This window comes from Argopecten irradians, chromosome 13 (assembly GCF_041381155.1).
Source record: "Argopecten irradians isolate NY chromosome 13, Ai_NY, whole genome shotgun sequence".
NCBI classification, from domain to species: Eukaryota; Metazoa; Mollusca; class Bivalvia; order Pectinida; family Pectinidae; genus Argopecten; species Argopecten irradians.
Window position 1 is genome coordinate 18,605,586 of NC_091146.1, and position 142,273 is coordinate 18,747,858.

The 142,273-nt window shown below is 34.6% G+C and overlaps 1 protein-coding gene across 1 annotated transcript; it reads right to left on the reverse strand.

Moving 5' to 3' along the window:
* Positions 1-4,710: 4,710 nt before the first annotated feature.
* On the reverse strand, positions 4,711-95,812 carry LOC138305989 (talin-1-like). The gene is given in 60 exon segments (XM_069246300.1): positions 4,711-8,147; positions 8,753-8,875; positions 9,226-9,408; positions 9,599-9,667; positions 12,510-12,527; positions 13,939-14,064; positions 15,448-15,572; positions 17,996-18,031; positions 19,240-19,345; positions 19,615-19,719; positions 20,782-20,967; positions 21,428-21,544; positions 27,850-27,975; positions 28,283-28,466; positions 28,843-29,009; positions 29,365-29,511; positions 29,788-30,009; positions 30,357-30,503; positions 30,947-31,117; positions 33,420-33,521; positions 34,254-34,386; positions 36,637-36,818; positions 37,077-37,217; positions 37,812-37,973; positions 42,280-42,309; positions 43,286-43,429; positions 43,722-43,844; positions 47,205-47,294; positions 48,035-48,128; positions 48,578-48,743; positions 49,751-49,922; positions 50,717-50,836; positions 51,158-51,385; positions 51,886-52,233; positions 52,703-52,816; positions 53,102-53,221; positions 53,592-53,720; positions 54,091-54,222; positions 54,686-54,799; positions 55,239-55,295; positions 55,297-55,458; positions 55,940-56,107; positions 56,513-56,617; positions 56,914-57,073; positions 57,355-57,512; positions 57,908-58,048; positions 60,290-60,467; positions 64,272-64,348; positions 64,903-65,004; positions 65,475-65,540; positions 65,934-66,023; positions 66,372-66,476; positions 67,332-67,395; positions 67,683-67,810; positions 68,234-68,376; positions 68,816-68,965; positions 69,136-69,265; positions 73,318-73,415; positions 76,542-76,805; positions 94,590-95,812. Coding segments are annotated over 59 exon segments (7,752 nt in total). The 5' UTR covers positions 76,678-76,805; positions 94,590-95,812; the 3' UTR covers positions 4,711-8,015.
* Positions 95,813-142,273: the final 46,461 nt, after the last annotated feature.

Sequence of the window (142,273 nt, forward strand, 5' to 3'; positions counted from 1 at the left end):
GTCGGAAAAACAATATGGCGTCCGGGCAGCCATTTTAGATTTTGGCAGTTGATGTTTGTTACTGCTATTTCTCAGAAAGTATAGAAGGGATCTAGCTAAAATTTCATATGTAGGTTTCCCTAGGGCAGTGGAAGTGTCATGCTGTTTTTTAGACTGATCAGAATAACAATATGGCCGTCAGGCAGCCATCTTGGATTTTAGCAGTTGATGTTTGTTACTGATATTTCTCAGAAAGTACTGAATGGATCTGTCTCAAATTTCAAATTGAGGTTTCCCTTGGGCCCTAGGAGTGTTATGCTGATTTTAGACCGATCAGCAAACAGAATGACCGCAAGGCAGCCATCTTGGATTGTTACACTTTTTCTCGAAAGTACGAAAGGGATCAATTCAAATTTATGTAGGTTCCCGCCCTAGTTGCGCATATTACATTTGGGACCGATCTGTAAACAAGATGGCCGCCAGGCAGCCATCTTGGATTTTGATAGTTAAAAAGGTTTTTACTGCTATTTCTCAGAAATTACTGAAGTGATCGTTCTCAAATTTCATATGTTGGTTCCCCTAAGGCCCAATCCGTCAACTGATAGTTGAAGTGTGTTCCGCTCATTTCTCAGAAAGTACTGAAGATATCTGTCTCAAATTTCATATGTATATGTTCCCCTAGGGTTCTAGTTGTGCCTATTGTATTTTGGGACCGATCAGTCAACAAGATGGCCCACACCTTCTTGGATTTTGATAGTTTTAAAGCAGAGGAAAAAAGTTAAGTTTGAAAGCAGAAAAAAAGAAGTTTAAGTTTGAAGGGCAGAGAAAAGATCCCTCTTTCGTTTGTCAAACATAAATCAATCTTTGGTGGGCGCGCCAAGATCCTTCTGGGATATCTTCTTGTTTAACAGTCAATATGCTTTCTTTCTTGCTGAAAAAAGCAGTGGAGACCGTTAGGGAAATAGTGCCTGAACCAAGGGTTCCATTGGACGGAAAGGAACCAACCAACTTAAGAGGTCGACAAGAAAGCCAGGAAAGCAAAATCTGGATCAGCACCTAGGCCCAATGGAATCCCATATAAGGTCTACACGAAATGTCCGAAGATCATGAGACATCTTTGGAAGCTACTCAAAGCCAAATTAAGGTAAGACAAATCCCATCTTGCTGGCAAATAGTAAAGTGATGCGTCAAACCAACGAAGGAGAACTCCTCAAGACGACATTAATCAGTTTTCCAAAAGTACAAAAATACATGTTTTTAAAAGACAATATATTTTTCTCTGTTCTAGTAAGGAGACTGGCAACACAATTGACAGAAAACAAGTACATTGATACATCAGTACAGAATGGAGGAACACCAGAATTGTAACCCAGCTAATCTAGGAACACCAGAATTGTAACCCAGCTAATCTAGGAGCCAAGGCCAACAAATCCTCATGCTGATGTACATGTTATTGGATCTTGTTTATGCATATAGAATCATCCCATATAGGCTTGCACAGGAGAGCTGTAGAAAGGCAGAGTGACCATCTCATTTATCTTCTTCATAATGAACTTAATATTATCATCAAAGCTGGAGAAAGGGCGACATGAGACAAAAATACATTCAGTGACATCACACAGCCACCAAACAGATGCTTTATGGGTGATCTGACCATCACTACATACATACTTATTCAGACAATGCTGACGGCCCTAGAGGAAACAACATAATTGGCAAAAATGACCTTCAAACCCGTAAAGTCAAGATCCATGATAATTAAAAAGGAAAAGTAAATTTGCACTACATTTCATAGGACACCCTATCAATGCCTTGGGCAGAAGTAGTTTGATGAAGCCCTCGGGGACCAAAGCAACACAAAGAGGCCGAGATAGGTATCACAGTAAAATTCAAAGCTTAGTTGTATCAGCACGGTTTCTCACCACGCCTAACCTGGCCCTGATGATCTGTGTATCATCAATAAACACCTTAGAACTGTACTGCAGTAGTCTTGTTCAGCAGGACGTTAAAACTCCAATACCCCTTTCTTCATAAGACGAGGAATTCAAGACTGACACAACAAGACTTATCATTCCTTGTAAGAGTTAAAGGAAGACAAAGCGCAGGGACAGGAGTTTAAGTACTCATTAAAAGGAAGTGAGGAAATGGTCAGTGTTCAATGAAACCGAGCCGGTTGCGTATCAGAGAAATCTTGCAGACAACCGCAGTAGGGAGGCAGGGTCTACTAAGGATGTTTAAATCACTCAGGAAGCTGATGTCGTAGACATGTACAGGCGAATGGCGGTACAGAAGCAAATACGAAGAAGCGCAGATGAAAGGAAGCAGACCACAGCAATGGAACTGGGTGTCAAGGGGGTCTGGACAATGTTCTATCGTGTTCTTGTTTGGACAGATATATAAATGATTCCAATTGCAGTTTCTGCGATATGTGTATGATGTTCTACCAACACCAACAAATCCCCACAAATGGGACCTTGTGTGTGTCTGTTGAAAGAGAATACATACTCGCCTCCTTGTCATGTAGCTTTAGCAAAGGGGCGATATATATATGACGCCACAACCAAGTCCTGAATGAGCTAGCAAAGGTTTTGGAAAGAGAGTGGAAGAGCAGTAAGTCGACCTAACCATGGCCCTTTCATGATGAGGTTTGTGAAGGAACTAACATGACAGGAAAGGTCGAAGTATGAGCTCTGCTCATGGAATGCATAGAGCAGGACTGCCAGACATAACCCTAACCAGTTAAGTTGTATGCAGAGGCGTCCCTGCAAATACATATACATTATGTTTGTCGAGCAAGACTAGAAGGGGAGCAGAAATACCTTCATGCTGGGTTGGAATGAAGAACCCCAGTATCTTGACGCCCATCACAGACACACAGTGACTGATCATCATTACTAAGTAAGGGGTCGAACCACACAATAATGGCATCGGGTTAAGACGTCATGATGTTACGTATAGGTAAATCCATTATTTCTCCCTTTTATATACTTAGTCAACAAAAATGGGCCATGATGGTGAAGGTTTATATTCTAACACTAGCCCTCCACCTATGTTTTATTTGAAACAGGTACGTAACCACTAGACCTCTATGGGTTTCGTGTTTGAAACTAATGCGAAACTGTTAGGCACTAACTGCTAACTAAAAGCTAATGTTTATGTGTTCTCGGATGTACTTCACATTCGAAACATAAATAACATAAATGACATGAAAGGGTGCCATAGACAACCTCAGATATAGACTACGTCTGAGTAAAAAAAAAAAACCATAACTGCGAATTCCATATTTGCATTAGTTATCTGCTCTTGTAATGTACATGAAGGTTGTAACCAAACAAAACTAGCTTAGTTTTCTTTGTAAAAAATGATGTCACACTTGCTCACATAATCAACACCAACTCGCAAGGGCTGATAACTATAATATGTAAATACTGTATTAACTACTGCACGACCTTAGTTCTCTACAAAACAATCCAAAAGGTCACAAGAACGTGACCCTAATGCAATTGTCAGATCTTCTGGTTGTTTTGATTTACTTAAAATTCATTCAAAGATGCTCCACCGCTGACGAACGGTATTTTTTCTCTTTCGAAAACAGGAGCAGATGAAAAAGTTTTTTCTTGAGTTACACCATTACCACCATGGAAAAGTTCGAGCTTGTAATTTTACTTCACGACGAAAATATCAAAAATAATTAATTGCATCCCGAAAAATATCCGTGGCACTATGTCCGATATGGAATGAAGTGTTGATTGCATATGCATCAAAAGCAAAATAGATTATTTCATAGTATTTTTTATGTTAATTAGACATATATATACACGATTAAACATCAATTATTGTTCAAATGTGCTTTGTCGGCGATGGAGCATCTTTAAGGACGGCTTCAAATGCATGCAGTGTGAAGTGCTTGGTGAGTGTTTTAGGACGCTGGTATATCCGTGATTTAAGTAGAACCTCTATCTTAATCAATACTATATTTATAACTTCCTTCACAATTTAAATTAGGGATGTCAACTTTACTATTCGAATATTCGTTTTACATGTAGATATATAAATTATCACGAGACATCAGCTAACAGCAATGTTGTTCTAGTTAGCAATTTCAATCTTTTATGCGTAATGCATTAAAACGAAGACATACACACGTAAGTTGTTTTGTATCACTTTTGAATAGTGTGATAATTATCATAGTTCTTAAAACAAACAGTTTTGATATTGACAACATTTTGAAAATCACCATGGGTCCCAAATGTAGGTGCTTTCGGATCGCTTTAAGTACTGTGCGTTACAAACGTGGCTATCTACAGTATATATCGTTTTTCATATTCGAACAATCTACCGAACGAATATTTGAATATTACCTAATTAATATTTGATGACATCCCTAATTTAAATAGATAGATTAAACATAAATTTCCTTATCGCGGCTCGTCGTAATTGCCCGCAGTTATTTGCTTTCATCGCACCACGCAGCAAAACAGTAAAATTAGCCTTCTTTTTTAAAAGACGTACACGGAGAATCCTGCATTTTTTTGGCGTTGAAACCCATGTTTTGAGATTTGTTTCGTTTTTTTTTTTAATTTTGTTTCCTCCAAAACGTTGAGCCTTTAGTTTCAACACATTCAGGATGATGTTCTAATAGCCTACATTGTACGCAACTCTATTATTCTTCAGATATGGAACCAAATACTGAAATAGTAAAATAAATTTTCAAAGAAAACAAAACACTGATTTATACAGATTAATTTACTTAATCTTTTTTAAACATAATATTTTTTACATAATATTTGAAGCAAATTTAATATTCATGATATGCAAATTATTCGTACAGACATTGCTGTCACGATTGTACAGTGGACAATTTCTAATTCATTCGCTTTAAAAAGTACTGACTACATACTTAATAACAGAATACCTGGTTGGTTTAGATAACATTCAACAACCAATCAAATCTTTTGTTTCAAGTTCCATGGAATGTAACTCCATTGACTTGATACGAATTATTTGATTGGTCGATTATTCATTTCCGGCTGAATATGCAACCAAATCCTTGTTAAGAAAAAGCAGAAAATAAGATAGAAATGCTATATATATAACAGATCTGTACGTGATTATCGAGGGAAAATATACATTGTATACATTTCCTATCTGTATATAAATAAAAAGATAAATATTTAGCTATATATGTCTAAATCAAAATACAAAAATACATTTAAAAATCACTTGAAAATATTTCAACAAGAAAAACCACAAAAGCACTTCCATTATAAAGATTCCAATCAGTATAAAGTGAAGTTTGTAGAATGACAAACGAGTAACAATAGCAGCAGGTACATGTAGTTATCTTTCTTGACCCACAAAGTACATGTGAACTTATTGCTGAAGTATTCATATCGATAAAGAGTTTAGTAATAGCTATAAAAGTTATAGTTAACTAATTGTCTTCAATGCATCAAACTTTTGGCATCTTTTGTATTTTTTAAGTTATGTTCTGGCAAAGTGATCAAAAATAAAATTCTTTAACATAATCGTTAAACCTATTCTTTAACAAAATCGTTAAAAAATCACAGGAAAGTGACTGTTATTCCTTTGTATTGAATACGATTGCTTCGCAGGTTTAGAAAATGCTTCAGACATGTCTTAGATTCAGTACTAACAAATACATTTGTACGATACAAACATTCTGAGTTCTTGACCCCCAAAAAATTCCAGTGAAGCAATTTGATAACAGAAACAAGGATCGTACCACTTCAAACTAAAACAGAAACAGACCTTAAGGTATAGAACTTCCTGTTTGAACCTTGTCCACTGATTTTCAAATCTAGTTAAGTATATGACTTACTCCTCTTTGATACTCCAGACATTAAGTATTATGAATGGAATTCCACTGATTTAAATGAAATCTGCAGTTGTATTATCAATTAAAGCTCATTTAACAAGTACAAAAATAGCACACGTAGGGTTAATACAGTATCTTCTATCACATTGAATATATATCTATACAGTTAGCAAATGTAAACATTCCTCATATATACAAATACAAATTATACACATATCTACCTGTATCTATACCAGTCTCAACTCGTTAGCAAAGGTGTGTCATATTTAAAACACTTTCCCCATCATCTTTGTCTATTTAGTTTGATGGAAAAGCTGGATTGCGAATTTCGTAAAGTGTTTGGACTTTAAGAGCTCTTATAATTTCCTAATTCACCCCTGAATATGTATAATGATCTGTGCCATCCTTTGAACAGGAATAGCTCAAATGCGTCTTCAGGGGTGAATGAATTGAGGGCTTATAAGAGTTCCTCGTTAGACTTGAGGCATATACTGACGGCAAAAATGCAAAGCCGAACACGCAATTTATAATACACATTTACAAATCGTGATGTATTGTGACAGAAAATAATTTAAGTATTTTATTTTTCAATTATTATTTCTTGTAATACAGATATCATAATGCAGGTAGCCATGACCACTAGATACTAATGTGACAGCATGAGGCTTTTCATTCAATGATGCAATATTAATGGTATCATTCATAGGATTCATACAAACACATCAAACTGATAAAATGGATTTTACATCAAATCTGAAACAAATAGCGATACAAAAATTAATTCAACCGATGAAGGCTTTTGTAATATTGACTAATTTTGCATTTGCATTTCAACAGCATGTAGGTAGATTTCTTTTGTCGTGTTAAAACGATATATAAGTTACTTGTTATAACAATATAGGGGTTACGTTTTATTCAAAGCTATAAATAATTTATTTGTTCACCTTTGAAATCTTCCTAATTATGATGCAGTACGTTAATAATTTCAGAGTTTAAATGATTTTTTTTAAATTTTTCAAGTATGAATTTAAAGTGAAAAGATCATTTTTTTTGTCTGAATTAGACCACTGTTTGGTCACTGTCAAAATATCAATATATTTTTTTACATTTTTATTGTGAATATTTTTTATACAATGACGAAAGATATTGTATTGTATATTAATAATTGGTCTCATTCTAAATATAATTAAAATAAATCTTAATCAAGGTAGTACTTGTAATCCTGAATACAACTTGAAATGAATGTATTATATTTCGTACGTATATACGAGCTTTGATTAGTATATATTTGATAAAATATTTTCAAGAATCCTGACCTACTGACGTATAATGAAACAGTACAATACTGAAATCCTATCTGATTGGCCCAATAAACATTTAGTTAGGTCGACAAACCAATTAAAACGGGCGTAACAAATATGTAAAATGCGATTTAATTTTTGTCCTGTATACAGAACATCACATCGGACCAGCCATTTCAACATCAAACAAAAACACTTTCAGTAGCACGGATATGAGATATAACATCACAAAACTTTTTAGGCACATTCTGAACATTGGCGTGACTCCAGCAATTCTATTTCGAGCATGGCGTGCAAATTTCTAGATCAAATGATAAAACTCAGTGCAAAAGACCTTCAATGCCAGTAACACAAAGTATTTTTGTGCAAAACATAGATTATTTATTTTTCCTGACACTAATTACGAAACAATTAAATTTGTAAGTGTCCCTTCAAAATTTCTTCTTTTCAGAATAAGTCAGGTTTTTTCTTCTTTTAATGTGGTTTGTAACACATTTGTACAGAAATAAATTCTTTGTAGCATACAAACACATTAAAAGTTCTTGTCTTATTAATTCAATGAAAAATATACATTTAGAAATGTTTGTGTAGCAATTTATGTGCAAAAATATTCTGTATAGATTCCTTTAAGAATTTCCCTGTCCATTCTTCTCTGTACAAATTCTTCGTCTGTGTCACTTTAGTATCTCTTTTCCTCTGGTTTGTCGGCGAATCAAACAAATTTACTACAGTGTATTTACACATTCAGAGTTGCTGATAGCAGATATTACCAATACCTATACATTTGTACATGTCCCTGCAACTTTATATCCGTCAGTTCCTGTTGCGTATTAGTCCTTACCAATTCTGTCATATCTATAATTGAAATATCAATATCCTATCTAACATGGCGATAATTAAAATGATGAAGATGAGTCGTAATCGTCCGGTCTATCTTTGTATTTCGCTTTCCTTATACCGGCTAATTTTTGTCGGGCCATCTGTAATTCTTTCTCCTTTCTTAGAATTTCTTCCTGAGCTTGAAGTTCCTAAAATAACAAACGAAACGATCTTATATCAGTCACCTATCACATTATATCAGTAAAGTTTGTAAACATATACAGTCTTTATTTACAGGTTGTCACAAAAACTGGTTGTGAAATAACAATTGAATTTTGTTATTTTAATTTGTTAAATTTGAAATACATATATAGCAAAGCAAAAACATTCCAGTATATATTAGAACTGCAAAATTTTTTATGAGAATATGACAACTAAATGATCCTCAAATACGTTTCCATGGTAACCATTATTGAAATGTGTGATGGTTATAATTATTTCATTACTACAATGTACCATAGGACTCCAGACTACAACGAAAATCAACCATGAAGAAAAGCGGCCTATTTTGGAGCTTTAAGGTTAAGCAATTTATTTTACGGACCAGTCCTTGGTCAAATACATTACTTCTCTTAAACAGACATCTATTTACAGAAAACCTATCTATTTTAAAATATTACAATTGTTATTAACCTGTGAAACTTAGATAAAACTCTTTTGGAATTCCGTGGTTTAGGTATATATTATCAGGATATCGTCCTAGGGCCAACCGATCAGTATACAATACGCTATACACATTACAATCACTACTGACCTGTGCGATACCTCCGACCATCCTCTTGTTGATGGTCAATTGTGTTCCTTCCTCCGTGTCCTTGGACTGCTGGGCCTGTTTGACCAAAGCATCTGTCGCACGCTTAACCGCATTTCCAGCCGCCTGAAGTAGAAAAATTATATATATATAAATACCTTCCAAACTTTTAATTTGGAACACATCATGTTTTTTACATTATCATTTTCAATAATATTTTGCATATCTGTTACTTATAACCCAATATTTCACATGCATGGTACCAATGACACATTCAACAAAGTAAATCACTATATATATGTACATACAGTATCATAAAACCTTACTGTTTTCCCTAGAATTATTTTAGTTTTAAATGATTTAGAGGCAACCAACTAACTTTATAATCCACCAAAATAGAAAACTGTCTTTCTGAAGTACCAAACATCTCTACTTTATTTACCTGTACCAGTACCAAACATCTTTATTGTATTTACCTGTAACCGCTGCATGGCAATGGAGCCAGGATCGGCCTTGACCTTGCAAGCTACCAGTAAAGCCGCCGTCGATCCGGCCACCTCTTTGGAGGAAGCTATCAATCTCTCTTCTGTGGCATTACCCTGGACCATGGCATTCGCCGATTCACACAAACTGTGGGTCGCTGTAGCTACCAATCGGGCCTGGAAAATATTATTTTAGGCCTAGAAGTACAATGCTTAAATGTTTGCTAACGGACAATTTTAATATTTTTTAATCTTGTGCTTCGTCATATAAAAACTATTCCAACGAGTCTTTTATTCTAAAGACAAAATGTTACATTTCTATACATCAGAATAATTTTCTGAATGTGATACTACAAACTGAACTTACTGCTGATATCAGACCCTGTGACCATTGGCCATCTTCATCTGTGTCCATACGACTGTACGTAGCGCCCACCTGTAAAACATTATCAAATATCGTTAGCTCAGGTAGTATTTATTATTTCTAAACATATATTCTGTCATGGGAAGATAATCATTATCATAGCAAAAGTAAACAAATAAGTCAAATATAGAAAATAAACATTGATTACAAACTGCATATCTGTTCAAAATAAACAATAGGTAAAAATGCCAAAAAGATGAACAAAATTTTCAGAATCACATGTTTACTCACCAACTTGAAAAATATTTTTAAACCGGATCTTGTACATGTAGATGCACATTTTGATATAATAATGGCCAAATACAACTGTAAGAATCCTTCTATATTGACACTACCTTTGTAATTTGAAAATTAAAAGACATTCCTGATCAAGGTGTTTCAAAGTGATAATCGAGTCAAGGAATTCCTTTTATGAAGATCTAGGCCATTTTATGGCTTGAAGCCAGTGCAATAGTGTGAGAGACTAGGTGAGTCTATGTGCCTATATCATTGTTATCACGGATATAAGGATACTAAATTGTGACCCAGAACGGTCGTGAAATTGGTATGCCTATCCTAGCTGCATAGAAAGATAGATTTCATGTTATGGTGAAAAGATAAGAAATAATTTCAGTTAGATTAAAAACAAACAATACAAAACATTTAGAAAATAAAGTAATTTTGCCCTAGATTAATTTTTATACATTGATTGTTTATGTATATGACACATTTTAGAAAATATTTACTAAGAAACTTTTACGGAAATTCCAACTTTTTAAAGAAATCCCAATCAGGAAGTAATTCCTATGATCCTAATACATCGGTTGTATTAAGTATTTGTGATTCAGTACAAATACCTAACATTTCAGTTATTTCAAAAAGCAAAATTCTGCCATTTAAAGATAATACAATTATGCTTGTAAGTACATAATTGACAATATAGTACCTACAATTTCATCTATGTTTCTTATTATAGAAACGGCAATGTATATTAATCACAAAACTTAATTGCTATCCCTATTCCTAAATATAGATGGGTGGGTTTCCATATTTTTCCTTCTTAAAATCAATCAGACTGTCCCCGAAGCATGCTCAAAACCAAATCTAGCACAAATGTTGATATTCCTGTTGAAACCGGGATGTGAAGAGCTCCTACATTTAGCTAGTATAAATCAAAACACATTCCTAATAACCGTCGACACTTTATATATTTTCCTGATTAAACTGAATAATTTATATAAATTTTACACAGCATGCTTAAATCCGTCATTGCATATTACAGAGTTAGCTCCCTTGCGGGTAGGTATCGATTGTTACGTCATTATTTTGTGGGCGCAATTCACGTCGTTTTCTCCGAAACGTATGACGTTATGCTCGCAAACTCATGACGTCACAATCAATACCTACCAGCAAGCGTAGATAACTCTGTAATATGCAAATACGGAATAGAATAAATGACAGCACGTCTCAAACTCCTTTATCCGTTTTCTGATAAATAGTCCATATATAATTTTCAGCTCCTCGTCATTCAAATAAAATTACATAATGCACCAAACCCCATTCATCATAAAATTAATGCAATGATAATTACTTAATTAATCTAAATTAATATAAAAATAAATGAATATATTCACATTAAGATAAATGCCTCTAAAGTAGAGTTTTGATTTTAGTAACTACTGTGTGTAGTCTTCATATTTAGACATATCAGATATCATTAGACATATCAGACTGATTTCATTAGTCGAGGCACACATAAGCTACAAATAACCAAGTGATAAAGAATTCTTTCAGTAAATAAATTAAATATAGGCAGTGCATCACACCTTATAAAGGCTAAATACTTTCAAATTTTCATTAAATTGTTGAAATCTAGAATTCATTTTTAAAACTATCTGGAATCTAGATCTGCATTAAGATATCTAGGTTTCATTTTAAACTATCCAATTTTGAAAATTTGAAATTTTTAATTAACTGTACACAAAATACGGGCTAATCGGAGACCACAACAATGTCAACAATATAACCAAATCATTCATTTCATACAATCTAGGGATAAGATAATACACCCAACTAAAAACAACAAAAAAATATTAATAGGTTTTACCACGTAAACCAGGGATAGAGAGGACTTGATGATAAACAGATCAAACATTTTTCTATTTAATTAGCGCCTTATTCTGACAAACTAACTAAAAGTATGTGACAAATTTTTTAATTAACTAAAGTATGTTATAAAATATTATTACGTATCATTACTGGCAATATGTTAAAAATTCAAAACACAAATATGTGCTGTGTATGAAAAAATATGAATTAAAAAATATGAATGAAACAAAAAAAAAAAAAACAAAAAAAACTGCAATAAAAAAGTTGATCATAAAACAGATCACCATAATAAAATAATTAAATGTTTCCTGAATAGACGTGCAAACATGATTGTTTAATTTTCTTTTTATAGATATTTGTCACCAAAACCAAATTCAGTTGCCATGACAATCCATCAAGTCATTTGTTTCAATTGAATACAAAATACTTGTCGTTTAAACCGCAGGACATTCCATATCAATTAATCCAAATTTCCATGTTTTTTTAAAATCCAAAATACAGGATACATATTCCATGTTCCATCAAATATACGTAAAAATATGAACTACATGTATATGCAAAATATTTCATCTTGCATCACATTAGATCACATCTTTTGATACCGCTACATTGTATCAAGATTATTTCCCCTCCAAAATGTTTGCTTTTCTTGAATTAATTTGTTTGCCATGGCAACTGTTTCCAAGCGTCAAGAATTCAATATTTGTATAGAAACCAACAAGCATCCTAAGAAATAGGGTGATCAAGCAACTAGCGCTGGTGTTACCTCGATTCGTGGTCGAACCTGGAAATTTAGGCAAATAGCATCAAACCTGGATCTCGTATTATACATACAGTTGTGAAGATTCCTCACATACGAAATGTAAAAATTTCCACTGTTCGTTTAGCTCATGAAATATTCACATCCATCCTTTTTCATAGATTAATTTTAAGTTTTTTTCATACCCATTTTTAATGTGTAAAAAGAAGGTATCAACTTCTGTGTATTTTTTTTCAACAATATGATAAGCATTATTTATTGCTTATTTTCTAAATAGAAGAATTTGAAATTCATTGCTTGAAATTTAAGTTACCTTAAAGAAAATTTGATAAGATGAATTCAGTAATTCACCCTTCATTTTCTAATTATTTTTTGTCGTCTTTTTTCCTCTTAATATATTTTCTTTTGGAAATAAAATTTGGTGAATTCTTCATATTCAATATTCTATATAGAAATGCAGAGACATGCACTACTTTAGTTTCTCCCGTCCATCTCCTTCAAAATAATTTACCAATTAAAGTTTTTTTTCACATTCTAAAAATTTCATTCTTTATTCATTTCTAGTTTTTTTTATTCTTTTTTTTTTAAAAATAGAAATATATAATTAAAATTAGTTTGCATATATATACACAAGCTTAGCTTTAAAAGCATACGCATCCAATTCTTAAGTCTGATTCATTTATCAACATTTTTATTGTAAACACCTTGCTGTCCTTTGAACTTATTTGAAATTATTAGACCATAGACGTCACCTTTCATAACACAATAGAATGTTTGAATTTTGTCTGCCCTTCAAATTTTATGGTGCACTGCACACTGCCTGTAAAAGATTAATGTATACCATTCTGCCATCATTATCTCTTAACCCCATTGCTACAATTGTTTTCAAAGTTAAAAGTTTAAGATTATTTGATAAACATATTGTTCAATATATTGTATATTGGTAAAGACATCAACTCTTTAAGGATTTTAAGTTAGCCTTTACATTTTAACCCCCATCCCCAACTCTTCAAAGCTATCCCAAGCAGGTCTTTTAATAAACACAGCACATTTTGATTTTGTATTAGTAGGCACAAATAGTAGCAGTATAAACTAAATAATTAGTAATTCAATTTGAAGCATATCTTGAAGATGCAAAATTTAGTCTTTAAAAAAACATTGGCAGTTATATATGAAATTAAATGAAATGAAGGAAAATAAATCATTTCTAGTAGAAATGCACAATATTTTGAAATTAATCTTCTTTTAGATGTTTAATCTAACATGCAGCTGGAGCTACTTCTAAAACATTCGCACTTCTACTGGATTTCATCAAATGAGAAAATTTAAACGAAACAAACAATTAAATTATTCTAAACAGACAACACTTACTCTGTACCAAATCACACATATTTAAAGAGTTATCTAACTTTGTAATTAAATGTATTGTTCTCACCTTTCCCTGTGCTACCAGTTCTCGCTGGGCTGCAGACGCAGATTTCACCAGAGCTGCTGTCGCCGCGGCAATAGATTTGGCAGCATCCAAGATCTGTTCTTCAAATTCTAAGCTCATGTCAGCTTCCTAGAAAATTATACAATACAACTTATATATAAATGCTTCAAATATCAGTAAATACGTAATCACATTCGCTGCTCTTTTTATAAATGTTCATTTTTCCAAACCAATGTTTCTTTGTAAAAGAAAACTTTATGATTTAATGGTGCACAAATATATACTAATATTCATAATGGCATATGTATTAGTAGAATATTTGTTTATTATTTGTAATGATGGTGAATATATTTTTATCAAATTGATATAAAGATATAAAAAATATAAGAAAACAAAGGTTTCATTTGTTTCAAGATCTCATTTGAACCAACAACCAAAGCTAAGAAAACTTATTACTAGGCAAATAATTATATTGCAAATGAACACAAACCTGAAAGTAAAACATAAGCATATTATTAATAGACAACTAATTATATTGCAAATGAACTCGTATCTGAGAGTAAAACATACGCATATCCAAAGAGTAAACCAAATATCCGATGGTAAGACATCGAAACATTCAAATTCTCCTGCAATTGATACTTAGGATAAAAAAAAAATAAAAGAAAATATCCTTGAATTATGTATGTCTTACTGCTCTGCAAAACTAAGAAATCAGAAAGGAAACTTAATCACACAAAAGAAACCTACCAGTTACCTAGCTCCCCTGTCAACAATGATCTATAACTACACAATCATCTATACAGCTCAAACTACTAATTCAAGCTATTAATTTGAAGGAACAATTATTTGTCCTGTTGAATCGAGCCATCAAAATCATAATGCTTAATGTAAGCAATTTCCATGGTTACCACTGTAGCCTCTGTTCCCATTTTCCATGGTTACCATTCTGTTGTTAAACTGAGACCCTTCATCAAGATGTTGCCATGTTAGCTGCTGTGTTGTTAGGTCCAGTCGCTGTGCTGACATGTTTGATAATCGGTGGAAAGGTCAAAGGTCACCACCAAATATATCAAACATATCTCACAGAAACTAGCAATGTTATCCTCCACCAATCAAAAGTCTTGTTAGAGAAGCTCTGAAAATGTTAGTCTACTAACCAATTATAGAATGTGTTACAAAGCACCAACCAGCATTGACTTTGCTGTGAAAAGCAACTGTGCACCTAGCTTGCTAACACGATACTTCAATATCTTTTTAAAAACAGTTTGGGAAATCCAATCCAAGTGTTATGTTTGTTTCCAATACCAACACTTACTAACTTTTGATATCATAATAACATCCAAGAATGACAACTGTATAAATATTGCAGCTTTTATAGAACCAAACTCCTCTGAGGAGAAATGAAAACCTCTGTTTCAATGTCTAGAAGACATATGATCACATCAACAAGAAAAGAATGTTAGTGATAAAAGCATTAGATAAATAAGTTATATAAATCTTTCTCTTTACCTGAACCTTAGGTCGAGGTTTCAACATCGCCAGTTTCTTTGCTGCTGCTTCAATTGAATTGGCAGCTCCGAGGAGCTCGTTTTCAGCAATAACTGTCGGGTCCTGAGGGTCTACCCAATCAGAGCCTGAAATCATATAAACACTAAATCAGTATGATATCAGTATAACTTTACCCCAGGAATACTCTTCCTTCTCATAGCCCACGTAAAATAAAATAAATCTATGAAATAATATAGAAGACTGAAAATTGAGGTCGACAAAAAATCCTAACATTGATATAATCTAACTAAGTGGTGAACACGTGATTATAAATAGGATTACATGTGAAGGTATATACTGACTTCATATATAGCTAATTAAGCTTCGTGATGATACAGATGGCAATATAAAGCTTGAAAATGATCTGGATTGGTTAAATGAAGCTTAGTGGTGATAAAGATGTATTATGAAACATTTTAGTGATCCTGCAGTATCTTTCAAGTTAAGTGATAATAAGTACACAAATTTTAAAACATTTCATGCAAAACAATTTGAGATTTGATAAATACTTGTAACAAATCAATTTACCTTAAAATTATTCTTATCTTTTTAATCACTGTCTTGCATATGTTTTCCAAAAACAGTGAACTTGTATTAGTAATGAAAGAACAACTGAAAAAATTGTAAACTTTATTTGCAAACTTGTTTTTGGATACAAATTTCTAGGTCCAACTTATGGATTTCATCAAATTTGAAGATATAAAATGATTTATGTGTACTTAGTTATTAAAACATTCTCCAAAGCTCGAAGATAAGTCAACAATTTATTACAGTTTAATATAGTTTGAACTTTATAAATCCTTTCAGCATTCTACATCAAAACTGTTTTGAAATTTCAACCTTTTTTCAGGTTCCATGCTGTTAGTTTATCTAGGGAGAGACATACATTATAACTCGGGAATTTAACACTTCATTCTCTACCTACGCTGCTGTGTGTTCATAAACCTATAACAACAATCAACGGGTGCCAAGGGGAGAAATCCGTTAGATCTCGGCTCTTGTTGAAATCTTTCAAGAAGGAAAAAATATTGTCTTTTTTACTGTTCTTACCACCTAAACTGATTTTTTAGAATGTATCTTTTTTCTTTTCTCTTCTTATTTTCTCTTATCAATTAAAAAAAAATTCTTGTCTGTTTTTGTTTAGAGATAAATTCAACCAAACCTGTATTAAAACTTTTAAAAGACGAAAATCTTCTCTTTTTTTTTTAAATTATCACTTATTATTTTTAAAATTTTTTTTACAATAAATTCAATGATTCCTCTTGAAAGATTTAGACAAAGCTGTTAAAACAACTTACATAAAGACAAGAATTTACATTTTCAGACAAGAATTCACATTGTCAGACAATAGGCTTGGAAAATGAATTCCAAAAATGTTCACATCTAAAACCATGCAATAATTTACCAGGTAAACAAGAAACATCAGTAAGTTTTTCATCTCTCATTTTGAGAGTCTACATTCATACACACAAGGTTAAACAATGTGTGTATACACGTAGGTAATGATAACAATAATAATCATGATCTTCACCATTATCATCACCACCATCAAACATTACCAGTGTAAAAAACAACAACAAATTGTACATGTTTTCTAACATAATTTCAGCAGTTACACTTAAACCTCATTAACTTAAATTTGGTATAACTCAAAAGATTCTGTTTTTTGAAGTTTATTTATTTCTTCAAATAATTTGTTTTCCTATACTGTATTCTGTCCTAAAAGCGTCAAGTCACTATAACCTCTTCTCAGACAAGACTGAAACTATGAAAACTATGAAGGTTTCTCTATTTGAATTGATTTGCAAACTAATTATTTGCAGTAATTGTGTATAAGATTAGTCCACATTTGGTCCTATTAAACAGTAAACACACCCTCATTTATTTAACTTTCCTAATCAGCTAGTTATTGGGTTGAATAAGGTATATTTTAGTACATTTAACGTGGAATCTCGTATTATTTTAAATGTTCAAAGTTAATGAGGTTTGACTGTGCTCGTAATCATATTAATAATACTTTAAACACTACATATTTTTCCTTGATCCCCTACTCAACTCTCTGTATATTGGATGGGTGAGATAATGCATACATATATACATTTTCTTCAAAATTTGAAACTAAGGTGAAAAGCTTTCATATCCTGAAAAGCTGAGGGAAGTATAATATATGGTAAATGTCTTTACATAATGGCAGGAAGGGTGAAGGTTTTCAGCCAGCATTTGTGCTTGTTTATTGATAAATATTCAGTGTTCTGGGTTTTTCGTTCCAATGCTAACAAAAGATTTACTGCGACATATTCGGGAAGACTAAGTGCTAAGGTTGTGTTTTTGGACCTAAGCTATATCATAACATTAGGGTTAGTTTCATGTCATTTGGCTTAGGTTAGGTAAAATAATATCAATTAATCTGAAAATCATAAAAAATAAACATAAATAAATAAAAAAAAATCCTTGCAAAAACTGGTAGCTATGACCTACAGAGGATATACATGAACATTCCTTTTTTTACCTGGCACTGTATATGACCATCTGATCTCGTGTGATGCTGAGGACGAGAAACAACCCAAATACGGTCATATAAATAAAATAATTACACATCATTAGACCATGTGATCTCGTGTGATGCTGAGGACGAGAAACAACCCAAATATGGTCATATAAATACAATAATTACACATTAATGGTCATATAATACAATAATTACACATCATTAGACCATGTGATCTCGTGTGATGCTGAGGACGAGAAACAACCCAAATATGGTCATATAAATACAATAATTACACATTATTAGACCATGTGATCTCGTGTGATGCTGAGGACGAGAAACAACCCAAATATGGTCATATAAATACAATAATTACATGCATGTATTATTAGACCATGTAATCTTGAGTGATGCTGTGGACGATAAGCACCCAAATATGGTCATATAAAAGCAGTAATTATGTATAATACTTCATCTCTTCTGTACCAATTCATTTGAGCGCAAGTTCCACAGAGTGAGTACAGCATACCCTTAGCTAACAGTCTGAATATAGAGTTACTCAATGCTTAATTCTGAAATTTAGTCTTTTACTTAGCAGAGTAATTTCTGAAACAAAATCAAAATAAATGTAGGACTCCGCTAAAGGGTTTTCTTCATAAAAGGTGTCAAATGTATCAGAATAAGAAAGAGAAGGTTTTTCAATATCAGTATAAACTAAAGGATTTTTGTTATCGGTAATGTAATGGGTCGGTTGATCAAAATCTAGGAAATATCAAATACGGCAACAAGACAATGGGTGTAACATTAAGTGGTGAATCATCGGTATACAACACGTACAAGAGGCCCTGTAAACAATTTAAAGTACCACCATGTTACCATGCCAACGGAATTTCTTATTTTCCCGCTAATGAATTGTCAAATTTCGTAATGCTATTCACATTATCAAACTGATGAATCAGGATAGTCCTTTGAAAATATTATTACAAAATTTATTAAGTTTATTAAGGTTGCAAAATAAGTTAAATAACTTATGAAAATCATTTTCGATGGCTCAGATGTATGTAAACTCCTAAACTTTTGATAGATTAAGTCTTGTCAGTTATGGAAACGTTATAAATAGATCATTAGCACGCTGTCAACATACTTTGTCAGATTTTGTTATCTGAATATCGACAACTTTAGAAAAACTTGTGTTCCAAACAATAAGAGTATAGTATACTATAACAGTATTTCAAGAACTGACAAATTATTATCTGTACTCGTACCTTTGATAGCCTCAGCTGTCTGGACGATTTCTGACACGGAGTTGGCCACTTGTCGGGAGAGTTCCACAAGACATTGCCTGCCCTCTGGTGTCGGTCTTTGTATAATCTGACGTAATGGATTAAAATGTTTATTTTAGCTCTCGAAACGCGTTGACAGAGAAAGGTTCATTTGCGATAACACAAATTATTTTTTTTTTTGGTTCACAACAAACAACAATATGACTCCCCATATGTTGATATCTAAAGGCATTTTAACAACTGAAGAATTTGAAACATTGGATTTGAATGATCCTATCTTATCCCAAGTGATTATATAACCTTCTCAGTAGTAATCAAAGAGAATATTATCAAAATGATCAACAATGACTTGCGTACCACATTGACTTGTTCAAGGAGTTGATTGTATGCGGAAGCAGCATTTCGTCCGGTTACGATGGTTCGCTGACGGATATCAGCCGTCTCGGCTGTGGTGGCAGCGCCCTAGTAATGAGGAAAGTCAAGGTCAATCAAACTACACAGATAGCTCAAAGTCAAAATGCACAGACAGTAAAATTTTTATATACATATAGTATGACCAAGTCATTAAGACAAAGTTTGTAGATATCTAAAGCAATCTCTTTAAAAAGTGCTTTTGAAAAAATAATTAATTGTTAAAATGATGGAAAAAGCTACATAGACAAGATCTACAATCTACAACTTATAAAGACAGAGAAAACCTAGAGAGCAGGTTAAAACTCTTATAATGAATATAAGAAGAATACGTTAAAACTCTTATAATGAATATAAGAAGAATACGTAGAGCAAAGTAAGAAAGTTATACAACGATGGCAAAAGCCTATCATTATCCTAGTGCTATGCTCTTGTAGAAGAAGTACGCATGAATTTTGTATATATCAGATAACCTTTAAGATGTATCAAACTTCTACCCTTGATGTCTAGACGAATGATAATCATGGAGATGAAATACGCCGTTTCCGGAATACAACATTCTGTCAGTTTAGTCATGTGACTTTCATCACCACGTGACTTTATTTAGGGTACATTTGAAACAAAATGGCGGCATATGTAATGATTGAACACGGATATCACATATTATGACAGAACACTTAGAATTAATTAACAAAACATATTGCATCAAAAATAATCTAAATATGCACGAAAATTGAATTTAGACACTTCACAAGGAAATGACATGTAAATTACAGCATCAAATGGAGCTGTCGCACAGCAGTTAGAAATCAACGGTATCTGACGTCTCACTCAGAAATATTTCATAGCTTATCTGGGAACTTTTTTCCAAAAATCAATAACAAATAAGAAGCACAAGTCATAACAATCTATCTTAGTTCCGTTATCGAGCAAGTATTACCGACAATTACCTTTACTCGGACATTGGTATTCACTGTCTATAAGTGTCACCGCCATGACGGAAAAAATGCGCCCTAAATTGTTCGCGGTCACATGACCAAATCAACGTTTTCTACCTCCTACCCAGAAGAGTTCCTTGTATCCCGGAATCTGTGTATTGTCCGATTGTTTTACCTTGCAAGTAGCCAGGAGATCAAATATAGCTCTCCGTCCGATGTTGGCCGCCTGAATAACATCTTCCTGTCGGCATGAGTTACCAGCGGCGACGGCTTTAGCTGTTGCCATGGTGATTGGTTTAGTTATCCTAATAAGGTCTTCTGCTGTGGCTTTTCTCATTGGTTCATTTGTTGTGTCATAGGTCTACAAGCAAAGAAAGATATAGGTCAGATGAAAATATTATTGTAAAAGACTTAATAATTTGGATTATTCTATACGTGCCCTGTGCTTCTTTCCCTCCCTTTTTAACAATACATTTAAATAATTGTGTATGTTGATAACATACTTGCAGCTAAAATCAGATAATTTAAAATGTTTAATGTTTCAATACAATGTTCATATTTTCTTTCTTTTTTTAAACATGACATTTTTCTTTAAAATACAAAATAATTTGAATTCTTTTACATGTGCCTTGTGCTGATCCCCTTTTTTAACAACACATTTATATAACTGTGCATGCTTATAACATATTTTTGCTAATATCAACAGATTTAGAACTTTTTTTTTTCATTTCAATGTTCATCATATTTTTAATTTCTAATGACATTTTGTTTTTATAATTTCCAGAATACATCAAGTTCTCATTTGTAAAACTTATTCCTACCTTAATTTCTTGTCCTATAGCCTCGATAGTGGATTCCAGGGCCCGTGTTCCTCTCGCTGCCTCATCCTCAACAGTCTTCACAGTCTTTAGGAGTGATGTCACATTGGTCACCATCACCTAGGCAACGAAAGAGTGGACCATTCAGATTCAAGCAAGCTAGGTAAAAGTGTTAATTATAGTTACTTGGTTACTGACATTTAAAAAAAAGTTATGGTATAAGGTAGTTATTAATAAACTTTTACAGAGAAAGAAAGTAGGAAGAAAAGTTTGAAGGAAAGAAAAAGAAACAGATTTTTTTTCTTCAAATCTCCAATTGACCACATCCAGTCAGTTGATTGTCATGGCTTGTTCCTGGTTGTCCTGGTATTGTTGGTCTTTTCCATATTAATCCCGATTCCATGAATTTTCTTTTTTACTCACTTATTACAAAATAACAACTGAATTGTATAAATTTACACTAATATTCAACGTTTTGCTGTATCTATCATCATTAGACCATTTTACCTGTTCAAATTATAATGACAGAAATATGAAATTGGATCAGATATCAATTTCTTCTGAAATCTGAATTTATATGTATCAGCAGGCATGGACATATCTAAAGTCAGATACAACAAATGTCTAGGAAGAATATTTTTCATAAAATATTCAATTTAAATCTTAATCTATTAATAAATACATTCACTTTAAAACACTCCAAAATAATTTTAAAATCAATTTTGAAAATTGAATGTCCTCAATAAAAATTTGCAATGCTGACTTGATTCATAGCTTATTTCATTCAAAAGGTATACAGGACAAAATATCTTTCAGACAACATAACCATTTATTTGACAACATAATATACACGTTTTATTATATATATATATATATGTATATACATACTTACCTCATACCACTAACATATAGCTTACAGGTATACAGCAAATCTATAACACTTACATTACCAGAAAATTTCTTCAATGTTGTTCTACCAATAATACATTGAGTTACATATATATTAGAAACTTTTCAAAATATTTTTCTCTATAATTCTGAATACCAAACTTGTATCTATTTAGTCGACTAAAAAAATAAAATATCACTATTTTTTCCATTTAACTTATCAAAATCAATGAAAAATAAAGTTTGAGCATTCTTTTCTTCTTTGACATTCAATTGATAATGTAAAACACTTTGGCTATTAGTTATCACCATATAATATCTATAATTCCATTATAATGTTACAATAAACTTATTTTCATTTTTTAAGTGTAAAATGATTTGTAGTTCAATTTTCCAGGATAGGGAGAGTTTTATACAATATCAAGACAATGAACACAAATCACAAAGAAGAGAAAACAGCAAGCATTGTAACATAAAATGAAGAATAAGAAATAGTTTCGTATAGTCAGTAGAATTTAACTGATTTTCAATACACTGTATATGATGTGCAATAGATGCTAGAGCGAGATAGAATGGGGATAGATATCCCTATAAATGCACTCTCTCTTTCGATTTATTAAATTTTAAATGATTATCAATAAATGATGTGAAAATATTATAAACTGTCGCCCATCACTCAATACCACTATGAAAGACCAAAACAGCATGAAAACTATAACATACTATGATCTCATTGACTAAGCCTCTTTTCCCAATATATAACCGTAAGGGTATTGAAAACTTCCTGCTCTTAGCACCCTAGGTATAGTATAGAAATGGCTGTAAACCCTATAGCTAAACCTAAATGTCCACTTCTCTATATTTCAAAGCTGGATGATCTTGGAAACATTTTATTCCCCTCCCGACATTTCATAAAATGTCTGATCAGCACAATTTCACAGCTCTATATTCTAATAATATTTTTCAAGTGATAATTATGAGTATATATATTGATATAGGTAAGCAATTAATTTACAGCCCAAATACTGCCATGATTGAAACGAGATAAGATGATTTAACAGCAAAACTCCATGCATAGGCAGAACAGAGGAAACGAAAGCAAGGAACTCATAACACTGAACAACATCAAAGAGTTCTAGAAAGGGGAAGTAACTCTGTTAATTACAAACTTCCTATAAATAAGTGTGTGCCCGATGCCAACACAGAACATGAGGCAGCCCCCCACGCGGCCGGCTGCCGTGTTGACAGACGACAAGATTGACTTTCACAGGCGAGTTGAACTTGAAATTAATGCACAACACAAATAAATGTAAACTAGTTGCTTTTTAAAAGCATTTTTGGATGATTACAAATATAGAAAATATAGTTGTTCACACAAATTTGTTTATATTATCTACACGAAGTTTACCGTCAATGACCGGCATGTTGAAAGAAAACATGAACGAAAAATGACACTTGGATTACGTTTTATGAGATGCAGGTGTTTCTTTTACGTTGATAACGGCTATGGGTTTTATCCAGATTAAGTGATTTACACCACTGTTGGTCAAGTCATGATGCATTTGAAAAACAATTTTTCAGAAATTGTTTAGGATCGTTTTCTAGTTATATTGTCTAATTAACTTTCACCTGACTGAAAATGACTTACCTGGACTCACCTGAGCTATAACAATACTTTTAAGGGTAACTTGGTCTAAGATAGAGATAATATGTGGTGCATAATGCAAATGCATACACTATGTGATGATAGACCAGAAATTAAACAGGAAACTAGCTTCTTTCTTTCATGAACAATTATCAAGATTTTGTTTGTGAATATTAATTAGTTTTAGAAGTTTTTTACCTGGATTTTTTCAAAGACTTAATAACCAAATGAAGTCATATGCTTCTTAATACTAAGGTTACTCTATTAAATTGGTTTCATTTCATAATTTTAATTGAGTTTTCTTGTTATTATTTGATACAACCTATTATTTTTACCTTTAGTCACCTGTATTGTTACCTGTATGCTTAACGAGAAGTATATTTGCGGAATAAACAACATCAATATAAACTACAGGCAATAACAAACAATTTTCATATAACTTTTATTCACATAATGCAAATAGTTTTCAAGATATAATCATTTATAATTAAGTTATCATTTCCCTGGATTTTACAAAATTAATGCAGCACTGAGAGCCATTACTATACAAACCATTGCAGCAGCCTAAGGGTTAATTACAAACTAGTTTTAACAGATATTGTCAAAGCTTATAACAGAAAAAAAAAAGAAAAAAGATTTTAGTTGGTAATTTTAGTTTGAATGTGCAGCAACAAAAAGAATGCTCAAACTCTGCATTAGCCTATTCAGAATAACACATATTTAACTGTACGAATGATTGATTATTGGTTTCTAATTTTTGTTTCACATTTTATCTTTTTTTTTAATCTGAAGCAATTAGTTTCATTTATTTTTTTTCTTATTGCATATCTTAGAAATAGTTTTCATATTACTTTTAAGTAAATGTTGATATCATATTGACATAGGTGTTCTAATATTTTATAAAACTGAAAACATTAAAATCCCAATTTCAATCAATATTAGCAGCACGTGATATAAAGTGAAATTCTATCAAATCAAATATTTTAAATATATCTTTTTCAATTTCTCTAATCTTTAAGATTTGCATAGTATCATAATTTGCATCAAATATGGCTAACAAATACACACAACAAATGATAAAAAATTTCTTACTACATCAATACATTGTAAAATATTGCGAATTGCAACTGAAAGGATGGCTGTATATAAACAAACGCTGATGATCATTTCTGGATTCAAATATAATTTCAAATATTGACCTTTCTGAAATTTAGGCGTCAGTTATTCTGGGGTTTTTTCTGTCTCTTTTTAAAATATATACTAATCAATTGATAACATTTTTGAAATATTTAATATTGCATATGACAAATGGTTTTTTTCTATTTTTTTTAACTCTTATTTAAGCACGACTTCAAAATTTTCATATGCAAAAATGTTCATGATCTTTATTTTTTGTTTTTTCCCCTTTTCATTTTTTTCACCAAACAAATGTAGTTTAATCTAATAGGCAAGAAATTGCTTATTGTTTCTAAATAAATACATTTGAAAGCATGTTTCTTTTTTGTTTTGAAGGAAAAAACAGTATCAATGTAATTTTGAATATGGAAAACTTTCATAGAATTATTTAATAATATTGTATAAATATGATTTATATGATGTTAATTGATACTAATGTATGCTCATCCTGTCACATGCAATTCACATCACAAAACATGTAGCAGAAAACAAAAGTCCCTGTCATAGAAGTTACATCAATACTCAATCTCTTTTCAACAACTCCTAATCTTTTCCCTTAAAACTGTTGATACGTTGCAATGTTCAGATACCAAGCTTGATGAAATATAATTCTCAAACTTTTTCTAATAAGTATTTTCCTCAAAATTTTTATTTCATCAGATTACTCCAAAGCAATCTTTTAAAAGTAGTCGAAATTATATTTTTTCGTGTAAGGCACATAACTCATAGACAGGAACTTTTGTTTCATTATGATATGTCAATTCCATTAAAAACATTGGCACGAAATATCGAAAAACACTGGGTATATCATGAGAATATGCCACAATTCTTCTTTCACTAGAGGAAAACTGGGTCATGTCAGTCATGTGACCTGGTTGCTATGGAAACATGTCATTCAACCATGTCCACAGACCTCATTTTCATTGTTACGATTTTTAACCGAAAACATACAAGGATGATAAGGTACACGATGTCGAAATAAAAACAAAATATTAATTTGATTTGAACACTGATGATGTTGCAATGTTACTATGACAACGATGATGCATGAAATTTTCGTCCAATCGAAAGGTTTCCAGCCATTGGGTACTCTAAAGGCTCACTCAGAGCATGCTTGAAACGTAAACATGATACCCGCCGGCAATAGACGAAATTATATCATCTGCCTCCTGAAATTCAATAAAATCACCAACACCATATATCAAACCTTTGTTTCATTCTCGAAAAATAATATTAAACGAGTAACTAGAATAATGACGAGATAGGGAGCTCCCCTGCCCTTCCTGAAATTACTGACCTACCAGGGTATCAATCAGCACGCAAGTTCTCATCAATATGCAATAAGCATTAGGTACCCCACTTACACGATATATCATACCTTTGTTTTATTATTCTCAAAACAATTATCAAAAGAGGTTTGGTTTTCATGGCAACATAAATATATGTACAATCATAAAATGAACACATGTGTATTATTTCGGATGATGACAGTCAATTTTTAGCAAGAATTTTAACAGGAAATTCATTAACCAAACCACAAATTTCTAGGCTTTTTGAATCATTTCATTGATATTCAGATAGAGAAAATTGCAGAAGTTATAGAAAAATGTTATTCTAAGATTTATAGAGAATGTTTTTATATTATAATAAGGCCCATTGTTCAAGACATCTTTTCTATTTTCGATAAGATACGTAACTTTATTACATAGTCCATTATTTTGAAAGATCTTGTTGCAGAGCATATTTTGGCTGAATCTGAAAAGGACCTTTTTTACTTCATTTTGGGAATAAAATTGGTAAATCGGAAACAAACTTCCTGGAGTAACTTGCAAATTTTGATAATTTTAATTTTACTAAAATTTAAAATAATTTCCCAATGGAGGGGGGCCAATAATGGGTCCCAATGGCTTCAAAATGCCCCCCCCCCCCTTAAAAACAGTCTGGAATTATGCAAATACTTAATACAGTATATGTGTACATAACATTCATACAGATATATCAACATGACATATATACTAAAGTACTTGACCAATTAAGGACACCTTAACTTTATTTTGCAAAGAATTTGAGTTTCCTCCCCTTCCACTATTTTCTACATTTCAAAAGTCAAAGATTATTAGAATAGGATCCGATATGGATTTCATAATTCTATTTTATTTTTTTCAAACATAAAAACCTTTGCAAAATGTCATTTAAAGGTCAAATGCAAAATATACATAATATATTTCTACTTTTAATTAGTTTAAACACACTAAATAATAGACCAATTATAATTTAAAGGCTGAAAAAGAAAACTCCATGGAAATTGATTTCATGACATTGTTTCCATGGCAACATTTTTAATCTTAGCTTGCTTTTCAAATAAAATCCAATTAACCAATTCATCCCTGAAATGTTATAATGGACTGTTTCAGTTCTTGAAGTGGAAGAGTCCAATACAATTTCAAGGGTCAATAAGTTAATCTGATTTAATACTCAACATCTTGAATATTGATTCCACACATCATTTCAATATGATAAGCATTAATGTTAATTAGTTAAAAATAATTGGCCTCAATTTCGCGAAATTGTTAAATATTTCAAAATCAGAGACAGTTTCTGCCAAAATTGGTTGAAATAAACATAAAAGGGGAAAATAAGAGAAGAGAAAATAATAGAGAATTGGGTACACAGAGTAATTGTCATGCTTAGAGACCTTGTTTACACTGATACCCACCTTGGCAGATTCCTTAAGGTGTAACATAGCAGGGTCTTGGACAGACTTCCCGGAAGCATTCTTTGTGGCACTGATGAGTTCGGACAGAGCTGAGGCGACATCCTTTACGGCATTAATTATCATGACCTGGAACCATATTTTTGTTGCTTTTATCAATATTATTTGATAAACATTTTTGTTGTTTATTGGTGATGTTTTATATCATAGGTTTACTTTAAATTAACTAGTTTTTTTCTATGGAAAGACAAAATGGAGCACCTTGCATATTACTTTATAGTCCTTTATTTACTTCACAAAACTCTGAATGCTTCATTATATGTGCTATCATATTCCTCAAACCCTTTTTACTCAATAAAACCTTGACGTCTTTATTACTTGAGCCATTATTCCTAAAACTCCATTACTTGACTAAACTTTTGATAGGTTTGGTTACCTGAGCGTCAGGCTGATCAGATCCTAACGATGCTGCACCAAACTTGACGACATCAGCCAATCGTGTGATAGTTTTCACGGCCATCTGTGCTGCGCCTGCTAGCTGTTCCTGATTGGAGGCCGCTCCAGCTACAAGTGTCTTGGTGTCCTCAACCAACGCCTTGGCTGTTTTCAGAATGTTTTCTCTATAAACAGATAAAAGATGATATTGTTTTGGATCTTTCACAAACTAACAGAGGTCAAGAGGCAATTAACATGGATTTATAAACTTTTCATACAATATGTAGTCTCATTCTCTGAAACGTTTTGTTCTATGTGCAAATAAATATCAAGTAAATATCAAGATCTTCTGAAAAACTGTATATAATAACGAACACACTTTTAGAAAATTCATGTTCACAATGGAATAATTTCCATTCTCCGTCATGGTCCCTATAATTTATTTCATGTGTAACAGAAACTATGCTCATCATATCAAGGTAATTTTGTTGGTCTCCAGATGTTTTTGATATAACCATGGCACTATACAATATATTTTTAATATTTCCGGTCTTAATTTACCTGTGGTCAGCGAAGGAATCAGCACTGTCAGAGTTGAGTGTTCCAGCGGTGGCAAACATGATCGTGGTATCAAGGTCAGCGATGATGCCACTCACCGTACTGGCAGCATTGATACAAGCCTGTGTGCCACGAGAACCGGCCTGGAGAGACGCCAACAGGAAGGACACCTGGTAACAGAAACATGTATAAAATTAACGGGAAGTATATCTAGAAATGAGGTAAAACACATCACTGTAATAGTAAGCTTGATCAGGAAGTACAACTAGAAATGAGGTAAAAATCATGTTTATTATAGTATATTTTAATGGAAAGTACAACTTAGGAATGACAATTAATACCATCTAAGAATGTGGTAACATTTATAGACAATGAATTGGTGAATTTTGTAGCAATACATTACATATGAATCTAAGTTAATTCCTGAACTGAGGCACAAGACAAAATAATGGGCAATAAATGAACTAAATATTATCATTAAGAGTTTCAAGAGTTCATCAAAGAAGGAGAAGACAAATATTTTACCTTTTCAGTGACACTCCTAGCATGGTCGGCCAGATCACGCCGTGCAAACGTGTCTGAGGGATTGCTCTGTAGGTTACCAGCGTCCTGCACCAACTCTATACAGCATTTACCCAAGTCTTGTACCGTCGTCCTTATCCTGTTTGCAACCTGTATAAACCATGGAATTATTGAGTTGAGGATTGTACAGAATTTTATGGAAATGATAATATCAATCATGGAAGTCAACAGTATCCATTAATACTACAACAGGAAAGCTCCTTGATCAATGTTGATACCTTATCTACACTGTAATGCAAACCAATAACCACTCAAGGGGTTACGAAAACAAACATGTACTGGTTGTCTTTATAGACAGTTGTCTTATTAAGCAGGTGGTCTTTATACAGAGGTGGTTACTAAGGCAATTATTTTTCTGTAACTTACATCACTACTGGCCGTAGATGCAGCTGCTCCTCTCGAGTCATTGGCTAATAGATCAAAGTCTCGTGTGAGCTGATTGGCTAAACCTCCTAGCTCTGACACACTGGTGGTGGACTTGGCAACCATGTCTTGGGTTGTCACGGCAATGTTTTTGGCCAGGCGTACCATGTTGGTCTGATAGTCCACATAACTTCTGTCTTCTTGGACTGTGACTCTTTCATCCGTCTACAACAAGAAAAAGATATAATCATCAAGTTCTGAACACCTCATTCAAACTTTAGAAGGAACTTTAGAATAATAACATACAGGGGAAACAAACCACCAACTCAATGAAGAATTCTACGAAATCATCAGCAACTTAATTCATTGCACCAAAATCGGTTTTCTAAGAACAGTAAATTTTTCTTTACAGACCACACAACCTAGAAAGAAAGCCTTTCAAGAAGAAAGAAGTATGTGAATTGGAGTTCAGCTCAGAGGTAACTTGAGTTTTTACAGCTAAGAAACCGCTACCAAGATATTGATTTATATACAAAGGGAGACTACTCCATGATAAGGGAGATAACTCTTACCCGTGAGATGGACTTGCTGATTTTCTCTATCATACTGTTGACCATTCCGGCCTGTGAGGCGGCTTCCTCCAGAGACTGGAGTAGATCTTGGAGGACATCTTTGGTGTTCTCAGCAGCCGTATCTATATTCTGGTGTGTGTGAACAGCCTGGGTGAGAGTAAATGGTTTCACATTGTAAATAATAATTAAAGGAAGCAAAGCATTTCCAATTCCTTCCTTGGGGATAGTAAATGATTTAAATATTGTAAATGTTGATCAATGTCAGCAAAGTATCTCATCCTCTTTTAAATGGTAAGATTTATATCCAAGTAATTCCCTTATTCAATAGCATGGTTTTACAAAGTATAATTTCATTTATATTCTTGTAAATATGCATGTAATAATAATTTATTATTCATTATGAGTCTTGCCTTGTCATATTGTAGATGTTTTGCTGTAATTATAGACTTTTTCATTGACATAAATCTGTTTTCCTCAATAAATTAATTGTGTTAGTATAAGAGAGAAAATCTTGAGAACTTTCTTCATGTGTAATTAATGATTGTTGCATCCAAACTTATCCAAACTTGCTGATATGTAGACGATCTTACCTTGGGGTTACCTCCCCCTTCTTTACAGGAGTTGACAAACTGTAGTGTAGACTCAGCCACAGTCTTTGTCAGGTCTATGATCTGGGTTTGTCGTTTAGAGTTGGTAACCAAGGACGCAACGCCCACAGCTCCATCAGCCAGGGGGTCGAAATAACTAGCCATTACAGTGACCTGTGGAGAGAGATGTCACATTAAAACACTCTTGCATCTTTTCACTTTTAGATAATATCAACAGCTGTCATCTTTGACGAAAATAAGGCAGAAGGTAATAATAGAGTTTGTGAAGAAGCCATTGACGTACATATAGTCAAACTCGTCCATCCAATGGACAAAGCAAAAATGGTCTTCATGGCCTGGTTGATTTGTGTTGATATGGGTCATTTTGGACCCTAGAAAACTGGTCACTAAGGCAGGTTTTTTTTGTATGTGCATGAACTCTTATAACCTTTAGGTACCTAAACCATTCAGCTACAACTCGTTTTTGTCTGATAAAATCTAAAAAGCAAGACTAAGTTCTGGGCCCTTTTCTTGGCGCCCACCAAAGATTGATCTATGTCTGACAAATGAAAGAGGGATCTTTTCTCTGCTTTTCAAACTTACACTTCTTTTTTCTGCTTTTCAAACTTTAAACTATCAAAATCCAAGATGGTGGTCGCAAAATGCAATAGGCAGAACTAGGGTCCTAGAGGAACCTACATATGATATTTGAGAACAATCCCTTCAATACTTTCTGAGAAATAGCGGTAACAAACTTTAACTATCAAAATCCAAGATGGCCACCAGTCGGCCATCTTGTTGACCGATCAGTCCCAAAATGTAATATGCACAACTGGGGTCCTAGGGGAACCTACATATGAAATTTGAGAAAGATCCCTTCAGTGCTTTCTGAAAAATAGCGGTAACAAACTTTAACTATCAAAATCCAAGATGGCTACCTGGCGGCCATCTTGTTGACCGATCAGTCCTAAAATGCAATATGCACAACTGGGGTCCTAGGGGAACCTACATATGAAATTTGAGAAAGATCCCTTCAGTGCTTTCTGAGAAATAGTGGTAACAAACTTTAACTATCAAAATCCAAGATGGCTACCTGGCGGCCATCTTGTTGACTGATCAGTCCCAAAATGCAATATGCACTACTAGGGTCCTACGGGAACCTACATATGAAATTTGAGAACAATCCCTTCAATACTTTCTGAGAAATAGCCGTAACAAACTTTAACTATCAAAATCCAAGATGGCTGCTGGTCGGCCATCTTGTTGACCGATCAGTCCCAAAATGCAATATGCACAACTGGGGTCCTAGGGGAACCTAAATATGAAATTTGAGAAAGATCCCTTAAGTACTTTCTGAGAATTAGCGGTAACAAACTTTAACTATCAAAATCCAAGATGGCGGCTGGTCGGCCATCTTGTTGACCGATCAGTCCCAAAATGCAATATGCACAACTAGGGTCCTACGGGAACCTACATATGAAATTTGAGAAAGATCCCTTCAATACTTTATGAGAAATAGCGGTAACAAACTTTAACTATCAAAATCCAAGATGGCTGCCTGGCGGCCATCTTGTTGACCGATCAGTCCCAAAATACAATATGCACAACTAGGGTCCTAGGGGAACCTACATATGAAATTTGAGAAAGATCCCTTCAGTGCTTTCTGAGAAATAGCGGTAACAAACTTTAACTATCAAAATCCAAGATGGCTACCTGGCGGCCATCTTGTTGACCGATCAGTCCCAAAATGCAATATGCACAACTAGGGTCCTAGAGGAACCTACATATGAAATTTGAGAAAGATCCCTTCAGTACTTTCTGAGAAATAGCGGTAACAAACTTTAACTATCAAAATCCAAGATGGCTGCCTGGCGGCCATCTTGTTGACTGATCAGTCCCAAAATACAATATGCACAACTAGGGTCCTAGGGGAACCTACATATGAAATTTGAGAAAGATCCCTTCAGTACTTTTAGAGAAATAGCGGTAACAAGAATTGTTAACGGACGGACGGACGGACGGAAGGACGGACGGACGGACGGAAGGACGGACGGACGACGGACCACGGACGAAAGGCGATTTGAATAGCCCACCATCTGATGATGGTGGGCTAAAAAGTCAAAGCAAATAGTTGCTGGGCCCTTTTGTTCAAAGCATGAAAAGCTTAATCACATGATTAGTAAAATGTTCATGTCTGATTTACTGCAAAATTTGTGGTCATATCTTCACTAAACTCAGCAAGTAAGTAAAGAATGGAGTTCTGAAGATTTTTTATAAAATTTTGTAAAATTTGTATTACCAGAAATTATTTTATCTTGTTTTGAAAATTGTCGTTTAACTGTGATTAGCCTTATCACGTTTTGAACAACTAGGCCCAGGACTTTGATGATGCTTTCCTGACTTCTTGAAATATTTCAATTCATCATTGTAGGACTTTGGAATTTTACTCTTGAGATTTCCAGATATATCCACTTACTCTGTGTCCGAGATTTTCCGGCTCTTCCTTGGCGGAGACACGGACCTGGTCAATATGTTCCTGGATCTGACGGGCACTGCTGATCATCTGCTCTTGGAACGCCTAAAAGGAGTGGACAATGATAATATTCTGTATTTGCATATTACAGAGTTATCTACACTTGAGGGTAGGTATCGATTGTGACGTCACGTGTTTCAAGCGTAACATCATACATTTCAGAGAAAACGACGTAAATTGCGCTCACAAAACAATCTATACCTACCCGCAAGGAAGCTAACTCTGTAATATGCAAAGACGGAATAGTGATGGCAAACTGAGGTTATACAGACAAGTAGCTATAACATATGATGGTCTATCTAGTAGACTACATTCCATAACAGGTCACTAGAAAATAATTGGTTGACTTTATCAATAATTAGAAGACTAGATTTTATAAAATGACCTTGAGTGATTTCTCATGGAGTTGTTTCAGACTAGCTTTGACCGTTGTGTACTGACCTTTAGAGATTTCTCATGGTGTTGATTCAGACTAGGTTTGACCTTTGTGTACTGACCTTTAGAGATTTCTCATGGCGTTGATTCAGACTAGGTTTAACCTTTGTGTACTGACCTTTAGAGATTTCTCATGGCGTTGATTCAGACTAGGTTTGACCTTTGTGTACTGACCTTTAGAGATTTCTCATGGCGTTGATTCAGACTAGGTTTGACCTTTGTGTACTGACCTTTAGAGATTTCTCATGGCGTTGATTCAGACTAGGTTTGACCTTTGTATACTGACCTTTAGAGATTTCTCATGGCGTTGATTCAGACTAGGTTTGACCTTTGTGTACTGACCTTTAGAGATTTCTCATGGCGTTGTTTCAAACTCTGACTAATGGCAGATAAAGCAGCCTGGTCCAGTGTGCGGATGGAGTGGCTTAACTTCTCTGCAGATTCATCACATTCACGCTGTCCTGGGGCACTGTCCCTAATCGTATAGATCAAAAATGTAATTCATACAACGATAAACACCAGAGATATCAATAGAAGACACAGTAATTCTGTCAATCAGTTCTCTTTAGTCATCCATACTTGTATATTGATGGTTCATTCATAAACAGTAATCTGACAAGATATTTGACACAAATTTAATAAAAAACAACAGGTTCATTGTTTCTTTTCTGAAGGAATTTTAATATTAACCTCTAAATCCACTATTAGGCCCCACCCCTCCTGCCCCCAGGGGGTCAGAGCCAAAATTTATACAAGTTCTGTTCCCCTTCCCCCAAGGATGTTTGTGGCCAAATTTGGTCACAATCCAAGCAAAACTCTAGGACAAGTAGCGATTTATAGGATTTACCTCTATTTCCCCTATTGGGCCCCACCCGTCCTGCCCCTGGGGGGCCAGAGCCAAAACTTATACAAGTTCTGTTCCCCTTCCCCCAAGGATGTTTGTGGCCAAATTTGGTTACAATCCATACAGAACTCTATGACTAGTAGCGATTTAAAGAATTTACCTTCTATTTCCCCTATTGGGCCCCGCCCCTCCTGCCCCCCGGGACCAGAGCCAAAATTTATACAAGTTCTGTTCCCCTTCCCCCAAGGATGTTTGTGGCTGATTTTGGTTACAATCCATGTTAAACTCTAGGACAAGTAGCGATTTAAAGGATTTACCTCTATTTCCCCTTTTGGGGCCCGCCCCTCCTGCCCCAGGGGGGTCAGAGCCAAAATTTATACAAGTTCTGTTCCCCTTCCCCAGAGGATGTTTGTGGCCAAATTAGGTTCCAATCCATGCAGAACTCTATGACTAGTAGCGATTTAAAGGATTTACCTCTATTTCCCCTATTGGGCCCCGCCCCTCCTACCCCCGGGGGGTCAGAGCCAAAATTTATACAAGTTCTGTTCCCCTTCCCCAGAGGATGTTTGTGGCCAAATTTGGTTCCAATCCATGCAGAACTCTATGACAAATAGTGATTTAAAGGATTTACCTCTATTTCCCCTATTGGGCCCCGCCCCTCCTGCCCCCGGAGGGTCAGAGCCAAAATTTATACAAGTTCTGTTCCCCTTCCCCCAAGGATGTTTGTGGCCAAATTTGGTCACAATCCAAGCAAAACTCTAGGACAAGTAGCGATTTATAGGATTTACCTCTATTTCCCCTATTGGGCCCCACCCGTCCTGCCCCTTGGGGGCCAGAGCCAAAACTTATACAAGTTCTGTTCCCCTTCCCCAAAGGATGTTTGTGGCCAAATTTGGTTACAATCCATACAGAACTCTATGACTAGTAGTGATTTAAAGAATTTACCTTCTATTTCCCCTATTGGGCCCCGCCCCTCCTGCCCCCCGGGACCAGAGCCAAAATTTATACAAGTTCTGTTCCCCTTCCACCAAGGATGTTTGTGGCTGATTTTGGTTACAATCCATGCCAAACTCTAGGACAAGTAGCGATTTAAAGGATTTACCTCTATTTCCCCTATTGGGCCCCGCCCCTCCTGCCCCGGTGGGTCAGAGCCAAAATTTATACAAGTTCTGTTCCCCTTCCCCAGAGGATGTTTGTGGCCAAATTAGGTTCCAATCCATGCAGAACTCTATGACTAGTAGCGATTTAAAGGATTTACCTCTATTTCCCCTATTGGGCCCCGCCCCTCCTGCCCCCGGGGGGTCAGAGCCAAAATTTATACAAGTTCTGTTCCCCTTCCCCCAAGGATGTTTGTGGCCAAATTTGGTTACATTTCATTCAGAACTCTATGACTAGTAGCGATTTAAAGGATTTACCTCTATTTCCCCTATTGGGCCCCGCCCCTCCTGCCCCTGGGGGGCCAGAGCCAAAATTTATACAAGTTCTGTTCCCCTTCCCCCAAGGATGTTTGTGGCCAAATTTGGTTCCGATCCATGCAAAACTCTATGACTAGTAGCGATTTAAAGGATTTACCTCTATTTCCCCTATTGGGCCCCGCCCCTCCTGCCCCCGGGGGGTCAGAGCCAAAATTTATACAAGTTCTGTTCCCCTCCCCCAAGGATGTTTGTGGCCAAATTTGGTTACAATCCATGCAGAACTCTAGGACAAGTAGCGATTTATAGGAAATGTTGACGGACGGACGGACGGACGGACGGACGACGGACGACGGACGGCGACGGACGACGGACGCCGCGCCATGACATAAGCTCACCGGCCCTTCGGGCCAGGTGAGCTAAAAATTTAGTAGAAGTTTTCATTTTATTGTGTTAGACACACTCTTACCTGATAGAAGACACAAGTCTCTTGATTGCGTCGGACACACTCTTGGAGTAGTTGGAGTAGAGTTGGTACGTAGGAGGGTCCTTCGGGTTAACGGCCAGCTGTTTGGCCGCCTGGACCATACTGCAGGCTCCCGATATCATCGCCTTCCCAGCTGATGTGATCGGCTCCTGTGCTTTCTTTGCCTGCAGAATCAGTGTATAAAATAAAATAAGGGTATTTATTTAGTAATGTATCAATATTACATCTTTATTGGATAGATATGCTGATTTTATAACTTTTTTTTTTTTTTTTTTTAAATTTATGTAATTACATTCCTATGGTATATTTCCGTGGTAGATCTCTTCTCTTAATTATAAAATTGTCCTCTTCTTTCTACAGGTCCTAGCCAGTTTATTTATTAATGCCTATTGGGGTGAAAGGTTCTTAAATCTACCACATACCTGTGGACTGATCTTGGCAGGTACACTAGCAAACTCCGGTGAGGAAGCGAATTTGGTAAGTTCATCAACTGCTTCGATGAGAGGCTTGGCAGCTTCTGCACATCTCTCGCGATTTTCTTCTGTGAATTCTGAGTCTAAAGCCTGAAGTAAAAAGACGAAGAAATACTGTAGAAATGGGCATTAACTCAACTTAACTTAATTGTCTGATCATGTAGAATTTATAATTTGTTTCTTTTTCATAAAGATGTTTTTTTAAATTTTCTACATTTTTTAGTTAGGCTATCATTTTTTTTCCAATCATATATGACGTGAAGTACAATGAAACTTGTATATAATCTTATATAATATATATATAAACAGAGAACAAGATCTGATTGTCTCGGATTTGACAGGATGTCAGAAAAGTCAGGTGTCAAATTAGACAGGATTCAGTGTATATCCAAAATGCTCTTTACATACACTGTTGAATTATAGTTATTTATGTCTGTTGTGTAACTCATGGACCTTGTTTGATTTGAAGTGATGATTTGGTTCAAAAGAAAATATTTTGACAACTTGAAAATTCAAGTATACATAAAAAATATAAACTTTATTTATTTTACATCGATTGAGAAACAAGTTATACAACTTATGCAAATCACTCTCGATGGCCCGGCTGTAAGCGCGCTTACGACTTTAAATTAATCAAGGTTTGCCTGTATATAATCACAATATATATTTCTGGTTCCCACATACCTTGATTGCTTTTACAAGATTTGCTGTACTATTTGCAACGTCCTTGGCACTCTGTACGAAATGTCGCTTAGCAACCGGATTGGATGTTTTCGATGAAGCCAGACGGCAGGCATTACATAAAGCTGAAGTGTGTTTGGCGACGATGGTGGCCGCAGAGAGGACCTGGGGGTGAAAAACAGATAATATTGATTAAAACACTTGAAAATTAATATTAAGTAGAAAGTAAAGTGTTAATGGTTACAAACCCTCAGATATACCAAAAAAGTCTGAAATGATGAAAATAAATCAAATTTAAAAACTTGACATGTCAAGTTTCAACAAAACAAAACCAGGTTTTTAGATTATTATACAATCTTAAATTTATTACATTTACGCTTAGCCAATCAAAATGACATATATCAAATATTTGATTGACTATGTAAAAGAAAATGTTTCATGATCATTTGGACATTTGGATTATGAATTCAGTTATTTTATATTCACTGAAATAGAGATGCTTTATGCATAGTTAATCTTACTTTCATCATAACCCAGAAAGAAACCCTTACATTCAATAATAGCTCATTCATTTCATCAGAACATAAAGTGCAAAAACAGCTTAGCGGTAATATCATTTTATATATATGTGATTATACTCAGATTCACCAAAACCTATAGCGTCCATAATATGAAAAAAAAACCCATAAAATTATTTTTTTATCTCTTAAAGCAAAGTTGATGTACCTTTTCTTCTTTCTGTCTTATTTCAGAAAGTCAAAATTTTAAGTGATATTTGCATAAAATTATCAAGTGAAAGATTAAAGAAAAAAAAATTCTGTGAAAAATGACAAAATATTTTCAAGATAGAACAAGCATACAAAGCAATTGAAAACAAATCAAGTAACTTCTTCTTTTTTATCAAAGATATCTTTCAAAAGAAACATACTTTAACCTTTTTTATCAAAAATTTATCTTACATTAGATTTCCTTATTGATATATATTAAATGATTTTTTACAGAAAATGGAAGACATGAATACACATTACATGGTTAATTATAATTTCCATTTGTTTAGCTGAAACATTTTCATTTCAATTTCATAAAATTTTATTTCCTTCAACTCGCAAATATCACATTTTCGTGAATTGCTTTTATTGATCATTTATTAATTAAAAAAATACACATTCTTTTGTTAGTTATTTTCCCATTCAAAAAAAAAGAATATATATGAAAACATTACATTCACATAAGATCCAATTTTGCTGAACATTTTTTGAATATTATCTAAATATAACATTTACATAAGATATAATTTTGCCGAGTTTCAGCTACCCAAAAAGACAAACCAGAGGTTGTTTAATCCCTTACACATGCATACTGATGTATATATAATTTGGTGAATATTTGCAGCATGTTTCCAGCTATGGTTCCATACATAAATATTGATATATCATTACTAATTATCTACAATTTCCATATATAATAATTTATGCGGTGCAAAGCTAATACTCAACATGTTATATCAGTGATAACTCCTGACCTATCACCAGTTTTATCACTAGTCAAAAGTTTTGTTAAAAATACATATGTAGAATATCACTGCAATTCATTTAAATATGTTTTACCTAATGGAATTTGCCTTATTTCTTTTGACAAAAATCTTCAACTATTTTCTGATTTTGTTTTAAAGGCCCACTACCTTTCCGAAACGGCTTTTAATTTTTAAAATGGGAATGTAAAACGAGATTGATAATTGTGTAGAGTCTCAAAAGTTATTAACTTACCGTTAATACAACACTCATCATTATCTCCTGAACAAAATAATTAAAATGAATAAAATGTGAATTTTCATAACGCGGGTCGTCTTATGTTTCCCGCCGACGTCCTAATTACCGCGCGGTAGTTGAATACTACTGTGCCAGACGGCAAAACAGCGAAATGAATCTCCACAGTTTTCATATATTACGCAGGAAATCTTGCATTTGTTTGGTGTTGTAACCTCATCTTAGGCCATCGATATGTATTTTCTTATGTTATTAATGTTTTTAAGAAACCTATAAAATTTGCTCCGGAAAGGTAGTGGGCCTTTAAATACAACATGTTTGAATATCAATGTTACTTCAAGATATTTTTTTTCAAACTTTTCGTTTTTAAACAATTTTGAAGAATTCTTTTCAAGAAAAGAAAACAACCTGAGAACTTTGGGAAAGGACAAACAAGTTTATACAAGTACATTTAATACAGATATATAGATGGGGACAATATATCTCAATAGGTATTTATCAATTTCAATGTGCTGCAAAATCCATGTCTTACTTGCATTAAAGTAAAGTTAAAACCCAATAAAAATTCATATCCTGACAATCAGGATTTTTGATCACATTTTTTGTTTGCTTTTGTTTAAATTCTGTTTTTTGCCATAGAAAGCAATTAAGATATATTTTTCAAAGCATCTTGAAAGTAATTCAACAATAAAAGTCTCAAAGTGATACATTTTTTTTTCTTTAAATACGAAAGACTGAAAGCTATTCATTAACTGACAAATAAATGACGTTGTTAGATCAATGTTATTCAACTTTAACAGTAAATTGACCAATCAGCAACAATGACACATCAATGTTTGACCTTACTCCAGGAGAAGTTTGACATAAATATTTTAGTAACCAATCAAAAACATTCTTATATTTATGCTTGGTCTTACTCCATGAGTATTGCAGCACATAGAAAGTGATTTAGACTTTCTACTCATTTTCTTTTTTCCCTCTCCGTGGCATGCCGGATGCTAGAATTAAATGTAACATGGTCTGTCATTGGTGATGGACATGTAAGAGCTGATGCGATTGGTCAATAATCTCTTGACAAAACATCACATCTGATCTAATTAGGTTATTCAGTACAAGACCTGCCATTGGTCAATACATATCAAGCCTTTGATACAAAGCTTTTCATTGGACAATGAATAAGAATTTCACACTGTGGCTGATTTCCATTATTGCTTGGGAAAAACAAAACACTGCAAAAATAATAAAACAACAAATACTGATAATAAAATAAACTTTGAATAGGTGAGAAGTGCCAGGGAAAGTGGTCAGGTTGTGATTAAAATGAGGGAAGACAGGTGTGAAATTCTCTGTAATACTACTTAGAAACATATGAGACTGACATAATACAACCCTATCTAACAAAATGGAAGAACCCATTTTGAGCCAGTCAGTATGTATAATGTCCATGTGCAGTTGCTGTAGGTGAAGTGACATGGCAATTATTTCTTGGCAAATTATCCTTATGTGCAAATTTCCGTTATCAATATTTATAAAACATTTGCCAGAAATTTCCAGTGATTATAAGCTTTTGTGACAGGGTGAGGTTGACTTGCTCGTTACCATTAAATCATCAAAATTTTAAAATCTAATTTTAAAGTTTATATTCATCATCTAAAATAAACCTTTGACCCACCAAATATTAAGTGATCACACAAAAACAATGTCAGAAAAAATCCTATATTCCATGTAAGCATGTAAGTAATATCATATCGTTGGAGCTTTTCTGATTAAAAACACTTAAAAACAAACAAATTATTAGTTATTGGTAACATTTAGACATATTAAAATCAGTTTTAATAAAAAAAATAATCCTGAACCATCAATTATACCTTTAATCAAATATTTTAACCCATACCATGCAATTAAGTTGAGATTTCCCACAAAATTAAATTGAATTAATTTTATTGTAAATTTTTCACTTCAATTTTTCAAGACATGCAGTTTGTTTTTCTTTTCACACATAAAATGCAAAAAACTTTTATTCTTTTTTTAGTTTCTAGTTATTCTGTTTTCACAATTTGAAGCATCTTTTGAAGCACATCCTGGAGACTGTTGGAATAGCTGAAGCCACATACATCAAGCCAAAAAACTGTTACAAAAGATACTGGAACCAAAGACTGATTTCTGACAAAAATATGCATCACATCAAAATTAAACGATTCCAATGAACTAATTTCAATCCAATTTTTTTTTTTTTTACAATTAAAATTTCTAGCTTCAAAACAATAATGCTTTAAAAATCAAGTGGTAACTAAATCACAAATACATTTCACCAAAACTACAAAGAAAATGATAATTTTCATAATTTGAAATTTCACAATTTTTTCTTTAAAGCAGTGTTGCTTATTTTTTTTTTACAGATTTTATATTTTCTTTTTTCTTTTAAATTGAAGAACAAATCAACCTCTTGAAGCGCAAGACGTGAGAGTGTTTTTGTTAAGAGTAAGAAACTAAACAAACTAAAGATTATCTAAAGAAATACATTGTGGGACGCATCAGAAGCTAAAAGACACTTCAAGAAACTTAAACTAAACAAACACGACCTAAAACACACAATGAGGCTATATATAGATATATCTAAACATGGGCAGGTCACTAAGGCAACAGTCTCCATAGTTACATTCAAATGCATAAGGTCAGAGGTCGAAGGTCAAAGATCAACCTACCAAAGACCTACAATTCCATTGGGCATAGTACTTTGGTGGAAAAAAGAAGAAACAAAATATGATTCAATTGATTTAAAAATTGTCTTAACAAACTTTATACAAGTAGTATAAATACACAATTTATTTGTTTATCTATTTATGTCTTGTCTATAACTTTACACGTTGAATAACTGGATGGAAAAACTTCTTCACATTCCGTTCAATCTGAATTTAACAATACATTACATTGAGCTTACCATTACATTGAGTTTACCTTCAAAATTTGCTCTATAGATATTACCTTTCCAACATGCAATTATATCAGACTTGGTTAACCGTCTCATTTTTCTGTGATAGCAAAATCCATCAAAAACTGACATCAACATATAGATACATCTGATAAAGTTGTATTTGTGTTTCAACAGCAAAGCTTACAACATCAGTTTGTTGGACAAAGGGTTCACGATAGTGAAAGCTAAATCAAGGAGATGTCAACACATGAACTTTGTAAGAGTTAATTTACTTGTACTGAGCTGAATCTTATCCAAATTAATTATAATTGAATTTTCCTGAATGTTCTTTTATATGCGAGACTAAAACAGCGAAAATTTCATGAATGTTGTTCTTATCTATGAAAGAATACCACAGAAAACATTTCAAAAAGGGAGATAATTATACTGACAATCACTTTACTGAACGAGGTTAGTCTGTAAGCAAGATAAAGCATGGCTGAAACCCTACTAAGGGAGACAACTCATTATTAAAAGCCTGTCAACGAGATAACTTATACCTGTAAGCTTCCTAAGGAACAGTCTACCAAGGGAGATAAACCATGACTGAAAATGTGCTAAGGGAGATAACTCATGACTGGAAGCCTACCAAGGGAGTTAACTATGAGGTGTGTAACATTCACTAGCTGATTAAGCCTATGTAGAGGCGGGAGTAAACAGCAGCCAAGCTTAGTAATGAATTGTTAGGCTGCTGAACCATAGCATTCCCTCAACAATAGGTCAAAGGTCATATCTACCTGTTGCTGTGAGCTTGCCGGATTGGCTAGATTTGAGCAGGCAGACTGAATGGCTTGATTGGCTCTCGCAAACTGTGATTGGTCAACCAAGCCAGGTCGTCCGGGTTCCGAGTTTGGATCAGAAACTCCAACAAGATAGGCAGCCTACAAAAGAGAAAAGATACAGAAAATGACAAAAATCGAAGTACCTAAAGTTCTGGAGTAAGAAGTATTCAAATTCATGAAAAATACACGAAATGTTAATATTACTTTTTCAGTAACTGTTTATAGTTGAATACTCTATTTCACTTCATCTGAGATGAAATCTAGTTTTCTATTTTGATATATTTTATATCTCCTTACTTGGGATGAGACCATGGCTTCTAGTTGAATATTCTATTTCTCCTACCTGGACACAAGACTTATCCGTCAAGTTGAATATTCTATTTCTCCTTACCTGTGATGAAGCCTCAGTCAAGCCACATACAGATCCAGCAAAGTTATGTACAGCCACACAGAAGTCTTCAAGTTCTCCCTGCTTGGCATGGTTAGTAATTCCTGTCATCGCCTCTCCTAGAGCCTGTCAGATCAAAACAAAACGAAAATGATCAAAATTTCTGAAGTTCCTTAGAAAACATAAATACTGGTTTTTTTATTAGTTATTGATAGTGGCACTGTAGCTGATATACAGCCAACTCAAATGGAGCAAATCATATCATAAATATATACCACAGAATTTTTTTTTGCAATGCAGAAATGTCAGTGAAGCTTAAGAAATTGTGACAGTTGAATAAGATGAAGTGCAAGCATATAGAGTGAACATGACACAGTAAACATATACTATGTATATCAATAGAAGATTAAAAAAAAATTTCTCAAAAAGAAAAATTGTAGTTAGAGAGAATAATGCAATTGTCAAGTAATTACATAAAACATAATTTGATGTTAGTAGAATCACCGTAACCAAGACAAGATAAGCAATTAAATAAACAGTTGTCAGATAGCATTTATTCCACACCCCTTTGAATTAATTATGAACTGTTCTAGCCTTAGAGTTGGAAATGTTCAAGTTTGTCAGGGGTGAATGATTTGAACTAAACATGAACAATATTTCTGATATCTATAAGAGTAAAATCAGACAGAAAATAAAACATTTCAACTGAAGTAAAAATAAAATCTTTAGAAATGATGTAAAACATTGATATAAAATCAAAGTTTATCCATGCTAAAAATAATCATAATAGAAAATAATAACTTCTGTGCTAAAACAAATAGAAATGCACATGCTAAAACAAAGATGAAATGTGTAAGAAGAGCATGGAGTGTGTGGTATGTCAAGAATACAGTGTGAGTTGTGTTACTTGGCCAGGGGGAGACAACTGTGTACAGGATCGGAAAACCAGAATGGCAATGTTTATAGGTAAATTGTTGTATTGGTACAGTTGTAAGGGTGTAAGGCACAAGTGTGGAGATAAAGTCAATAGTTCCAGAAGGATAGTGTCTACAGACAGCAGGAAGATGTATATATTTTATGGGTAAATTTAAGAAATTTTTAAGAAATTAATCTGTGTTTTCTAAACATATCCAAAGTATTTATAAATAAAACTTTACATCAACTCAAGAGTTATTTTCCCAAATTAAATTTTCATACATGATTTAATGATATTCAACATTAACAAAAAACAACAATAATTAACATAGTTGAATTAAATTATGATGAAAATTCTGACATTTCTAAAATCTTATACATTTTCAAAAGTTCAAACATCATACATTGAGTTATATATTGATAACTAAGATTATTCAAAACTACATTAAACTAGATCATTTTTTTAAACTATCTATTAATTGAACATATGATTTTGAGGAGGGCATATGATGTTTGCATGCCCACAAACAAACAAAGACACCCAGCAGGAATCCCAACATTTATTCTGTTTTTACATATTGATTGGCACTATGCTATCATGTGATGTAATTCATTTGATTGTAACCTTATGTCACATTATTTTCCATAGAAAACAATGTGATGTTTTCACACAGGCTCATGATAAAACAATAATTACCTCAAGAGCAGACAACTCTGCTATATGTAAAGACAGAATACCGACAAAGAAAGGGGGGTAATGTGTGAAGGATAGATTGGTGTTTGGTGTGAAGTTGAAGTCACAACATAAACATCTGGTCTAACAAATGAAACAATAAACAAAAGGGGAAACAAACAAAAACAAAACTTAGTGTTACCCAAATATGCCCCTGGAAAATGTCTTCAAATGCTACACATCACAGTCGTAGGCTCAAGTAAACAAATAATGTTAGCCAATGAAAAAACATAACACAATCAGTATTAGCCAATCAAAAATGCACTCACAAGACAAAGGATTAAATAAAATACATTCAACCAATCACAGAAGATGTTACAAGCAATAAGTCAAGATATCATTTCATCCGCAACAACAGAGTTTTCAATAGAATTCATTCAACAGACTTGAACAATTAAGTAAGACAAAAAAAAAAAATCAAATTAATGAAATATTTACATAAACATTTCAAACAACGATAGCAATACATGCAGAGTTTAATCATAGAAATCTCTTTCTTAACTTGTAGCGTTTCTTTTGTCTATGCTCAACAGAGTTTCAATGTCTAATATGACGATAAAACTTTCAGAGTTTTGAAGTATGATTATCTAAAATATCTTTTATTTATGAAAACACAAAATATGTAAACTAGTAAAAAATTTAAATATTTTGACTTTGGGTTAAAATCCATAGTAATGAAATTAAAATGGTTAAACACATCACTCAACAAAGTAATAGTAGCATAAAATGTTTGATATAAATTAATTAGAGCTGAATTATATAATTAATAAAGAGTAAATAAGTAAATTTATTAGAGTAATAAATTAATTATCAGAAATAACACAATGTATGAAAGGGGAATACAGCATTAAACATGTAAAAAATTACCTTATTCTTCAGAGATTGTTAAAGTAGGAAATAAAATCACAAAATAAACCATTTGCTCAGAAAATATAACTAAATCTAGAAAAAAATATTAGTTTATCAAAAAGTAGATCTAAACAATAAATTTAATTTGATAATAGCAATGCATTAGTAAAGACAGAATTGAAATGGTTCTATTTCCAATATAAGGCTGGACATTCAGAGATGCATGTACAAAATCCGAGCACATGTCAACAAGATTCCAGTATGTTTAGAGAGTTCAAGCTTAATACCAAACAACAGGCTGACAAAAGATAGTATAGTGACAGGTTACAGTATATCCATGTCAGTTAAAACTTATCCAACAATAGGTTTCAACAATGTTTTCTGAAGCAATTCTAATGCTATCCGGGCTTTTCTTCGCATAGAACAGTTATATGAATTTCAAGAAAATTTCTTATTCTGAACAAAAGGAATTACTGATTTTGTAATGTATATTAACAAATAATCTTCAGTATTTCTTTTTAAATTTCAATCTGATGCCAAATATTAGCCCAACCAGAAAATTCTATACAACTTCTTTTTAAATATTATCAAAAATTATCTTTGTATTCATATTAATATGTATTCAAAACTACACTGTTTGAGCATCCATGGTAAAGATGATTAGTAAACTGTGATGAAGCCAGTCCAAATATATTCTCTAAACTGTGCTGTTAGGCTTCACAGTTACATGTATATATATGATTAAATAACAGCATTTGAGCATTAACAGTATAATTTCACACAACCATTTCCAAAGCAATTACAGCTTGCATAAATAATGTTTGATATACATGCTACCTCTTTAGCTTCATTCTCAAGACCTGAACTTATTTTTTAAAAATTCATCACTTTTTTTTCTGTGTGATCCTCTATCACTGTAGATGATATCATGTCAAACTAGGTCAAGCACAAGCCAGTATTCTTAAACTAGGTCACAGTGACCTACTTACCTTGGATTTCTCCATGACGGACTCTAGACATTCAAAGTAAGTCATGTCCGATACTGGTTCATTTGCACTATCTAACAAACTCCTCATAACCTAGGTGAGAAAGAAAATCATATTTTGTTTTTCAAAACATAAAGTTTTAACAAAAAAATCATTTTGTTATCTCAGTTTTGTAGCAGTAAAATAACATAAAATGTGTGTATCAAGATTGCATTACAATTTTGTTGTTGTGATAAAAGTCACACAAAGTATATTTAGTCGGCGAGTGGTAGATTCGTGGAACTCCCTTCCAAACTTCGTAGTAGAAGCCCCTACTCTGAACTCGTTTAAAAACCGACTGAACACTCACTGGAATTCAGTACCATGTAAATTTTACCCCAGTTTTTATATGGCACAACCGGACAATAACTTAGTAAATGAACAAAACGCGCCACAACTAGCTGGAACCAGCTAACTACGGTGTCTAAGAAGAGGTAACAGGTAACAGGTATTGTCACAGGGTGAGGGTAATTATAAAAAAACAAATTTAATCATTCAATTTAGTTGTATTTAGATATAAAGAGTTCCAAATATAGTAAGAGGATTACTATTTCATTGACAGAATAATTATGTATATCACTTGAACAGATTGATCAACTTTATTTCACCAAGATTGATTTATTGATCAAGTAAAAGTACTTCACTCATGGGGAAAATCATGCGATCAGAAAACTGATCCAAAAATATATTTTTAATTATATTTTAAGAATCAAATCCACCAAACACTAGTAACCAATTGTATGACCATTTATTACAGTAGTCCACTGCTAAAGCTATCTATCTAATTTGCGTACCTCGATCTGACGAAGGGCGTTGTCACATTCCTTCTGTCCAGGAGCTGATACAGTACAAATTGTGATGAGTTGATTAATGCTCTCTGTCACAGACCTATACAACAAAATAATTCATCAAATCAATGAATTGACAAATCATGTGATCAATCTGAAAATGTCATATTACACCTCTTTGGAAACCTTACACAAATTGTGGTCAGATTTTTCATATTGTGTCATCAAACATATGCCTGGTACAAGTTCAAATGCCCTAAGGCAAATTAAATGAACTTTGACCCTCAGTTCAATTTTTAAACTTTCTGCATCTGACTGAATTTTAAATTGGTAATTTTCATGTGAAGGAACTTCAAGTTTTATGGGTGTTTTTTCTATTTAAATCATTGATGTAGGTCCATATAGTCTAATTATGTAACACAGGTTAAGTGAAAGAATCTTCAGTTGCTTCAAAAGTCATTGAGTCTAAAAGAAAGTCTATGAATTAATGTTCTAATAAACCATTGAATTCAACTACTGTAATAATCTGAGGGAGGTGTCCAACTTTACCTGGCGGCCTGTTGAAGCAGGTTTTTAGCATTAGGTGCATTAGGATCCGCTAGCACAGACTTAGCGGCCAGGAGAAGTTTACTGGAAACCATGGATACACTCTTCAAACCTCCAACGATCTGTGATTGTGTGTCTGTATCTTTAGACTTGCCAGCCATAGTAAGACCTAAAAGTGAAAAGAGAAGTTATTTCATTCATTGTCATATTCTCCAGGATCACAAAACAGTCTGAAGTCTACAAGAGTCTTTAGTTTAGACATAGACAACCACAGACGTTATAAAAAGTTACGTCACTTGGGATAAAGGACATTGATCAAATTGGATGTATTTTTCTTTTAACTTTAGATCATCTGGAACTAGTTCAGAAAGGAATTCAAGAATTATTACGTATTGCTTTTTTGTGGCTTATTTCATGTTGTTTTAACAGCCAGGGTAATTCAAGGTTAAACCAGGATTTTGGTGTATAGGAAAGCAGGAGTATGCACTTTGAAATGTGGCTGTGATGTTAACCAAGAGAAACTTGCTCACCTGTCTGTACAAAGGTGCGGTAGGTATTACTCACCTGTCTGTACAAAGGTGTGGTAGGTATTACTCACCTGTCTGTACAAAGGTGTGGTAGGTATTACTCACCTGTCTGTACAAAGGTGTGGTAGGTATTACTCACCTGTCTGTACAAAGGTGTGGTAGGTATTACTCACCTGTCTGTACAAAGGTGTGGTAGGTACTACTCACCTGTCTGTACAAAGGTGTGGTAGGTACTACTCACCTGTCTGTACAAAGGTGTGGTAGGTATTACTCACCTGTCTGTACAAAGGTGTGGTAGGTATTACTCACCTGTCTGTACAAAGGTGTGGTAGGTATTACTCACCTGTCTGTACAAAGGTGTGGTAGGTATTACTCACCTGTCTGTACAAAGGTGTGGTAGGTATTACTCACCTGTCTGTACAAAGGTGTGGTAGGTATTACTCACCTGTCTGTACAAAGGTGTGGTAGGTATTACTCACCTGTCTGTACAAAGGTGTGGTAGGTATTACTCACCTGTCTGTACAAAGGTGTGGTAGGTATTACTCACCTGTCTGTACAAAGGTGTGGTAGGTATTACTCACCTGTCTGTACAAAGGTGTGGTAGGTATTACTCACCTGTCTGTACAAAGGTGTGGTAGGTACTACTCACCTGTCTGTACAAAGGTGTGGTAGGTACTGCTATATCTGTTCGAGGAAGTTGCCAGTTCCTGTGCTGTACCACGAGATGAGGTTACAATATCACTGGCAGCCTGGTTCAGGTTCACAGCCGAGTCGTTCATGTCACTCTGAACCTCTTGGAAAGTCTTGGAAGAAGTTGGGTACTGAAATTTGATTTGAAGATCATTTAATGAATACATTGGCAGCAATTTGAAAAGAGTCACAAAAACAATTCAAGGTCTAAAGTGTGGCAGATTACAGATTGTACAAAAACATGAAGTTTTTTTTTGTCTGACTGTGGAATTATCACACAAGCTCAATCTGGTTTTTTTTTCAAACAACAGAAACTTGTCTGGTCAAACACTCCACTTGTTACTAATTGAAAACTCTTTTTAAAGGGGCACTACCTTTCCGAAACAAATTTTGGTTTTCAAAATTTGAATTTAAAAGAAGATTGATAATTTTGCAGAGCCACAAAAGTTACTACCACAGAGTTAATACTAAACTTGAAATCACCTCCTGAACCATTTAATCGAAATAAATCAACTGTTAATATTGATAATTCTGGTCGAAAAAATAACACATTATTTATAAAAATTATGTTACTCAGGGGATCATCATAAGTGTAGCATTATCGTAATGCTACTAAATTTTGCGCCTCTGCAAAATTGTCAATCTCGTTTTAAATTCAAATTTTGAAAACCAAAATCTGTTTTGGAAAGGTAGTGCCCCTTTAAGACACTTTTGAATATGCAGAAAAGCGATAATGTTTTCTACCATAGAATGTAAACTGATATAAAAGCCTCAATAACAGGCTTGCTTTGTTAGCTCAATGACCTTGGCCTTACCACCATTGTTTAACATGACCTTGACCCTACTACAACTGTTTAACATGACCTTGACCTTACACTGTTTACCTTGACCTTACAGCCTTTATTTAAGATGACCTTGACCTTACCTCTGATGTTGACAGGGCTTGACTGGATTCCATGATATGTCGTACTGCATTGTCGACATCTCTCTGTCCAGGGAGACAACTCACGCAGTTGTTGAGGGCATTCGACACTGCCTTGGCAACCTGTAGAAAAACACAGAAAATGAATAACTATTGATGATAAAATGATGGCAAGTTTGATGACAGGCTTACCTTCTGTGAGTAAAGATGATATAATGAGCTGTTATGGTTTCATGATGCAACAAGAATTAGATTGTGTAAAGTTGATTTTTGTATGAAGTCTAGGCTATTTACATTTGAAATACTATCACCACCGGGCTCAAGTCTGTACCTTTGAAAAACTTCAAAAGATACTGAATTTTGCAACTTTAAATAAGTCTGCAAATTCAGCAAAATTGATATGCATCAACGAAAATTAGCAACTGTACAATAGCTCCATTTTACCTGGTTAAGCCTGGTCTGGTTATCGGGGTTGTCTGGGTTATTGAGGGCCAGTTTAGCCTCCTCCAGTAACCGCGTAGACTTGTCGATAACGTCTCGTGCGCTGTCGATCACCAGTAACTGTACTTGTCTGTCTTCTGTAGTGGCTGCGACGCCTCGTGTGGCATCTGTCAACACTCGCATCACATTGGCGGTGTCACGAGCAGCTATTCCGACGTAATTATCATTACCCTGTATGGGAATATTTTCATATCATATATTAATCAATGTGAAAACATTGCCTACCACCCTTAAATTGTCTATTATCTTGACTACAGTTTTTGGTGTATCTCCTATACATATAATGACAACAGACCTAATCTTATATCTGTTTAAATCATCTTAACATTATTTGATCATAAATTTCTAGAGATACATAGCAGTGATTTTTAGGAAATCAATTATCATTAACTGGTTCTTGGACATTGTGTTAATTTTTATTTATAAGTGTCATGTTTTTTCTCAGAATTAGATATTTACAATCCTGATGTAAATACTTTTTCAGATCTAGAACTAAACAAATACCTAAATGCAGGGAGATGTTCTTGATAAATGCCTCAATCAATTTTTTTAATCTCTCATATTTCAAATTCAATAGACGCTAATCCCATTAAGTTGCCACAACTCTGATGTCTCATATTCCTATAGAAGCTATTCCTAATAAGACCATACACTATGAATTATATTTGTACCTGTGAGGCCGCTGTGAGAAGCTGTGCCATTGCCGACCCGACAGACTTAGACGTTGTCCCTAGTTTCTGTGCCGACGACTCGGCTGTCTCATCAGGTAGAGGAACCAGCCCGCCGGCCTCTGCTGCCCTTCGGTACTCCTCTAATTCTTTATCCAGAGCAGTCAGATGATCAAGAGCGCTGTCCACCTCTAGTGATCCGTAAGCTTCTTGTGCCCTGGCCGCAGCCGTCCTGAGTTCGGCCAGAGCAGTGGACATGGCCTTACAGCTCTGATTCATGTTCCTGGCTGAAGCTTGGTCACCGACAGAAGGTGCGGCAGCATTGGCTGCGGACACCAGGCCACTGGCTGGCTATAATAGTGAAAGTATGGAAGTAATTAGTCAACACATCTCTGTCTATTTCGAATATTCTATTTAAATTTTGTTTTCAACAAACGCAGCAGAATATTCTCAAGGGGAGATAACCTAGCTGTAATTGTATTGGTCAATATATCTCTGTCTATCAGACTATGAGCATTTGTTAATATAACATTTATAGATACAAACTCCTGGGTGGTGCCAATACTACGTGAAGTCTTCATATTCACTTCATTAAGTTCCAAAGGTTAATATATTTTATTGTATACATTTGATTAGCACCAACATGTCTGTACAAGTTCTAATTTAAAAAGCAATTTACCAATATGAAGGTACATTGTATTTGCCTAATTCTCTTTACCTATATATTAAGGTATTTGACTAATTCTTTTTACTTATATGAAATTCTGATGATACCAAATCTGTTTTTCGGTAGTATGCAGTCATTAGGTTAAAAGATTACCTGTATAAAGTCCTGACTAGCGTTGATAAGGTTGAGTTGGGCTGAGGCACTGTCTGTATTCTTGACCGACCCCTGGAATCCCTGGACCAGTCGTGGTAACTGTTCATTTACCTCCTACAGATAGAAAACACCAGTTAATACAATCTCTTCACCTCTCAAACACACTGAGTAGTACTTTAAAGAGTTCAGACAATCAAAGAAATACAAATACAACCAAGGGCAGCAACTCTTGATATCCTATTAAAATCAAATTAGATAATCAGAAACTGTGATTCTATACTTATTTGAACGAATGACCTATATTATAAACTTCATACTGATGTATAAACTTTCATCCTTGACTGTGTCGTACAGATTATGTCTTAACTTTGATACTGTATCAATGACCTTGAACCTTACTTTACAGGACTGTGTCAGTTGTTGCTGGGATACCTTACAGGTGTTTGAGTTAGACTTGTTGGCGGAGGATGATGCGTTCACAAGTTGTGTAGCGGCTGTGGCAGCCTGTCGGGCGGCGTGCTGGAAAACAAAAGATGGTTTAAATCGTCACCTTACACAAGGTCAGTAATACATGGTTTCAGGAGGAACATATTATGTAAACTGTTAATGTTTTAACTTCTTCGGATCCTTCCATGGTACTATTGACTGTGTGTTGCTATTTTTCTTTTATCATTTGTACTTTTTCAAGTTATAAATATTTTCCTTTATACAAAATGTACATAACACTGTATGACTGTGTACTGATCTCAATAAACAAAGTACTTTCCTTAACTTGTTGTTGAATATTAAATGAAGAACTCTTTTTTCTTTAAGATTTTAACTGAGTAGTACAATATTTTCCAAATAATTTTTTCTAGGGTTCTAAATTTAATGAGGAACTCTTGCCTACCTCTAGTTTCATCACGATTCTTTTCTTGAGTGCATTACTGGCAGCTACGTTGGTGGCTGACCTCAAGTCCTCGGCGGCCGTCTTCAGGCCATGCTGCTGCATAGCATCGTTAGGGTTAGTGGCACAGCCCTGTTTGAGGATACAGAAAAACACGTTTAAGTTATATTCCACAAAACCTGTTGTTACTGGTATACATTAATATTCATGGTTTTAAAAAGTATCCAGAATTATGAAGAAACTTTTCAAATCAAAATTAAAAATGTACCACAGATAAAAATGTTTGTAATACGAAAAAGTCACTTACCACTTATAAGAATGAGACGAGACAGACATAAGTAACATTGTTTAATGGCATATGGAATTGACAGGGAGCCATACATATCCACACGAACTATTTCTATTCAAAGTATTACTGTGACATGTTACATTTTGGTATGTTATAAAATTTCCAATAACATCATTTACTCCTAAATGTCCTCCCCATACAACAGTGACTTACCTTGGCAGCCTCCACCATCTTGGCTGTAGCGTCAGCCAGTGCCTTGGCTGCAGCCAGGAGTCTCTTCTGTGTGTCTGTGTCAGAGTGTCCCTCTGCCTGTTCTCTTATCGCGTTCACAAGGTTAGAGGTCGCCTGTAACATAGACAAGATTGTGAGAAAAACATGACGACCTGCATAAATCAAATCCCCATTCTATTTGCTGTCAGCTTGATAAATGTTTTGAATATAGTTTTAATTTGGCAGGCACAGATCAACTAAAATTTTGACAATATATCCAGATTTTACTGTATAAAGGCAATTCATAAATACTTCAACTTATACAGCTTTCAATATTACAAAGACACAATAGTTCAACATATGAATTGAGATCTGGCTAAAATGCAGACTTAAGTCAAAAATTAAAAAGTTTTTCTCCTTATGTAACCTATATGAAAACTTTTTAGTCAGTTTTGGACTAAAGTTTGTTTTCGAGAAATTGGGACCTGTTCTCATTTCAAATAAAGCTGTATATTTCATCTCCAAAGTTAAAGGTGAAATGAGCTTGACTGCATAAGAGTAATAACAGCTTCTGTAAATGATGGTAGTGTCCCTTTACCTGAGCAAGCTGTCGGGCCTGTTTGACCATTTCATGGGCATCACCAACAGAACTAAACAGACGGTCAGTCACCGTCAGAATGGTATCTACGGCAACCTCGTGAGAATCTGATGCCTGTAACAATTGAATATACAATTTTCAAAGAAGATAATGCGAAGTTCTTTAAACAATAAATGAAGAAAATGATATACATAAAGCAATATTAAAAGAGAACATTTGCTTGATTGTCTCCCTTTATTTAGCACCAAGAAACTTTGTAACATCTAGGATAAAGTGTGTTCTATAAATTTGTTTTTGAAGGAGAGATAATGAACAAAGTATGCCATGTGTAATCACCATTTATGGCTTATTTGTTTGATTGTTTCCCTATAATTATTACCGTATTTCACTGTTAACACAAGCTTGCAAATATAATCTGTTCTTACGGTAATTTCAATCAAAGGAAAGTTATAATTATCATAATTCTGAACAAAAGAATTGGTGTTTAACATCTTGTATTGATAGTTCAACATTCTCTTAATCCTGCCAGTCCTAGCTATCCCCTTATATGTACCTGAGCTGGTCCTGCACCCTTTTTAATGTGTTCCAGCATGTCTGTGAGGGCCTGAGTGAGTTACAGCTGTGGCAGCAGCCCCTAGGTCCTGTAGTAGCTTGTCCTCTTTACAGGCCTGTTGGGCGGCCTCTACGATTCCCTCAACTGACCGAGCGACCTGTTTGGCTGCGTCGATCAGCTGCTCCTGGCAGGCTGGACTGCTGATTGTTGGAGCTACAACCTGTAAACATGGTAACAGTTGATTTTTACCAGTTCTGATAATCTCTGAAATCAGCAGACAATTAAGGGAATGATGGAAACAATGGATGATTCTATATTTTATGCAAAAAAGCCTCATCAAGACAGAGAAATTATCTTTACTATTGATATTTATTACTAAGCTGAATATCCTACACAAATGGAATATCATGTTTGTTGGTCCCTGAATATATAAAAAAAAAAAAAAATAAATTGAACACACTGAAAAATCCCATGTATTTGGGCAGGCGATTGTTACTAATAAACATCCATTAAAGGAATCAACAAGCATGCTAACCATTAACCATAAACTTATTCATCCCTGAAAACACAATAAGACCCTTCTAAATCAAAGACTAAATCAGTCCATTATGAAATTTCAGGGGTGAATGAGTTGGGCTGTATTGATTACCAATTCATTTGTTATTTTCTATTCTTTATTCCTTTGTCCTCACTGATCCTACCTTGGTGCACGAAACCAGCTGAGATGTAGCCAGGGCACAGCTTGTTGCTGAGCTGATAACCTTGTCACGTTGGGCCTGGTCCTCTGTCGTACTGGCAACATTCTTGGCCTTTAGGACAAGCTGGGCAGTGGCATTAGCTACAGCCTTAGCCAGGGCTAGCAGTGTTTCCTAGCAACCAAAATAGTATGGTGTTAAAACAATTGCTAAAGTTTCCATTTACTGGCGACATTGGCCATGGCAATTAGCATGAAAGATATTTAACATTTCATAAACAACAGAAAGCTACCAGAATGCAAGCATTTATCGATAATGTCTTAGTACTAGATTATCTCCCCTTTGTTTTAAATCCAAGAAAGGAAAAATCAGACAAATTGTAGTGAAAATGTCATTTTTTTTTAAAGTTTAGTTGTTAGAATACTGACATTTGCATCTTTTCCTCCAATTTGCACATCAAAGTAACATACAATTTCTATGATATATTCAGTTCCTTTGGATTTACTTCTTCTTATCTCAATTATGATGTTACCTATCATCCTAAAGTTGCACATTTAACAATAATAAAGTATATATTACCTGGTAGTGTCTGTCCATGTCCAGAGCTGACTCCCCGACGCCCTGCATCACCTCCTGACTAGCCTCACCTACTGTCTTAGCCGCAGTGATCAAGTTCTGTCTCGACTACAAATAAACAGTCATATAAATTAGGAAAACCTAATCCTGACTTTATTTTGAATAATTTAGGGATGTTTTTAAAATTTGTCATTTCGACAAAAACTCTATCAATACAACAATATGAAATTGTCATTATCTTTGACTATTTTATTAGTTATTTATGACATTTGAAAAATATTCGATTTTCTAGATTTAGTTGGTTTTTTTAAAGAATTTAAGCATAATATTAAGCACATGATTTCTTTCTGAGTTCAAAAAGTCTAAAACTGAAACTATTGAACCCCAGCTAGAGAAATCCTTACATCTTTAGAGTTTGGTCCTGGTTGAGCAGCGTTCAGGAGGTCAGTGAATGCTCCGGCCAGTTGTTTGGCTGCGCTCAGAAGTCGGTTCCTGGAATCATCGTCATCCTGAAGAGCAGCAACCATACGCACGTCGTGGCTGAAGTCTCCCATATTTGATGTGCTATCGGGATATAAAAAAGAACTAATGTCAGAAACTAGAAATTATCTAGACATAAAGTTAGACCTCTCTATAAAGACCACTCAATAGAAAAGATGTCTCTATAACTAAGTGGTGCTGTCCTGTAGAGTTATGAGTCAATTTGTTATATGTTACACCTCAAAGTTTCGGAATTAAATATTCAAATTGGTTTTTGAAAAAAAATTTGAATTTAGAATTCAGTTCTATAAGTAACACTTTGTTAGACTTGTAAGACTTAAATTTTGATATAAGTGTACACATACATCTGGGCGACTGCGGCACCAACATTGTCTGTATCCGGCTCGTCATCCCCGGCAGACAGCGTCACCAGCTGAGCGGTGGCAGCGTTCATGGCCGCCAGCTGAGCGCTCACTTTCTGTCGTGAAAGATCCAACTGATTCTGTCTCCATTTCTTGGATGCCTGAAATAAAGTAAAAACATAAAGAAATTAAAAAAAAAATAATAATTTAAAATGATTTGCTGGTATACACTTTGTATTATAAAGAGCATATATATACTAGTCATCAAATTGATAAAATTTAATTATTATTTTGATAATAGCGAGCAAATAACATTCAAAAATAGCCCAAGAATTACATCATTTATATCAGAAAACTACACAAATCAGTTCTTCTTTAAATACCATTCTAATTTAAGTCTGATAACCATCAATTGACTTTATGTAACATTCCTAGATTTATCTTATTTAAATTTCAGAATTTAAAGGTCTTGAGTTTCACAAATCATTTTCATAAATTCAGTTTCCATGACATTTGTTCTGTAGAATTCCTAAGTTTCCTTGGGATGTATACTTACAGCATCGTCTCCGAGGTGAGGAAGTGTCATTCCACTATCAAGAGTAGACTCGTCACGCTTGATTGACAACACGCCCTCGTCAATCGAGGAGATGAGGGCACGCTGTGAGGACGTCAGTGTGAATTCATGGACGCCCTGGCTCTGTGTTAGATACAAACTAGTATTAAAACTACGAAGATTTAAGTTCTATCAAGAGAACATTTCTAGAAGAAGGATCTCAGGTGAAGAAATCAAATTTGAATATCCTCATATAAAATCTCACATGAGGAAAAACAATATAAGATAATAAATGAAGAATATAACCATAACAAAACTCATTTTATAGTTTAAATAACATAATAAAACAGCATACAGATGAAATATATTAATTTGAAAGAAAAGAAATATTAATCATATGGAATTCCTTGTTATGCAAAACGCTAATTTTAAAGAAAGTACATTTTGTATTTGAAAATATTTTTTTTTTTTAAAGTTTCCAGAGGATTTAAACATTTAGTACAAAGGAATTCCTTGTTATGCAAAACGCTAATTTTAAAGAAAGTACATTTTGTATTTGAATTTTTTTTTTTTTTTTTAAAGTTTCCAGAGGATTTAAACATTTAGTACAAAGGTTAACATTGTATCAACAGCTCCTTATGAAACTATGATCATACAGGCATAAATTCAAACATGCAGGGCCACAGGCAGTTTTTTAAATCTCAAAAAATTATTTTAGTTAAACCAGAAGAGAATTTTAATAGGCAGCTGATGCAGGTGATCTCACATACCGCATTGAACCTCAGCCAGATTGACATATCGCTAAGCCACTCAATATAACTTGGAAATTTTAAATCAAACTTTGGTACATTAAGATGTTAATATCAGGATACAATTTTTCCAATGAGCGGAAATCAATAAACTTAAAATAATTTTCCACATGCTTTCATAGATGTGTTTGGATGAATTTTAATCTAGTTCTCCTAATTCTTGCTTCTGAAACTGAATGCAAGATTGAGATTTTCTTGTGGCTTCAAGCATAATTTGTTTGTTTGTTTGAGTTTTACGGCCCATCGACAACTAAGGTCATTTAGTGCCAAACAACAAGGCAGGCATTAATATCAGGATATAAACAAGGACTGTATCTAAAAGATCAGGATAAAATTTTTACCGAAATATCTGATGTATAAAAATCACACAAAAACAACAAAATGCAAACAAAAATATGTTCACTACATCTGTAGGTTAAACACCTAATCCATGGATAAACAAAATCAAATAAACTAAACATCATCATATGATTAATGAGAAATAACTAGAATCTATCCAGCAAACTCGCTTTACATGATAGGAACAATGTTAGTAAACATATATACTTGGGTCAAGCAAAGGTCATTTACCTAGTGAGGGATCTGTCAATCAAACTCAGAAGCAAATCATACACTCAGTATTTCAATACTCCCAATTCTTCAAATTTCTCAGTTGTCAGATTCTGGTTTCAAGATCCCAAAATGATATAGATGAAGTACATTTTACTGTTGATTTGTCCAACCTTTCGGTGATTGTAACGTCATCTTTTGATGTTAATTTTAAGACATTTAAATCACTAAAAGATGGGACTAATCAATGGAAAATTGTACTTTACCCACATTGTTTTAGGATCTCAAAACAGCCGTATTAAATTTCTGAAGAGATTGTTTTTATAACATTTACTTAAAAGTCATCCTCCAAACTCCTTCCATATTTTAGATGTCACTTATATTTTTTTAATCTAGTTTTACAAATTCCCTCTTACTACCATATTTCCCATTAATAACCCATTGATAACACTGATTCCCATTTCCTTGATAAAAATTCCAAATGACTGACACCTTGATTTTATAGATGCTTCATCTCAATAACTCTTGTTTTTATTATACTTGTGGGTTTTTCAAAATTAGCTTTGTGATTCCCTGTTTAGTAATGCATACAGTTATAGCTCCACCCTATCCTCTCCGTGTTCAGTAAGGTATATAAACATAGCTCCGCCCCTCTTAACCATTGCTCCGCCCAATCCTCTACATATTTAATATCGTCCCCTTTTTACCATAGCTCCACCCTTAACCTCTATATGTTTAGTATAGTATACAAATGTAGTTCCGCCCCTTAGAACCATAGCTCCGCCCTTAACCTCTATATGTTTAGTATAGTATACAAATGTAGCTCCGCCCCTTTGAACCATAGCTCCGCCCTTAACCTCTATATGTTTAGTATAGTATACAAATGTAGCTCCGCCCCTTTGAACCATAGCTCCGCCCTTAACCTCTATATGTTTAGTATAGTATACAAATGTAGCTCCGCCCCTTTGAACCATAGCTCCGCCTTGACCTCTAGGTAATTAGTAAGGTATACAAACTTGAGTCACACCTGGTTGTTTTCATGCCTCACATGCATTGAGTTTGACACCTGACTCGACTGCATTGAGTCCATTGATCCTGCAGAAAAATTGGAGGGACCGACTCCTGACCTCATGACCCCTGGCATGGCGACGGACATGTGATCAGCATGGCTGACCTTGGCTTGGTTCTGTTTAATGATTGTAGCCCTGGATAAATAGAAATGAAATTATATCTCATATATTTAAAGCTTGTGGGAAACAAACAAATCTAGTCGAGAACACTCTAAATGATTTACTGTTACTTCTTTAGGGTAGATGGGGAACAAGTTACTGAATTAGGCACTTTGCTGCTGTATCCCTATATCACACTATAATGAACTTTCTGTTACACTATAATTCAGTGGACAACTGGGGTATAGGCCATGGGCTAGGAGGGTCCCACATGCACCCCCCCCCAAACCTCCGAACCAATATTTTTCTGAACCCTTATGACCCACTGATCACAAATCCAAATGTTAACATTGCATAAGTTGGGATGAACTTCCGGTTATGACGTCATCAAGATGGCCGCCATCTCGAATTTCACGAAAAATAGAAAAATAGTCATAACATTAACATTTTTCAACCGAAGTAGACAAATGAGGTACCAAAATGACCACAATAGAACAACAAATACATATCAGGACCAAAAAATCCAATATATGTAGTGATTTCTACGCAGGAAATGAAAAAAAATCGGATTTAAAGCTCAAAAATGGTGATTTTTCAGCAAATTTTTCATATTTTGTTTGACGCAGCAAAAATGTTTCCCAACAGCAATCTATTATTTCTAAGAAGTTTTTTGACCACTTGTCAATCAGTTTAAGCAACAAAAACAACAAAAACCAATGTTAACATCGTATAAGTTCCGGTTATGACGTCATCAAGATGGCCACCATCTCGAATTTCACTGAAAAAATGAAAAATAGTCATAACATTGGCATTTTTCAACTGAAGTAGACAAATGAGGTATCAAAATGACCACAATAGAACAACAAATACATATCAGGACCAAATAATCCAATATATGTAGTGATTTGAACGCAGAAAATGAAAAAAAATAATATTTTAAGCTCAAAAATGGTAATTTTTCAGCATTTTTTTCATATTTGGCTTGACGCAGCAAAATTGTTTCCCAACAACAAATTGTTATCCACAATCAGTTATTTGACCTCTTATCAATCTGTTAAAACAACAACATCAAAAATATATAGAAATGCAAAAAACGAATTATTGTTATACCCTCAATTTTATAGATTTGCAGCGTCTCAAAAATAACACAACACCTACTGATAGCGTAACAAATGTAACCTAAGCTAAGCCTGTGTTTCCGTTAATATCATTAAACAGTTCCCAAAGCGTTTGTGTCTTTGAAAATGAGCACATTCATTGTTTATTTCCTATGCATAGCATAAGCAAAATGTCATATGGTTACTACAATGTCACTAATATGTCTTTCACTGGTTCTCAATGATAACCATTATCATTGTGCGTGCTTTCTCGCCTCACTGACCTATCCACTGAAGAGACTCGGCATATCTGGTAGCTGGTACATGCAGTCCGAATCAGAGTACTCGAGATATCAGTATCCAATTCGTCGAAAGCCAGATCGACGTCTTCGATGTCGATGAGCTCATGTGACACTGCATTACCAGTGTTGTTCTAGCCTTTTATGACCCATCCATAACCAGAGTTCATATAAGGAACAACAGGTTCAGGGATGTGGGATCTCTTTCAGATTCTAACATATCGTACGTATATGCTGTTTCAGACTTCTCCGGCATAATGGAAATTACACCAGATGCACATTCTTCCAATGGTGGAATTGGTTCTCTTAAGCACATAACTCCATAATTCGTATGAAGTACTATTCATCAATCTTGTGGACCCTCGTGCAACCATAAATGGCACTGGTGATATCATCGAGGTCATTAAGAGGGCATAAATGTTAAATGTTTTTCATTGGTCTGACTTTTCCCACTCCCTTGAAGGTGCCGGTTGTGTCACATCTGGTGTATGCGCAAAGAGACCATTGAAGACTCTCCAGTAAAAAGTTCTCTAAAGTGCTTTCCAGACTTGGCAAAGAGTGAAACTTCACTGCAGACCTCATTTATGACCTCAAAGAATCCACCTGTGCCACCTATGGTCACTGAGGTTCACAAGAATTAGGAATTGTGCTTCATACGAATTAAAGAGAACCAACTCAACCCTCCGCAGAATGTTGATCTGGTGTCTTTTCCATCATGCCGGGGAAGTCTGGAACATCATATACGATATGTGAATCTAGGTGAAACTAAGTTGGAAACAGGAAGAGCTCCCACATCCCTGAAGCCGATGTTTCTGATCTTAACTCTGACCATGGACAGTTGACAAGTTAGAACCATGATGGTAACCCCGGTAATGTAATGTCACATCAGGTCACCGAGGTCGAAGACGACGCACAACGAAAATGATTAGCATTAAGAACTAGTGAAAGAAATATGTGACACTGTAGTAACCATCTTATATCTTGCGTTATACACAAGAAATAAACAATGGATGTGCTCATTCTAAAAGACACAATATGTTTCGAAAAGTGTCATGGTATTTACGTAACTTTAATTTGATACCCTATAGCTATTAGTTAGCGTTTTGCTGTAATAATTCATTTTGAGAGGCTACTAGTCTACAAAATTTCGAGCATGAAAATGGATTATTTTGAAGTCCCACTTAGATATTCAGCCAACTTTAAATTCAAATTTGTTAAGATATAAATCGTCAATAGTCAATGTTATATTCAGGAAATTCCAAGACACCAGGAAACTGTAGTGTTAGCGGTTTGGAAAAAATAACAATCATATGCCGCATCCGGTGATGTTTTGTAAACCAAATGATGGTATAACAAATCTCTGTTGCATTTCTATATATTTTTGTTGTTGTTGTTTTAACAGATTGATAATAGGTCAAATAACTGATTGTGAATAACAATTTGTTGTTGTTGGGAAACAATTTTGCTGCGTCAAGCCAAATATGAAAAAATGCTGAAAATTTACCATTTTTGAGCTTAAAATATTATTTTTTTTCATTTCCTGCGTTCAAATCACTACATATATTGGCTTATTTGGTCACGACATGTATTTGTTGTTCTATTGTGGTCATTTTGATACCTCATTTGTCTACTTCAGTTGAAAAATGCTAATGTTATGACTATTTTTCATTTTTCAGTGAAATTCGAGATGGTGGCCATCTTGATGACGTCATAACCGGAACTTATACGATGTTAACATTGGTTTTGGTTGCTTTTGTTGCATAAACTGATTGACAAGTGGTCAAAAACTTCTTAGAAATAATAGATTGCTGTTGGGAAACATTTTTGCTGCGTCAAACAAAATATGAAAAAATTTGCTGAAAAATCACCATTTTTGAGCTTTAAATCCGATTTTTTTCATTTCCTGCGTAGAAATCACTACATATATTGGATTTGTTGGTCCTGATATGTATTTGTTGTTCTATTGTGGTCATTTTGATAACTCATTTGTCTACTTCGGTTGAAAAATGTTAATGTAATGACTATTTTTCAATTTTTAGTGAAATTCGAGATGGCGGCCATCTTGATGACGTCATAACCGGAAGTTCATCCCAATTTATGCAATGTTAACATTTGGATTTGTGATCAGTGGGTCATAAGGGTTCAGAAAAATATTGGTTCGGAGGTTTGGGGGGGGGGGGGGTGCATGTGGGACCCTCCTAGCCCATGGCCTAGTAAGATATATTTCACCTCTAACATTAATAGTATCCAAGTGAAAAGGTGGGAAACAGAAAATGAAATACTAATTTTAGATGAATTGCAATCATCATGTCAAATCTTATAATCATTTGAAGGTGTTAGGACATCAAGTTATGATTAAACAAAAATTAAATTTTTTTGCCTTGTCTTGAAAACATTTTCACAGGAAAGCCCTCAAACATATTCCCTGATATAACCAAACTTACTGTCCAGGTGCGACGTTGTCCTCATACATAGGTGCCTCGTCAGTCCCATCTATTCCCAGGTGTTCTTTGGCTTTTTTCTTTAGAAACACAACAATCACACATTAAAGATAACAGAAAACATTGACAAATAGACTTCAATTCAGCTCATTTCATATTTTTTCCTGGTGCCTTTTGATGTCTACATAAATTTGTTGAAAAATAAAAAGCTTTGAAATGTTGTAAGTATTTTTTGATATTCACTAGTGCGTTTTTAATTTATAAACAATTCTGTTGCATTTTTAAATTCTGTTAACAACTATAGTAAGTTAAGGACACTATCAGCTTTGGTTGATGAAGAAGAGATGAAAATCTCAAAGAAAACCACTATCTGGCCCATGAAAGTATATATACTTGAAACAGATGGGAGGGGTGATGAGATAACAATAATCTAACCCTTTTGAGAGTTCTTTCACAAAAAATGAGAAACGAGACAATTAATCTTCCAAAATTTACTTTTCACTTTACAATACTCTCAAAACTATCTTTAGCAGTGGTGAGATAGATTTGAAAAAATACTGTAACTTCAATGACTATAAATTGAATATTTCATTCTCAATATTTTGTTAGATTTTGAAACCAGTTGACTCTTAACCCTCTTCAGGATGATGTCGATATAACCAGCGATGAGTCGCGAAATTTGTTCCCCTTCTTGTGTCTGTACAGAGTAGTAGGCATCAGAGTAATCACCGAAATCCTAAAATCAAAGGGAGACAAGTTAGATTCACTGAAATCCTAAATCAAAGGGAGATGACAAAGATTCACAGAAATCCTGAAATCAAAGGGGGATAATTTAGATTCATTGAAACCCTAAATTCAAGGGAGATAATTTAGTTTCACTGAAACCCTAAATCAAAGGGAGATGATGAAGATTCACAGAAATCCTAAATTCAAAGAGAGATAATTTAGATTCTCTGAAGGGAGATAACTGATTCAGCAAAATCCTGAAATTGAATGGAGATAACTCCTAAAATCAAAAGGAGTAGTAAATTTATAATCCTAAATCCTAATCCTAAAATGAAACAGAGATCATTTAGATAGGTTTTTTTTTTTATAAAATTAATGAAACATTACTCTTTTAAAAATAAAACATTTCGCAAATATTATATATGGGTGAATTCAGTAGATAACAGGAACAAATTCTATAGTACCTATAGTTGTACATACCAGTGTGAAACTGTTAGGTGAGGCAGCCCAGCGTCTCACAGTGGTCAAAGGCCAAGTCTTCATGATCTGTAAAACAAGTTAAAAACGTGATTTATCTATCATTTTACAAACATACACATCACTATTTTGTTATCACTTAACTCTGCTGGTTTGGTAAAATACTTCAAAATTGAAGCTAAAAGGTCACTGTGATTAAATTTTAATAACAAGAGATGAATCTGCTCAGATTCCGAGCGTTTTGTTAAGAAAATATTCTGTATTTGCATATTTCAGAGTTGTCGGTCCTTGTGGGAAGGTATTGGTTGTTATGTCATGTGGTTGCGAGCAACAACTTCCTTTTTTCGGAGTAAAAGACGTAAATGATGCCCGCAAAATAATGACATCACAATGGATACATATCCACAAGGGAGGTAACTCTGTAATATGCAAAGACAGAATATTCTGTTTCCTGATACACACCTCTTTGGTCTTCTCGTCCATTCTGACGACGCTCTCCTTCGTGATCCCCAACAATCGTGGCGTCAGTTTGTTCTTACCCTGCATCTTTTCCTGTAAAACAAACAAAATCAATAAATCCATTCAAAGTTATAACACAAAAGAAGCTGACATGTTATCATGTCAAAGACATTTTTATTTTCTTTACTTTTATACATCTAACAAAACTTTTATTGACTGCTGCTTTATGATGATGGAATTTCCACAACATTTTTATAAATAAAACTTCAAGAAACATGTTGCTGCTCTGGGCTTGTTTGTATTGTGCACATTCATTAGCATTTTTACTTAAATGTATTTAAATGGAAATAAACTTCAATAGCAATTTAAACAAAAGAAATTAAATATTTTTTGGTGCTATTAAATAAAAGTGATATATGTATTTCTTTGCTGCTGTCCTACCTTGACAAGGAAGAAAGTGATACCGTAAGTCTTCAGGGCACGACACTGCTGGGTGTACTTAGCCTTAGCTTCATACTCTGACAAACCTGTCCACTTCTTGTGTTCCTACAAGTAAATTACACAAAGGTTGATAAAAATATGTAAAGAATTATTTTGTACAAATATTTAATGCTTAAAGTTATGAGGGAAAATTATCTACAAAATTTGAAATCATCAATACTCAAAACTTTTGCTCGAAATAATATGTGGCACTGAATTACTAGACCAATAGAATCTTAATTTACATTGATAGACACAGCTGACAACACTTACTAGTTTTTTGTGATAACTTAGTTATGCTTTCATACCAATTTAAATGTTTCAATCTAAGCCTCTATGGTTCTATAATTTACCTGCATTTGAAAAAAAAATTTACAACAATTTAGTTTAGTTTCCTGATTTTTTAGAGTCTGCAAAATATGCATATCAAATTGCACAGTTTACATTAGCTCTAGCTTCTTTAAACATCAACTATCAAATGGTTGACATTAAAGATGATCCATCGCCGACAGAGCATAAATGACATTCATCATTTGAACAATAATTGGTGTTTAATCATGTATGCATATGTCTAACTAACACAAAAAATATACAAAAATAATTTATTTTGCTTTTGGTGCATGCACAATCAGTATTTCATTCCATATAGGATAAAGTGACTCTGAATTTTTCCGGGATGCAATTAATTATTTTTTATATTTTTAACCTATATTAAAATTAGAAGCTCAAACTTTTCAATGGTGGTAATGGTGTAAAGTAAGTAACTTTAGTAACTGAAGAAAAATACTAAATAATTTGCTCCAGTTTTTAATAGTGAAAAAATACTACTTGTCAGCGGTGGAGCATCTTTAAAGACTGTGTCACTGATTCTACGTTTATATTCTTGTCATTGTTCTAGAAGTGAGGGGGTACATTACTTACTGCGAAAATCTTCTTCTCTACCCCCTTCAGTTTACAGTATTCTTTGGGAAGAAATTCTCTTAATCTGAAAAACAAACAAAATTAAAGATTTTATATATCTGTTTGAAGTAATCTTTAATTTCTTTTTTTGTGATGCTTTCAGCTCATTCAAGCCATTTATGAAGGATTTTTCAGTGAAGTACATTCTCTAAATGCTAATGAGTCCCACAGGAAATTCCAGAGTCCCATGCATCACTGGGACAGAGAGCTGTTATTATATACAGATATTTGGTAAAGATAGGACTCATTTTCAGGATCATTTCAATTTAAACACTCAGAGAGATTATTATAATTCTACTTTTCATAACTTACTCAAAGAATCCTGATTTGTGTTTATTTTCTATGTGGTTCCCAAACTGAATCTGACACTGTAGGCCAGCGAACTGTATCGCCTCCTCCTGGGCCACAGGATGGGTGCCGTCTAAAATGGCGTCCCGGGACTAGATCAGGAAATACAGGTTGTAAACAAAACAGGTTTTAATCACTTCTCCTCACCTAAATCATTCCAAGATGAATCTGGAAAAGCTTCTAGACCAACATTTAAAAAGAAAAAATTTAGGAAGTCTTGAAAAAATTTGCCAGTCAATGAGTAGCTTAAAAGATTATCAGTGGTAATGTATCATTAATTATAATACACTCAACGAAGAGTTTTGCTGAAATCAGGTAAAAAACATATGTTGAAACAAATACTCATTAATTTTCCCATTTCAACGTTCACCTAGTTCCCATTTCAATGTTTACCTATGTGGTAATGTAAAATATCGTTAAAATTTGTGCCAATAAATAGTCACAAAGTCCATGTTTAGTGACTTTTCTTAAAATGTAAGGGGAGATAATCAGAATTGTCTCCCTTTGTACCCTACCTGGACAAATAGCAAGTTGAGTTGGATGGGATCACGCTGGTCGACGTTTTGGTCGGAGTAGAAATATTTTCTACGTAAAAGTAATGTGTCTTCATCATTAACGCCTTGTTCTCGTAAAGTCTTGGAATGATCCAACCATTCCACTAAAGAAAGAAATGAAAATTGATCAATTACTATTTGTGTTCTATATATGTTATCCGATGTAAAACTTAATTTTAAATGTCATCATTATCTATTAAACTTCAATGAATCACATTTCTCAGCAAATTAGCTTAAGATAAAAATTATTCCTTTTCTTAATTTATCAATATTTACTTATATCACAAAAGCAAGCAATAAATAGATCACCAATGGGCTATCAGCCATTTTCAATAGTAAACGTATAACGCTATAAGGTACACTAGAAAGTGTATGTCTTAGGTATACATTAAATATATTTAGTACAAAGTATCCAATAACAGAAGAAAGGTCTTGCATTTAAGAATTTCAATACTTGAGAAAATGGCAATTTAAGAGTACTTTAGGTTGCAAAGTCATCTAAAAACATTCTGTATCAACTAGATTTTGTCAGCACTATCTTACATTCATCATCTGTGTGAAGTTTTTTCCTCATTTCCTCTAACTTTTTCTGGTCCTTGGCGATGGATTTATCACGTTTTATTGTCATGGTTTTTTCTTTTTCATCATCAGCTAGATCGCGTACAAGTGAGTATTCCTCATGGTTGGCAATTCCTGGAAATTGAAAAAAAATTTTACTTTAGGTTTCCTAACATTTCCATAAGAACAACATACATTATAAAATTACTCAATCACCCCTAAAATTTCAACATGGACTGGTCTAGTGTTTGATTTAGAAGAGTCTAAATGTGTCTCTAGGGGTGAATGTGATAACTGATACTGACCGATACGTGTACAGATGGTGACCATGAGTTGACCCACAGTATGACTATCGTCCACCTGGAGTTTCTTAGCGTTGCCTTCGAGGGTTTTGATCTGTAGAATCCTCATCTTCTTTCTGTATTCTAATAGATCCTGGAAAACAAACATGAGATTTAGGTAAAATTTAGCATAAACAACAATTCTGTATTTGAGTTATCTGTCCTTGTAGGTAGGTATTGATTGTGATTTCATGTGTTTTCGAGCATCCTGTCATACTTTTCAGAGAAAACAATACTTTTCCTCACAAAATAAAGATGTCACAATTGATAACTACCCACAAGGAAGATAACTCTGTAATATGAAAAGTCGGTTTAGACATTTTTTAGAGATAAATCAAGTGTTTGTGTGTTTATGAAGAAGGACATCAGTAGCATACAATTAAAATTCTCTCTGTGTCTTCAACGTAAATAATATTTCATTCATAATTTATCTCTTGGATTTATTTTGTATTGACATGTACAATTTCCCTCTAAACGTCTTTGAAATGTATGAAACTTTGCAGGATTAACTTTTCAACCCAATAAGTGCCCAGTTTGTTTAAAGAATTGACAAAAATGAAAAAGGTGCTTTATAAGACAAAATTATTGCAAACCTATACAGTTTTGGTTTTTATTTATGCCCAGAAAATTGAAACTGAGACCTCAAAAGGAGGAGAGGGCGTTTATATGGACATGGGTGCTTATCGGGTCGAATATGAAATTCAGGTTTTTTATTGTGACTTTTGTCTAAATATGTTGGCTCTGGGTCATTTTAGGAGCTTAGAGGTTGGAGCATGTAGTAGCTGGTGGCTCCCAACTTTAAAATTTGTAGAAGGATTTAAATGTGTATTATTAGCTAAAAGAATTTAGGATGTTGTTTCCTTTTTATAACTGAAAAGCTACACAAGGCTTTACTGATAAACAAACTAAATTGTATCTGGTGAGATTTAATCTAATGTTATCAACTGATCAAGTTATAATAAAGAAATTAATTTGAACCATGAGATTGTCTAAAACTACAATGGAAACTCCTATGAATTTTAGAAGTTCTTAATTAAAAAAGAATTATCAGCTTCAAGAGCTGAACTTAAAAGTATATAAAATTGTAACCATCAAGATTTTGTCATAATAATTTCTAACTATTTGCAGAATTACAAAATATTCCACTCATTAGCGAATTGTATAATGGATCCAATTTCTCAAAATGTAAGTTTAAAGTGGCCCTCGTTAATGGGATATTTGTACCTCCTTCAACTGAAGAGCTCTTCCTGATTCACAGGAAGTGAACACACTCAGTTATACATTGCCCGCACCCCTTATATGTCTCAACTCTAAACTATTCATATGTGTGTACCCCCTATAGGGGTAGGTTACACCAAAGGACCTGTCCTCTATACATACATATGTGTGAGTACTCCTTGGGTAGGTTGTACCATAGTAGAATAGTAGGGTGGGGATGTGTGTGTGTTTGTGTGTGTGTGTGGGGGGGGGGGGGGACAGAGGCAAAGAGGTTAGTTATGAAAATTCTGGTGTTCTACAGTAAAAGATGCTTATAATTAAGTATGCTTACATCATGTTGATGGTTATAATATAGTGATTTTATTCCTTGTCAATGTCCCTATAAGATGCCTATAATATGTGTATATAACAAACTATCTTTATAATTAGGTAATTTTGTTGGTCCTAAGAGGTTAGTTTTATAACCATATTTTCTGTATATATATGCAAAGACAATGATGTCAATCTTATTGATTGGGAAAAGGATTCAGCTTTCGATCACATTTATTCTCTAATTTACAAAATTGAGAAGAAAACAACTGTAAGTAATTGTAAATTTTGGGAAGTTGTCTTGATTAATAAATTTTAACAGGAAATTACAGAATATTCTATCAAAAATTTCAACAAGACGAAGGTGGTCAAAATAATGTAGATGCGGACTAAATAGCACAAAAAGAAGAGACTGGGTGTTGACTCCTGGGAAATATGTGACGCCTCCTAAATGTCAAAATGAAAGTCCAAATGTGAAAGTGAAACAGATCAAAAAGATATGATCCTCTGTTCTACAAGTCTTCACATGTAACGAATTATTACAGAAAATGTTTTATAAATGCTTCATACAGCCATCTAAACCTAAATCCCCTCTTTCCCCAGATGAAAACACAATTGAATCCTTCTTATTCTATAGCTGGAAGAGTTCATAATGAAATTTAAGGGGCGAGTAAGTTAATTATGTCATGAATAACCTCAAAGTCAATGCAATGCTTCAATGTTCATAGATATTTGTACTTTTGTGATGAAAAGCCCTCCTGACATTTAAATTAAATCTTACACATATCAAAGTTTAAACCGATATTGATGTTTATTTACCTACATTATTATTTACGACTGGGTTTAAACACTTTCTATGACAAGGATGTATGCTTATTTAAAGCATTCAAAATGCATATTTTCATATTTGTACATGACTGTAAATGGATGTTTTAAATATTTCCATAAATAGTCATTTTAGGTCGAACTGGCGATGGTAAGGAAATACACTTTAGCCTGTCCCGAGTCACTCAAGTTGAAGAGCTTTGAAAATTAATACTGACAGAAACATTATAAACCTCTTCAAAATTTTGTCCTAGCTCCATCCTAATGCTAAATTCATGACCTTTGTCTGTCCTGATGCCAGAGTGTGAAAGGTCACATGAATCAAAGGTCAAGTATTGAATATCTCAAGATAATGAGATTCTCAAGTGAAAAAAATTTCCTCCAAGCATTAAGGAAATGCTTTACATATTATATTTTTAACTGTCATTGGTGTTAGGGTGAACAGGAAGGATATTATTTCCTTAAATCCATTCAAACATTTTTATTTATTTGTTTCTTTATTTTCCCTGACAGTAAAACTTAAGAAACCAGAAAACTGGTCTGTGGCAACCATTGCGCATTAGACATTCAGTTTATTATTATCTTTTTTTTTTTTTGACACTTGCACTAATGATTTATTGGGTTTTATTAGTTTAACGTCCTATTAACAGCCAGGGTCATGTAAAGACGTGCCAGGTTTATTGGTGAAGGAAAGCCGGAGCATCCGGAGAAAAAGTACCGATCAGCAGTCAGTACCTGGCAACTTCTCCATATCGCATTTGAGTTTGCAACTCAGATGTGGAGGGCTTGTGACAATATGTGACATTTTAACCACTCAGTCACCATGGCGTGGCCCCTTGCAGTAATGATGTGAGTTTGAGGCTAGGATATAGATGTACATCTAATAACTTTCACAAGTACACTGCATTTCTAAATGTGTGAGAAAGCGGGCCAACAGATTCCTTGCTGTCACTGATAGCGAGTTCATAATTCCTGCAGTTCATGGCATTCCCATTACATTCCCTCCTAAAGTGTGATCCTTACTTTATACACTTGAAACTATGACCCTATAAGGATACCATATGCATATAGTCACTAGTTTTGGAATACTTTCCCTGGTTGTATAAGAAGTAAAATTGGATGTGCTTTGTAACACCTTATTTTTTTTTATTTTTTTGCATTTAAACCCAGATTTGAAATTGTGTGGGCCCATGCTTGATGAACTAAAATATAAAAAGCCTAAACTAGGTGAATTTCCCACCCTTTTACAGACTTCATCCTTCTTGTCATGATCACGTTTCTTTTTCGAAGAAACACATCTCATTTTTATTTCTTTTTTTATCCGTTATTTATACAGAGCTTGATGGCACATTTCCTTCTGATTATACGGGACATTGTAACTAAGGCGTTATCATGGGAGAATAAGGACAGATAAAGTTAATAGGGCTAACAAATATCATCATTTTAACTCATATCAGGATTTTTTTCAAAAATATAATAAATAACACAATACTTTTTTTGTATGTATTAGATGTGCAAATTTATTAGAAACTTGAAACTGAAAGTTTATTAATTTGATTAACCAGACTTTCATTTCATAAGAATAATTTTATAGGAGGAATAGATGACTTTTCCAGGAATTTACTTCTAACGTGTGTGAATCATCCTGACTACTTCTATCATGAAAGATAAATCCATTCCTTCTATATCAGGGTTGGTAAATCTGTTATAAGTGAGATAACTTGCTCCATTTCTCAGTAAAACTACTGGAATTCAAACAGGGGAGGTAAATCTGTTATAAGAGATATAACTTACTCCATTTCTAAGTAAGTAGTAGTCCAGAGCTCTTCCTGACTCTAGCCACACCCCTTTCTTTGGATCGTCATCCTTCAGAAATAATCCATAATCACCAGCTGTAATAAACAATGGTTATAATTAACAAACAGCAAATAAACCACAGGGACTTTAGCTCCTAAATGAATGATAAACTAAAATCATTTTAATAGCTTTTCACATAAAGCAAAGAAGGATGTAGCGAATGTGCAAAAATTGTCCCCTAATGTGTAACAATCATAACAGAAACATTCAATAATCACACTTAAGTTTTTTTATCCCTTTTTTATTCTTAAATTCCCTTTTTAATAATGAACCTCAAATTATTCTTGATTCAATTTTTTAAAACTTTTTAAGGACTGTTGCAACATTTTGTTAGCAGGGTCCCACTGACTATAGACAGAACAGGAATTTCAATATTAGCATCTTAACATAAGGAGGTCACCTAAAATTAACCAAAGATGGGACAATTGTTATAACGAAGTTTCCATAACAACCGAATACTGTTCTCTCCTAAATGGGATTTCCTTTGCACATCTTCTCCGAAGTTAAACACTTCCAAGATGGCCGTCTCTCGGGACGTCACTATTACACAACGCGGTAGTGTAAAGCCCTATCAATACTGAGTAGAATACATTTTATTGGCCACATCAATACTAACAGCATTTCTAGTCTTATTCTTATGTGCAGACTATTTCCATACATAATTGATTCAGCGGTATCAGAAACTCCTTTAATATCTACATTTATAAAAATTCAGAATTTCTATGCTTCTTGCAAGGTAAATAATAATTTGACATGTTGTTTTCACACTAATGGAAATTCCTTCATTATTTACTTTAAATTTTAAGAATGACCAAAATATCATTACTGAACTGTTTCCAATGTGATCAATATTATACTCGTACAATTTGTTTTCATATACTGCGATCTTCCATTTTTGTTGTTTTTTCTGTTATCAATTCTATGAATTTATCCATACGAATACTTTTGGTTTGGTTTATTTATTTTTACGTCCTATTAACAGCCAGGGTCATGTAAGGACGTGCCAGGTTTGTTGGTGGAGGAAAGCCGGAGTACCCGGAGAAAACCCACCGACCAGCGGTCAGTACCTGGCAACTGCCCCACATGGGATTCGAACCCGCATCCCAGAGGTGGAGGGCTAGTGGTAATATGTCGGGACATCTTAACCACTCGGCCACCGCGGCCCCATACGAATACCAAGCAAAACTAACATCATTGTCCAAACATTAAACAAAGAAAAAAAAATGTCACTGTGAAAATTATGCAAATATATCTCATGAATATTAATGATCAAATATACCTCATGAATATTAATGAGTAAAATAATCACACTTCACATGAACAAAAACCCCTGCATCTATATGTTAGCTTGGGGTTTAACATTGTCAATATCATGGACAATCACATAACAGCCTAAGCTTATGCATGACCACCAAACACAAATATTCATGAATATTCATGAGTTTGAGGTTTTTTTCAAAGAGTCTGCCACGTCATCAAAAATGTTGAGTTCACCTTGTTTAGTCAGATTTTGTCAAGTGCCAGCAATGATTCAGTCATACTTTAGGTTTGCCAACAAATCCATACATGTAAAACATTTTCAAGACCTCAACAGATTAGACTAGGATAACGACACTCAGTAAGACTTGCCTTAGCTGTCACCTCTGTATAAAGACCACTTTCTTACATAGACCACTTTCTAAATTTTCTAAACAGCAACACTGATTATTGTTGCTAAATCAAAATTCAATGTTTGACCTGTTCATTTAAAACAGAAATATACATACCGTTTTCGACCAAATAAGCGCCCGCCTCATTTCAGTTGCCCAGGCATAGAACCAAAACTATCAAAACTGTATAGGTTTGCAATAATTGCTTCTTATTAAGCACCTTTTCATTTTTTTCAATTTTTGCCCATGGGCGCTTATTGGGTCGAATACGGTATATGTAAATTCAAATATCACAGAAAATAATTCTAATAGCCCAGCATTGGTTTGTAAAGTCTTCGATATTTTCATGAAAATATTTTTTTCATGTATATAACTAGATTACTAAGTAAAACCATCTAAAGTTCCATGAACATGGAAATTGAATGCACCATTAACTATTAACTTTATGAAACATTTGGACCACCATTTCAGAATTAAAAAGAGATGCAAATCAGCTATCCAGAAATTGGAAATTAGCAGAACAAAAAAATGCTTCCACAATACACTGCTAAAGAAACTATAATCCAGAAATGATTTATAATTGGTTTCCAGACTAGCATTCATAATTTACTAAATTGGTCGTGGAACTTGTGACCTTTTCACAAAAATGTCAAAATGAATCGGAAAGCCGCTATGCACACCGAGTCGGCCAGTATACACCACTAAAGCGCGCCCTCATGCATCAACTGATCTAGTTTCTGATTGGTCGATATGAGGCCCATTACAGATATGTCATATTACAGTCAATTATAAAACTATTCTCTCATAGTTTTGATAATGTCAAATCGATCGCGGGCTAAATGAGCTGGCCATGTGACATTTGCAGCGGACAAAATGGCAAAATGGAACAGAAACAGTATAAAAGAGATCGAGCACATGGTATGGAAAGTTCAAAGTGATTTATGCCATCTAAGTCCTATGGAGGTTTTGGATACGAAAATATCACTACTGAGAATTCGTGAATGAATAGTTATAGGTAATGGGTACAGAAAAAGACCATTAATGTAATGCTATGGTATTAACAGTATTAAAGAGAATACACAAAACTAAGATAAATTCGGTCTCGTGTTTTGCAACATTAAATTTCATGGTCAGCATGACTTGGATGCTTGAAAGATACAAAAATCTTTGATATCTCACCAGCTTTGGAAGAAATGCTTTAAATCTAATTCATTTTTCTATTAAAAAAAACTCTATTACCTTTTTCCATGAAAAAAAAAGTTGTTTATATCTAGTAAAATACTTATAACACTTTAAGATCAATGGATGCATTTAAAAAAAAAAATTCATCCAAAAAAATTCAAACGTGTATTTTCAGTATTCAGTGATTAAAAGAGAGCATAAATTCCTTTAATCTCAAGCATGAACAAGTCATAATTTCATGAATTGGATTTGAAAAAAAAATAAATACGCTTCCTTCCGAAAATGAAATTCAAGATAAATTCCAGGAATTTAATCCTGTCAGTTACTTACTGTTTCCTTGCTGTATTTCCACTAATTTGTCTCGGATGATTTTACAAGCGTCGTACACGAGGGTCGACGGCTCAAACTGCATCGTCTTAACAACATTGTTCCCCACCACGCTGATTTTCAGCGATAGGGTAGCCATCTTGGATCGGCAAGTGCGCCTGTTTTTATTACGTGTTCCTAAATCTCGTCACTTGGGTTCTGTTTTTTTGCTCTCTTGTTCTGAATTTTATGGTTTCTCTCTTGATCTTGCCTCTGTTGTTGGCACGCCTGAAAAATACAACAAAAATTGGCCATGAATATCAGATATTACAATTTAAAACATAACTTCATATAGTAGACATCATGTTACCTCAATGGACAATGCATACATCTTTGATGAAATGAATAAAAATTATTATATTTGATGAAATAAACACCCCTCCCAAGTTTTGAGGTGCCAATTTTTCTGGTCTCGAATCAAATACAAACAGCAAATATAGAAAAATCTTCGGTTTCTTGGTTATATTTGTTGCCAATTGATTTATGGCTTACATTGTGTAATATTTTTATGTAAGGTTAGCCCGTATTTGACTCTATTTAGTGCACCCTATTTTTTTTCATATTTTTAAATGATCTGAGTGCTAATTCGGTGGAATACGATATGTTTAAAAAGTGTAGAAAATATAACCGCAGGTATTCCAAATAAATCTTCTGTATTTTGTGAAAAACAAAGAACAATCACTTCAGACACCGATGCCATACATGACAAGAAAACAAATCCAGCAAATAGTAATCAAAATTTGAAATGATTGAATCACTCCCTGCTGGCTTGTGTTGAATACTATGAAAATCAATGTCAATTCTAATATGAAAACATCCACAGAGTAAACATTCATCATCTCAGACCATTTTTTTTATTACAACAATCCCGATTAGGTTTATTAATGTCTTAATATAATGGTGAAGATAACAAAATAATCCATGAGTGCTGTAAACATCGTAGCTGATACTGAACCTGTTTTATCACGACATTCAAAATATGCTGACATGACATTTTTAGAGAACAATAAGTTTCCGTCTCAATCTTTCTGCACAGTATATCTGAGACAACAAAAATTTCTAATGGAAATTGAATGTCCTTTTACAAGACCAAAATAAGCAACTCATTTAATATTAGTTTTCAAAAAGATTTGTTTCCCATCAGTTTAAAAACTATTTGTTTTCAGATCAGTTTAAAACAGATTTGTTTCCGATGAGTTGTTAAGTGCTGATACAGGGATTATTCTGTAGAATGAAGCATTGTGAGTTTGGGGTGCATCATGCCATTTCTCTTACATACTTATTCTACCTCCATTCAGAGAAGAGTTCGATGACTTGATTATTAAAAAGCAACGGTGCCATTATCATCAATATCTAGAGTCCTATGGGTATACAATATGTCTATGCAATGGTTGCAAGAGGAAAATTCTGCAATTACACAGTGATATATACAATGCTGTGATTTAATAGAACTAATTTACCCCTGAAATTATGCAAAGGTTGAAAGAGTTCATTTTGAATTTTTAGGGGTGATCGAATGAGTTAATATTCCCTACAAGATCAAGCAATATGAAATGTATTTGTTGAGTTGCCTAAACATTTTTACCTCCACTGAGAAAAGAGTTCCATAAATCATCCAATACTATGTAGTCCCATTGTCCGCCTTAATTAGGCTGCTGATCAGTTACACATTGAAGAAATCAATTTGAAACTTCGGCCATATCCATTGGAGCTGTATATAATCAATGGCTCGACACATCCATTAAAAACAGCTAGTGTACCAGGATAAAAGTCACTGAACTCTTTCCAGGGTCTACCACAGCCAATATTCAAATACATTGATCATCAAATTTAGCTTTAGTCAACATCAGAGGAAAAGGGTTTTTTAATATAAAAGCACATACATGAATCTTTTCTTAGCTAAATGTTCATTTATAATTATGTGCCAGATTTTTTTTTTCAATCTGTCATGCAGGCTTCATTCAATACTGTAGATAATTTCCAAAAACATTTTAATACATTTAATTCTCAAATCTCAATTTTTAAAGTTGTATTCATATGAAAAACATTTAGAATTAATGACTAATATTCTAACTTTCTTTCTAATTCACAATGAACTGTTCCAGTCTCAGTATAAGAAGAGTCCAAATCTGTCTCTTGGGGGAAATGAGATTTCAAAACATTTTTGGAACCATAGAAAACATCCCTGTGTCTCAGATGTACTGTTCTCTCTGTTATTTTTTGTATTGTTTTCCTACATCTTTGTATTTCCTCTAGAGAACATGGTTTTTTTCTGTATTGTTTTCCTAAAGCTCAATAAGATTTTTCATGTACTCCGCAGTAAGTCCACATTGTGCCAGAGGCCTAATCCAATCGGGAGTAGGATATAGACACAGACAGAATGGGGAGGTATTGTATGTCACAGTTTCAATCAATCGTTCTTTATTCATACACTGTAACCGTTATACCATTTCCGCTGCTCCACAGGCGCGGTGGGGAATATAGACACTGCAAGGACAGAAGACGTGTCCTAACTTAAAATCGCAGATATTACATTTATATTTATCACAGGAATGGTCTAACTTAGAATTGTAGATATTACATTTATATTTATCACAGAAATGGTCTAACTTAGAATTGTAGATATTACATTTATATTTATCAGGTCTAACTTAGAATTTTAGATATTACATTTATATTTATCACTCTAACTTAGAATTGTAGATATTACATTTATATTTATCACAGAAATGGTCTAACTTAGAATTGTAGATATTACATTTATATTTATCAGGTCTAACTTAGAATTTTAGATATTACATTTATATTTATCACTAAACTAATCCAACTGTTATGCAATGTCAATTGAAATTTGAAATGAACACTGTTCATGATGATTATCAATATTTTTCAAAGCATAATTCAATTTTTTTTGTTTTTTTTTTTTTTTTAAATCAGAACATGATTACAAAATTTGGTAAATTGACAGCATTCAAAAATAATTGACAAATCAATTACTGAAATAACAACATCATTTTCCACTTACAAAATAGCAAAACACATTTGCTGCACTTTTTGTGTGATGCCTTTTTTAAACTGATGATCAGATTGGACAGAGTTACTAGTATGCCACCACTCTGTTGTATCTGAATGTTTAATATTCAACAATGTACTTTCAGCCAATCAACACTTTGTCTCCATTGCAATTACTATTCACGATAACGATTATTGTTCATATCAATCATTACCTAAAACTGTCATATTGTAGGGACCCTTCACAATTATAACATATTTTGAATTTCTTTTTTTTTTTCAAAATGCATTAAAAACCACCTTCAAATCAATTAACCTACATGTTCTTATCAGCAAAATTTTTAATATTTATTTCAAAATATTTCAATTACATGATTATGACATTAAAGCATTTCAATTTTGTGCAAGTAATGTTGTTGGTTTTTTTTTTTTATGAATTAGTTGATTTCAATGTACTTTAAGAATACTTTTTAAATTTATTATATTATTTCATCATGCTTTTCATATTGAATTTTGAAAATAATCTTTTGAAATATGAGATTCAATAGAACAGGGTGTTTCCAAACATTAAAACTATTACATTTCTAATGCATGTATTACTCTAAAATCTCAACAAAGTTCCAATCATTTAATGAAAGTCTTCTGTCAACATTCAGCTTTTTTCGCTTATTTTTTCCACTAATATCTAATTTTCTCTCTTCCTTATTTCCCGGATTGACAAATCAAACTTTAGGCGTTGATGAATTGTTTTTCTGTCGCGACACATGCACACTTAAAAGATCATGAAACACACTTGAAAATTGAGTAGCACTGCACGCAAAGGACATGCTGAGAAAATCAATAGCAATGTATTTAGCCTCGGATGTTAGAGTTAAGATTTCCGTCGTAATCACGTTTGAAGAAACAAGAATAATCTAGTTAGATAAAGTGTTTGTTTTTAGTGCCCTCCATGTCTTGATCATGATCGGTCGCATAACACAGCGTTACGACAAGCCAGATTGGTTTTATTTCCCCATGACAAATGTCTCAGCATGTGAAGCTGTAGTGTATGACTGTCAAAATACATGACACCATTCTACAACTAAAGAATTCAATCAAAATGTTATAGAACAGGGGAGAATGATGTCAAAATTATGACTGAATAATGCCATCAAAATGAATTACATTTTTATATATCACTATCACGATCAAATGTGTTTTCCGTCTTTGCATATTACAGAGTTACCCCCCCTTTCGTGTATGTTTCATTGTGACGTCATCACCATTATTTTGTAAGAAAAACATGTTTTCTGTAAAAATAAAATGTTATGCTCGTGATCACATGATGTCACAATCAATGTACCTACCTGCACTGGCAGAAAGAGGACAGATGACTAGATTGTACCTGCATACTATAGAGTTGTCTGTTCCTGGTGTATTGATTGTGTTTATAACAATATTTTTTTGATGAGAAAGTGGAAATTTCCACACAAATTTTAATGGTTGATTAAACTTATTATACCTATCTGGAAGAGCAGATAAAAATCGGACATTCACTCATTTTGTTTCACTTTCATTTTCATTTCTATGGCTCCATTTTATTTTTAATTCTTATGAAAAACTCATTCACCCCTGAAGACACTTTTGAACTCTTCTGATTCAAAGGTTGGAAAAGTTCATTATCAGTCTTTAGGGGTGAATGTAGAAAACACTATCCCCAACAACAGTCATAAGTTGATAACAAGTAAATAATTCAGGTCAATCAGTCCTTTTCAACAGTAACTGAATTTCTAATGTTAATATTTGCAGTTTTAGTGAAGTTTCTATCAGAAAATATTTAGGTTATTCAGTATAGCTAACTCTGTAGAGCTGTGATGATTGACTTATTCACCCTTAAAATTCATAATAGACTGGTCTAGTCTTTGATTAAAAAAAGTCTTAATGTTTCTTTAGGGGTGATTGAGTTAAATATCATAATTAAATGACTGAATAATATATCTTATAGACTCCAGCAAATTCAGTGAAATATGAAAACATAAAGACTAAAAATTTCATTTCTGGTTTCATTTGTACTCTTGCTTTGACTTTGATCAATTCAAAAAATTTCCTCTCTTCGTACAATAATTCAAATTTGAAAATGATTGCTTTTCAGGCATGTATGCTGTATATCATATAAATGTTCATCACAGCTACAGGATATGAATTTGATTTTCAAGTATACAATTTCAATAAGTTGATATCAAATTACAATAACTAGATCGACGATACAATTTTGTTGAGTGGGAGAGAAGCAGAACATTTAGAACCACGCACAAAAATCTGAAGATAATTTTTCATTAAAGGAAAAAAAAAAAATTCAAGGGAGATAACTCCATTGAAAACCATCTGTACTAATACATCCAACTAAATCTGTTATTTCCTATTAAAGACGTTATGGTGAAGCACAGAACAAAATAAAGCAAATGAATTTTCTCATTACAAGAATAATTTTTTTCTTATAGAGAAAACTTATTTCCAAACAAACTTCGAAAGTATCTCCCTGCTCTGAATCGCATCATACATAACATCTCTGCAAGTAGCTTTCTATCATGTACATGTAATAAAGTTCCATAAAAATTACTCATTTCATATATACAATATATAGACACGTCATCCAACATTTGATCAGACGTGAACATACAAACAGCCCCCTACATCAAACAAATATTCTTCAGGACAAAAAAACAACATGTTAGTTCTATGATCCCCGTTCTCCCCCCTCTTTCTCTCTTCTTTTGAAAAAAACACACCACATACTGAACAGAAAATAGCCAATCTATATAATACAGTCACTCAATCAAACATAAAACTCCCCAAAACATCAAACCCACATTCTGCTGAGAACAGAAAACTCAAAGGCCGGTAGACAATATACTAGAGATATTTACCTTGCCTGTTGTTGTGGCGGGGAGCACATGCTGGGTTATTATTGCCTGGTGATGAAGTATCCTCCCCTGTACAGGGACCTTGTTGTACTAGTGTCACAAGAGCCTGAATCAATGGTCCGTCTCCCCACTGATACAGTACTATAATGTAACAGTTTGTCACACAGAAAAAAAACCCAATGAACTTTAAACGGCCAACACTTCCATCGCATGTACTATACTGATGTACATTTTCTATATACTTAGTACTATAGATATTAGTGTCACACAGCTCCTAATTTCAAATTTTAGATATATTTCCATATCCCCAATCCTTTTTTTTCTTCTTAAGTTTCATGTCCGATTCATATACATTAAGCTCCATTTTAAGTTTGAATAGCTATACTTCCATACCTTCCTGTCGTTCTCCTTTCCAAAGTTTGATCACCATATGCATTCTATACAGACATGTAGCTCGTAATCTTACATTTTAAATAAATTTCCATACCTCCTTCTTTTTTCCAAAATTTTGTCTCTCCATATGATACAGCTCCATTTCAAGTTTAAATAAATGTCCCTAACATCATATCTTCCATTGTCTATTGATATCCTCCTTCCAAACTTGTAGATGCCCCCAACTTTCCACCTCCCCCCCCCCCAAACCGCTTCCAAACTTGTAGATGCCCCCAACTTTCCATCCCCCCCCCCCAAACCGCTTCTAACTTGTAGATGCCACTTTCCCCCCCAACTTTCCACCTCCCTCCCCCCCCCCCCCCCCCCCCCCCCCCCCCCCCCAAACCGCTTTACTCCTTTACAAAGTTCCATATCCATAGACTTTCCATATATATACTCCTCAAATTAAAGACATACTTCCATACATGGTCCTCTATCCCTCTAACTCTCCGCCTCTCCCCTATTCCTTGTTTCATGTCCACACTCCTCTTCAAATTTTACTTCCATGCCCTTCCCCTTTTCCCCTCCCCCTCCCCCCCCCCCCTCCATTAACATGTTTATTTAACTTTCCAGCCAGATAAAGTTCAGCTGTGACATTATGAATGCCTGCAATTTTTGTAAACCATGTAGCTTGATTGATAACATCATTGTGACATTGGGTGTTTCAGAATAAGTGCTCCGCTATGTTTGATATCATCATAGATATTCTCATAACAAAGATTTTAATTAACTTAACAAAACTCTTCCAAAAGACTTTTCATGTTCAAAGTTGAAATTGTTAGTCTGTTTTTATTTCGTATCTTTCTAACAGCCATTGTCATCTAACTTATTCACCCCTGAAGACACATGTGAACTTGTCTGATTCAAAGACTGGATCTTTTCATTATGAATTTTCAAGGGTGAATTAGTTAAGGACATATCACAGGGTTATGAGACAAGGGAAAGTTGGAGTAACCTGAGAAGAGACCACCGACCTACTTTCCATATCCGCAAATACTGCCCTTTTTGGAATAAAAATTTCCTTCTTAGAAATGGAGGGCTATTGTATATATATACACTAGTGGTCAGAACAACTAAATCACAGCCCCATTAGTAACTCATTCACCCCTGATATTTCAAAATGGACTGGTCTTGCCTATGATTTAGAAGAGCCTAAATGCATCTTCAGGGGTGAAACGTAATATATCAACCTAGAATGTACTCTAGAAATACTTTAACAATAGTTTCACGAATCCACTTAACGAACACAACCACCCTAAATGTCCCTGTAAATTCCAACCAATCCCTGGGGTTGTTCTCAATATTCCATCCAATCAGATGTTAAGCCCTAGGAGGCCTCAATACATGTATAAATAGATATCCAGCACCCTGAGACCACAATGACCTTATATGGTTAATAGGTATCATAGATTTGGACTATATGAATAATTCTTTTTATTCATCATTTATTTTGTATGCAAATAAACATGACAGTCTTAGAGAATCACCAGATTCAGAGGTCCAGCATCACAATTTTTAGAATTTAAGTAATGAACTATTAAAAAATATTTCAGGCTTTTTATGCTGTATATATAGTTATCAAATTTCCAGAGGAGAAAATTTCGTATTTTCCTCTTCAATACGAATTTGTGGTTGGATTTCAGCACCTTGATCTACACCACAGATGTTTTCTGTGGCAGAGTACAATCAAGGTCAGCAAACAATCGTTAGTTCGTTTTACTGTCAGTCACACAACAAAGAAAATCACACATGTAATCAAATACAAATAGGACCACTCAGAAACAGGAAAATTACAAATACCATGCAATTTACTCTTTCAACAAATGGTTCGTGTTCGAAGGCATTTGGAGCTACGAGAGGCGACCAAAAACGCATCTCATTACGAACAGCTCGACCATCTGTCGTGTACACATAAGTGCACTATATTCTATTTTCATGTGATATTCAGCCATTTTATTTCAAAACATTGCAATGCAAAAAGAATAATGGATCGTTTAAAATAATGCAGTATGCAATTTTTTTTAGTCCATTTGACTTTTCATTCTTATAACATAACTAACAATATTTCAAAATTTCAAAACATTGCAATGCAAGAGATCCAAAAGACAGTGGATTGTTTAATGTATTATAAAAGTATTTTTGTCCATTTGATTTTTGCAGTTGATTTCCTTTTTACAAAATAAGTAACAAATAAATTTTATACAGATTTGGTTGGAATAACATGTCATTTATCTGGAAGGTTTGTTTCTCTTTTTGATATGTAAATTAAGGGATTCATAAAAAGTTTTTAGAGTTTATTGAGCAGTACTTTGGTATTATTCCCTCACTATATATGTTTCCTTGTGTTTCTAGTAATGCTATCTTTAAATGATGTCAACATCTTTGTTTTCTGTATGTCCTGATCAAGGGGCAGGATTACCACTAAAATTTGAAAATCTTTTTTGTCAATGTACTGTTAGAATGAATTCTTAAATTTCCCCATATTTAACTCATCAATGATATAAACTTCTCCAATGGAAAAATCTGAAAGAAATCATCTATTCCTTTCATTTTATTGAAATCAAATGATTGGACAGATTTTAAAATAAGCATTCCTCAATTAGGAAATGTACATCCATTTACTTTGTGTGCTAAGATTGTCGTGTCCTACATAGAATTGTCCCAAAAAAAAATCATCAGATTTCTTTACGAAATTATTCATGAAATGCTCTTCACATCAGCCAATCGTCAATCCTGATAAATCCTGTTCGCTATTCCGAGGAAAACCACAGAACGTTTTATCAGATCCTTCATCGACATATCCTAGACTTTTTTAATATGAATGCATGAATATATGGATCTTGTGGACTTTTCATCCCGACATGGATTGGACAGGTTTGGAGAGTGAAGACTGAAAGGTTGTACTAGACTGGTCTTCAATGATGGTCTATCAATGGTCAGGCACTTTTATATAAATACAGATAGAAGATTCTATCATTAAATCTACAAATAATTAATACCAAACTACAAATAAACAAAAAATAAATCAGACAAGGAATGAAGAGATATATATCATCATTTTGGAGACATTTGCAGAAATGCTGACCTAAAGCTGTGTTTTTTAAATCATTGATTTATTCTATTCAACTATTGTGGTGCCCGATGCCTTTTGAGTTTGGGAAATACTGCTTTTTTTCTTCTTTAAATTTTGCAAAGCTGACAAGATTTAATTCCATATTTGATGAAATATTTCCAAGGAATTGGTAATATGCCGCAAACTTTTCTGATGGGGAGGACTTTTATTTGGCCGTGAAAAAAGTCAATGACTTGGTATAGCAATGACGGCATTGATAATTCTATATAAGAAATTTCATGTTGGTGGTGTTTTTTTTATCCTGGTCTATTTTATATAAGTCAACAATTAAAAAACAGGAATTTTTAAAGCTAGAATACTACACACTAACAGAAATCCTTGAGGTAACACAATGATCAAACAATTTCTTGAACTACAACTAAATCCCTTGGGGATAAGAGTTCTATTTCTGCTGAATGGCGATGAAAGACCAAAATTCAGAATTCCCCGATTTCTGATCTCAGTAAACGCCTCATTTACATAACTGTAAGCTTAATGCTCTGACAAAGCGATCCCGTTATGAAGGAATGTTGGGTACAGTTCCCAAGGGCTAGTATTAATTTGATTATCGTCATATTCCTCATCTCGGTCTTTTGATGTTCAGTATTCTACAGAATGGTAAAGTGGTCCCTATTCCATTTGATGACGTTGAAAACGAGACCAGGCTACTCAACTCAGAAGATTACGATCGCAGACTTTACGGAGAATTACCAACCTAGGCAGTTATGATGGAATTCCGCGAACAAAAGAACAGTATCAATCCAGGGCCGTCTGCTTCAGTGGAGCGACTGTCCTATTCTGTCGTGATATTTAAACAGCCATAAAATATTGTTAGACTATTAGCTGTGAAATTTGATGGTGATAATACCAGTAATGATCAAAAAGGCATTAAAAACTTTAAGCATTAAACCTGTCTACTTGTTTTTAATGGTCATCATAACCATAAAATCTGTCTACATTTAATAGACAGATTCCTTCACAGATATGTCCAATGTAAGTAAGTGCTTGTCATACTAAAGTTCGATTTCAACTCATGAAAATATAATTCCTGTAGGATTTTTCCACAATGCTGAACAAAATTTTTGATGAGCTTCGTTCATGAGAACAATAGTCCATGGAGTAAAGATCCTAAAGTAGGCCTAATACCATTGGTCTAACCTAACTTTGACAAAGAAACCCTTTGGTTCAGTGGTTTTAGGTGTATTTGTCATGCAGATCTAAACTTTTTTTTATTAAATCAATAAAGAAAATCAATTAAGAAATCAATTACGGAACACAATTTTTGTAGAAAAAAAAAATTCAGACAAAAATAATGCTTATAATTATCAAGAATACATTTTTTTTCAGAAATGAGAACACTTCGATAATTTCAAAGTGATTTTGAATAATAAATCCGATTTGGGCCATTTACATAAATTGACATCAATGAAATGTAACTGACTCCCTATTTGTTTGTTTTTATTTGTAATAATTACTAACATCAAATATTTGACAAATAATTTCTGTAATCAAACTAAAATAATCTGACTTCAATATAATGACTAATATAATTTGTGTGCTTATATTTATTTAAATAACTATCACGAACAGCCAATATTATCTTATCAAACTAAAATGACAATGAAATATTGAGAACCATTTAACCCAATCTAAACTTCTAATGGATTTATAGAGTTTCAGAGCTCTTCGTTCATACAGCGAAAACCAAGCCTCTTGGCTATATGATCCAGGTTGGCTGGTCGTTTTATAAATGGTTTGAAAACAAGAAGAGTGAAATTACAGATTATAAGCTTAATTGTGATCAATTTAGTCGGAGTTATTGAAATAAATACCGGCAAATTAGTGGCATTTAGGTCTGGTCTTTATACAATAATGAAATAATTCCCCCTCTCAGTGTATTATGATCCATCATCCATGAACGATACGCCAACGGCAGATACGACAGATATGAATGACACACCAACTGCAGCATGCCTTCAAAGTCATGAGTCCTCTGTCTCATAGCCGTCCCTCCCTACCCATTATTTATGCATGCGAGTCGTACCATTGGCATTTACACCACAGAGCAATCGGAGCCTCGCTTTCAATATACAATGTGACAGAGCCTCGTTTTCAATATACAAAGTGTCCTTTACAGCTGTGAACTTTACCAGTTGACATTTTGTCCCGAATTTCACATACTTGTTCGCTGTTATCAATGACGATAATAATGAAGCCGAAGTGCTTATTTTCCAATAAAATATACAGCACAGAAATATATTAGTGGCTTTTTCTTTTATAGCTGAAATGATGATCAATTTCAACAAACGGACATTTTTATTGTGGCAGTAGTTATAGCGTACAATTTTTTGTTTGATAAACATGTACACATAAGTGTTGTCTCTAAAAGTTTAGCGTTGATGAATAATTCAGTCGTACAGTAAGTATGCTTTCTTTCATGTATTTCATTACATTTTCCCCATAATTAACCAGTAATGAGATATTATTTCATTCATTTCAAAGGATCATATCGATATATTCATTTTGGCATGAGCTAATTTTTATAATTTCAAATGCACAAAGAGTATGTAATACCAAATTTGGCATTGCTTATTCGAAACTTAAAACTTTCCCCCAAAACATATATGCAATACATACAGTGTTCACCCCAAGTATTTTCGATACATTTTCAAAGATAGATTTCTTTTTAATTTTAATGTCATTTAGCTCCACTTTAGGTGATTATGATGTCTCGTATTTTCTTGATTTGGTGATGACACAAAACATTGGTGGAAGGTGGGACTTAGCAACTGTAAATTGTATTTGGCCCTCATCCACATTTTTAGCATCTAGAAACCCCCAAATTGTACTTATATGTCGACCCTGCAAAAAATATGTACATTTGGTTTGTTTATTTTTACGTCCTATTAACAGCCAGGGTCATGTAAGGACGTGCCAGGTTTGTTGGTGGAGGAAAGCCGGAGTACCTGGAGAAAAACCACCGACCAGCGGTCAGTACCTGGCAACTGCCCCACATGGGATTCGAACCTGCATCCCAGAGGTGGAGGGCTTGTGGTAATATGTCGGGACATCTTAACCACTCGGCCACCGCGGCCCCACAATATGTACAGAGCATTTTTTTAACTGTAATGCTGAAATGGCATGAAGTATAGCCTTCTATGTATATTTTGCATAAACATTACAGTTCTAAACGTAATTGATTTCTTTTTCATTTTTCTTTATGAGCATATGCATAAGCATCTGTCTCTAGAAGCACTTTTTATGAAATACACAATATTCCAATATGTACTAAAATACCTCTGTCTGTAGTTATAATTACTATGCTATCTATAGCTATAAGGTCATTTTCCAAACAACTCAATTAACTGGAAACAAGTTGAAAGAATTATTAAAAGAGATAAGATATTTTGGACCAGAAATTTTCTTTAAATCTCATCCAAAGTATCTGGCCTAATTTGATGATATTTTTTTACAGAGGTTTCAACTAAAGCTCAACTTGTTCATCACTGAAATTCATAATGGGCTGGTCTAGTCTTTGATTTAGAAAAGTCTAAATGTGTTTTCAGGGGTGAATGGGTTCTCAAAATGAGTTCAGATCCTACGATCTGTTTTATTCATAAAGAAGGGATTTTTTTCAGCAAGCAAATGTCAAATAAAGGAAGATGTGTTGCTAGGAATTTGAAAAATATGTGAATATACGTTTTCTTAAAAACATATTCATAAGTAAGTGATCACGCAAGACCAATATTCCTATGAAATGGAAAAAAATTAAACAACACAATGGAATCAAATTTGGCTCAGCACAAAATATACAGACTTGGCTACTAAAAACATAAAAGTTGAACCTGCAAGGTTTTCTATACATGCTTGAGACGGTGTATAGATGGATAAGAAAGTGGAGGGTGATATAATGAAATTAAATGTCTGGACATTCTCAGATGGTTATAATCTTTACATAAATCGATATTAAAATTTCCCCTCAACTTGGCTGACTTCCTGAGATGGCGATATTCACGAATCTGAAATGTCTTTAGAATAGTTCGGACTTCTCATGTCCTTTTTTATTCACAAGAGATAGAGGAGTGTCGGGAGGCCAATACATTCATATTTCTTGTACATATTCAATCGAGATCAAAACTAATACCAAGAACTGAAATTGAGCAGTGCCACTGTGGCTGAATAACAGCGAGACATTCTGCAGTGAAGAGGAAAATCATTTTTGATTGGTCGATCATAAATCGGTGGTAAGATGCGGCCATGATTAAGAAATGTTTCCGATCTCATGGATACAAACATTTGTATCCCACGAGTATCACAAGAATTTTCATCTTGTCCCATCCCTTTATAATTTGAATGGGTATCATCTTTCATTGATCAGGACTGATCCATTATGGATTAGAGGGGTGAAAGGCTAACTCGTCTGTGCCAAGCCTAATTTACTGGTATTATGTTGCCTTGGCAGATGACAACATCAATCACAATGATTTGGTGATCAAAATTCATTGCTTCAATGTTGTCTCTTAATTTCTTGGCTCCAAGATACAGCTTATTTGTAATGCAGTATATCATGAAGAAGAGATTCATCTTTGCACCATAAACATTTGAAATCTACTTTTTTTAAATTCTTTTTTTTTTTTTTTTGCCACTTATTTCTTCCTTTCTCACATATTTTCAAAGTTTGATTCCTCACTTTCTCTCCCAATTCATTAAATCTGACTCAACAAAAAGACCACATTCTAGACTACTGTAAAATATTTATAAGTTTCCTGTACTATTGTGATCAGCATGATAACATACATCCAATAAGGATATGTGCATACATATAAAGATTTCTTTTTTAATTTTTTCATTATTTTACTCTCATTATCAAAATATTACAAAAATCTACAAATTTCAGTGACAGACATATTAAAGTATCTAAACTGAGCTGCATAAATATTTTCCTGTTTGTTTGTTGTTGGTTTTTTTCCATTTTTTTTTTCATTTGCATATATACATATAAATGGGATCAGACACAAGTCATATAATATAGAACTTAATAATTTCCCTGTTATAAAGAAGTATTATAATATAAAGGATTAGTGGATACAAATACAATTCCTTTCTGTTTTTATTTCAGTCTTAAAATAGACTTGTTTCTAAGAAGGAAGTATTAAGAAATTTCATTGCCCACAATATCAAATCGCTTATGGTATTTCAGAAAACATCTTCTAGCTGTTTCTCAGAAAAAGGAAGTTAATTGTTTAAAACCAATTAACTGTACAATTACGAATTTTTTCTTAAAAGCTAGTGTTTTTATAAATAATAGCTAAATGTATGTAAATAACAACTCATTTGCAATTGTTACGTAAATTTTACACCATGCAGTACTTGACTTTGTAGTATCGCATTATTCTTTTGATTAAACAGGACCATGATATTTATGAAAACATTGTATAAATTCAATTGAATCAAACTAATTTTTCAGTAAACTGAATCATTTTTATTGTTCCACTGAATAAATATTCAATGACAAATAATATTCAATAAATGAACTTAATCTTCAAAATATTTATATATATATATATTTTTTTTTTCTATCCATTTTTGTTTAATACTAAAATCATTTCTGATGTCAGATTCCCCTACAAAATGAATTCAGGTCTAACTTTTAGATTTTGGGAACGCTACATTTTTTCTTGTTTAAGATCCTTATATGATTTTTTTAAGATTGATTTCTTTATTTATAATAAATATAAACATCAAATTGGGAAAACACAAAATTATCTAGAGGATAAACCCATTATTAACCCAAATGCACCGGAAAAAGTCACTGTGATACACGTTAGTTATCAATCAAGATACGCAACAATACAATATGGGATCAATATCTGAACAATACATTCGGAACTCGATCTACGGACCAATTCCACAGTAACACGTGACAAAGAGCTAAACGGCTATAATTGTCCTTATCCCTTCACAGTGGTACAAAATTCCGGAATTCCCTAAAGCACTGGATTGCTCTTTTTCACCATCTGTTTCCATAGAGTCCCGTATCATTAGATCGAATGGGTACATTTGATACAGGCTTTTAAGTCCAGTTTAATAGCTGAATCAGATGACAAATGGGAAAAGCTATAAATTAGCTATTTTATTTTATAGTTAATCTGTTAGTTCATATATTTCAACATTACAACAGATATTTATAGTTTATTGAAAATGGTATCAACAGAATGACAGAAGAATTAGGTTTTATTTCAATTTTTGATGATCTAATTCAGGGACAGTAAAGTCAGTTTGATACTTCTAACTATTTGTATTGTATTTCAAGCAATCTGGTAAAACTGTCCTTTCAATTTCCATTCATATCTTGTATGGGATTACAAGTGACAAATATTCTTCTAAAACATGCAAAATCACTGTTCTTATTTTTTTTTATTTCTTTTTTAATGATATTCTGATGAAATCACACAAAATGTGATAGTACCTTTCTTAGATAGATATAAAACAATCCAACAATCACTTTCATATATAATGAGTCAAGGGCAATAACTCCATAAATAGGGGGATTACAGGTTTCTGTAATTAGAACACAACACCAACTATCAGGAACAAGAAATGATATCACAAATCTCAAGTCAGTAGTGCATGCACCTAATATAAAAATCATATTTTAAAAAAAACTCAATTTATTTTAAACTCGTATCTCTCACATTGAAACTTATTAGTAAAAGTATTTGTGAACTGTTGCAATTATTGAAGTACTCTAAACTTGTTGGAAAACAATACTCAACAGAGCCACCTGGTGAAGAAATTCAGCCCATGTCCCGAACATGAATACCGATTATATCCGACCATAACTTATTCCCAAATGCAACAAAAGATTTTAACGTAAATTGTCGTGGCTGTAGTACACTATATGGAACTGTTATTCTCCCGAAACCCTTGCCTGGAAACATAGTTGGGACGGCCTATAATGTGATAGGGCTAGTGTCTTCTGCTCTCTGGCTCGGTGTGTAAATTGAGTTAGGATGTTTTAAACGCAGATTGTCCTGGGAGATGTCGAAGCTCTACCTTAATTATTGATGGGACACCAAACAAGTTTGTTTTATTGCTTGTAGTTACAGCCAGAGAAGTGTTTCCTCTATCGTACTGAGATAGCACTCGGCATCCATAATAAAAGATATCTCAGTCATGAAGTATTGATAATAAAGAATATTTTGATTCTTAAACAATGAATCTTGAAACAATTTTTTTATAGTTTCTTAAACTTGTTTTGATGTTTTCATGGAAAAGTGCTGTATTTAGGCCACAATGCTACTACCATCAACTTTGTGTTATATTCTTTCATATTGGTAACAGGCCATGATGACTATACAGTTAAGGTGTCTGACATTATAGATATAATTTTTGCGCCCCTCCATCTCTGCATTGCTGTGGCCAAGTGGTTAAGGTGTCCGACATTCTATCCCTAACCACCCATTTTTGGCCAAGTGGTTAAGGTGTCCGACATTCTATCCCTAACCACCCATTTTTAGTTCAGTATTGTATTGGCAGCCCTAACCACCCATTTTTAGTTCAGTATTGTATTGGCAGAATAGTTAAGTATATATGCTCTATAGCTAAGAGTTTAATGCATATGTAGGTTATGTTTTTACCTTAATTGCTTCCCCCCCACCCCCAATTAGTGCAACATATGTAACAAAAATGAAAAGATAGGACAGATTGAGCCTGGATACATATGGGTAACTATATATACCCCAAACCCACCCCAACCAACCGGCAGTTCATAGCGAACACACATAATGAAACAGTTTGTATATGATGAAAACTATGGTACTAAGTATACAGACAGACCTGTATTATAAGATCACAATCTTTATTTCCACTTTGGAACCTACCCTGTAACTTTCTCTCCCGACAACACCAACTTGATCACATGTACCACACACCAAGCTCACTCAACAGTCTCGTATCTCACGCCCCCCCACACTACATTGTATATAATCATTTCTAGGGTGATCAAGTTAACAAAAGTAAATTCTGATATAGATCTTAAGATTACATGTCTGGAATCTACTTATTTTTTTAGAACAAAAACTTTCATTATACCAATATGTTGTTAGCCCATTTTCCTCCATGCAAGAGTTTTTCACTAATCCACTAATTTTCTTTTTCAGAGATAAAAAATTTCACATAAACAGAACCTACATATTTTTTTTTTTTCTTTTTTCTTTTTTACTTTTACAAATTGTCATTGTGCTTTTTTATCACTCATATACCACTACTATTAATGGCCCCCAACCTTCCCAACCAAATTTATAAAGTATCTCCTGTAAGTTTTAATTTTATGCCACAAGCATTCCAAAATTAACATATATATACAGTTCATCATATCACAATACCAATTATTTGGTTTGATTACTAGAAATCTCAATTTCATTCCCTTCAATTGTAGAAGCAATCTTTCATATTTAAAAATCATACTAATAAATATAGCAGAATCCTAAAAAAGAACAAGCTATTTAAAGACAAAATAAAGAGAAATTCATGCATAATTCTGTCACTCACCATGCGGAAATGATCGCACTTCATTACATACGATGTGAAGGACACCAAAGTCTACAGATGGCAGCACCGTCAACTATAGTCACCAACGCCCATTTTTTTTTTATTCGACTCCTACCAGAGATATAATCAATGACTTCCCTTGACTGTTTTTTCGGCTCCTAAGTTATGGGAGTGTCCCTCTTCATTCGTTTAATTTCGTAGTAAATGTCTGTGTTAAAATCTCCGTTGTACAGCTCTGAGGATGGAGCCTTACTGGAGCTTCTGCTATCCATGTTCTTCTCATTCGGTTTCGTCTGTGGCGTGTGAATTGATGAAACCGTTGATGAATTTGATCCATCCACAGAAATAAATGTCATGTGTTTCTGTATCAATGTTTGAAATATGAACATTCCCATTTCAAAGCGGAACATTAAATGCCATAAGGAAACTTGTCAAAAGGATAACCGATGAAAATATTTTTCAATGATTTAAAAATAAAAACATGTCCAATATGTAGGTATTGTATATCCTGATGTTAGAAACAAGTTACTTTTTTTCGGTGTACAACCAATGTAATTATAGAAATACTAAAAATATTTTTCCGCTTCTGTGAACAGTTAAAACATCACTAGAAAGTTGCAGCAGCATGGCAGTAACACAGTAGTTCAGCCAGCATGTGACTTGCCCCGACACACAAAAAACTTGTATGGAAATGTCCCAGTATGAATGGAGCCTGTGTCTCTCTAGCCACTTTCATCACTCTCCACTGGATGACTGTGGTCCAAATACTTCCAGCATCACATTGGCACATGAGATCTAGAGTATTGATGGCTGTCGTGGTTGGTCGAACTGGGTAGTGAGCATCCACATTTTAGCATGCTTGAATAATTCTGGATCATCGAGTAGAAATATTCAAATGTTTCCCACAGTACTAATTTGCCTGGATTTATCAATTATCAGCTAGTATGCTCCATTAAAGGTCAGTGAATGATGAAACAGCCTTGTGCCTTATAAGGCCCTAAGGATGGGTTACCGCTCAAAGTCCATCAGGACCCTCGGGATCCACAATAGTCCTATGCACAGATCATGTGACTGTGTACAGGAAACCGCCCCTAATCCCGAACCAGTCACTAAACCAATTGACAGAAAACACTTGCATTAGTCGATCTTGATAAATGCTAACAAGTGGGTATAGCCCTCAACTCTTGTTTGCTATGGGCTTTTAGCTTTAACATCCATACTTCTGAATGACACAGATCTTTGTCAACGAAGTTATATATTCCACATCATACACATACGTGTCATATACTTCAGAGTTTCTTTTAAGTCTGCTTGATTTTTATCAATACAAAATATTTCACTACATGAAAATTTTAATTTGATCTAGCTGGTACATCTATATATATACATCTCCATACACAACACCTAGGAGAATTGAACATCATTCCCTCAGTTCCTCAGCTATAATCCTCGATTGCTTTGCTAACGCTAATTGAATTGACCTTCCACAAATGTCACCTAAGAACTTAAGCAGCAAAAACAATGCAATCACAGGTTCGTAGGTTAACTTTCCCGTTGATCAACACCCACAACACACGGGTTCCACAATTTATGCCTGGCACTGTAAGACAGCTATTAACAGCTATATTGCATTAATTCAAACGACTTTCAACAAAAAGCTCCAAAATATTATCCTAGGTCTTTAGAATTAATATCTGTCCCCGACTAACGTAAACATTTGATCTCCAACGAAAAGTTCACTGCTATATATGGGTGTTGTCATTCCACCGCGATGTAATGTTATAGTACACACTTGTACAGGTTTTTAACAGATCTGCTGTATATGAATAATTACCGACCACTGGCAGCCATGCCAGATCTGTAATAGTCCATGCTCCATGGAACCTTTGATGGCTGGTCCATACATACAGCATCCCTCATCTATCTCCCGGCCATACACGCCCCCTCATGTACACATATACCACTTTGTCTTTACACATGTTAGTATCCATTAGACCCCTATATTGTAGATTTTCTATAGGGGCTCTAGAGGAAAGAGATCTCCATTTAAAAGTATTCATTCATGTCTAGGTAAATTCACTTATCAATTCTTTCAATTATTCTTTCTTTAAAACAATCATTCATTTATTCATACAGTTATTTATTCATTAACTCCTTTTATATCTATAATAATTTTGCTGAGTGCTCTTCCCCCTATAATTCCTTAAAGTGCCCCACCTCTTCTACATAAACTGTCTCCTTCCCCTATGTATTTAAATTTAACACGCAATATATATGTCACCACAGCCCCCACCCCCCCACCCCGTCATTGCTACTGCCATCACTATGAATGTATAGTTACAGCCCCCCCCCCCCCCCCCCGTCCATCTATTGGTTACAGCCCCCCCCCCCCCCAACCCCATTTTGACATCTGCAGACTAACAAGTGTTTTACTATGGCTAGTACTTGATACTGCTGACAAGGCAGTTCTGTGTGTGTGTATACCACCATGGCCTGCCACAGATCTATCATATACATATTTATATATACAGGTCAGCTACACCAGCCTACAAGTATGGGTTTAAAATACTCCTCCTCCTCCTATACAATCCTCCATTATCTACTGCTACAGACAGAAAACATTAATGTTACAGACTTCAATTAAAATTGTCTGCCAGTCATATTAAATGCCCCCCACCTCTAATAGAAATAGGAATGGGTTTGGTCAATGTTTTAACAGTCATTTAAGGACATGCCCAGTTTAGGTGGTGAAGGAAAGCCAAAGTTCCAGAACAAAATCCACCAACCTACACTTTTAGTACCTATAGTAGCTAGCTGTCCTACATGCGATTCAAACTAACTACCAAGAGGTTGAGGGCTTGTTGAACTTTGTCAGGACATCTTGATTATTTTGGTCACTGTGGAACCCAAGATAGAAATACGTCAGGACCATATATGGTCATAACAGTCAGAATCATGGACATCTCCACATCTTGTGTTGGACCAAGAAACAAATACAGTATAATTTGTCTAAACCGGATGTCAACAGGACCAGCATATTCGACCGATATATACAGGTTCTGGATTATACAGGATCAAAATTACTATATTACGCTGGAATAGACAGGGTTTTAGTTATAGGATAATACAAGCTTCTACGGTAAAAATGCAACAACTAAAAAATCTTTACTCACACAATACCCCCTAGACACACATTTGAACTCTACTTTTTCTAAGACTAGAATAGTTCATTATGGCATTATAGGGGGTGACTGAGTTGAAGATAGTGACAATGATGGATTGTAGTTCGAGGCCATTTTTGTACTATCATACTAGAGTTATTTGTAAAGGAAACAGCACTCAGAGTGTATTTGACAACACAAAAATCAATGGAATACTATAAAGCTGTGTGCCGAGTTTTGACAATGTCCATATGGCACAAAAATCCATAACTGGTGAAATGTTTATTGGCATAAGATGCAATAGAGAACAAATTGCAACATTGCAATTTTTGTTAAGACAGCAGAATGGTTCATTACAAAGTAAATGAGACTTAATGTTTGATAAATTTATTCTGCGGCTACTGTTTTAATAGTAGTTTTTCATTATACATGCATGGAAACAATGATTAGGCAATGCCAATAAATGACATACTGAGTTTCTTGTCTCTAAAAATCTAGACCAGTATTCATGAAACTGTACCCTGGCTCAGAGAGACATTTTGTGCTCCTATCTTTTTGATGATAAAGCCTTTATATGAATGTACATTTTTTCAATGATTTTGAATAACTTGTTCCTATCTAAGCTCTCACCCCTGACGATACATTTGAACTCTTCAAACACTATAGGTTGGAACAGTTCATTAAGATAATAAAGGGGTAAATGAGTTAAGTGAAACAGCCCTATTTTGTATTCATAAACCTTTAAGCCCCAATTCTTCTGTCGATCTTTTGAATTTCTAGTCTCGATGCAAAACCAGGGAAACTGGCATCCACCACAAGCAGCTAGCTGTTACAGGCCCCATGAAGTTGACCGAGAGTGCTACTTTGAAAATTGATTGATTGCAACCCCTTGTTACTAAACTCAAAGGGAAGCAATGACAGCCATCTTAGATTTGCCAGAGATAGAAAAGGCTTTCTAAATTGGTATCATCTAAACAAATACATGTGAGTGTTTTCAGAATAATTCACCCTTTATCAAATGTACACATGTTTTGAAGCAAGATTATCAAACATTGTGCAAGTACCCTCAAAAGATAATATTTCAGAGAGAACTTCACAAATACAGCTAAGCCAATGACAGTGAACCATTATTTATGGTTCGTCTCATTCTGTGAGATATTTGATCATTTGTCATTATATCAGATAATTTTGTGTAAACAACAAGACACCAACAAAATACTTCATAGAAAAATATACTCAAGGATATGATCTCTCTAAGTTATATAATTTCAAATAAGCTTATGTATTTTTCAGACTACATCGATATCAGAATCAATTTAATAATTTATAACATCTCATTCCAATAAGTATGCATTAACAGAATAATCAAGCATTTCTCATATTTCAGTGCGTCCAATAGCATACATATGTGGTTACAGGGAGTGAGAAAACACAGGACAATTTATCTACGTGTCAGATTGTTCCCAGTGACAACTCTTAACAGCCAAACAGTCTGGACCTCAATCCATCTGCTCTACAATGCATATGTGATTACATAGAATTGAACTTTGTGTTGGTATGGTAATGAGGTCTAATGGCCTCACTATTAGTGCAGCTAATAGCCTATAGGAGGATAAACCCACAGTAGCAGATTAGTCCTCGAAACCCACTCAGGGGGACACAAAGAGGGCTGCATATAAATGTTACAGTCCTCGAAACCCACTCCGGGGGACACAAAGAGGGCTGCATATAAATGTTACAGTCCTCAAAACCCACTCAGGGGGACACAAAGAGGGCTGCATATAAATGTTACAGTCCTCAAAACCCACTCAGGGGCTGCATATAAATGTTACAGTCCTCAAACCCACTCAGGGGGACACAAAGAGGGCTGCATATAAATGTTACAGTCCTCAAACCCACTCAGGGGGACACAAAGAGGGCTGCATATAAATGTTACAGTCCTCAAAACCCACTCAGGGGCTGCATATAAATGTTACAGTCCTCAAACCCACTCAGGGGGACACAAAGAGGGCTGCATATAAATGTTACAGTCCTCAAAACCCACTCAGGGGCTGCATATAAATGTTACAGTACTCAAACCCACTCAGGGGCTGCATATAAATGTTACAGTCCTCAAACCCACTCAGGGGGACACAAAGAGGGCTGCATATAAATGTTACAGTCCTCAAACCCACTCAGGGGCTGCATATAAATGTTACAGTACTCAAACCCACTCAGGGGGACACAAAGAGGGCTGCATATAAATGTTACAGTCCTCGAAACCCACTCAGGGGCAGCGATATAAATGTTACAGTCCTCAAACCCACTCAGGGGGACAAAAGAGGGCTGCATATAAATGTTACAGTCCTCAAACCCACTCAGGGGGAGGGCTGCATATAAATGTTACAGTCCTCAAAACCCACTCAGGCTGCATATAAATGTTACAGTCCTCAAAACCCACTCAGGGGCTGCATATAAATGCATTTAATTGAGGTTTGATAAATATGATCAATTATCATTTATTTAATTCATATACCAAAGCAACATGTAATTACTTAATATGTGTATAATAATCCAAACACCAAACCATCCAACGTGTGAATTTTTCAGCCTGTTGAATTTCATCTTTTCCATCATTAAAAAATCTTTTTCTTCACCATTCCATCAGTATTTGGAGTTACCGTATTCGACCCAATAAGTGCCCACGTCCCAATAAGCTCCCCTCCCCATTTTTGAGGCCTTGATTTGAATTGCCCAGGCATAAATAAAGACGAGAAACTGTATAGATTTGCAATAATTTCGTCTTATTAGCACTTCTTCAATTTTTTAAACGCCCTGGGCGCTTTTTGGGTCGAATACGGTAGTTGGATGTTTTTTTTGCACTAGTGGATTATTGTGGTCCCACTACATATATTTTATCCATCATCTCGGTGTAAAGGAAGTGGATCGTTGCTATATATAGATTACACAGATTCTTGGTCACATCATGGGGTGATTTTACTCTGGTAACTCCGGCTACCCTCCACAATCATTACCATAATATTAACATCCTTATTTGGTCTAGCTTTATGCTGATGTCCTTCCTATCATAGGCTGAGGTCATTGAACGAAGACTTAAACTCTAGATATACAGCTGCCTGAAATGTATGCCATAATGGGGTACAATGTGATATGATTGAATTGAAGGATATCAGTAACAATATCACATCAGACCTCCCTCCATCCCTCATTAAAAGCATACAGACGAGTGAAATATAGATTAACAATTGAACCAGCAAGTAGTGTTTCCTTTTTGTTATAAGCATAATACACTCTTATGCATGCATAGTTTGATCATCTTACAAAATCAGAAAATTTTCAAATCCTTGTTGCTGACTCTAGCCAAATATAGAACCAGATTTGACCTTTGTGACCTCATATCCTGGAGGGTAAAGATAAGATTTTTGAGATAGATAAGAATTTAACACAGCTGTATCTCAAAAACATGTATATTTTGCATTTTGACACACACACAGCTGCAATGGAATATTTCTAATTTCCCATGCATTTTGTCATTAGAACTCTGATTACCCCTTCTGGAGCCCCCATATTTAAACAGGTGGTCATCAGCAATCTTTAACAAATGTACCCTTATTTTGCCCCATTACTGTCTAATTGACCTAAGGTGAACCCCTCCTGGATCTCCAATATACAGTTACCTATGATGATTTTTATCAAAGTTCCCCTTATTTAGCCTCATTACTGTCCATTAGACCAGAGATTACCCCTTCTGGAGCCCCTTTTTTAAACCTGTGTTGATGTGATGAGATAAGTGATACAGAATTGCTAAGGCCAAGAACCAGCTGATAGCGTATATATTTTTGTAGACTCCATAGCCGAATTCTCTTACAGGAAAATACTGATCAAGTTCTGCCAAAATGTCTTTAGCGCAACAAGTGTTTCTTAAAGGGGCTCCAAAAGGATATTTCATGAAAACAGAGCGTAGCTTCCATTTTTAACACTATCCCATTTGTTGGTAATATGGGGGTTTCGAGATCCAGAAACAACGTGGGTAATGTACAATTTACTGTCGATTAGTCCAACCTTCGATTAGTCCAACCTTCAGGTGATTATGACATCACGAAACTCACATCAAATTATGACATCATAATCATCGGATGGTGGGACTAATTGACGGTTAATTGTATTTTACCCATGTCGTTTTGGGATATCAAACCCCTGTATTAAACACAGCTGTGTTGAAAAAAGCCTTTTGGATGTTGATTTTAGATTGGTGCAATTTTCATATATGTCTTATCAAGAGGTAAGTAATTAAAGAGTTGCAAAAATGCATAGGTGGAAGACAGCCATAGTACATGGAGATAAAACTCCAACCCACCAAAGTATACTGAAGCAGGAGAAACTCCCAGTTTCAAACTGGCAAACATATTGCTGCTGATGTAACAGATTACCAACATATGTGTAAAATTAACAGCTAGAGTGATAGGTTAAGGGGTAAGAGAAAAGACAGAGTACCAGGACAAAACCTCTGAAGAGAAATGATAGAGTACCAGGAAAAAAACTTCCATCTTTAAGTCATTACCTCACAACTGCCCTACATGTTTTGAACATGTGACATTGACCCAGATTTGGAAGTGTAGTGGTAGAATACATGGGGACATCTAAACAACTTGGCCAGTACATGGCCCCTACATAATTTTGAGATTAGCTTGTCTATAGAAAAGGTTAAGTCCAATATTATACATCCTTCACTACAATTGTACAAAATGTCTTAACTTGACCCATGGCCAATTCATTACATCTAAAGGGTAAATTTATATCAATATGTCTCCAGTACAAAATCAGCATCCAGGGAAATGAAAGTAGGAAATTTGAATAATCAATCTGTCTCCCCCTAATTTGAAATAATAGCCCCTTCCTCGAGTGATCTGGGTCGTTCTATTGATGTAACCAAGGAATGAGAGTGGCTATAATATTACACATTTCCGTAGACTTGTAATTACAGGAAGTGATTAGGGGACACAAGAGGAAAGAAAATTATTCATATTCACATCTGTATCTGTGTGTGCTCTCCTTTACTTGGCCGGGTCTAGTAAAACCATATAAGGTCTGCTATGTTCACAATAGAACAACTGCATGCTGTCCTTTACGTGGCTGTTCCAGTTGAACAAGAAAATATTAAATATTCACAATAGAACATATGCCTGCTATCCTTTCCATGGCTGCTCCAGTTAAATCTGGAAAATCGGTTTTATTTAATTGCAATAAAACAAATGTTTGCTGTTCTTTAATTTGGCTACTTTAGTGAACTGGAAAAGTCTGCTTTAGAAACAAATACTGAAATAGCAATTTGTGTGGTCCTCTTGTATCCAATGCTACAAATTAACTTTTTGTTACATGATGTAACTGGTTTAAAATGATAATAGAACAGATTTTTCAAACAATCAGGTCCCTGAATTTGTTTTTTTTTTTTTTTTTTCTCTCTCTCTCTCTCTAATGACTTTTTGACATCTATATGACATTTTTAACAAATTTTGATTTATACTTCTTAATTTTACCTCAAAAGATCTTTTATACCTTATAAATGTTCATCCTGTGTTAAGAATATTTTACTATGACAAAATGAGAAATACAAAAGCCATACTGTAGAATGGTCATTTACAACTGTACCAGCTCGGCCACAATGTACAAGGAACACCATATACCATCATTATACTAACCCATTGTTTCTCTGTGTAGCTGGCTCCACCATTAATGGGCCATCCCAAACATCTGGCCTCCCAATATTATAATGATATAATTAGGATGTAAATCACTTAGATAAGGATAATTTGCCTGGCCTGATATTATACACACCCAGTACCAAATGCATATATCCACACACTAGCTGCCATGGTGGGTATGTCAATTACAGGAAAATTTAGATTCATTTACAATTATAGCCTTGTGAATATGTATAATCTGTGTAGATAATCATATTTAGGAAAATAGCTTTAATCACAAATTGAAAACACTATTGTAGATGAAATTTCCGTTGTTCGCCTGTTTGCTATATATGGAGCCACGAATATAAAAACAAGAAATTGTGATTGATATAATGATAACATTATTTTATCACTAAAGCTTCTACCCAAGGAGTGATTTGAGAACTGTCAACCACATAAGAAATTACCCACAAATATTTATGATATATTGTATGTAGTCTACATTAATGTGAAATTAAGACGTTTGACTAATTTTTTTTTATTACTTGACATTTATGCAGTATTCATTTTTATGATGGAAGACTTTCAGCCTTGATAACGTAATTATGTTTCTTACAAATATTCTGCATGCTGCAAAAGAGTATACCTAGCACTACATTGTTTTGTTTACAGTGAATGAAGAGTTGTCCCCCTTCTACTGGCAAAAAGGAACAATTTTGTTCATCAATAGAATTATAAATGAAGTTTTTTTACACTTTATACATCTTTCACATAGTCTTCTTTTCCCTCCATACCAAATTTGTTTATTAGTTGTGAATTTTTCCTGTAATCTTTCTAATTGATAGAAACTATTATTTTTTTCTGGTAGATAATATCGGTTGATTCAGTCTGGCTTTAAATCTGATTTTATCAAAAGGACCAAACATTGTTAACTGCATCTATTGTCTCCGACAGCTGTGATACACAGAGAGAACATAAACTGCCATTGTAATGTATACGAAAATGACCCCACTTACTAGTGACATTTTATACCAATTTTCCCCTGTCATATCAACTCTACATACGACCATTACCCAATTAGGAGAAACACAATTTGCTATGTTGACATTTGATGGAAAGCTCGCACTGGGACAGTAACATTCATGAAGCTAGGCATTCGAGAGGGGAGGGGGGAGGGGGGTACCCCTAAAAGGGTATCAAAAGTATACATTTGCATAAAATGGGGTACTCACGGGGAATCTGTCAAACAAGTCCTGGTAGAAATTAACATATAAGAGAGAGGCACTTTCGGGGTGGTGATGGACCACATTAAATCCATGTACAAATGTGCAATGAATGTTCTTTTTCCTTATTGGAAGTACAAAAACAATTCATACTAAAAGTGCTTTTTCTGAAATGTCATATTGATTTCTTATCACAAATTTCACATAAAATCACATTTTTTTCATCAAAATGCACAAAGAATACAAAATATAAAGTAAAACACCATTATTATGCTGTCATTAACAGTAAATGTCAATCTCATGTACCTGTATATCAACATTTCATTTGAATTTCTGTTTTCATATATAACAATGTCTGAAAATGTCAAAACCCTAAATAGTTCAACTTTGATCTGAACATACCACATCATGGAGTTAAGGCACAATAACAAGAGCATTGTAGAAGTTGAAGCTTTGAGGAAACAATTTCCACAATGTTCAAACAGAAAGCTTAACTTTCATTACAAGTGCCCAATTATGCAATTATGAGGAGAAACAATTCCACAAGGTTCAATTGGTTTGGCTGGATTGGTTTATCATCCTATTCAACCCTGAGACTTCGTAATGGACTGGTCTAGTCTTTGATTTCAAAGAGTTTAAATGTGTCTTCAGGGGTGAATGAGTGAACAGTCTGGGTCATTTAAAGACATATGTTTAATAAAAGAAATGGAGGAAAGCTGGGGTATCACCAAGCAGTGATCAGTATTTGGCAACTGAAGAGTTTGTGGTAGCATATATATGCCAGGACGTCTTAACCACCCAGCCACTGCGAACCCCACAATGTCCAAACAAACACCACCCAGCTACTGCAACTCCACAATGTCCAAACAAACACCACCCAGCTACTGCAACTCCACAATGTCCAAACAAACACCACCCAGCTACTACTGGAACTCCACAATGTCCAAATAAACACCACCCAGCTACTGCAACTCCACAATGTCCAAACAAACACCACCCAGCTACTGCAACTCCACAATGTCCAAACAAACACCACCACACTGCTACTGCAACTCCACAATGTCCAAACAAACAACCAGCTACTACTGCAACTGCAACTCCACAATGTCCAAACAACAAACACCACCCAGCTACTGCAACTCCACAATGTCCAAACAAACACCACCCAGCTACTGCAACTCCACAATGTCCAAACAAACACCACCCAGCTACCTGCAACTCCACAATGTCCAAACAAACACACACAACACCACCCAGCTACTGCAAACTCCACAATGTCCAAACAAAACACCACCCAGCTACTGCAACTCCACAATGTCCAAACAAACACCACCCAGCTACTGCAACTCCACAATGTCCAAACAAACACCACCCAGCTACTGCAACTCCCACATTAATATCCAAACAGACAGCTGTCATTACAACTGCCTTTTTACTTTTGTAAATTTTGTATCAAGTTTGTAATTGATCAATCATTTACTTCAGTCAAAACAACTTGTTTAACCTTAAAACTTTATTCTTAATACAATTTTTTTGAAGACTAGAAATGTTAGTAAGATGACACAATTCCTACAAAAGAATTCAGGACAGTCATTCGATTCTCTTCCATACTGCCCAAACATATTAGATTGCAACAATATTAATATGTATGGAAACGGAAAATATTATTCTGGACCAGATCAAAAGTGCAAAAATATTATTCTGGACCAGATCAAAAGTGCAGCAATACAGGCAAACATCATTAGGATCCAGATCAATCAAATGTCATTTTAAGTACAACAGGATGCAGATACCAAACATCATAATGACCTAGACTTAGGTGCAACTAAATGTAAGAGATATGCATGAACCCCGAAATATTAAGCCTGGTGATGCTTCGACTGGGTTTTTTTTGGTGGAGACCTAAATCAATGATACAGATATCCCGCCAGAAAGCAGCAATTTCCATAGTTCGATTTTCCGCTCCGGAAAACACAAATGCTCCTGAACAGAGGTCATTAGGGGGTATCATTGTCATTTTTATCAAATAAAACAGAGCATTTCCGGAGTTAGTCCAACCCAAACTTTATATAATTACAATGCCGTTAAAGGGTTTAGTTCTGCAAATATTTGTTGTGCGTGTGAATGGCTGCATGATTTTGTAATATTAACGATATCTGTTGCTAGATAAACAATGAAGTATTTAAGATTGTTGATAGAATACTACGGAACGCCTATATAATCAATAATACATTGGAATATCAGGATCATCTCGCTTATTGTTTGAAGTAAATTGCAGACCGTGTATAAATATTGCCATAAAATCAGATATCTTGAATTCAATAAGGATAACCAATACAATGAGATCTATAATTACACATTCAAAAGGAAGTTGTGCTTTACATTATTTTTCTGGAAAGGAAACTCTTAATAGCATAATGGTTAAAAGTGATTTTTTTCAAACTGAATTTTACATCAAAATGTTATGTCACATATAAGAGGAAACAAGACAATTTGACCTACAACACTTTTACAGTCAATATTGAGTGCTGTGTTACCGTATTCGCCATAATTAGTGGCCCTCCCTCTATAAGTAGCATGTACCCTCCCCTCATCTGCAGAAGGAGTTTGAAGTTTATGTATATCCTCCATCAATGGATTTGATTATATTTTACAACTGTGAAATGCTTATAACATCAGCATTGTATCCCATATTACATGTACTTGTACATTTTTCACGTGTGAATCATGATGTGAAAATGCATCTCAAAGGATAAAAGGCATATGCATGTTTACTGCGACATATTCATCATCAACATTCATGTGTGATGAATACAAAAAAGATGAAAATATGGCTGACTTTTAAAAGATTTTACATACCCCCCCCCCTCTCCCCATCCGCCTTTTTTTAAATTCATTTTTCTTACCTGACAATTCCCCCTTGCGCTACATGCAATAATGATATTGAAAGCCCCTCAACTCACTTTTAGGCTCTTTTAAATTAAAGACTATATCAGTTCATTATGAAATTTTTGACAGGAGAATAAGTTGAAATGCATTTATATTAATTATGTAATATGTTGAACAATTACAGGGTGTTTACAAAACTAAATCCCCATTAATCAGGCCTTGTAACTTCATCAGTTTGGCTAATCAGTCAGGTTTAGAAGGAAGTACTATATCAGCGCTACACAACACAGATCGTTAACATCACGAGGTGATTCTAACCAGACATTGCGAGTCTGCAGCGAAATGGTTCTCCCTCAATAAAAATCGGTTATTTTCCCTACACGTAATATCATTACAGCTGCACTTTTAGGTATTTGCATAAAATAGATGGGTGTCCTTGGATATTCTTCCGTGCATGTAAAACAGATAATGATTAAACATGCTGAATCGGTTGTAAATAGCTCCATCTGCCCGAGATGTTTTCATCCCAGAAACTGTGTGCACATGCTTGCACATGCAATGCATTTTTCGCTGGCATGTATATCAGCTAAATGCATGATTTTCTATTAATGGTTTCATCTTAAAAGAGCAATTTCAGAACTTCAAAAATTTTTGCACGGGGCTGTACATTTCTTCAGTGTCCAGCCCCAACATTAACTATAATTTCAAATGCCGTATTCGAGTCAATAAGCCTCCTAGTCTCTATAAGCACCTCTCACCTCTTTTCTAGGCTTCAATTTCATTTACTTTGAATAAAATGCAGAATGAAAACATTTAAATTGGTATTGAATTGTTTCCTTAATACTGATTTTGTTTGCAAATTAATCATGGCTTACTTTGTAGGGTAATTTTATGAAAGGCTAGTCCAAATTGATTTCTATTAAGCACCCCCTCATTTGCTTCAATTATTAAGCATCCCCTTATTTGCCTTTGGGTTGAATACAGTACCACTATCCTGGTAGTAATGTAACCACGAACAAAGCTAAGAGACACTTTAGTTTTATCTTTTTGTTTCTTTCTTTTCTTTCTATCTATATTTTTTTTATTTCTATACTCAATATCCAGTCCATAACATTATTTTTTTTAAAATATAAATTCGCTCATTTGATATTGTTACAGAGATCAGTTAACATCTTAGGTGTCTGAAATTGACATCTACACATTTGAAACCCTTAATGTACAATCGTAGTTAACCTAATGAGCCCACTTAAGTATCATCTGTAATACTAAACCCAATGTTTCTATGTATGAAACTATGGGACAAGGAAGTTATTTTAACCGTGTGGACAAAACAAAATTGTCAAATTTTTGAGGCGATCTGCCCCTTTATCAAGACAAACAAAACGAACACGATTACAAAATAGGATACAAACAGTAATGCGGGATAAAGTAGACAAATGTATGAAACTACAAAGTCATCCTTGAAAACAATTTATTTAGGGATTTATATCTAGCTTAGCATGTTGATATGCCTTCACTTGTAGTTCTTTTGTTGGTTTGTTATTGGTTTTTATTTTTTTTTGTTTAATTCAGTTTTTCGTTTTTTACTTTTTTTTTTACACGATCCTCATCTTACATCATGTCAGGTGCCAGGAGGAGATAATCTGTATACTATGCATGTGGTCAGTACCTCACAACTGTACATGTGGTCAGTACCTCACAAATGTACATGTGGTCAGTACCTTACAACTGTACATGTGGTCAGTACCTCACAACTGTACATGTGGTCAGTACCTCACAACTGTACATGTGGTCAGTACCTTACAACTGTACATGTGGTCAGTACCTCACAACTGTACATGTGGTCAGTACCTCACAACTGTACATGTGGTCAGTACCTCACAACTGTACATGTGGTCAGTACCTCACAACTGTAGATGTGGTCAGTACCTCACAACTGTACATGTGGTCAGTTACCTCACAACTGTACATGTGGTCAGTACCTCACAACTGTACATGTGGTCAGTACCTCACAACTGTACATGTGGTCAGTACCTCACAACTGTACATGTGGTCAGTACCTCACAACTGTACATGTGGTCAGTACCTCACAACTGTAGATGCGGTCAGTACCTCACAAATGTACATGTGGTCAGTACCTCACAACTGTACATGTGCTTGTCTTAAATAGGATTTTCCACATAAGTTCAATATCATCTTATATATCATAGCATTATATATAGCTCAGCTTTTTGTTTATTTATGGTACAGACATAAGTGGCCTTGAAATTGACAAAATTCCTGGTTAAAACCACACACTAGGACCTCTTCCTGTCACCAGCTGTAGTCGTTTCCTGTCTGCCTAACATTCATTGGTCAACATCAAGCTTCTTCCTTGTCCCAACTCTCCTATCTCTTAGTCCAGTTCTGTTATATTTATAACACTGTTGATCTACCCTTCTACACCTGGTTCTTGTTATATACAATTAGTTTGGTAACATTCTATTTATAAATTAAGTGATTTTCAGACATCCTCCTCTGTGTATGTGACGTATTGTGAGTGTTATGATGCGTACATGCACATAGTGATTATGGTACATTGTGTCTCCTTGTGATGGTGAAATTGCTGTTAGTTTACAGTGCTGTCTCACTAAAGCATACCACCAGCAATACAGAGGAGCATGTATACATTCCATCTTACTTAAGTTTAAATACCATTTTATAGACTATAGTGGGTCTCCACCGGAACCCGGAACCTTCTTCACTGGGGCAAATGCTGAAATCTAAGCAAAATGGAGGCGATCGCAACTTGCCAGAGATGTTACCAGATATAGCAAGAAGCAGTTTAGAAAGAAGAGAAGGATGAAATCCATTTGTAGTTACCTCTTGCTATCATGCAATGGGATAGACTGGCCACCAGACCCTTAGTTGTTAATAAGACTTTCTCAGCAGTTCTTTACAAGATTATCTCCCCCTAGTTTGAAACTTAGAATCAGACAGGTAGTAAAGACAAAAATAATCATGCCAAATTTTTATGATTTTTTTTTCTGAATATTCTAGAGACTCGTGGCCTGCTGTCTAGCAATGTGGCTGCATGCACAATGTCAATGGTTTACCTGTAGTATACAGGTATCATATTGAGTGATTGATTTGTGAGAAATATTAACCAGGTATCATATTGAGTGATTGATTTGTGAGAAATATTAACCAGGTATCATATTGAGTGATTGATTTGTGAGAAATATTAACCAGGTATCATATTGAGTGATTGGTTTGTGAGAAATATTAACCAAACAACTATCATTGAATCTTAAGTGACTTAACTACTGTATGGCGAGCCTTCCTCACCATCAATCACTGAAACACAAATTAAGTCTCTTTAGATGATTACGTTCACAATAAAAAAGCTCTGTTCTGTTTGTGTTTAAGCTACCTTCAATGATGATTCAGAGGCCTGTTAATCAAGGTCATTAAATAGATGAAACATGATTTAATGTGTTTTCTAGATGAGTTAATTTGACCCATTATAATACTGACACTTATTGTTTGCCTTCCTGGATGTTCCAACTCCCATCTAGTCTAAAACAGTCTATTACAGTCATCCACCATTAAATCCCAGGAGGTTTAAAGCTTACATTTCCATTTTTAAATAAGGCCAATTGTATTAAAATGTTTGGTTTCTGGAATAACTTTTTAGACTTCAGGAAAAACTAAACAAATGTTTTGTTCCTGGAATAGCTTTAAAGCCTTAAGGCAAAACCAAACAAAAGCTTTATTTCTGTTTCGATTGTTTAGTCTCTTTTGGAAATTACTTATGTAACGTTTGGTATCCACCTATTTCCCATCCCTGATAATTCAACAAGACAGCTTTGAAGCTGGTGGCTTGAGTTCTACTCTAAAATTGTTCCTATACCGATTCAAGCAACTGTTCTCAAAATAAATTCCGTCAGTATATTGTATGTTTTTTGTAAAGGCAAAAATTAACCAAATCTCAGCAAACTGCTGAGAAATGTCTTATTCTATAAGTTTGTAAATGAATGGCTGGCTGAAGGGGAATGGCCTCTGTCAAACCTAGCAGCTAATGTAAAGAATGCCACTGTCAAATTCAGCAACTAGCGCCATGTAAACAAATCACTAACCTGAATGTCTTCTCTCTCTTTTTCTCTAAGTCCCATCCACAAAACTATTCCATATTACCATATAGACACAGGTACAGAGAAAAAGCCAGAGATAGTGTCCAAGAAAAGAAATCACTTCAAAATCAACAACAATTCTGATTTTCAATAGCTTGTACTAAATGTTCCTCCATCATCAGAGAGTTCGGTACACCAAGGTCATCTACGTCATCAAGATGTTTGGCATCCATGGGGATGTATAAACAAAGGAATGATGGTTGTTGGTGATGCTGAGTTATGCTGTACGTGTACAGACGGTGATCAGTAGAAATATAAACATCAGATAAACATAAGTAACACATGTATCTACTACCACGCTTACCCTCCCTGTAGATATCCTTCGATAATGGATGGCAAAAAATAACTTAATTTAATTACAGTTTTAAATGCCTCTAATTTAGATGGAAACCACTCAATTCTACGGGCAGTATGACCTAGATGAGGCTGATCCACATAGAATTTTACATTTATAACAGTACCCAGTTACTCAGAAACTGACTACAGATTTCTCATACTTGTCACTTCAAGGCTTCGTAAAAAGTACCTGCTTTGTTCTGTACCATATTATAATGTACAATAATCCTCAAACCAGCACTTATTTTAATTAACATCTCAATCATCCTTCTGTTTTAAGAATTTGAAAATTGATAAACTGAAACAAAGAGGACTTTCATATTTAAAAGTGTTGATATCTGTGAAACATGATATATTTCAGGGCTGATCATAGATTAAATTTGTATAACCGTCACTATTTGGTTGATTAGTTTTTTACATGCTATTAATAGCTAAGGCCATTTGAGGAACTCAAATGTTGCCTGTGTGATTGTCTGTATGTTTTGGAAGTCTGTGGTATATTCCTGTCAGTCAAGAGGTCAGGATTTGTGGTGGTCCAAACCTCCGCATCCTATAGCTGTTGATTTTGACACATTTTACTTACAACATTTGATAATCGTATGAATGATGATAATTAAAATAGAATTAATTTGTTCCACATTTCAATAATTTGTAAGAAACCACATAAAAAATGCAGTCTAAAAATTTCAGAAATGCCAATATATTTTTGTCTGACTAGAAATACATGAAAATCCAAGAAATTTGAAAAACTAGTGATTTTTTTTTTTATTAACCCCAAAAGACACATTTAAACTCTTCTAATTCAAAAGCTAGAACAGTTCATTATGAATTTTCAGGGGTGAATGGATATACAAGTTATCACCAACTTAACTCCAAACACTGTACCCTACAGTATACCTTAAGCTTGCCTGTAGTATCATCAGACCTACTGTTTACTATTGGTATACCAGGAACTGGGATTGGGCAGGAATAAACCTAACACTTTGTCATAAACACCAAATGTACCCTTCCCCACCCTGAAACTGTAGAATCTTAGTCAGATCACTGCTTCCTAGTACTCATCATGTTATTTTCAACATCATATCAGAACCTGTAATACATTTATTGAGTCGACTCTCATCAATCAACCCAACACACCCCCTCCTCTCCTCTTCCCATCCCTTCAAGTATTTTCCAGGATATACTGAAAGGTTGAATGAGTGATAACTGCCTTGGCTTTCCTACAGACGGACAACCAGAATTACATGGGATACCTATTCCACGAATTGGGCCTTAATTTAAATGATTCATCCCCGAAAACTCTTAATGGACTATTCCAACTTACGAATTAAAAGAAGAGTTCATGAAACAGTGACATTTTAGGGGCTTTGGGGGTTAAATTAAGGCATCTTCTAGAATCTTTGCTGTGTTTTGTTAATTTCCAAAATAATTGAATCTAAACTATATACATATATAATTCAAGGAAGAAAAAGTGTATTTTCCCAATTAAAAAGATACATTAAGCCTCTAAAGTTAAGAGAGTATGAAAATTGTTGTCTTCAGGAGTAAATGATTTATAATTGAATATTTGATAATGGTTTGTTTCCGTCATCGTGAATCACAGTATATGCCTCTAAAACATATGCATGGTGAGCGCGAGTTTCAAGAATTTAAAATCTTGAGAGTTTAACTTATTAAAACGTTTTAAAGACTTACCAGAGGTGGTGTCAGAACGATTTGGAAGCATTAATTCCCTTCTGTATGTTACATCCCACATTGCCGATGACTCGGGCCGAATCTTTTACTCACCGTGTTATTATTCTATTATTAGATTGTTTGCTAGGTGCGATTCATTAAAACTTCTAACGTAATCAAACGACTTAGTCATCTTGTCAGTTTCTCGTCCAAACTGGTCCAAAAATAGCACACAAGCCTATCACATAGCCTTGTCACACGCTTAATTAACATTGCACTGTGCCCGTTTTCGTATCATTGAAGTCCGCCAATTTTTACTCAAGATGATGAATGCTGGAAAATTTTATCATAAGAAATGGAAGACTTGTTAAAAACTTTGGCAGACAAAAATAAATTTAGACTTTAGTGCCAACTACTGTGTATAATCCAGTAACCGATGGATATTCCAGATCTTTCCGGTGTTTGTTAAATTGTTTTTGGTCCACAGAACATTTGAAGTCAATTTGGAATAAAATTTTCCAGAAATGAATCATCGTAATTCCGATAAATATAGAAAATTGAAGGAAATTTGATACAACATAAATCTATAAACATTGCACACCAAAGGAAGATACAATAATTTCACAGAAAAAAAAATAAATTTAATAAATCAAAACTTGTTATTATTAGTGCATCAAAAGTTGTTTCCAAATTCTAGGTATGATGACTGTATAACCATAGTTTGACTATAACCAATAGATGTGTATATATCCATCTCTGTAATTAGAAAGAACAAACTCCCTCGAATTAAGTCCAAGAACACTAGATTCAGCTGAGTTAGCATTATAAACTTGAGTACTATACAACACACAAGGTACAGACTAGTTAGATGATCATGAGGGGGTGGCCACCGATGTGTTTTTTATTCGTTTCCTTCTACAATATCTTACCACATGGAACTACCAGGTTAGATAAACCAATCGTTACTATAAATAGATAGTCTATCTATTTCCACTCCATTCATCTTAGTCTGTATGACAAGGTCTGTCTGTGGAGCAGTGATGAAAGATGTGGGCTCCAGGGGGTCCAGGTGGGGCTCCCAACAGGGTTCACACAAAAAATTGCAACAGTTACAAACATATTCTTTACGTAGATTGAGGCACCTGAAGGGAACTGATGAAATTTTTGTAATAGACCACATTAATCACATGAGGCAACACTCCAAGATGACAGCATACATGTGTACAGTTCAGATATTTATTATCCGAGCTTTTGAACTGACAAATTAACACTAAAACTAGTACAAATGATGGTTTATAGATCCAAGGATTCTTACACTTAATTATCTCCCCTTAGCTGCAGTTTCGTATCTGACACTGTCACAAGATCGAAAAAAAATTCTCCCCTTTTCATAAGACAATTAAGTATATCTCCACTTAGGATTAAGATATTTGCATAAGAGAACAAATTGTCTCCCTTAGCTAAATTTTAATTAGGATCAGACTCATTATATGAGAATAAATTATCTCCCCTTAGCTAAAGCTTCGGATCTGACAATGTCATGAGAGAAACAATTATCTCCCCTTACCTTAAGACCACTTATTGAGTATATCTTCCCTTACCTAAGGATTAGGATGTTTACATAGGAGAACAAATTATCTTCCCCTATATGTACACTATGACTTATTAAGATATCATATATTATCTCCCCTTAGCTAAAGCTTTGGATATTGGGCTGTTATTGAGAACTAACCGGTAGGTTTGAGATTATTTATAAATGTTCTGTATGTTCTCTATTTGGAATATTTAGATATGATTTTACATGTACCAATAAACAAAACATAATGTGAGTATAATAATTGAGTAATGGAAGACTGGGTTCAAATGATAGTAATATTTTTTTTTGGAAATGAATACTTTAATGGGTTATTATAAGATTAGAAACATGAATATGAATTACGGTAAACTGATTTTTGATATAATTCAATTTGCTTGGTCTGCTATTAAAGTGGTATTTATTTTCTGATCATTGATTTTTCTAATACACTTGCTGATTTTATGTATAATTTGAATCATAAATGGTCACACATAATAACCAAATTAATCTCACACCCGAATTCATCTGACATATATACCCCAAGTAATCTGACATCCTATCTTATACGAACAGGAAATTTTCTGAAATTGTATCTTTTATCAATCCCTTATACGAACAGGAAATATTCTGAAATTCTATCTTTTATCGATCCCAAGATTATCAAGAGTATATTAATTGTTAACCTAACCCCTGATTTATATTCTGACATCCTACTTTAAATATACAGATACTGGCTAGATTATATAAATGACAATTTGTCTACATAACAATATTAACAGTCATATATATGCTGTAATGATTTAGAACCAAATCTTCATACCTTGCTACAAAGTCTCCCTAGATGAATGAACTATCTTAGTTGTATACTCATACAAGATATAGATGTCATTTTTTATAGTACATACATAAAAATGTACAGCCCTCCTGCTAAAATCTTCAACCTTATCAAATCCCTCCCACCATCGACTTCACAGTGGTCGAGATGTAAATTCATTCATAAATCCTCTACAATGTTACCATGGCGTCTAAATCCTAGCTATCAAAGCTCTACCACTGATGTACAATCCTTTACAGTGACTTTTATCCCATTCATAATTTCATATATCCACCTCCTCCCCGGTGACCTGATATCAAAGGTATCATTCATTCTGTAAAATACAAAAATATCTTCACAGTAACTTTAAAGTTCAAATCACCCTCCCCAGGCAAAATTGCACAACTATCTAAAGCTTTACAGTAAATTATAATCCAATCATGAATCTTGTTGTATAAGTCCTAAAACTACCAAAGTTCAACCGCTATAATTTCTTTACAGGGACTTCGTCAGTGTTTCCATGTTACAGATTTACCTCCCTTGCGAGTATTGGTATCCATTGTGACTTCATTATTTTGTGAGCGAATGCCACATTGTTTTTTCTGAAAAGACTATGACGTTACGCATGAAACATATGGTGCACAATTACCAGTAATATATTCTACCATCAAGGGCAGATATCTCTGTAGTAATAGTCCATTCATAAAATCATACATCCTGTGAATTAACATGATTGCTCTTCTGCTGCATATGTCTTCAGTGACACATCCAAGACTCCCCCTCCCCAGTTTATCATCTGTAGTAGTTGTAGATTCTCCACTGATCCTCCAACACAAGTGATGATATCCTGTCAGAGATCTACAGATATACACAGTCTATACACTGTACACAATCTACAGGTGCTAAAAAAAATAGTAGCACCAGACCATCCATGATATACTTTTGAAAAAAATATATTTTACTCCAGATTTTACCTCGATCCCTTTGCTAATTAATCAGAAAAGCCAGAGACATTAGAACACCAATATCAGATACCCAATCTACATGTCCTAAAATAACCATGATTAACACTGTAAGACCAGTCCCTAATATTTTTGCTCCACTTTTTTACTTTGAGTTACCTCCCTTGATAATAAATCGGAGTCATATCAGCCAGACATTACTGCATCCAGACATTACTGCATCAGTACAGACCCTATCATTTTCTTAGAATTCTTTGAATATATAATTATCTCTCTTTAAAATGAAACCCTTGCAAATACATATTTAGATACCTACACCAACCACATGTGTAGCATAATATTATCACACTTAAACTTAAAGATGCTCCACCGCTGACAGAGCAAAAATGATATTCATCATTTGAACAATAATTGGTGTTTAATAGTGTATATATATGTCTAATTAACACAAAAAATAATATAAAATACCGGGTAATTTATTTCGCCATTGGTGCATGCGCAATTAGTACTTCATTCCATATAGAATATAGTGACACAGAATTTTTCCGGGATGCAATTAATTATTTTTCATATTTTTAACTTAAAGTAAAATTAGAAGCTCTAACTTTTCAATGGTGGTAATGGTGTAAAGTAAGTAACTTTTGCAACTGAAGAAAAATACTAAATCGTCTGCTCCTATTTTTGATGGTGAGAAAATACCATTTGTCGGCGGTGGAGCATCTTTAAAGCTATACAATTAAAAGTTATTTTGTTCCTTATAATATATTGTATTATACTTACTACATGTACTTATTTCATAGAATGATTAAGAAAAGGACTTTCATGTTTTTAATTCACACAAAAGCAGATATTGAATAAATTTAATTTTTACATTCTACTGTTTTGTTGTTGGTTTTTTTCTTTTAAAACATTTCTTTTTTTTCAGATATCTGTTGAAATTTTCAGTAAATTCCATTACAAGTCCCATTTTTGGTTGTCGATTTATGTATATACTAGCTGTTGTTAAAATGTAAAAGTCAAGCCCACTACAGTATAGAGTTTCCACATTTCTATATCCTTCTCAGCTGGAAATGAAGCTACCCAATGAGGGAATAACAATCTACCAAAATAAGAGACATTCCAAGGGGTAAATATATACCCCGGGTATATAGGGGCTCCAAATGGGAGGGGGATAATAATTTTCTAAAATAAAGTAGACATTCTTAAAGCCCTCCTCCAAAACTTTGGATACTAAGATATATATACCAGTATAGATCATGATCAAATAACAGACATTTTAGAGGCTGCCTCAGCTTGTGATGATCAAATAGGGATTCATATTCGATCCAAAATGACAGACAATATTACTGGGGACTATATAACAAATTAAAGGTACAAAAGAGGTATACACACACTGTAGTACATGCTGCCCCCACCCCAACCCCCACCCTCTCCACTCCAGGAAAAGAGCCTTGAGTTGTATATACCAAGGTATACCTGGTGGATTAACTTTTTATCCAAATAACAAACTTTTTGGGGCTACATTTTCATCCCAGGTCCCAAGGGATGGGGGTTATATACATGTATATAATGACATTCTGGAAGCTGGCACCCTATGCATGTAAAGAGGCACCAAAGGGGATATCACAATCTATCAAAATTCCCACCCCAGGTAAACTACCTTGGAAGTGAAAATCACAGTTGAATCTACCCAAATAACAGACAATTTAGAGGCAGTCCCAAAATCAAGATAAAGAGGCACCTAAAGGGAAATTCACAATCTACCAAAATTTTCATCCCAGGTAAGTTAGGGGGATACCACAATTATTATCTACCCAAATAACAGACACTTTAGAGAATGACCCAAACTCCAGGTAAAGAGGCACCAAAGGGAGATTCACAAATATCTATCCAAATAACAGATAATAGAGAGCGCGAGGCTGTCCCAAACTCCAGGTAAATAGCTCCCAAAGGGGAATTCACAGTCTTAAGTCTGTCCCCACTCCAGGTAAAGAGGCACCAAAGGGGGGAATCACAATCTACCATAATGATTTGTAAATTTAGACTATTCATACATAATTATAATATCAGCATCAGACATTCTGATGGGTATTATTATCTATACCCTAAAGTCCCCTCACCTGTAAGACAGTTAACTTAATTAATTAAGGGCACCCTATGGGGAACTCTACACTTTTAGGCCTAGAAATATAAAATTACACTTTTAAGTTACTTTTTTAATTAATGAACACAAGATTTGCATATATATGTAGCTACACTGCTTATTTTTCAACATACAAAAACTATGAGTCCTGAGGTGGGTTTTTTTCAAATTTTGTGAAATAGTTTGTACACCCCATGGTGACCCCCATGTTATAAAATGCCTGTATGTTAGGCAAACAAACATAACTGGGATGTGAGTCACTCCCCCAGCACTTGGAGGGCTGCTTCCTGTCCTTTCTCAGCCTCCGGACCATCACAGTACTGTATACACTCAGATATATATTATTTATACTAATGTATACACAGAAGGCATAAACATTAATGTCATAGAAATATATCAAAATAATTATGTATAAATTTACAGAACACTTTCATATTATTTTCATAGAATATCACAATAGTATTGATATCATTTATATAAACATAATGAGTTATTCATAACACAATATATTTCCTTGAATCAATTAGCCTACAATTAATTTAGTTCATGAACCTCACTGTGTTCAAATCTAAATAATTTTGTTTCTTTTTTTAAACTTTTAATTCAGATATTTTTCTCAAAGGATCATAACTAACAATAATAGTCTAAAATTTCAGAGCAAATCAAATATAACTTATTAATTTCAGAACATATCAGATATTACTTATTTAAATGTTAATACTTCAGTTTATTTATAGTCAAGTACACGTTATATATACCACAGGGTTGCACACATTATCAAATTGTCATCCTCATGGCAACCAACCGTTTATATTGCCAGCCAACATAAATATTTACATTATATGTCTCTCCCCAAATATAAATATTTATTTACCAGTATATAAAGTTATGTTACATATTTTTTTCACTGAAACAAAAAATCCTAGCAAATATTTTTGCATATATATTTCACTCCCACTATTCCGAATTTGCATATTACAGAGTTATCTGCTCTTGCGAGTAGGTATTGATTGTGACGTCATGTGTTTGTGAGCGTAACGTCATACGTTTCAGACAAACGACGTGAATTGCGCTCACAAAATAATGAAGTAACAATCAATACCTACCCGCAAGGGTACATAACTCTGTAATATGCAAACACAGAATATACAGGTGTCCTTTTCAAAACCGTTTGAATTCAAAGTTTCAAACTGAGCTCTATGAGGGTCTCGAACTGTTCATGTTTTTAAACGTATGTCAAAAATATGTTACCTGTCATCCAGGTCTTTAATAATGCTGTAGGCATCTCTGACCCATTTGTAATGGTTTGGGTTTGCTAGCCTGCCATTGAGGGAGGTGCCTGCTAGCTGTAATTATTAAGGTTAAGAGATGGATAGATTAGAGTACCCCGAGAAAAACCATCCCCACCAGTCATTACCTATACCTGGAACTGTCTCACATGGGATTCAAACTTGTGCATGACCAAAATGTGGAGCGCTTCCTTAATTGTGGTAATAAACACTGTGTCAGTATATCAATACCACTCAACCATTTGCTTACTGCATATTTGCCATGTGGACCCCTCAAAATTCTCTTACACAATATTTATTTATATACCTGCATCTCTTATCAGTATATACATAAATCTGGATATTACCATTGAGGTTGCCAAACTTTCTACAGCTTTTGATATAAATTAACTTTGACAATATTTAAAGGAACATGTCCTAGTACTCTCAATTAAAAATTTCTAAAGCTCTCATTTCATATTTTCATTTTTTTTAAAGTCAATGACGATTTTTGAACTAGGCAAAATATTTACTCCCCATATGTTGGACTGTTTTCAAATAACATATTTCACTTAAACTTCAGTCTTTGATATATATTACTTGATTTACTCAAAGTTTACTGAAATATTTTTTTATAATCATGCACATATAATAATTGTATTTTCCAGATCTCCAGGTCCTATTGTAGGACAAAAATTGGAATTCATTTCATGCTAAATCTATCAAACAATCTTGCATAAAACTTTGCAAGAAATATCTGTTGACATATTTTTCAATTATCATTATCATTTTAGAACTACATTTTTATTATTTATATCAGAAAAAATAACTTGAAGGTCAGAAATATTACTTGGTGTGTTTTTTTATCTGAGTATTCTCTGCAGCCAACACGATTGTTACACAGCTTCTGATCATCTCAGAGGTAAATTGCCAAACGTAGGAAACAAATTAGACGTAATTAGGAGAGAAGGGTTGCACGGTTTGTAGGTTTCATGTGGTTTTTATACATGTGTACAGAACTTGTATATATGTTCCAAACTTATTTATGACAAATAAAACATCTTCACTTTGGTGAGTGCACTTTCCAACTATGAACAAGCCAAGACAATGTTGTGGTTCTAATCAACAGTGTGTGTATATTAAGTTCAGTTATTGTACGCAGTATCCCGCATGTATAAATGTTACAAAATACTTTCCTTTTTTAACTAAATACTCTCTTTAATAAAAGTTTTGCTTTTCACTATCAAAATATTATAAAAAAAAATTATTCCGTCCTTGTAAATTACAGAATTATCTCCCTTATGGGTATAGGTATCCATTTTGAAGTTATTATTTTGTAAGTGAAATTCACACCGTTTTCTCCAAAAAGTATAATGTTAGGCTCGTGTATAATCACATGATGTCACAATCAATATCTATATACTGAAGAGGGCAGATAACTCTATATTATGCAAATACAGAATTGTCATCCGCAGCAGTAACTGACAGATATATGTTATTCATAAAGATATTTTGCTTGGCCTAATTGACATGGTAACAGGCCAAGTATCCAATCAGCTACTACAAACACTTCATTTTTTTGGCTAGGGTAATGACGAATCCTACATCACATAAAACAGCATTATAAAAGTTAGTTATTTGCATGAAAAATGTGTCAATTGATGTTCTTTTTCTTAATAATTCGAGCATAATAATTAACATCATAGTGGATTTTTTTAAATGATTCTATTTATTTAAATTTTAACCCTGAAAAACAAATTTGAATCTTTTTAATTCAAATGCAATGCTTGAACACATATTTGCATCCTTCTAATTTTAAGTTGCTATAAAGGTGAAAAGGTTTATGTATACATATGAAAATGAAATAGCGCTACTCGGTGCAAATGGAACAACTAGGCAGCACTTCCTTGGGCTCTTAGAAACACAGCAAACAAAATAAATTTTGGAGATGATACATTTTAACTCTATCTGTGTCGGAAATCATATACTTTAAATATGATTCTAATTGTAATTTTTGTATGATTATATATAATTAGATGATTTATAAGTGATAAACTCATATGCATCCTTGTCTATGGTAACAGATATGACTTGAAGGTCATATAAATTGCCCACTGGTCACCTGTCCTGGCTGACCAAAGATCAAAGGTCATTCTACCTATACTCTCTTCAGTAGCAACTGTATGGCCTCCAGCCAAACCTTGTAAGGAGACACCCTAACTGACCTCAAATGACCCCTGAAGTGACCTGATTGACCTTTCCACAGCCAACATTTGCAAGGAGACACCCTAGAATGACCTCTGATGACCCCTTAATGACCTGATTGACCTCTGAATGTCTTGTAGACTAATGAATGAGATCTGTGTGTACTGTCCCGGGAAGATAATGTGTGGATACTTACACTACATTGTACCTATTAACTCTTTTACCACTGAAGACAAATTTGAACTCTTCTGATTCAAAGACAAGAAAAGTTTATTACAAATGTTCAGGGGTCAATGAATGCAGTTTCTTCTCACTATTTTTTTTTTTTTTTTTTTGGACAAAATCTTGTATTTGTCAATTTACAGTTATTTTTGAAAACATTTAGAAGCTGGAGCATTTAAAAAAAAACTATCATTTTAATTTCAACAATTTGGTTCACTCTAACAACTGATAAATTGTTTGTAAGCAAACTGGTTTTTTTCTATTATATTTTTTTAAATGTCTCAGGTGTAAATGCTAACCTACATTTTTGTATTTCCGTTGTAAGCACAAGGTGTTATATATGTGATAAAGTTCTAAGGTTTTCCTTAAGGAATTTCACAAAATATGAACAATCTTGTACAGGTAGCTGATAAGATGCTACAACATCGTCATATAACCAGAATCCATTTAGAAAATGGCAGTGATACATAGAAGCCTATACATCCAGATTCCAAAAGATGTGTAATACTTGTTTCTGTGTCTCAGACCTGACAATCATTGTCCCCACCAGATGTAGAAGACAGCGTTGTTCCTGCTGTAATAAATTCCAGGTGTCTCAAACTCATGGCAAGAGTATTTATAAATCTACACATGGTGACACATAACATTACCAGAAATTATCAACAAACGTTACCGTAAATCAACTATAATTTACTTGTGTTATCTAAAATTTACCGTAAATCTTCTCAAATGTACAGTACACCATTAAAAATTTCCCGTAAATCCTCAAAAACATACTGTATATTCTCTAAAATATACTTATGTTATCGTGAATTTACAATAAACCAACTAATATTTACCGTATATCACTAAAATATATAACTATGTAATCTAAAATTGACCTTAAATCATCTAAAATATACTGTATATTATCTCAAATTTACTTATGTTATCTAGAATTTACAATAAACCATCTAAAATTTAACGAATATTATCTCAAATTTACCAAAAATTATCCAAATTTTACCGCATATATCATCTAAAAGATACAAATATCACTGTAAAATATCAAGTCTTTAAACATTACCATAAATTCATCTAAAAAAAACTGCTACTTTGTTATTTCACTTTTCTTTCTGCATTTTATTTACAACAATAGATATCTAGATCTATTTACTACAATATAAATCTCCTTAAATGTCTCGATGGCATTGAGTTAATTTAGTTTATTATAAGGTTAGATTGTTTAATGAATTATGATTGTGTGTATTGTTCTTTATTTCCTCAGTCAGTATATACACTAAACAATATTCTCATTGTAAGTTACAACTAGAAGGCCTGGTGTCCTTGTGTCTTTGTCTGAAGACTAGAAGGGTTACTTGGTTTGTTGTTTAACACCATTGTAGTACTTTGTTATTTCACTTTTCTTTCTGCATTTTATTTACAGCAAGAGATATCTAGATCTATTTACTACAATATAAATCTCCTTAAATACCTCAATGGCATTGAGTTAATTTAGTTTATTATAAGGTTAGATTGTTTAATGAATTATGATTGTGTGTATTGTTCTTTATTTCCTCGATCATCAGTATACACTAAACAATATTCCTATTGTTAGTTACAAACTAGACAGGCCTGGTGTCCTTGTGTCCTTGTGTCTGGAAGATTGTGTACAGAACAGGGTATACTGTTACACCTAAAACTAGGTCAATAATATCAATTTGTCTGCCGTTATTCAAAGGTATTTCAAATCTTTTTTTTTAACTTAATAATGAACATGTGTCTACCATTAAACTTTATTGGATTTTAAACTCTGAAGGACATTTTTTATGTTTTTTTTTTTTTTTTTTTTGGCTGATGTTGTTTTAATTGAATTCTACATAATAAAATCAATAATTGATTCAGAGAGTCTGTCTGCATATATACATGTTTCATTGTACAACATTTTACATGGTAAATGAATATTTTCAGTAATTAATATGCCAAAGCATAAATTACATTTATAAATAATACACAATAATTCTTATTTGTATAAGTATATATACTGTATTCGCTGGAATTAGCGCCCCTTCTTATTTGCACCCCTCTCCCCTTCTGAAGAAGGAGTTTATGTTATATATATAAAACCCACTCATCTCCCATCAATGAAAGAATGTTTTACAGTCTTTACATTTGAATCAAGATGTAATCATGTGTATCAAAAGAAAGAAGGCATATGCATGTTTAATGTACATGATACATTGATTTACATGTTATGAGTAAGGAAACATTTCAAAAATAGCCTTCATATGACCTATGACTATAGTTTTAGAGTTTTTTCGTCCACCATTTACATTATAGTTTCCTAATAAGTAAAGCACTCTATTAGTTACAAATTTTAAGCACCCTGGGCACTAATAACAGTGAATACGGTACTACCGTAAACCAAAACCATCATGACCCATTAAATGTCTCCAGGTCTGGCTATGTACAGTGATCTGCCTATATTGTTAATGAAATATAGACAGGCCTGCACCCCTATCATTACCCATACACAGTGCTATTAGACCCCCAACTATCTTGTCACATTTCTTACATACCTGTCACACAATACCTTCAATTATTCTCACTTTCTCCAGTTTCACAGCTTACTGTAAATATCCACAAACACGGGTGACTTTAAATAATAGTTGATGATCTTAGCATAGAACCAATTAAAATCTTGCATGCAGTTACCACTAAGGCCCATTTAGGTTCTTCTAGTTCAATGGGGGACGGAGGGGGGAGGAAGGGGATATATAGTCCAATTAGAAACTTCAGGGGTAAATGATTTCAGACACCACTAGAATCAAGTCCACCAAAATTTGAAACATTATATGAAATTTCAATGGCGATAGAATAAGACAAATGGCCCTGAATGACCCTGGCTGTTCATGGATAAACAAAAACAAGCAAACAAATCACTTTGGTTTTTACAACATGATCTATATAACCAACTTAACATAAGATGTAAACAAAACGAACCTGAATTATCAAGTTTTGGGAACATTTACCATACAGTATAAATGTTTCGTTTATATACTTAACTTACTTTAATATTCAGGAATTTTACAACTCAGCGAATTCATACAAATCCAACAGACCATGACCATGATGCGCACAAATGACAATAAACCCGGGTTATTACAATAAATCTGGGTTATTACATAAACCTTGTACTTTCTGTAAGAAAATCATAATCTCATAGTTTATTAAATAGTCATTATCTGAAATTACAGGTAAAAGGATGGTCTAGTTACCTAAATCTCAGTATCCTCCCTGTACAAATATATCAGTACCATACCTGTATCAGGTAGGTGTACTATGTATATGGCCACTTATAGCTCCCCATGATGGTTGGTTTGTTGATCAGATTCAACATGGTCCTATTATAACAGTCATAATGTACATATATGGTCATTAAAAGGTTTGGGACAAAACATGTTGGTCACGTCAAAGGTCAAATTGCTAAATCTGAACAACAATTTTTTACCCTATCCAAGTTTATGATTGAGTAAAATATGAAGATGGCATGCAAAATTTGTAAAGTCACTTGCAACTATATGTTCAGATTCATCTTGATTTGTAAATTTGATATAACACAGAAATTAACCCATGTTTTCACCTTCTGTATATATATACACACATAGTTTCTGAAAAGGAAAAAAACATCTTTAAGTCTACATGAAGTTCTTAAGGAATGAATTGAAGAACTTCAAAGAAGGATGTAATAGAAAATAATTTGCTCACAAATAAGTGACAACTTAAGTCTGAAAATCTCACAACATAAAAACTGCATATCATCCCTTTCCTAACCGGCATCTCTGATGTTTGACATAATTATCGAAATTATATAACTACAATTATTTTACTGGTAATGTAGTTTGGGGTCAAAGTTCAGGTCTGACTATACATTAAAGGATCAATACTGTAAACTGAAATCGTAAACCCTAGATGATTATAGGTACGGTTTAAATTGACTTAAATTCAACCATCAAATAGATCTGTATCAATTTTTGTAATGAAATACTTCTAGAGACATATCAATTATCAGATCAAACAAATTTTACTGCCTAATTATCAAAGTGAAAATCTATATCAAACAGAGAACTGCCAGCAAATTGACATTTGTTTCATCAGTCTATAGTCAAACACCCCAGGGATATGTGTACAGTGGAGGATTGTTTGTAATAATTTACAAATATTCAAACTTAAATAACTTCTTAGCTGGCAGTATGACTGTAAATCCTATATAGTTTATATCTCTTATGGAGAGAGTCCCTCCATCAGTGACTGACCTCATTCCTGATAAACCCTACATACAGATCTAAATCCCCCTACTTTAATGTCTGTAAGTGGACAGGCTAGTACTTAACACATTGGACCAAGTCCTCAGTTCAAACACTATGCTGTACATCTGATACTGTATCTGTTCTAAAATATTTATGTTACCATTGCGCTGTCACACTTCTTTTCCATCTTAGAATACTACATCGTTATACAAAGTTTAAAAATACCAAAATGATGTGGGTTAAGTGCAATTTACTGTTGATTAGTCCCACATTTTGGTAACTTATCAACTATGACATCACAAAAATTATGTTACAATATGATGTCACAATCACTGAGAGGTGAACTTATCAACTGTACTTCACACAAGTTGCTTTGGTATCTCAAAATTAATGTATTGTGATGTCATAAGTTTGTATGCCAATTTATATGTAAATCACAAATGATAGCTCTGTACCTGTTCAACAGGACAGATAACTCTGTACCTGTCCAACAGGGCAGATAACTCTGTACCTGTCCAACAGGGCAGATAACTCTGTACCTGTCCAACAGGGCAGATAACTCTGTACCTGTCCAACAGGACAGATAACTCTGTACCTGTCCAACAGGGACAGATAACTCTGTACCTGTCCAACAGGGCAGATAACTCTGTACCTGTCCAACAGGGCAGATAACTCTGTACCTGTCCAACAGGGCAGATAACTCTGTACCTGTCCAACAGGGCAGATAACTCTGTACCTGTCCAACAGGGCAGATAACTCTGTACCTGTCCAACAGGGCAGATAACTCTGTACCTGTCCAACAGGGCAGATAACTCTGTACCTGTCCAACAGGGCAGATAACTCTGTACCTGTCCAACAGGGCAGATAACTCTGTACCTGTCCAACAGGGCAGATAACTCTGTACCTGTCCAACAGGGCAGATAACTCTGTACCTGTCCAACAGGGGAAGATAACTCTGTACTGTCCAACAGGGCAGATAACTCTGTACCTGTCCAACAGGGCAGATAACTCTGTACCTGTCCAACAGGGCAGATAACTCTGTACCTGTCCAACAGGGAAGATAACTCTGTACCTGTCCAACAGGGCAGATAACTCTACCTGTCCAACAGGGCAGATAACTCTGTACCTGTCCAACAGGGCAGATAACTCTGTACCTGTCCAACAGGGCAGATAACTCTGTACCTGTCAGATAACTCTGTACCTGTCCAACAGGGCAGATAACTCTGTACCTGTCCAACAGGGCAGATAACTTACCTGTCCAACAGGACAGATAACTCTGTACCTGTCCAACAGGACAGATAACTCTGTACCTGTCCAACAGGGCAGATAACTCTGTACCTGTCCAACAGGGCAGATAACTCTGTACCTGTCCAACAGGACAGATAACTCTGTACCTGTCCAACAGGACAGATAACTCTGTACCTGTCCAACAGGGCAGATAACTCTGTACCTGTCCAACAGGGCAGATAACTCTACCTGTCCAACAGGGCAGATAACTCTGTACCTGTCCAACAGGGACAGATAACTCTGTACCTGTCCAACAGGGCAGATAACTCTCTACCTGTCCAACAGGGCAGATAACTCTGTACCTGTCCAACAGGGACAGATAACTCTGTACCTGTCCAACAGGGCAGATAACTCTGTACCTGTCCAACAGGGCAGATAACTCTGTACCTGTCCAACAGGACAGATAACTCTGTACCTGTCCAACAGGGCAGATAACTCTGTACCTGTCCAACAGGGCAGATAACTCTGTACCTGTCCAACAGGGCAGATAACTCTGTACCTGTCCAACAGGGCAGATAACTCTGTACCTGTCCAACAGGGCAGATAACTCTGTACCTGTCCAACAGGGCAGATAACTCTGTACCTGTCCAACAGGGCAGATAACTCTGTACCTGTCCAACAGGGCAGATAACTCTGTACCTGTCCAACAGGGCAGATAACTCTGTACCTGTCCAACAGGACAGATAACTCTGTACCTGTCCAACAGGGCAGATAACTCTAGTACCTGTCCAACAGGGCAGATAACTCTCTACCTGTCCAACAGGGCAGATAACTCTGTACCTGTCCAACAGGGCAGATAACTCTGTACCTGTCCAACAGGGCAGATAACTCTGTACCTGTCCAACAGGGCAGATAACTCTGTACCTGTCCAACAGGACAGATAACTCTGTACCTGTTCATCAGGGCAGATAACTAGATAACTCTGTAGCGTTACCTGTTCAACAGGGCAGATAACTTGATCTGTAATAACAGATGCAATCCTACCAAATGAATGCAATGCACAATCACAGAAAGGGGGGACTCATGATACTTGGCCCCTGTAATTTTAGTATCTCCAAACCCTGGAATTACACTGAACCAATAATAATAGATTGATGTCACAACAGTCACATTATTACATCACATCTTTAAAACTTGTTATTTTTGTGCAGGCTGTCTGCAGGAAGTACAGATATCCGGAATTACACTAAACAAAATTTATCAATAGATCAATATGTCATGTTATTACAACACATCTAAAAAAATTGTTATTTTTGTGCAGGCATTCTTGCAGGAAGTACAGATATCTTTGCCCATGGTCAGAAATGGTAATGTCTTCACAAGGAGAAGTGTTGATGGAAAAGCCAATTACTTATCTGTCTGCTTACAGACAGCTGACCACAATGTATTCAATGCCAGTCAGGCATGTTATTGTACTCAAAGAAGCACCATATAGCTCGACCTAAAACTCTTCAGTCAGTCTCAGAGCCCAGACATGATGGTCAGTAAGCTTTTCTGCAATCTAAAAGAGAAGTTCTATAACAATAATTCATGAATAACTGAATATGTTTTAGCTCAAATTGGAAATTATTTCATTTGGTCATAAATTTTACCATGCAGTGATCATCTTCTTGTCATTATAATGGACCACTAAAATTCTAAATTTTTTACAGCAATATCAGCAGCAATTTATGTAGGATTTTTTAAGGCACGCCCAGAACACTAATTTTCAAATTTTTATGAGACCCAGTGCAAAGAAATATAGACGGCTTTGGTGAGTTCCACAGGAAAATCATGAGTCCATGAAGACTCATCTATATATAGGCAGCTGTATCAGTCGTGCTTTACGATTAATGATATGGGGATGGCGTAAACACAAAAACTGATAGTATTACTATCATTATTATGCAAATATTATTGTATGACAGATTTTGAAGATAAAAGTGCTTTGACCAGTTGCAGACAGCCAGAACAGGGTTTGTTGTGGCAGTGTTCATGACAAACATATATTAGAAAAGAGAGAGAGTACTTACTAATTACTGTAGCTCCAATTTTAATTACAAATACTAACTCATGACTTATAGTCTCTTCTAGCTTTGTGATAAAGGAAATTTCCTTAGAGTTAGTAATAAGATGAACCACTACACACAGGGTTAAGGGTTCGATCCTAAAGACAGACTGTAATTTCACTCTTGTTACACCAATATTGAACATATTACTTTTCTTTTACACTTTCACTTTTAAACATTTACCGGGGCTACATGGATCTTAATCATCAGCTTTCATATTAGTCACTTGATTACAACTTTTGCTAGAGGCAAAGTTTTCATAAAATGTTTCCTAAAAACAAATTTTCATTGACTTTTGCAATTGTGATAAAATTTGCCAAAAGCTCTCCATAATGCATATGATACGGCCATGTCTCGAGTCAAGCTCTTGCTAATTGGCTTATTGCAGCAGAACTATTGATTTTGAAACCGATGTAAGTGTACATTTAAAAGGCTTCGTTGATGGACAACTTGATAATAAACCTTTTACAGTGAATGTTATTTCTAACTGTTGTATTCTAATATTGATATTTTAAACACATATGACTAAATATATATTTCCTTTAAAAATGAATTGGTCATAACAAGGGTTTGTACTGAGTGTTCCATAAATGAGGTTAAATCTCAGATAAATGTGGTCCCGCTCTTATTAATTGGAAAGGATCCCTGGACTTAAAAAAAAAATAAGTGGGTACCTTTTCATTTTCTGTGTATATAAATGGATAGGGGCGGCATAATTAAACACAAAGTATATATAAATATAGTATAATACATGTATGTAGGATTTTTAAAGGTGAGTCCAGAAGACTGATTTTGAAGTTTTGATGAGTCCCAATACAAAGAAATATAGAGGGTTCTCAAAATTTTGGTGAGTCCCACAGGAAAATCTTGAGTCCATGCCTCATCTAGGCAAGTAGTCCCGTAAATTACTATAAATATTATCACTTTTGTATTTGAAGTTTTACGCACATACTCAATAGAAAGTTTTTTCTCACTTGATATTATGAAGGGTCCTTGATTAACTTCATATTCTGAGAAAAAGTGTGAAGATGTATATGATAATAATTATTCTGTGTAATTTGCACTAAAACAAAACACAGAATATAAATAATCACAACACTTAGCATCACAGAGTGCTCTTAGGTCTATAGTCCTTAGAAAAAAATTAGAGCAAAATTCTTGTGGTTTACTTTTAACAACATGTACTGTACACATATGCAACAAAGCAGCAATCAGCTACATCAGAACATGTGTATAGAGTTAATAGTTACATCCTGATTTCAATACCCAGTGACTGCACACATTAACACACAAGTTTACAAAAAGGATGTGTTACTGAAGCTCTGGAATGTGGGTTTAAACAGCTGTCAGGAACGTTTAATACACACACGTAGCCCAAAAAAAACACGTGCAGAATCCGTGTCATAAACAAAAACCCCTTGAGGGCCTCTTTTCAATACACACATACAGTGTGTGTGTGACTTGTTGATATGTCAATGTAAACTTACGGAAGCATTCGGCTTTACAGACGGCTTGAAACTGTTTTATTCACTTTAACAGTAGAACAACAGTATGTAAAGACCAAGCACACATTTAAAACCATATTCACGGGCTTTATCGTGATGCCCAAATCGGGAAAACGGAAGGGGGGACCATCTATTCGTAATGATTTCAGCCTCTCAGCTGCTGAATCTAGACTGATTTAGGCGGATATGGGGACGTCTGCAGCGATTGTGTCCACGCTTCCGACTCTTAATGTCGTAAAATATATGATAGTGTTGCTTTTGATGTTATTGAAACTGTAAATAAAAAGTTAGGACTTACCCTAGCGAGCGTTGTAGTCCTCTTCCCCTCCTTTTCAGCACACCCTCGTTCTCGTATATTATGGCGGAATAGGCGTGACGTCACAACCGGAAGTGCGCTCCTAGTGTAAACAAAATATGTGAAATATGATAGGGATCTTTTGACGGAATAAGCGGAATTTTTGAGTGATTTTGTAGTAAAGTTGAGCTTATAAATATCTTAAATATTTGAAATTACATAAGTTGTGTTATTGTGGTTTATAAAAAATAGTTTTTAACTGAATCATTATTTTCAAATTAAAAGTGCATTCCAAATATGGTAATATGTTTAATTTGGTTCTTGTTTTCCTACTATGCATACGGAAACATGATATTTTGAAAATTTCAAACAAACACCGTAGAGGAGCACACTTTTATACACTGTATAAACTATATATCATATTGACCAAGCATATAGAATCAAACATTTATATAGTAAATTAATTAATTAAACTATCTATGTCTCTGATAGAAGATGAAAAAATTGCAAAATGATTTGATTAATCTTGAAAAATGGTCTGAAAAGTGGTTACTTAAGTTTCACCTAAACAAATGCAAATTCCTTTCGATTAACTTTGTGTTCGTGTTATTTTGGACTGAAAAAGGCCCTATAGTGGCAGTATATATCTCCATAGAAACGATTATTAGAAACGATTTTGATTTTACTTTTTATTTATTTTCGTCTTTTATTTCGGATTATTAGCATACTAGCTTTAAACCATTTTTACCTCATTATATTTCGATCAACTCCGAGAGAGAAATATAACATCCGAAAAAGGACATTGGAGTAGCAGTGGATGAGGATTTTAAATTCCAGGACACACACCCAACAAGGAGTTAAAAAACCAGCATGTTGGGACTGATGAGAAGAACAGTTACCTTCTTTGATAAAAGACAATGTTCACATTACTGTGTAAGGCTATTGTAAGACCCCACTTGGAATATGCCTCAAGTGTATGGAGTCCATATAAGATGAAGGTTATAGAACTACTAGAGAACGTCCAAAGGAGAGCTACAAACATTCCGAATTTGCATATTACATAGTTATCTGCACTTGCGGGTAGGTATTGATTATGACGTCATGTGTTTGCGAGCGTAACTTCATATTTCTCGGAGAAAACGACTTGAATTGCGCTCAAAAAACAATGACGTAACAATCAATACCTACCCGCAAGGGAGCTAACTCTGTAATATGCAAAGACGGATATTATTTTTAAAGACCTAACACACCCGAAACGTCTACTGAAATTAAGTCTGTCAACCCTGAAACATAGGAGGAAAAGAGGGAACTTGATAAATGTATTCAAAATACTAAAACAAATCGATGATAAAAGAGTTACATCATCTATGTTCCAAATGAATACTGTCAGCAGGACAAGAGGATACTTTTTAAAATTATTAAAAAAAACACACAAAAAAACGATGTAACATGGACATTAGGAAAAGAATCTTCAGTTTTCGAGTCGTAGATACCTGGAACGATGCAACAGATGTGACACATCTTGATATTCGTTTAGAGAATTATTGGGGAAAATGTTAACAAACTTTTGATATGCATTTAACTTAAATGAACATAAATATATTTAACAAAAACATTTAATAACAAGTTTTACCAGAAGTAGAATTCAATTTATCATTGAAATTTTTGTAATATTGATATGGATATAGAGGCTAACAGCCTGCATCCATTATATACAAAATGTAGCGTATTAAATCGTATTAAACCGTATTAAACCAAATTCTTTTACGAATCGGTAACAACTCGACTGTAAATATTCATATACCTCAAGATATTTAAGAAACATAAATTCATCAACTATTAACAGTAAATGTACCGAAAATCGTACATGTAGATACTTTTGTATTTTGTTGTTTTCGCTTTCCACCCTTATTAAGTTTTGTTGTTGACGCGTTCAATCCTTTGCTAGTTTTGTTGTTGACGTCTTCCACCCTTCACTAGTTTTGTTGTTTACGAGTCCCATCCCTAATTGGTTTTACTCTTGACGTCTCCCAACCCTCCAAAGTTTTGTTGTTGATGCCTCCCATCCCTCACTAGTTTTGCTGATGACGCCTCCCACCCATCACTAGTTTTGCTGTTGACGCCTCCCACCCCTCATTAGTTTTGACGTTGACGCCTCCCATCCCTCACTAGTTTTGTTTTTGACATCTCCCACCCCTCCAAAACTTTGTTGTTGACGCCTCCCACCCCTCACTAGTTTTGCTGTCGACGTCTCCCCCCCTCCAAAGTTTTGTTGTTGACGCCTCCCAACCCTCACTTTTGATGTTAACGTCTCCCATTCCTCACTTGTTTTGTTGTTTTCGTCACCTATCCTAACTTGTTTTGCTGTTGACGCCTTTTACCCTTCACTAGTTTTGTTGTAGAAGCCTCCCATCCTCACTGGTTTTGTTGTTGACGCCTCCCATCCTAACTAGTTTTGTTTTTTGTTGACGTCTCCCACCCTCCCTAGTTTTGTTGTTGACGTCTCTCATCCCTCACTAGTTTTGTTGTTGACGCCTCCACATTCCTCATTGGTTTTATTGTTGACGCCTCCCATCCCTAACTAGTTTTGTTGTTGACGCCTCCAAACCCTAATTGGTTTTGCTGTTGACGCCTTTTATCCCTCATTGTTTTGTTTTAGAAGTCTTCCACCCCTCCTAGTTTTGTTGTTTACGCCTCTCACCCCTCACTAGTTTTGCTGTTGACGCCTCCCATTCCTCATTGGTTTTATTGTTGACGCCTCCCATCCCTTCACTAGTTGTGTTGTTGACGTCTCCAAACCCTAATTGGTTTTGCTGTTGACGCCTTTTATCCCTCATTGGTTTTGTTTTAGAAGCCTTCCACCCTTCACTAGTTTTGTTGTTGACGTCTCCAAACCCTCACTGGTTTTGCTGTTGACGCCTTTTATCCCTCATTGGTTTTGTTTTAGAAGCTCGCCACCCACCTCATAGTTTTGCTGTTGACGCCCTCCACCCCCACTAGTTTTGCTGTGACGCCTCTCCACCCCTCACTAGTTGTGTTGTTGACGTCTCCAAACCCTAATTGGTTTTGCTGTTGACGCGCTTTTTTTTCCCTCATTGGTGTTTGTTTTAGAAGCCTTCCACATTCACTAGTTTTTTGTTGTTGACGTCTTTCACCCCTCACTAGTTTTGCTGTTGACGCCTCCCATTCCTCATTGGTTTTGTTGTTGACGCCTCCCATCCCTAACTAGTTTAGTGTGTTGACTTCTCCCAACCCTAATTGGTTTTGCTGATGACGCCTTTTATCCCTCATTAATTTTGTTTTAGAAGCCTTCCACCCTTCACTAGTTTTGTTGTTGACGTCTCCCATCCCTCACTAGGTTTGCTTTTGACGTCTCCCACCACTCCCTAGATTTGTTGTTGACGCCTCCCAATCTTCACTAGTTTTGTTGTTGACGCCTTCCCCCCCTTATTTATTTTGCTGTTGACGCCTCCCACCCTCACTAGTTTTGTTGTTGACGCCTTCCACCCTTCACCTAGTTTTGTTGTGTTGACGTCTCCCCTAGTAGTTTGCTTTTGTCCCTCCCATTCCTCATTGTTTATTGTTGACGCCCCCATCCCTTCATTAGTTTTGTTGTTGAGTTTTGTTTGTTGACGCCGCCCACCCTCACTAGTTTGTTGTTGAAGCATTCCACCCCTCAGTTTTGTTGTTGACGTCTCCCATCCCTCACTAGGTTTGCTTTTGACGTCTCCCACCACTCTCTTAGTTTTGTTGTTGACGCCTTCCCTCCCTCCCTAGTTTTGTTGTTGACGCCTTCCCTCTCTCACTAGATTTGTTGTTGGATGCCTCCTTTGATGTTTGCTGATGACACTTCCCTACCCTAACGCATTTAACATATGACGCCTCCATCCTTTCCGTTGATGTTTCGTTGAGCTCTCCTCGCTCTGTACTAGTTTTACGTTTGACGCTACACTGTCGCTGTTGAGGTTTTCCCTCACTGGTATTACGTTTGACGCCTCTCCGTCCATTAGTGATGTGCCGTTGACGCCCCCGCTAGTTTTGCGGTTGATCCCTCTCACCCCTTACTAGTTTAATGTTTGACGCTTTCTTGTCCCTCATTGACGCCCCCTTTCATTCAATGTCTTCACTGGCGTCTTCCCCTTGCCAATAACTAATTTTATCGCTGACGACTTCCTTTCTTTTACTGGCCCTATCACTCCACGCCTCACCGATGTGTCCCGTCTTTATTATTTCACAGGCATTTGACTCTATAGATATTTTTTTCTCTCTATATATATATATAATACTGAAACATGTTTATATAGAGAAAAAATATCTATCGAGTCATACGTCTGTGATTAGTTCATCATTGCTGCTTCATCGTTACACGTTGGTTTAGCCCTTGACACCTCTCCATCCGATATAGAACTGCCATATTCCGATGACACTTCCATGTCACCATCTTCGATACTCCAGGGGTTACTGTTACTGGACCCGGCACCATAAAACTTTCTCAGACAGATTTTTATTCAAGTCTAGGTAAAATCATACACTTGAGTAAAAAAAAATTCTGTCTTAGAATAGTTTGATAGTGCCGGACTCCGGACTATATCATAGTAAAATTGAAGGCACCAGATGACAGGTAATTTAATCTTTTAAGGTACATCAAAGGAATTTTATAACGATACACTGTGCTTTGAACTTCAAAGGAAGTCTTGCAGGCCTGTGATTGGTCAGTTATTTTTTCCTGACCTGCCTTCAATTTGACAAGGAGATAGTCCAGGGGGTGGATATAACATCAGTGATAGTAACCGTTGGGGTATTGAGAATTTCATGTCCCACAATTACTGGTTCACCGTTGACGCCCTCTGCCCTTCACTAATTTGCTGTTTATGCATCTGTCTTTTTAAAGGCCCACAACCTTTAAAGGTTTCTTAAAAACATTAATAACAAAAGAAAATATATATCAATGGCTTAAGATGAGGTTACAACACCAAACATATGCAAGATTTCCTGTCTAATGTACGATAACAGTGGAGATTCATTTCGCTGTTTTGACATCTGGCGCAGTGATAGTCAACTACCGCGCGGCATTTAGGACGACGGCGGGAAACATAAAACGACCCGCTTTATGAAAATTAACATTTTATTTATTCTAATTAAACAGTTCTGAAGGTGATGATAAGAGTGCTTGTAAACGTATAGTTAATAACTTCTGCGACTCTACAAAATTCTTGATCTCGTTTTACATTCCTATTTTAAAATTAAAAGCCGTGTCGGAAAGGTAGTGGCCCTTTAAGATGTTTTTTGTTCAATGCTATACTCATTTTGGACGAGCTTAACTTAATTAGCAAACCAATAAACAAAAAGTAAAAAGTAAATAGATCATTTTAAGAGACAGATACTTCCTACACTGTCAAATGATATCCAACTAAGTTACCCAGCGTTATGGAATGAGCATTTGACTAACTTGTTTTCAAACAACTTTGTTCTGCAAATCGTGATTAGGCCTAATAGTAGAGGATCAAGTAGAAAAACCCTGCATTTTATGATAAAAGCATGAAACTTGGCCTGAAGGTAGAAAATGATGTTATAAAACATTTCAGATATGGATCCATCGTCAAAATGTCCAACTTCCGGTTAAAATTCAAGATGGCCGCCATAACGTCCAATTAACAGCTACTGTCAATTAAGAACAGCTTCTCCTAGTATGTATTAAGCTTGGCGTGTTAATGTCTGTATGTTTTTGGTGGCTGTAGTACATCCGAGTTGTGTCTGTATGTTTTTGGTGGCTGTAGTACATCCGAGTTGTGTCTGTATGTTTTTGGTGGCTGTAGTACATCCGTGTTGTGTCTGTATGTTTTTGGTAGTTGTAGTACTTCCGTGTTGTGTCTGTATGTTTTTGGTGGCTGTAGTACATCCGTGTTGTGTCTGTATGTTTTTGGTGGCTGTAGTACATCCGTGTTGTGTCTGTATGTTTTTGGTGAGCTGTAGTACATCCGTGTTGTGTCTGTATGTTTTTGGTAGCTGTAGTACATCCGTGTTGTGTCTGTATGTTTTTGGTAGCTGTAGTACATCCGTGTTGTGTCTGTATGTTTTTGGTAGCTGTAGTACATCCGTGTTGTGTCTGTATGTTTTTGGTAGCTGTAGTACATCCGTGTTGTGTCTGTATGTTTTTGGTAGCTGTAGTACATCCGTGTTGTGTCTGTATGTTTTTGGTAGCTGTAGTACATCCGTGTTGTGTCTGTATGTTTTTGGTAGCTGTAGTACATCCGTGTTGTGTCTGTATGTTTTTGGTAGCTGTAGTACATCCGTGTTTGTCTGTATGTTTTTGGTAGTTGTAGTTTGTGTCTGTAGTTTTGGTAGTACATCCGTGTTGTGTCTGTATGTTTTTTGGTAGTGTAGTACATCCGTGTTGTGTCTGTATGTTTTTGTGGTAGCTGTAGTACATCCGTGTTGTGTCTGTATGTTTTTGGTAGCTGTAGTACATCCGTGTTGTGTCTGTATGTTTTTGGTAGCTGTAGTACATCCGTGTTGTGTCTGTATGTTTTTGGTAGCTGTAGTACATCCGTGTTGTGTCTGTATGTTTTTGGTGGCTGTAGTACTTCCGTGTTGTGTCTGTATGTTTTTGGTGGCTGTAGTACATCCGTGTTGTGTCTGTATGTTTTTGGTAGCTGTAGTACATCCGTGTTGTGTCTGTATGTTTTTGGTAGCTGTAGTACATCCGTGTTGTGTCTGTATGTTTTGGTTGTTTGTTGTGTTGTATTGTGTACATCCGTGTTGTGTCTGTATGTTTTTTTTGGCTGTAGTACATCCGTGTTGTGTCTGTATGTTTTTTTTGGTTATGCTGTAGTACATCCGTGTTGTGTCTGTATGTTTTTGGTAGCTGTAGTACATCCGTGTTGTGTCTGTATGTTTTTGGTAGCTGTAGTACATCCGTGTTGTGTCTGTATGTTTTTGGTAGCTGTAGTACATCCGTGTTGTGTCTGTATGTTTTTGGTAGCTGTAGTACATCCGTGTTGTGTCTGTATGTTTTTGGTAGCTGTAGTACATCCGTGTTGTGTCTGTATGTTTTTGGTAGCTGTAGTACATCCGTGTTGTGTCTGTATGTTTTTGGTAGCTGTAGTACATCCGTGTTGTGTCTGTATGTTTTTGGTAGTTGTAGTACATCCGTGTTGTGTCTGTATGTTTTTGGTAGCTGTAGTACATCCGTGTTGTGTCTGTATGTTTTTGGTAGCTGTAGTACATCCGTGTTGTGTCTGTATGTTTTTGGTAGCTGTAGTACATCCGTGTTGTGTCTGTATGTTTTTGGTGGCTGTAGTACATCCGTGTTGTGTCTGTATGTTTTTGGTGGCTGTAGTACATCCGTGTTGTGTCTGTATGTTTTTGGTGGCTGTAGTACATCCGTGTTGTGTCTGTATGTTTTTGGTAGCTGTAGTACATCCGTGTTGTGTCTGTATGTTTTTTGGTAGCTGTAGTACATCCGTGTTGTGTCTGTATGTTTTTGGTAGCTGTAGTACATCCGTGTTGTGTCTGTATGTTTTTGGTAGCTGTAGTACATCCGTGTTGTGTCTGTATGTTTTTGGTAGCTGTAGTACATCCGTGTTGTGTCTGTATGTTTTTGGTAGCTGTAGTACATCCGTGTTGTGTCTGTATGTTTTTGGTAGTTGTAGTACATCCGTGTTGTGTCTGTATGTTTTTGGTAGCTGTAGTACATCCGTGTTGTGTCTGTATGTTTTTGGTGGTAGTGTAGTACATCCGTGTTGTGTCTGTATGTTTTTGGTAGCTGTAGTACATCCGTGTTGTGTCTGTATGTTTTTGGTAGCTGTAGTACATCCGTGTTGTGTCTGTATGTTTTTGGTAGCTGTAGTACATCCGTGTTGTGTCTGTATGTTTTTGGTAGCTGTAGTACATCCGTGTTGTGTCTGTATGTTTTTGGTAGCTGTAGTACATCCGTGTTGTGTCTGTATGTTTTTGGTAGCTGTAGTACATCCGTGTTGTGTCTTTTTTTTGGTCTGTAGTACATCCGTTTGTGTCGTATGTTTTTGTAGTGTAGTACATCCGTGTTGTGTCTGTATGTTTTTGGTAGCTGTAGTACATCCGTGTTGTGTCTGTATGTTTTTGGTAGCTGTAGTACATCCGTGTTGTGTCTGTATGTTTTTGGTAGCTGTAGTACATCCGTGTTGTGTCTGTATGTTTTTGGTGGCTGTAGTACATCCGTGTTGTGTCTGTATGTTTTTGGTAGCTGTAGTACATCCGTGTTGTGTCTATTTGTCATAGTGTAATTCCTTCCTTTTTATAGTGCTATCTCACTGAAGCCAACTTCGAAGTTGTACTGAAGTATGCCACCGAAGATTCCGCACAGCACACCGAAACCGAATAAATTGTTAAAATTGATTTCTTGTAATTTCAATCTTGTAACATTACAATAGCATTTTACCTCTCCTATTTCATGGAAGTATTATTTAATCAACAATTAAGATACAGTGTTCTCATATATTTTCCACTCTTCGTGCTATAATCGCATTTCAAAGTTTGAAAATGTAGAATTTCAAATCTCGATTTCGTTTGTTTTTGGAACAACATTGCGTTATCCTGTAGGAGAAATAAAAAAGTGTCCATATAACACGCTCAAAAATAACGCAATGGTTGAGTGATTGATTGATGGGGCTTAGCGTACTTGTTCCGGTTATAACCGAGCCTAGAACACTAACGCAATGGGTATCATTGTAGTAATCTTATATGTATGCAATATAATGATTTTAATATGGCGAATGAATTTACAGTTAAAGAAAGTAATATTAGCTTTACGGAGTAGAAATACATTTTAGTAAATTCTGAAAATTAACAAAGTGGTCTTAAGTTCAACTAGAGATTTAGATACTATCTAACTAACATCGAGATGTACACCAATAGTAAAGAATGGGACAAGGGAGGTAACTCCCAATAAAATGTCGTTACGTTTCAATTTAAACAAAACTAAATGTAGCTGATTTCAATGATTGATCAATTTTAATTAATATACCGCCTTGATTTTTTTAATAATGTATAAAATATGTAATAAATGCATGTATAAATCATTACATCATACCATACAAATGGGAAGCACAACACTTAATATTGCGTTTAAGATGCTCCATCGCTGACAGAGCATAAATGATATTCATCACTTTAACAATAATTGGTGTTTAATCATGTATATATGTGTCTAATTAACACAAAAATAATACAAAATAATTTATTTTGCATTTGGTGCATGCGCAATCCGTACTTCATTCCATATAGAATATAGTGCCACGGAATTTTTTCGGGGTGCAATTAATTATTTTTTGTAATTTTAACTTATAGTAAAATTCGAAGCTCAAACTTTCCAGAGGTGGTAATGGTGTAAAGTAAGTAACTTGTGCAACTGAAGAAAAATATTAAATCGTCTGCTGCTGTTTTTTGTAGTGAAAAAATACCATTTGTCAGCGGTGGAGCATCTTTAAACGTAAAATTTACTCTGCGATGAAGTTCTATCTTTAGTAGTATATTGTATATAATTTCGCTGGTTAAGATTTTGCAAGCATCGTGCAATATGTACAGATACATGCAATCAATAAGTTGATCCTAAAGCACATGTATGCCCATCCTCGATACTCCAGGGGTTACTGTCACTGACGTTAATATCCATCCCTGGACTATCTCATAGTAAAGCTAGAGACAACCGGACAAAAAAGGTAATTTAGTCCTTTGATATACATCAAAAGAGTCGTATAAAAGTACACTGTCTGTGGTTGACTGTGTGGCTTGGAAACTGGGCGTCGCACTCTCTTTAGTCTTCAAAAGTAAGTCTCTGCAAACCTGTGATTGGGTCAGATGTTTTTTCCTTAGCTACCTTCAGTTTTACTATGATATAGACCAGGGGTGGACATAACGTCAGTAATAGTAACCCATGGAGTATCGAGCATGA